At 41.8% G+C, this 137,546-nt stretch overlaps 19 protein-coding genes and 1 pseudogene across 47 annotated transcripts; 8 read left to right on the top strand and 12 right to left on the bottom strand.

Annotated features, from left to right (window-relative positions):
• Positions 1-21,687: 21,687 nt before the first annotated feature.
• On the top strand, positions 21,688-26,322 carry LOC105184820 (dipeptidyl peptidase 9). Its single transcript, XM_011143872.3, has 10 exons — positions 21,688-22,387; positions 22,488-22,622; positions 22,717-22,879; positions 22,952-23,193; positions 23,266-23,577; positions 23,647-23,933; positions 24,031-24,359; positions 24,437-24,688; positions 24,801-25,073; positions 25,149-26,322. The coding sequence occupies exons 1-10, from the start codon at positions 22,179-22,181 to the stop codon at positions 25,494-25,496; spliced, it is 2,550 nt and encodes an 849-aa protein (XP_011142174.1). The 5' UTR covers positions 21,688-22,178; the 3' UTR covers positions 25,497-26,322.
• mRpL51 (mitochondrial ribosomal protein L51) lies at positions 26,306-27,529 on the bottom strand. Its single transcript, XM_011143873.3, has 2 exons — positions 27,274-27,529; positions 26,306-27,082 (listed from the first exon to the last, which is right to left on the bottom strand). The coding sequence occupies exon 2, from the start codon at positions 27,079-27,081 to the stop codon at positions 26,602-26,604; it is 480 nt and encodes a 159-aa protein (XP_011142175.1). The 5' UTR covers position 27,082; positions 27,274-27,529; the 3' UTR covers positions 26,306-26,601.
• Positions 27,530-28,824: 1,295 nt separating this feature from the next.
• On the bottom strand, positions 28,825-32,700 carry Noc3 (Nucleolar complex protein 3). The gene is made up of 11 exons (XM_025305154.1): positions 32,669-32,700; positions 32,303-32,539; positions 31,838-32,106; positions 31,422-31,716; positions 31,060-31,348; positions 30,645-30,979; positions 30,169-30,539; positions 29,908-30,072; positions 29,385-29,739; positions 29,200-29,297; positions 28,825-29,053 (listed from the first exon to the last, which is right to left on the bottom strand). The coding sequence occupies exons 2-11, from the start codon at positions 32,306-32,308 to the stop codon at positions 28,846-28,848; spliced, it is 2,391 nt and encodes a 796-aa protein (XP_025160939.1). The 5' UTR covers positions 32,309-32,539; positions 32,669-32,700; the 3' UTR covers positions 28,825-28,845.
• Positions 32,701-34,251: 1,551 nt separating this feature from the next.
• Rlip (Ral interacting protein) lies at positions 34,252-38,218 on the bottom strand. The gene is made up of 9 exons (XM_025305155.1): positions 37,968-38,218; positions 37,635-37,773; positions 36,825-37,075; positions 36,259-36,520; positions 36,001-36,181; positions 35,432-35,746; positions 34,980-35,361; positions 34,615-34,856; positions 34,252-34,540 (listed from the first exon to the last, which is right to left on the bottom strand). The coding sequence occupies exons 1-9, from the start codon at positions 38,050-38,052 to the stop codon at positions 34,439-34,441; spliced, it is 1,959 nt and encodes a 652-aa protein (XP_025160940.1). The 5' UTR covers positions 38,053-38,218; the 3' UTR covers positions 34,252-34,438.
• A 1,272-nt stretch (positions 38,219-39,490) lies between these two features.
• LOC105184878 (nucleolar complex protein 3 homolog) lies at positions 39,491-42,524 on the top strand (annotated as a pseudogene).
• A 1,511-nt stretch (positions 42,525-44,035) lies between these two features.
• Ranbp16 (Ran-binding protein 16) lies at positions 44,036-52,872 on the bottom strand. 8 transcript variants are annotated; one of them, XM_011143874.3, is made up of 15 exons: positions 52,700-52,872; positions 50,361-50,674; positions 50,108-50,274; positions 49,724-49,948; positions 48,697-49,567; positions 48,270-48,555; positions 48,048-48,192; positions 47,819-47,966; positions 47,552-47,711; positions 47,058-47,460; positions 46,712-46,874; positions 45,271-45,348; positions 45,000-45,187; positions 44,718-44,845; positions 44,536-44,635 (listed from the first exon to the last, which is right to left on the bottom strand). In XM_011143874.3, exons 2-15 carry the CDS (start codon positions 50,614-50,616, stop codon positions 44,536-44,538), a joined length of 3,318 nt encoding a protein of 1,105 aa, XP_011142176.1. In that variant the 5' UTR covers positions 50,617-50,674; positions 52,700-52,872. The 8 variants fall into 8 exon arrangements, with proteins under 8 accessions (XP_025160933.1, XP_011142176.1, XP_025160934.1 ...); XM_025305149.1 differs by lacking the exon at positions 52,700-52,872 and adding an exon at positions 51,196-52,479 and having other exon boundaries at positions 50,361-50,850; XM_025305150.1 differs by lacking the exon at positions 52,700-52,872 and adding an exon at positions 51,860-52,479 and having other exon boundaries at positions 50,361-50,942.
• A 2,382-nt stretch (positions 52,873-55,254) lies between these two features.
• On the bottom strand, positions 55,255-73,653 carry slmb (beta-transducin repeat containing E3 ubiquitin protein ligase slmb). 2 transcript variants are annotated; one of them, XM_011143883.3, is made up of 9 exons: positions 72,939-73,653; positions 60,682-60,913; positions 60,367-60,553; positions 59,647-60,103; positions 59,169-59,542; positions 58,822-58,900; positions 58,522-58,705; positions 57,448-57,495; positions 55,255-57,368 (listed from the first exon to the last, which is right to left on the bottom strand). In XM_011143883.3, exons 1-8 carry the CDS (start codon positions 72,990-72,992, stop codon positions 57,485-57,487), a joined length of 1,578 nt encoding a protein of 525 aa, XP_011142185.1. In that variant the 5' UTR covers positions 72,993-73,653; the 3' UTR covers positions 55,255-57,368; positions 57,448-57,484. The 2 variants fall into 2 exon arrangements, with proteins under 2 accessions (XP_011142185.1, XP_025160958.1); XM_025305173.1 differs by having other exon boundaries at positions 58,522-58,702; positions 72,939-73,560.
• A 2,023-nt stretch (positions 73,654-75,676) lies between these two features.
• On the bottom strand, positions 75,677-77,564 carry LOC105184825 (phospholipid phosphatase 5). Its single transcript, XM_011143885.3, has 6 exons — positions 77,331-77,564; positions 76,920-77,025; positions 76,699-76,846; positions 76,482-76,610; positions 76,146-76,316; positions 75,677-76,071 (listed from the first exon to the last, which is right to left on the bottom strand). The coding sequence occupies exons 1-6, from the start codon at positions 77,411-77,413 to the stop codon at positions 75,905-75,907; spliced, it is 804 nt and encodes a 267-aa protein (XP_011142187.1). The 5' UTR covers positions 77,414-77,564; the 3' UTR covers positions 75,677-75,904.
• A 1,784-nt stretch (positions 77,565-79,348) lies between these two features.
• On the top strand, positions 79,349-86,451 carry Rcd1 (Reduction in Cnn dots 1). Of its 2 annotated transcripts, none has more exons than XM_011143891.3 (8): positions 79,349-79,558; positions 79,798-80,090; positions 80,193-80,778; positions 80,887-81,168; positions 81,372-82,049; positions 82,337-82,691; positions 82,817-82,990; positions 85,245-86,451. In XM_011143891.3, exons 2-8 carry the CDS (start codon positions 79,837-79,839, stop codon positions 86,414-86,416), a joined length of 3,501 nt encoding a protein of 1,166 aa, XP_011142193.1. In that variant the 5' UTR covers positions 79,349-79,558; positions 79,798-79,836; the 3' UTR covers positions 86,417-86,451. The 2 variants fall into 2 exon arrangements, with proteins under 2 accessions (XP_011142193.1, XP_011142192.1); XM_011143890.3 differs by having other exon boundaries at positions 79,739-80,090.
• On the bottom strand, positions 85,444-88,956 carry mms4 (Methyl methanesulfonate sensitivity 4). 3 transcript variants are annotated; one of them, XM_011143888.2, is made up of 4 exons: positions 87,566-88,956; positions 87,381-87,434; positions 86,974-87,125; positions 85,444-85,570 (listed from the first exon to the last, which is right to left on the bottom strand). In XM_011143888.2, exons 1-3 carry the CDS (start codon positions 88,763-88,765, stop codon positions 87,006-87,008), a joined length of 1,374 nt encoding a protein of 457 aa, XP_011142190.1. In that variant the 5' UTR covers positions 88,766-88,956; the 3' UTR covers positions 85,444-85,570; positions 86,974-87,005. The 3 variants fall into 3 exon arrangements, with proteins under 3 accessions (XP_011142190.1, XP_011142191.1, XP_011142189.1); XM_011143889.2 differs by lacking the exon at positions 85,444-85,570 and adding an exon at positions 86,265-86,436; XM_011143887.3 differs by lacking the exon at positions 85,444-85,570 and having other exon boundaries at positions 86,909-87,125.
• Positions 88,957-89,755: 799 nt separating this feature from the next.
• On the top strand, positions 89,756-91,217 carry Slbp (Stem-loop binding protein). The gene is made up of 2 exons (XM_011143892.3): positions 89,756-90,896; positions 90,993-91,217. Exons 1-2 carry the CDS (start codon positions 90,262-90,264, stop codon positions 91,132-91,134), a joined length of 777 nt encoding a protein of 258 aa, XP_011142194.1. The 5' UTR covers positions 89,756-90,261; the 3' UTR covers positions 91,135-91,217.
• A 752-nt stretch (positions 91,218-91,969) lies between these two features.
• LOC105184830 (uncharacterized) lies at positions 91,970-94,115 on the bottom strand. 3 transcript variants are annotated; one of them, XM_011143893.3, is made up of 4 exons: positions 93,951-94,115; positions 93,055-93,624; positions 92,687-92,966; positions 91,970-92,621 (listed from the first exon to the last, which is right to left on the bottom strand). In XM_011143893.3, exons 2-4 carry the CDS (start codon positions 93,207-93,209, stop codon positions 92,133-92,135), a joined length of 924 nt encoding a protein of 307 aa, XP_011142195.1. In that variant the 5' UTR covers positions 93,210-93,624; positions 93,951-94,115; the 3' UTR covers positions 91,970-92,132. The 3 variants fall into 3 exon arrangements, with proteins under 3 accessions (XP_011142195.1, XP_011142198.1, XP_011142196.1); XM_011143896.3 differs by having other exon boundaries at positions 93,055-93,617; positions 93,951-94,073; XM_011143894.3 differs by lacking the exon at positions 93,951-94,115 and adding an exon at positions 93,810-93,832.
• Positions 94,116-94,310: 195 nt separating this feature from the next.
• Pglym78 (phosphoglyceromutase 78) lies at positions 94,311-95,995 on the top strand. Its single transcript, XM_011143897.3, has 3 exons — positions 94,311-94,547; positions 94,818-95,315; positions 95,404-95,995. Exons 1-3 carry the CDS (start codon positions 94,448-94,450, stop codon positions 95,568-95,570), a joined length of 765 nt encoding a protein of 254 aa, XP_011142199.1. The 5' UTR covers positions 94,311-94,447; the 3' UTR covers positions 95,571-95,995.
• A 69-nt stretch (positions 95,996-96,064) lies between these two features.
• Positions 96,065-97,769, top strand: LOC105184832 (RAS oncogene family member Rab11). Its single transcript, XM_011143898.3, has 4 exons — positions 96,065-96,410; positions 97,044-97,135; positions 97,281-97,546; positions 97,620-97,769. Exons 1-4 carry the CDS (start codon positions 96,282-96,284, stop codon positions 97,748-97,750), a joined length of 618 nt encoding a protein of 205 aa, XP_011142200.1. The 5' UTR covers positions 96,065-96,281; the 3' UTR covers positions 97,751-97,769.
• Positions 97,770-97,799: 30 nt separating this feature from the next.
• LOC105184833 (S-adenosylmethionine mitochondrial carrier protein) lies at positions 97,800-100,654 on the bottom strand. Of its 3 annotated transcripts, none has more exons than XR_849911.3 (8): positions 100,576-100,654; positions 100,058-100,222; positions 99,571-99,727; positions 99,394-99,503; positions 98,979-99,219; positions 98,760-98,898; positions 98,343-98,608; positions 97,800-98,186 (listed from the first exon to the last, which is right to left on the bottom strand). XR_849911.3 is itself a non-coding variant. In XM_011143899.3 (7 exons), the coding sequence occupies exons 2-7, from the start codon at positions 100,121-100,123 to the stop codon at positions 98,497-98,499; spliced, it is 825 nt and encodes a 274-aa protein (XP_011142201.1). In that variant the 5' UTR covers positions 100,124-100,222; positions 100,328-100,566; the 3' UTR covers positions 97,800-98,496. The 3 variants fall into 3 exon arrangements, 1 of the variants encoding a protein (XP_011142201.1); XR_849910.3 differs by lacking the exon at positions 100,576-100,654 and adding an exon at positions 100,328-100,566; XM_011143899.3 differs by lacking the exon at positions 100,576-100,654 and adding an exon at positions 100,328-100,566 and having other exon boundaries at positions 97,800-98,608.
• A 146-nt stretch (positions 100,655-100,800) lies between these two features.
• On the top strand, positions 100,801-105,232 carry LOC105184835 (uncharacterized protein C3orf18 homolog). Of its 7 annotated transcripts, XM_011143911.3 has the most exons (4): positions 100,801-101,696; positions 101,803-102,092; positions 102,482-102,629; positions 105,108-105,232. In XM_011143911.3, exons 2-4 carry the CDS (start codon positions 101,814-101,816, stop codon positions 105,206-105,208), a joined length of 528 nt encoding a protein of 175 aa, XP_011142213.1. In that variant the 5' UTR covers positions 100,801-101,696; positions 101,803-101,813; the 3' UTR covers positions 105,209-105,232. The 7 variants fall into 7 exon arrangements, with proteins under 7 accessions (XP_011142213.1, XP_011142209.1, XP_011142208.1 ...); XM_011143907.3 differs by having other exon boundaries at positions 100,802-102,086; XM_011143906.3 differs by having other exon boundaries at positions 100,802-102,092.
• On the bottom strand, positions 103,469-107,914 carry D1 (D1 chromosomal protein). 6 transcript variants are annotated; one of them, XM_011143901.3, is made up of 3 exons: positions 107,535-107,914; positions 104,586-104,825; positions 103,469-104,393 (listed from the first exon to the last, which is right to left on the bottom strand). In XM_011143901.3, exons 2-3 carry the CDS (start codon positions 104,805-104,807, stop codon positions 104,262-104,264), a joined length of 354 nt encoding a protein of 117 aa, XP_011142203.1. In that variant the 5' UTR covers positions 104,808-104,825; positions 107,535-107,914; the 3' UTR covers positions 103,469-104,261. The 6 variants fall into 6 exon arrangements, with proteins under 6 accessions (XP_011142203.1, XP_011142207.1, XP_011142202.1 ...); XM_011143905.3 differs by lacking the exon at positions 107,535-107,914 and adding an exon at positions 107,239-107,370; XM_011143900.3 differs by lacking the exon at positions 107,535-107,914 and adding an exon at positions 106,659-107,106.
• A 1,571-nt stretch (positions 107,915-109,485) lies between these two features.
• On the top strand, positions 109,486-116,509 carry mor (SWI/SNF- related protein mor). 3 transcript variants are annotated; one of them, XR_003113901.1, is made up of 12 exons: positions 109,486-110,208; positions 110,884-111,003; positions 111,071-111,184; positions 111,316-111,680; positions 111,858-112,082; positions 112,178-112,470; positions 112,599-112,908; positions 113,105-113,862; positions 113,977-114,287; positions 114,438-114,909; positions 115,089-115,213; positions 116,349-116,509. XR_003113901.1 is itself a non-coding variant. In XM_011143918.3 (11 exons), exons 1-10 carry the CDS (start codon positions 110,092-110,094, stop codon positions 114,900-114,902), a joined length of 3,078 nt encoding a protein of 1,025 aa, XP_011142220.1. In that variant the 5' UTR covers positions 109,486-110,091; the 3' UTR covers positions 114,903-114,909; positions 116,349-116,509. The 3 variants fall into 3 exon arrangements, 1 of the variants encoding a protein (XP_011142220.1); XR_003113900.1 differs by having other exon boundaries at positions 114,994-115,213; XM_011143918.3 differs by lacking the exon at positions 115,089-115,213.
• Positions 115,507-119,249, bottom strand: LOC105184837 (uncharacterized). Its single transcript, XM_011143914.2, has 4 exons — positions 118,576-119,249; positions 117,932-118,262; positions 116,333-116,538; positions 115,507-115,773 (listed from the first exon to the last, which is right to left on the bottom strand). The coding sequence occupies exons 1-4, from the start codon at positions 119,103-119,105 to the stop codon at positions 115,548-115,550; spliced, it is 1,293 nt and encodes a 430-aa protein (XP_011142216.1). The 5' UTR covers positions 119,106-119,249; the 3' UTR covers positions 115,507-115,547.
• Positions 119,250-119,504: 255 nt separating this feature from the next.
• Positions 119,505-123,339, bottom strand: LOC105184836 (protein PTCD3 homolog, mitochondrial). Its single transcript, XM_011143912.2, has 10 exons — positions 123,178-123,339; positions 122,802-122,913; positions 122,457-122,654; positions 122,074-122,327; positions 121,873-121,981; positions 121,416-121,752; positions 121,109-121,314; positions 120,594-120,932; positions 119,970-120,188; positions 119,505-119,891 (listed from the first exon to the last, which is right to left on the bottom strand). The coding sequence occupies exons 1-10, from the start codon at positions 123,204-123,206 to the stop codon at positions 119,727-119,729; spliced, it is 1,968 nt and encodes a 655-aa protein (XP_011142214.1). The 5' UTR covers positions 123,207-123,339; the 3' UTR covers positions 119,505-119,726.
• Positions 123,340-137,546: the final 14,207 nt, after the last annotated feature.

The following is a 137,546-nucleotide window of genomic DNA, read 5'->3' as shown; positions in this document are numbered from 1 at the left end:
TCATTTTTCGTTTCCTTACTTTCGATATATTGTCCTCTCTCTCGTAGATTTCGATTAGACGTTTATACATATATATATACATCTACGTAGACGAGCTAGTGTTTTTCAATCAGGACGATCTTCCCGCGGTCTATCGAGAGCTAATACGTACGGTACGTGTACACGAGGAGAAGAGAAAGCCGCAGGGACCGACACGGTTTCGCGAGAGACTTTGTTTCCTCTTGTATTTTATCACACACACACACGTACAGTGTGTATATGCGTACGCGCCGATTAATAATGAATAATGAATAAAAATCCAGAGAGCTCTTGAGAATCGCGCGCGAGAAGCGGCAAAGTGAGTGACGCGCATTCGCGGTTTTTCCTCTCTCTTTTCTTTTCTTTTTTTTTTCTTCTTTTCTTTTTCCAAGTCCACACGCGTCGTTTACCCGAGATGCAAAGAGAAACGCGAGCGGCGCGTACCACAGCTCTGCTACCATTACTGTTGTTATCAGTATTACTACTACCGCTAATACTGCTACTATTATCGCTACTACTGTTACTACTGTTTACTACCATCTACCACTATCTACGGACTGTCTCTACCACGACGAAGGTCCCGAACGGGGGTAGTTTGAAAAACACTGTGTTCGGACGTCACACGGAGTGTGCTAATGTGTTTGGAGGTCTGAAAGCATCGCATCCGTCGGAACGTGGACACACACCACGCGGGCGCATTTTACCTTGGAAGTTTGGCGCGAGGACGAAACGCAGGCGTGTTAACGCTCTCCGATGTGATTCCCCGAACGACGTCGGGGAACGACGTAATTTTCCTGCAGCTGCACGAGAGAGAGAGAGAGAGAGAGAGAGAGAGAGAGAGAGAGAGAGAGAGAGAGAGAGAGAGAGAGAGACGCTGCTTTCCTCGAGAGTTCTTCGCGGATCCCGTTGGCTATCGCTAATCAGCGATCTTTCGACTTTCGCCGGAGGGCGGGGAGGGACGCGAAAGAGAGGGAGGACCGTTCTTCCTCTCGCGTCGCGAGGCGGACGCGATGCACGTAGACCTCCGTAGCGAAGCATTGGTGTTTATCAATAACAATATCGTTTGCAGTGTACCTTACTCCTCGCTGTTTAATAACGAAGAGAAGAGACGTATCATACACACGTATTGTATCATAGTAAATGTCGTTCGTAGTCATTAGCGATAGAGGAGTCGTCGATGGTGTAGGCGTAGTTATGTGCATAGCCGCGACTTTTGGAGTAATCTGGCAGAGTCGGACTCGAAGATCGTCGGACATGGTCGCGCAGATTCGCCCGGGAGGCGAGATATCTCTCTCTCTCTCTTTCTCTCTCTCTCTCTCTCTCTCTCTCTCTCTCTCTCTCAGCCTCGGAGACGAGGAGAAACGCTCGCCGCGAAGAATCTTCAAGCTCGCGATACAGGTACGGCGTAATGCAAATTATTAGGCGACTAGAGCTGAGTTCTTCCAGTCCGATTCTGGGCATTACATTATTGACTGATACTCAACGTGGAAGCGTTCGTTTCGATCGTGCAAGGTAGACTCTCTTCTCATTGGGATGTTTCGAAGCTACGAGCAGCAGCACCCACCCAGTGCGCGTGCACGCTTTTGAAATTATTGTATCTTATTTATGTGGATATTTCTTGGAAACGCGAATTTCAAAGAGAACCGGACCGGAAATATAGCGGTCTTTATTCGGCGATCGGCGGGACGGAATCGCGATGGAGACGCATCGCTCCCACGGCGATAGTCTAATATTATAAAATACCAGTATCGGAGCTATACTCGTTGACTCGGGAAAGCGCCTGTATCGAGGCTGCAACGAGGGTGCAACGAGGGTGCACCGTGCATGTGTAACGATTTGTACATACTAACGTATTTCTCAGCGGCTGCCTCGCGCTCGCGGTAGATTCTCAAGGAGCAATCAGTGCCATATCGCGTTCCCGTTGGCAACTTTCACGCACGTTGTGACTCAACTGCTAACTGTCGAACATGTGTTCATATCTGTCTGTGCGAAGAGGGAAAATTGTGATATAATATTCTCGGGGTTCTGTGTCTGTAGACGTGTGTACGTGTTCACTGAACGTAGATTTCGTCTCGCGAGTGCGCCCGCGCGTGTATGTACACTCGTTAATTTACATTCGGCTCCCCTCGCCTCGGTTGGATTTAACGACGGGTGGTCGTAGGATCTTATTATACGACCCCAGACATGTGTCCTCGAGGAGAGCTCGAGCACTCCACTCCCGAGCGCCGTGAATACTTTCGTTGGCTCTAAGACTGCGAGTGACGTCGTGCCATAAACGTCGGGGTGCATTCTACCGAAGTCGCGAGACAGCCGCGTCGTAAGAGGCAATGAGGCCTTACGTAATCGCATGTGTGATTTAAACAAGTATGTATCATTGAATATATCTGTAATGGTTCGTCGTTATTGCTGTCATCCAATATCGCTGTCACCACCACCACCAACCACCACCACCACCATCATCGTGACCGTCATGATCACCATCATCATCATCATCATCGTCATTACTATCACATCATCATGACTGTCACATATACCAGCGAGAAAAAAAAGAGAGTTAAAAAAAAGAGAGTTGTTAAAAAGAGGAAACAGTTCTTAGTCTCGCGTGAAAGACGTGGTGCACTCACATATCGATTTTTACGGACGGGTGATATCAGATGTAATTCGAGAAACTTTAACTTCGCTCGTGGGAAAATAATTTGACTCGCCGACCGGGTTAATTAACATATCGTATCGAGGAGATGTAACTCCGCTCGCGATTCGCGTACCGTTTCTGCGTTACTTTCCTTTCGACGCGCGATTAGAACGAAAAGAGGAGAAGGGAAACACGCAAAAGAAAAATGTTTGAGGTGCTCGCGGACACGCGTACATACATAGCGACGGGATTTCCTCCGTTGTTTGTCGTTTTGTTCGCGGCATCGCGCGAAAACGAGATCGCACATTCGCGGCGATCGGCGATTAATCGGTGATGGGATGCGAAAACGCAAATCGTCGTCGGCGAGTCGCCCGAGTAAAAATGATGCACGGATCGTGGCTATTCTTTTCTATTTCCTTTTTTCTCTTGCGTTTTGCTCCCACGATTACATTACACGAGAAACGTTTGCCGAGGTGGGCGCGAGACCGACGAAAAAGACGTATTGTCGCAACACGACAATAAAGAAAGGGAAAAGGATAAAAAGAATGAGAGAGAGAGAGAGAGAGAGAGAGAGGGAGAGAGCATCGAGACGATATCGTGCGTCGTATAATACGAGAGCGTGCACCATGACTGCTCTTTTACTTTTCGAGTGACTTTTTCGAGAAATGGGACCCACGCGTTTTTCATAGCGCTTTTTTAAGGCCGCCACGCGCGACGTGACGGCGTCTTGTTCTTCCAATACGTATATATATATATATATTATGATATATACACATACACATATACATACACATTGACATATATACATACATTACATACATGCAATTATATTTATAAAAAACCAAAAATATATATATATATATAAAGAGAAGTCGATCTATACGTATATATACTTTTATGCGTATACATATATATATATATATATAAAATATAGCGGATGTACAATTTAATAAAGGCGAGACAGCCTAGAGCGTGCGTTAGAACGTAGACATGTAGATTTCACAAACGTGCGTTTAGTCCTTCGATTTCTCATGTGCAAGGCAGAAGGTGTCGTAAAATCGTTCTGTCTTACGCGACGCTTCGCCAACGTGCCGACGTCACGCCGGTCTCTCTCCGTGTCTCTGTCCGGTTTGCAAAATTAATTCGTTAGTGCGACGGGTACATGTTCCGTACGTATAGTTCGTAAATGTATAAATATCTCGATATCTCGGAAGAGAATCTTCGACAAAGCTTTCCGCTGGACATTCCGTGGAACGAAGCTGTCATTTTTATGATTAACTTATCGCGATACTTACTCGGTCGGTGAGAAAATTTAAAAGATTTTCTCGGGATTAATTTACGATAATAGATCGAGATATATTCTCCGCTGCACGAAAAGGCCACGTGTCTTGATAACGCAGATTTTCAGATGATTTTTCGAAGAGTATCGCGGCGATTGATGAGCGAAGAAAACGATGTCATCGTTTAAACGATTTGATGATATCTGCAATATTTAACGCTTACAACTCTCAATATTTCAAACAACGGCAGATAGAGGTGTCGCGCGCAGCCGGAAGCGTCACTGAACTTCTGAGCAATGTAAATTTTAATGGACGAAATTAAAGCGGTCACGCGTGTCGTAACCTAATTGACGAAGCGTCGCGCACGATGGGAATTTTAATAATACTCGCAATATGATATTTTTCATTGCAATTACGATGTTTCCGGCTACTTATTACTCGCTCGACCGGATCGGGCGGCGGCAGACGCGTTTTCGTTGTACAAATATATTTATTTATATTCCTCGACACGATATACAATCACTCTAAGTCATAACTTTAATCGAGAGTCGGTACGAGAGTTCTCCTTTCCTTCGAGTATTATCTTCTCTATTATTTATTATTGCTTCATTGCTTCGCGAAGAATTTCATAAAGCCGTCTCAGAGACAAAATCAAAGTTTCTACTCGGTGCAACATTATATACGCGACGAATAACGTAATTTTTATATTATTAATTAAAGCGGGTCTTTTGAAATTAAATCCAAATAAAAAGAATGATGCGTCGATAATCGTTATAATATACACGACAACACATAAATGATCGCGAATTTGAATTTGCGCGATGTAATTTCGCAGTTTACAACCATTCAATTTAAATTAAATTAAAACTTGCTGCGATTAATTACGATTCACTTAACAATGAGCATTTGATCGTTGCAACGAAAATCTAATTTTAAAAACGCGAATAAGATCGCGTCTGTTGAGTTTTCTTTCTTTCTTTCTTTTTCTATCTTTTTCCACAGATTTTCTCTATTGTGATTTCGCGTACGGTTTTTCTCCGCATTGCGGGTCGTAAGTTACTCATGAGACACTTTGCCGCACGCTTTCGATGTTTATCGTATCGGCGGGTCGACATGATTCGTCGTGCGGCAATATTTGAAAATCAAAAGAAAAAGAACGCGGTCTTCCAAAATATTGTACTCGTGTATCACACTCGCATGACACAAGATCGACTTTACGTTGAGCGTCGCCTTAAATCCGTTGAATTTTTCGCACGAACGTGACGAGCATCTCGCGGAGAAGCATTATTCTTTTATATGAATACACTCTGTACATAATATACTTCTCTCCTCGAAAATGCACGTTTCTATATATATATATGCGAGACAATGTAAATATTTTTCTCTGAGATATATTAAACGGCATAGAGAGAAGCGCGCGAAAACGTGAGAAAAGCGAAAGAGTGAGAAAGTTGAGTGAGTGAGAGTGAGAGAGAGAGAGAGAGAGAGAGAGAGAGAGAGAGAGAGAGAGAGAGAGAGAGAGAGAGAGAGAGAGAACACTAGTGAGTTCATTAATTTGATAAGACATTATAACGGGTGTGACACACACAGACACACCACACACATACACACATATAGCCGACAACTATTATCGCGATCGGCTTTCGACCTCTGCTATTCGCTACGTCAATTTTCCTCGTGTACTCTCTTCCAGTTTAAGTCGGACGGGGACACGCGGAATCATCTTCACGGCACACTTTAGGAACAGCGTTCTTCAGAGAGAAAGAGAGAGAGAGAGAGAGAGAGAGAGAGAGAGAGAGAGAGAGAGATTCGATACGACAGCAACAATCGCAGTACGATGAAAAGGACGAAGGCTTTCTCTCGTGTGTGTGTGTGTGTGTGTGTGTGTGTGTGTGTGTGTGTGTGTGAGTGAGTGTGTGTGTGTGAGTGTGTGTGCCGTATATCTCGCGACAGCGTGGTGAAACAGGACAGGTGAGAAAAGCGAGGTGAAGTCCGGTTTCCGAGAACCTTCGTCGGGTCGCTGCGAACGTCGTCGCGGCCTCACGGGAGGGAGAGACAACGAATCCCCTCGTGGCTTTCCTTTCTCTTTCTTTCTCTCTTTCTCTCTCTCTCTCTCTCTCTCCTCTTTCTCTCCTCTTTCTCTCTCTCTCTCTCTCCCTCTCTCCCTCTGTGGAGGATCACGTTGACGACGTTTCGTCACGTCGCAGCTCGACGGAATATCTCTCAAACAGTCGATTCATCTCGATACTTAGTACGTAGCTTAGTAGCAATATATCTTACGTGATAATCGAACAAGAGATACTTCATCACTAATATCATTAGCTCTGTGCGAGACATGTACCGTTATCGATCAATCAAGCAGCCTTCAGCATACTCTCTCTCTTCCATCAGATATACACCATTTTTATTATTCCTATTATCATTATGATTATGATTATTATTAGATCGCTCGACGATCGTCGCGACGCGCGTTCTCTCGGCCGTCTCGTCGGCGATAAGAACGAAGGAGACACGCGAGCGACGGCGAAGGACGTCGAACGGTCGCGACGGTCGCGAGCGGCATATCACCGTAGTCTCTCACAACACCTGTTTAATTTAATTTACTCCGTGAGGAGATACGAGTCGTTATTCCGTAGTGGGTTAATTAGTTGTTCAGCAGAAGGAGAGTACTCTGATAACTTGGACATTTCTGTATTTCCCCGTATTCTTTCGGAACGAAGCTTCGATGTAGCGCATCTCTGATCGTCCGAACGTTCGCCCCGCTGACGATGATGCCGTTCAGTTGGAATTTCGCGTGGCGGCCGCACGCGAAAAGACGACGCGGGACGGGGTGACACGCGAGATATCCGCGCGGTGTGTGTATCGATCCACATGGTACTAACTATACTCGTCTTAGCCGCGCACGCCGCGCCGCTCCGCTAATCGTGTGTTCGCGAACGGACGTTCGTATCTCCGAAATATTCTATTCCGCACGGAGCTGGCACGGTGGAACCGATGGAACCGAAACTGTGGAACAATGACGAGGTCATCGCCAGCGGGGAGGAAAACCCGAATTCCGCAACACATGCACACAGAAGTACACGCACGCACGATACGCACACACGTACATTCACAGAGGACATGAAACACACACACACACACACAGAGTTAGAATAGTTAGCTAGCTAGACAGCCGACTAGTAAACGATATGTAGTACTCACGTAAATAATTTGGTTATTAGTACATATAGCTGGGTAAGAGCGCAAAAGACGGTAATAAGATATACGTAGAGTTTAAGCATACGTACATACGTAGGATTACGAATGCGAGGCAAAACACCGTGGCAAGAGAGAAAGAGAAAAGAGAAATTGCGAGAAAGAGAAAGATAATTTACCAACGTATTTGCTGCAGGTAAACACTGGTTACTGTACCTGTTGTTGTTGAAATCATTAAAAATACTCTTATTCCACGCTAATCGCTTACTAAAACCGTTTCTCTCCCTCACCACGTGATCCACAAGTGAGTGTCCTACGATTGAGATACCAAGCCGTAACACGCCAATCGGAACCGGAATCACGAGATAAACGTGAACGAGTCGATACCGCGGAATTTCTAACGCGGTAAGAATCCCCAACGCGCGTGATTTCATTTTTTAGTTCCCTCTTGCTGTGACGTTCATGTCGAACGCGAGAGAATCGTCATCAGTGAGTCATCGGTTCGGGGATGAATAATTCCAACTGGGAGCTTCCACGCGAATCGTCAAGAGGCCGAGTTTAACGGAAACCAGCTCCACTTTCTGCAAGTTTATCGGTGTTTAGCACAGCACAGCACACAATCGGTGCTTGACTTTTCGAAACTCAAGAATTTACTGATTACTCTGGACTCACACATGCACTTTCTGTCTGTTTTAGACTTTTTTCTAAATCATCCCCCTGAGAGACTCGTGCGAAAAAGAAACGTTCTCCTTGTTACTTGAAAACAAAAAAAAAGAAAAAGAAAAGACAAACATTTTCGGGAAAGTAAAAACGCCGCGAAAGTAAAAATGCGCTCTTCGAGCAGTCGGCGCGCGTTTATTTCGTGAGATCCGGGCGTAATGGTAGTATTCTCTTTGTAGATTAGTAGACATTGAGATTTACATTTTCGAATCCTACCTATAGATTTTGATATAACATATTTCACTACATAGCGCCTGGATAAGTATCTCTACAGTGTCCCAATCGTATCTTTGAGGTCGTGCCTATTGAACACTGTACATGTAGATATGTCAGCTTGTTTATATACTTATATATATATATATATTCTCATATATTACGTATAAGGACGTTCTATTCCCGGTATGTTCGCCAAATTCCCGCAAGGTCCTTTGAGACGGAAGAGGAGACTGTTCGAGAGAGACACACGAGCAGGCATTATCTCGGAGCCGAGAGCGGAGAGCGGTTTTTCCAGGAGAAGCACGTCGGAGTCTTAACACGCATGGAAATTCGCGTAAGGGACGCGCAACAGCCGATTGCGACCGATCCCGCGCCGCCACGTGATGTATGTGTGTGTGCGCGTATGTACATATATATATATACATATTTATAAATAGCAGTATCTCTCGCTGTGTGGTAGAGTTCATTTTCACCCCGTATAGATATCGATATATCGTGTACGTATATTACAATCGCCCTTCCTCCCGCACACACACACACACACACACACACGCACGCATATATATACACACACACACATCATGGAGCCGCCTCTGTTCCCTCATTCTAAACGGGGGGTCCGCTGAATAACCAGAGTGCAATGAACTGCTCTCGGAGAGGAGCCCATTACGGCAACGTAGGCAAGATCGCGATTTCGCCGACTACCGAATGGCAGCGTGTACGTTTTGCCCTGGGAATTATGCGTAGAATTACGAGTAGAAAATTATGCGTAGGTGTGACGACCACGAGAAAGTTACGATAGAGACCGCGTGCGATCTCGCGGATACGGAAGCGGAGGCGACCAGCGAGCTGGAGGAGCGTCACCGCGAGGAGGTGAGTGAGAAATCAAACGGCGGGGAAGGAATTATCCGGGCGGGACGATTTGTTGTTCCTCTTTCCTTCGTCGCGGCGTCGCGATCATTTCTCGTTGCGAACTTTCCGTACGGAAAGAGAGAGAGAGAGAGAGAGAGAGAGAGAGAGAGAGAGAGAGAGAGAGAGAGAGAGAGAGAGAGAGAGAGAGAGAGAGAGCGAGAGCGAGAGGCAGAAAGAGAACGAGAGAGCCTCCGTTAGGTTGGTTGTCGCTCTTTTTGAGAGGTCAAGAGCTCACGCGCAAACTCATTCGTCATGGTTCGCGGGCAGACGGTCGTTCGCGATGGCTTTGACGGCGCGTAATTTCCATTAACGGTATCCGAACGGATAACGTTCGCTGTTGCTCGCTGGAATGCGCACGCAGAACCGCATCCGAGAATTATATTCTCTCCCTCCGCCGGTAAGCGGCGATGAAGCAGCCGATGGATCGCGTCAGGGGTTGCGTACGGGAGGCTGGAAGGAACTTCGTTAATTAACGATACCGACCCGATCAGGAGGTTTTACAACGAATTATCGAAGTCGATGTCGCGATCGAGTACTGCATCGATACACCCGGTATCGACGCTGATGATGTGGCCTATGTGAAGCTGGGAGAGCCTCACGGCGCTGAGACGAGCGAACGTGAGAGCTTCCCCGTACGGAGCAAGAGTTCGATAAGACGTCTTATTAATGGACAATAAGTCCCTCTTTAAGGGGGACTGCAGGGTCAGATTACTGAAAAATCGTGCTTGTTTTTGATAATGATTTTGTGACGAACTGAATAAATGTGCAAGAATGAAAATTTTACATATATTTATATAACATATGAAGAGTAGAAAAATTTTGTTTCTAAACAAATACTCATATAAATATACGTCCATTTAAATTTTAAACGCGTTTTTCTCGAAATTTTATTGTTCAACCTTTTGCAGTGGTTTCTCCAAAACTGAGCTTCGTATCGATTTGAAATTTTAAAGCAATAACATTCGTGTTCCTCATGTGGCTCTCAGGTGAACCATGGACAACTCCGTCAAAATATTTCATTTCGAGATGTTAATTTTTTATTATAAAAAAACTGAAAAATTTGAATTTTTTCCTAATAATAGCCATTTGTTAATTGTTGCCAGTTTGTTAATTTTGTTCGATTTTTTTTCTAGTGGTTCACCGGATAATGATAAACCTCCTCAAGATTTCTAGCTAAAATTCGCTCTGATCGAATCACCGAGAGCCGAGATATTACTGCAAAAACGATAACTTAAAAAAAAAAAGGAGAGTATATTTCAGCTATATATATCGTATATTTATACGAGTATTTGTTAATGAACAAAATTTTTCTACTCTTCATATGTTATATAAATATACCTAAAATTTTCATTCTTGCACATTTATTCAGTTCGTCACAAAATATTATCAAAAACAAACACGATTTTTCAGCAATCTGACCCTCCAGTCCCCTTAAGCCACGGAAAGTAGCGCCGCCGCGTATTTTTTAGGAAATCTCACCGCGTAACGGGGAACCATGTGATATAGCAAATAAGAAGACGTAGCGAGTGGAGAGAAGGAAAGAAACATAAGAGGCGCTAAGCGTCCTCATCATTGGTTCGTTAAGTCGGCAGATATATCTCGTCTAACTATCGCCTGACATCCATTCCGAATTTGACAGACAGCCGCTCGCTTTCAATTGAACGGAATGACGACAGCTTGATCACAGTAATAATTTAATAATCACGAACTGTTGTGTTCTCCGACGAGTCACGACGACGACGACGACAACGTTCGATGTTCTCATCCGGCGCGTCCGCGCCTCGAGTTACCGATTAAAAGATGAAGGAAAAAGAGAAGAAGGGAGAGATAAAAGCAGATAGAGAGAGGACAGGCCATCGGTGTATCCATTTCTGTCTGTGATAGAACGCGACGATAATACTCGTAGACGGAGATTTTCGCCGTAGCGCGATCCTTTTCTGTTGCTAATCACGCGACCGCTCGACTTTGTCATTAAGATCGCGTGTCCCCGCGTCGCGGGAATTCTCTGTCTCTGCCTGTTTCTTCCTTATAGCTTATTGCATTTACGAATGCGCTCACGGAAGGGCCGAGAACGGCGCGAAAGGAGCGTAGGGAAGAAATCCCGTTGCGAATACGATTTAAATAAGAGAGGAAGGATATTATGACAGTCGGAACAACTCGAATCGAGTTAAACGAACTCAAGTTCAGGGTCGTATATACGGCGAACCAACTGTCTGAATTATTTCAGCAAAATTCTTTCGGAGCGTCTTTTGGATATCTCGTCTGCGCGAGACAAGCTCGAAATTCATCGTCATGAGAGGCGATCGTAAAGCTGACTCGACACATCGTTAATTGTATTCTGATTTATTCAATCTCCCTAACAGCGGTAGAATTAGTGCAGTTGCTGGAAAAACTTGTCGGTAGTTGAAAGAACGTTCGTATCATGCACACTACATTTCAGTTTCGTTGACCTTTTGACTTGAAATTTTTCCATAGTTCAAAGCCCTGCCAAGTCAGATGATCTCTCGCTCCGACTTGATTTCCCCTCACAGTTCGACTCGACCGCCGACTTCTCGAGCCTGCGACATGATTTGCGTTACCCTGAGACTTGGTTCTTTTTGCCCGATTTTTTTTTCTTTCCAACGTAGATATCACCTCGCGTGGTACATTCCGCGCGCGGTTACACTTACGTACCACGTATAAGCACTACTAGGGAGCAGCTAGTGTGATAGATGAATGCTTTTATACTCCGTACGTTTCACTCCAAGAGTACAAATTGTACATATAGCGTATAGCGTGTATTTGAATGACTCTCGTGAGCAATACTTTTAGATTAGACACGCAGCACGGCATCAACATTCGCGACACGTGATCGCGCGGTTGTGTAATGGCGGCTCTCCGCCAATGATATCCTGTGCGTTGCTAATTCCTGAGTCTCGAAATTTTGCTTCTGCTTTGACTCTACAAATTCCGTCGAACTTGAAGAACCAATGAAGAGAGAGAGAAAGAGAGAGAGAGAGAGAAAATCTTGAAATGTAACAATACAAGCGGCCGTCTTGATACGCGCAATGATAGATAAACGTGTTTATCTGTCTGTCTACTTCATGTCGCGATACGCGTGCATTTGTCACCGGCTCGAAACAGTCACAGAAAAATACGTGACGTGTTGAAACAGCAGGCAGAAAAGTTTATCCCTCGATCGCTCTATTCGCCGTCAATCGTCGTCGGTCGGGACGACGATCACGCAACAATCAACACATATTTCTTTCATAACATCCCGCAAAGCCAAGCCTGAATTTGCCGGAGTCTCTTCTCAACACTTCGTCTCGTCCACGCTTCTCTCGGATCTCCGCAAAAATCCCGTTTCTTACCACGATGAAAGCGATGAAAACGATGAAATCGATTTCTTACGATGGACGATAAGCAAATTGCGAGAGGAGATAGTTCGTTTACCCATCGAGCTCGTTTATTTGCCCGCGCTAATTAGTTAATATTTGCTCCTCGCTCATCATGTTCTATTTGCGGTTAAGTAAATTACGTTATTGTTTAACTCAATTAATTAACACACTGTGTTCACGCTGTAATTGGGAATAAGGATGAAATATAAAGAGGAAGGAGGGGGGTGCCGCGAGATAATCGAATATTAAATGATTCGGCGGTCTTTGTACACGTGTGTACGTGTACACACATACAACGTTGAGCGTTGTATATCTCGAGATTCTCAAGTTCGACGAGACTTGCGATGTTGACGTAGAAGAAAGATTTCGAGGCCGGGACAGCTCGAGGCCTCGTGGACGTCGTCAGGGTCGTCAGGGGAAGTGAAGAGTAATTGTAATGATAGAGTGTAACGTAGTAGTCTTTGCTTGTGCGCGTGGTTGTTGACGCTGGACACCTCGACTATCAGCCGACGAGCGATGCCGACGGAAAGCTGACGGGAAGGACGAGTGCGCGTGTGTGTAACGTCAACGACGAAGAGAACGAGACCGCGGAAGATCCTCGAGAGGGATTCTCCGCACATAAATTTGCCGTTCCGATAGTCGACGTGTCAAGCATAGATATATCTCACGATATATATATATATATATGTGTGTATATATATATATATATATATATATTCTATCGAACCCTGCGAGGTCCTTCGAACTCTAAGTGACACGTGCTTAACTTTCCCGAGTGATTCGCGCCGGCGATCGATAGTTTTGCAAGTAACTGGTGAAGTTTCAGTTTGACTGGATGATTTCAAGGGCTTCTTTCTCAAAATCATAACAGCGTATGCGTCGCGGCGATCGAAAATGACACCTATCTACCTCCACCCACCTACCACCTAGCATCCACCACCAACCCTTCTCCCAAGGAGGCAGCATGCTACGCGACGGAAGAGGAGAACAACGAAGAGCGATTCCTAAGCACGTCCTAAGGTATATCACGGTAATAGAACAACGAATCGTCGACTGTACGACTGACTTCGAAGGATCATCTCTCTCGATGCACCATTATACGGCGTATTGAACTTTACTATTTAACGAATTATTATTATTAACTGCTATTCTGTGTACATATATACATATACATATATTTTAATCAATATAATGCGTGAATGCCGTGCATGTATGTGTGTGCGCGCGCGCGCAACCCTTTATACCGTACTCCTGCGATCCCCTCTTGATGTTTAGACTAATGCCACGAAACGAGCAAAGGTTCGTCGGAAAGGGACGAATGAAAGCATTGGAGAGGCGAAAAACTAGAGAGTGCACGGCTCGGATATCCCGATGGTACAACGATGAGAGCGACTACTGACATTAAAATTCACGGCTGTGTTGGCTCCTCGTGCCTGCCTTAATTACTCTAACGATAGTGCGTCAGCGAGCCGTTTCAACCTCAAATCTCACCCTAATTCCCAAACGGTAATTTTCTCTCCTTCCATCATTCTCGGGCGTTTGGTTCGTCGCGAAGAAGAAGCCATGGAAGCGAACAGTGAGGTCCGCTCATCCGGAAACGTCCACGTTTGGACGACGACTCTTCGACGTCGTCGGACAAGAAGTGATTTTCAAGGCTCCAGCAAGGATACACGGGCAAATTCTCGTTGGAAGGACCGACAGGCTTCTCTCGCAAGGCATATTCCATTAGGTTTGTACAATTCGAGCTGTCCGCCGTTGATATGCTGCAGAACGAACAGACGCGGCAAGGGCAAGAGGGGAGATCGATATTGCGACCCCCCAGGGGCACACGTTACGTACGCCTGTGTCAACTAAAGTGCAAACCTCCCTCCCTATTCCGCCCTCCCTCCCTCCCCCCTCTCTCTCTCTCTCTGTCTCTCTCTCCCCCTCTCTCTCTCTCTCTCTCTCTCTCGCCATCCCATGTACAAAAAGTTGTCCCGGAAATTTCGTAACCTTTTCCGCCGCCGCTGAGTTTTCTCCTTTTTTTTCTCGAAACAGAGAAGGAGAGAAGGAGAGAGAGAGAGAGAGAGAGAGAGAGAGAGAGAGAGAGAGAGAGAGAGAGAGAGGGAGGGAGAGAGGGAGAGATCAAGAAAATCACAAATTCGATGATGATCGCATTGCATTTCTAATTTCGAGTATTATCATTTCTCGATATGCTCGTGCCAAGAGAGAAACACTTGCGCGAATATTTAATTTGCAAAGTATCAGCTCGCGCGAGAACAAAGAAGGCAGACACATTCGTGTGTTTTTATCCTCGCGACTTTCGTCACGGAGAGCGCCTTATATACATCTCCCTCTAAATGTTTATATTTTCAATTCCGAGATGACTGCGTACTTAGGTTGCGCACCATACTTGGACTATACGCCGTTGGGAGCGGAGATGCCTTAAATGTCTCGCTGTGCTGCGGAAAATGTCGTCTGCCCCTACAGGATCCTTCACAGGATCGTCCTTTCTCCGTCGACCGTACCACATCACTTCGAGCGGGCGGATACCGTTGCATTATTAGCCGTTTCGCGAAGCTTTTTAACGGACAATCTCGTGCAATTAGCAATTATCATTGATCGCGGTACTAATTAAGAAACAACGACTCCACATCGGGAAAGCTCATCACGGTTCCGAAAACTGTTCGGTTTGTTCTTCGCGCGATATGATTGTTACACGTTACGTCGAGTTTGCGAGAAAGAGAGAGAGAGGGGGGGAGAGAGAGAGAGAGAGAGAGAGAGAGAGAATCAAACCGCACAAACGATCAATTAACACGCGAGACTCGAAGCCACACGTTATCAGTCGGCAGGACGGTTTTCAGCGTCATCGTTGCCGGCGATTATGATATATAACGTCACGAGGAAAACTCGAGCGCCTGCGTCGCGTGAATGGCGGTGTAGGCGCGATCGTACAAGCTCCCAGAGGGAATTCCCTCCGCTATTATTCCACTCGCGTTAGGTCTTAGGTGATACGAGAGAGAAACATTACCTATGCGGGGAATATTATCTATACATTTATATGGATGAAATTTATCAACGCGCTCGCAGTCACCACGGGCAAATAATAACAACCGGACGAGCTTTGCGTAGAGAGCGAGAGGCAGAAGGCAGAAGAAGGGGTGGATGCTACCCATGTGGAAAAAAATCATCATCAAAGCGCTCATCACGACCACGCGAAAACGACGTCGAGAGAATAATTTTTGTATTTAATTGCTGAAATAATACCGGGCTGTGCGCGTGAAATTTTGCTCGCGAATCGTTCTCTCGCCGAAAACCAATTTTCCAATCGTGCCTCTTTTATTTTTTAATAGCCCTTCAAAGTGTCACGCACGATAAACAGCCGGGAAAAACACTCAGTGGAATAATTATTGTAAAAGTTTCTACTGTGGAATATTATCAAAATTCCTAATGGGACACTCGTTTTGAATTTGAGAGACTAATATACGAGATCCGATTTCGTCATCGCGAAATTCTCTTGCGATGACGCTCAAACAAAGCAACGAAAAAAAAGAAGATCGACCGCTCTCTCATGTTTCGTGGTAAAATTTTAACGGAGCAAAAGTGACAAGCGGAAAGAGGGAAAAGGACGATCGCGGTGTTCCTTCGCTTCTCGCGTTTCTTCGGAATTAATAGTTGACATCGCGACGTTTGTCGCTGCCAGTCGCTGTCATCGGGGACACGTTCTCCTTCGTTTCGGAGGACACCGGGGGACGAGCGCCGGCGGCGGCGACGGTTCTATATCCACATAAGTCCGAGAAGCTTGCCGAGGATTTCTTTATCATTTTACCGCGGCGAAATATTCAATATAGCCGGCTGCATTATGTAGCGGCTCGGACAGGGCGCTGGAGCCTGAGCAAGAGGATGAAAGAGAGAGGGTGGTGGCGCGGGCTGAGGGTGGGAAAAAGTTGAAGCGAGTAAAGTACGCCGCGGGCTGACTCTGCATGCCAACTACTAGCGCGAGAGAGAAATAGAGAGAGAAAGAGAGAGAGAGAGAGAGAGAGAGAGAGAGAGAGAGAGAGAGAGAGAGAGAGAGAGAGAGAGAGAGAGAGAGCTCAGTGCTACCCGACTGCGGAGTCTGACTACACTCTCCACCGAGTCACTGATTCCGCCGCTAAGAGCATCGACATTCCGCGATGTTATAAGAAAATAAACCACAAGTTGCGAATGCAAACAGAATCGGGAAGCAGTTCGGAGCAGCGGTTTCTTCTTTTCTTCTCCCTTTCTTCTTCCCTGTTCCTCGGCGCTGCATCGACGATAATTGCGTATTAATTATTCAAGCGCGTCACGTTCCCCCATTCTTCGAGGTCTGTTAGGTCCGTCAGTTTCGTCTCCCTCCCGTCCTGATCAGTGTTCCGTAAAAAGTATCATATTTTGGAGATGGATCAGGATTTAAGTCTGTGCCTCGGAATAAAAGGGACGCGGCGACGCTCCTCGATGTCGCAATTCGTACTTTCTAAGTTATTCAGAGCGAAGTTTTACTCAAAACGAGTGAAAATTCACACTCGAGGCCCACCATTGTGTAAACACCGTCGGGATTGTCGGAGAGATTGAGTATGTCACTCGACTTGAAGTGGATTCTCACTTCGTACGAATAAATTTGTCAATCAATTAATTTATATTTCTATCAGTTAAATTATATTTGTGAGATAACGGAGCCCATCATATTCACCCTTCGACTTTGAGCAAAGATACTTACTCGACGATTCAGAGTGTAAAATCTACCCTGTATGAACAAAATATCACTCGAACTTGAGCGTCTCATCTCTGTCACTCCGCTATTCTCGAGTGAAACTTCATGCTAAGAAATTTCGACGGTGTAATTCATCGCTCTCTTGTTGGTCATTTTATACTTATTAAACGTTAAACGAACAAACAATTAATTTCCGACGCGATGTCACGCGTGACAACGATCGAAGATTGTCATTATTGAAATATATTATTATGCTTCGGCGTCATAATTCACCCCTGACTCTTCCTCGCGGAAGAACGACGGTGCAAATAATACGCACTTTTCCGAATGCACGTTCGCTGCAATTTCGTCGATATTCTCGTGGAGCAGTTCACCCTGTCGTGAAGTTATCCAGCGGACGACCAAGTGGAACGAGAGTGATGCGGAAGCACGAGAGGGTTCCCGATGCGAGGTAAGTAAAGGACACTCGGTAAGGTAGCGGAATTGAGAACTAAATGTTTGATAGCTGCGAGAGTTTCGCCAGCGAGAGAGCAGCTGATACCGGTTCTCGATCCCGATGTCTTCTCATAACAAGTAGATTGAAACTCCTCAAAACGATTAATCAAATCGCGCACAAGGAATATAGGTGGAAATTTCTACCTCGACCGTATGATATATTCTATTTCGCATCGACAGAGAAAGATGAATAAATATATCAAAATAGACGCTTTTATCGTCCGTCGAAGGACGTCCCAAACGTTGAGGTCATGGCGCGTATGACGGGACGAAAACAGAACCGCGAAAAATCAGCAATAATAAAATTGAAAAAATAATAGGAAACGAGGGACGAAAGAAAAAAAAAGAAACCAACTAAAACACGCAGCGCACAGAAATCGATAAAGCGTCCGGTTCGGCGAGTTCGCGAAACATTTTATGCCACAATAATAACAGCGGAATAAAAAGGAAAGAGAGCATTTAGATTTCCCTGGACCGAAACGTGTTCGACGAGATCGGGTGAGGCAGGAAGGGACGGGGGGGGACGTTAAAAATATTCGGCCGTCTGTGCGGGAGGGAAAATCGAAAGCTGTAAATTACACGTATCGATTTAATTCGTGAAAATTTTACCGGGCCGCCCACGGAACTCGCCGGCGTTAATATTTAAAGGACGCACGGAGGGTACACGGGAGGGAAAAAGGGATTCGGCCGCTCCCGTGAGAGTTCCGGACGGCGCCAAGCGCGCCGCGGAGAACGTATCTCGGGAAATATACGGGTCTCGTCCGACGAGCGCTTCAAGCGGGGCGGCCCGTCGGAACAACCGACGACGGGGGTTGGAAGCGAGAGAGAGAGAGAGAGAGAGAGAGAGAGAGAGAGAGAGAGAGAGAGAGAGAGAGGTTGGCAGTGCACACAAGTCCGTCGGAAAATTGTGCCTACGTGCGAGAGTCGTCCGCGAGACATTCGATCCGGCCGGCGGCTACGTGCGTCGGCTCCTGGACGAAACTGCCCCGGAACGGAATAAAAATCCTCCGTCAAGAGGGCGAGAAAGGATGTCGCGAATTCTCTCGCGCGTTCCGTACTTGCGATTAAATTCCCGGCGGGTGTAAACTCCGATCGACGTGCGTGGCCACCTCTGCCCCTTCTCAGCGCACTGCCGCGCGAGACTTAAGATAAGCGATGACGAGCGCGCGCGCGCGCGCGATGGCGGCTCATTAATATTCATCGCTTAGGGACGTGTTCGAAAGTACAGAGGCGAATATCGTGCCACGGCGACGTTATGGAACTGATAACGCGCGCCGGGTTTCTTACTTACGCGCGGCGATTGAGTGTTGTAGATATCGCGAACGTGAATGAAAATGAGAAGTCGGCTGCCTTTGTCTCTCTCTCTCTTTCGCGCGCGCGCGCGTTGAAAGGGGCGCCGATAATTCTCCACGACGGCGAATTTTCTGAAAATCAAGGCGGAAAATCGGCAGCCCGCACGCTCAATGGTGCTCTACGAGCGAGACGTCGTTTTCCAGGTGGCCGTACGCCAACGATTAGCATTGCAAATTTGCCGTTTCAACGCGCGCTGATAGAGCTACCTTCTCACGACACGGAGAATCTCTCTCTCTCTCTCTCTCTCTCGCTCTCGCTCTGTCTTTCTCTCACCACGCGACGAGCGAAGTGACGGATTTCGCAAGTCACGTGCGTTCGCTTTTATCACTCGGTGATTCCTCGTTAGGAAGCTCTCGCATTTCTGCGCGAATTAACACCTATACTACGTTAACGCGGCTCACCTCCCAATTCCTCCGGAAAGTCTCGACTTTGAACAGCTTGGATCTAGCGACGAGCTCGCGAACGCACTTCCAAACTTCCGATCTGCGAAACATGTCGCTTGTCGTCGTTCTGCAAAGAGCACATAAATGAAAGGAATCGAAGGCGACGGAAACTTTGTCGAATTAAAGCAGAACATTCTCATACCGTGTCGATTGCACGTTGATTACACTCGCATGGGGGAATGAATTTCGAAAGATCGATAGACCGACATTTGCCGTGTTGAGCGTCGAGAGAAGATCACTTCCTCTTCGTCTAATGGCGTCTCTTCCGTTTGAGTCGGCCGTCGACTCACGCAGATCGCGACATCTATGTTGCGACGAACTTCACGGCTTATCCGATAACCAATGGGAAAGTTTATCTTCTGGATATTCCTAAGGAGAGCAATCCTCTCTCTCAATGGATACCGACCCATTGCGAGATTCATTAAGTTAAAAGCGCTCTCTCGCATTCGCTAATGACTTCTAATCGCTCGCGTATCTAGATATAACATGACTGCGGTTTATTGATGAAGTCGGTGCGTCGCGGCGCTCGATAATTCTTTTGCAATACCGTCTCTCTGAGATACGGTAAACATTGATCGTGAATGCTATTGATCGCGTACATTGCAACGTTATTTTTCAGCGAATAATGTTCACGATTTACCGTATCTGAAAGACGATATTGCAAAAACTCCCTATTATAACGCCCGATCTATCACGATATACCGCCTGATGAACAATCGGTCTTTTTCGAAGAACTTTTCAACTAGTGCACACTAGTGCAATAAGTCAGAATGAGAGAAAAAAAACATATCTGTTTCGCTCCAACTTATTGCATTAGTTCAGAAGTTGTTCGAAAAAGAACAGACCTAAAACATGATGTACGCTACGTCAAATTATCGCAGCGACAGATTAATCGAATAATCACAGGCGTGATAAAATATGCCCGCGCATACATTCGAACGATTGAAGAGCCCAACGACTGTTTCAACCTAACCTAATATTGAGTCCTTTCTTCCTCGAGGCTCTATCGAACTTCGTCAAAAACGCAACAGACCGTGTTTCTTCAAGGCTCGCTGGTAACATGAGCGACCTGTCGGTGTTTCACCCGTCTGGCTTTTTTTTATGTGACTGCGCGCAAGCAAGAGGGAGGATCTGCGAGGAAACTACGAGGAAAATTATTCAGGAACGCGCGCAGGGACGGAATGGCCGTCGCGACGTCGAGCAGCTATTTAAATATGTACCGGGAACGTGACCGCCGCGGGTTCATGTTCGTTCCTCGACCGAATTGTTTTCCCCCGGAGTGTCACGCGCTCGTGCCACGAACGCCGCCGTGTTGTATAAATCCGCGGAGGGAAACAACAGGTCCGCCGTTCTCGCGACGTATCGCGAAAAATCCAGACCCGCGACGATTCACCGCGCCGGCCATTTTCTTCCTCCATTTCTCTCCACTTCGCGCGAGTCACCAGACTTACGTTCGCCTCGTCCGTTTACGATCGCGAATCAACGCCAAGTCACAGATCGACGGATACGGATGATCAGTATAACTCAGACAACGCGGACTTCCAAAAGACGTACCGCTTCTTTCAGGGACGTCTTTTCGAGGTTAAGAACAACGGCCAAATTAACAAACTAACCCTGTCGAGCGGGACGTTTCTCCGGAGTTCCACGTGTCCACGACGGGCGACGGGGTTAACTCCTCATTAGATTCTCCTAGATTCCTCCGAGAGAAAGAGGAAAGAAACTGTGCTCGAGAAAGAGTCCAGCGATCAGGCCGGAGCGGACGATCTTTTTGAGGTTAAAAACAACGGCTAAATTAACAAACTGACCCTATTGAGCGGAACGTTTCTCCGGAGTTCCACATGTCCACGACGGGCGATGGGGTTAACTCCTCATTAGATTCTCCCAAAGATTCCTCCGAAAGAAAGAAGAGGGAAAAAAAGCCGTGCTCGGGAAAGAGCGATCCAGGCCAGCGCGGACGGTCGTTTCGAATTGAATTTCGGGCCGGCGCGGCGACGGGCAGGAAGCCATGCGAGGGTCACGGTCGTACGACAGATAGAGGGTCGCGCGCTCCGACTCGTCGTCGTGGCTCGGTGGCGCGGCGTGGCGCATCGATGCACCAGCTTCCTCGACTCCGCGCCCATAGGTGTCTCCCCCGCGCGCTGTTGCACCTCGCCTGTTCACGGACGCAGCAGGCTGCAGGAGGCGCAGCGACGGCGCTTACGTTGAATTCCTCGCGAGGTCGCGAGCCACTCGTCGCGGTATTGGCGGCAAGGAGCCAAACCGCGACGTACGAGATCACTCGTATGACGACGACGACGGTAGCAGCAGCAGCTTCTGCTATCGGTGCTGCGTGACGACGGTGGCGGTGGTAGTGGTGGTAGTAGTGGTGCGAATATACGCGATTTCGGAAAATTAATGCCGCGCGACGCCGGCTCCGGGAAGAGGGAGAGGTCGAGAGCAGCGAGGAGGACAGGGAGAAGGTGAAAGTGAGCTCCGACGGCGGCGGTGGTATAGTGGTGGTAGCGGCGACGGTAACGGTGTATAACCTAAAAATAAGTCCTCTCCCCGTCCGTTCGCCCGTGACTACGCGTGATCGTCGTTGTTATTGTCGTCGTCGTCGTCGTCATCGTTGTCGTCGTCGTCGTCGTCATCGTCGTCGTGGTTGTCGACACTGACCGCAGTGTACCGTAGCCGACGAGGATTCTCGTGCTCGCACGACACTCTGCGCTGTTTTCGTCCGCACGCACGTACGCACGCACGCGACGTACCCGCGCTCCGCTCCTCTCGAGGCATGTCCTCCGCGCCTGACATGACAGTGTCGACGTCGTCGACGTGCTCGCTGAACGAATGACTTCGCAAAACGACCGGCTGCAGCGGGAAGCGGACATGGAAACCTGCTATGAAGCGGGGGAACACACCGTTCCCGACAGCATAGTGCCGCGGAAATCTTGGTCCGAGCTCAGGGCCGTCGTCAGCGATCTCCGAAGGAAGTTGTCGGGAGTGTCTGCGGGCTCTGTGCCCGGATCCATAACCTTTCGATCTCTTCCGGACGGCCGGTGAGAACTCGCTTAACTCTTAAGAGAGAGACTCCTCTTCGTGATGCCGTTCCCTTCTTTTCGGAAGTTTTTCACCCAGTTTGTTTTCTCTTTCGCGCAGGACTAGAATCTATTTTCTTAGCACCCCCAGCAACGGCTGGGAGACGACTCTTCTATATGTAGACATCGCGCACGCCGATCACGCCAATGGTTATCGTCTGCATTGGCAGCCTGTCATAGAAGCGAATTTCCAGAGGTAAGACTGTCCTTAGAATTGTGGTACTCGGTGTGCTGGTATTATACAGTGGTTTGGAAGTGGTACAATGGGGCTTACTATACGATTATTTCAGCGTATCGAGCACAAACAGATTGTCGAGGGAAGAGCAGTTGTTGTGGGAAAGGAAAAGACTCGCTACCTGGGGTATAACCAGCTATGAGATGCATGCAGAGAGTGGAAAACTAGTCTTTCCGGCTGCCAGCAGTCTCTATCAGTGTGTGGATACTGGATTCATGGTAATGGCTGTCTATGTGTCACCACGATAGCGAAATGCAATGTGTCTATAGATGTACGCTTTCTTCGGACAGCCCGGACCTCTTTTCCCTTCTGAGATTAGAATGACAAACACCGGAGCGAAGCTGTGTCCCCAAATTTGTCCCTGGAACAACGATTTGGTCGCTCATACATGTTCCGGAGATTTGTACTTGTCGCACAGTATCACAGGCTCGTCGGTGCGGTTGACGCATGCTAGGAAAGGTGGCAGAGGTCTCATGGACGATCCGCTCACCGCCGGCACCCCGTCCTATGTGATGCAGGAAGAGTTTACAAGGTTGATCCTGTTATTGCTGAATACTCACATACTAGTAGAGTGAAAATCAGGATATCTGTTTCTGTCTTTCAGGTACATCGGGTATTGGTGGCAGCCAAAGTCCAACGATGGTATTTACCGAATTGTATATGAGGAAGTGGACGAGAGTGACGTAAAGATTTACTGCTTCCCATCTTCATCGAACACTGACGAAGTGGATGAGTTTAGGTTTCCCAGAGCTGGCATGCCAAACGCTAGAAGTAATTTGAAGATGGTTCAGTTCCGATTGACGGAGTTGCTGCAGATCGTCGATGTCGAGATATTGGAGCTGCAATATCCACTTCACATCATGTTCCCATGGATGGAATACATGGTGCGAGTTGGATGGACTCCTGACGCGCAATAGTAAGTTGACAAGAGGCTGCGGGTGGCATGTTGAGAAATGAGTCGATAAACGTCACTTTTCCAATGCAGCGTCTGGGTACAGCTGCTGGACAGGAAGCAGCAGAAACTCGAATTGGTGCTGCTGTCGATGGACAACTTTTGCGAGCCGCCGCCGAACATGTATAATTCCGAGAACCATTTCACGCCCACGTCGGCAAGTGTTCAAGTGATATATTCCGAACAAAGTTCCGTATGGATCAACGTCAATGATTTGTTGCACTTCCTCAAGTCCGACGACGCGAATGAGGTGAAATTCATATGGGGTAGCGAAGAATCCGAGTTTCGGCACTTGTATCTCATCACATCCAGCATAGCAGGTGACCGTCAAGACCATCTTACGGGTGCGCCTTCCGCGCCCACGCATCGTCCACGCACGATGGGAGATTCATCGTCGCAACATGTGTTCTGTTGCAGGCCTGAGTGTCGGGGTTGAAGATCCCCTGGACAGAATGGATAGTATATTCCTCCGACCGCGTATCACCTCCAAAGTGGCATTGACCAAGGGCGACTGGGAAGTCCTGGGTAAGAAGATATGGGTCGACGAGGTGAATTCTATCGTGTACTTTTGTGGCTTACGCGAGGGACCGTTGGAGCAACACGTGTACGCGGTTTCTCTGCGACGGCCGTTGGAGATACGGCTGTTGACGCGACCTGGTTACAGTTACAACAGTATATATTTTAATAAGGAATGCACCATGCTGGTCACTGTTTATAGTTCCATTAAAACGCTGCCTACTTGTCAAGTATGTTTCACCGGAAATCATATCTGACTGCGTGAGTCGTTGCGCGCAATTGACGATCGCTTTCATTCGTTTCGTAGGTATTCAAGATCTCGCAATCTGATTGGACGGTAGAGAGTATATCGCTCACACCTGTAGGCTACCTCTTAGAACCATCCGCGCCCGAGTCCGAGCTATTCGCGCCGGAGATCTTCACGCATAAGATCAAGTCAGGCGACACCATTTACTCTATGATATTCAAGCCTCATAATTTCCAACCTGGCGTCAAGTATCCCACGATACTGAACGTTTACGGAGGACCCGAAGTACAACTTGTATCAAATACCTTTAAGGTGAGAGAGAGAGAGAGAGAGGAGAGAGAGAGAGAGTGCATTTGAAACGCGAATGAAATGTGCATACATGATGAAGTAAATTTTACGACGCACTTTAATCTCTTTTCCGCAGGGTTTAAGACACTTACGCATGCACATGCTAGCTGCTCAAGGTTACTGTGTAATTCTCATCGACTCCCGTGGATCCCAACACAGAGGTCTGATATTCGAGAGCCATTTGCGACGTAGAATGGGAACGGTCGAATTGAACGATCAGGTTGAGGTGTTGAGGTGGCTGGCAGAAACTACTGGCTACATAGACTTAAATCGCGTAGCTCTGCATGGCTGGTCTTACGGAGGATACCTCAGTCTCATGGGTTTGATACAGTATCCCGATGTATTCAAGGTACGAGCGACACCAAACGGTCGAAATCGCCGTCGATTCGTCACGTCTCGTTCAAACAAACGTTTCATTTCGCAGTTGGCCATCGCCGGCGCCCCGGTCACTTCGTGGAACTTCTACGACACTGGATATACCGAGCGTTACATGGACCTGCCGCAAAACAATCCCCACGGCTACATGTCCGGCTCGATTCTCACGTACGTGAGCAAATTCCCCGACGAGGAGAATCGATTGCTGATCATTCATGGACTCATAGATGAGAATGTCCATTTTTATCACACTAGCCAACTGATTAACGCCCTCGTGAAGATCGGCAAGCCTTATCAGCTGCAGGTCTATCCTAATGAGAGGCACAGTCTGAGGAGTCTAGATGCCAGTAAACATTACGAAACTACCCTGCTGTCCTTCTTACAGAATCATTTATAAACAGATGTTATTTTTCTCTTGTTTCTACTTTTTTTCTTTTTAATACTCTTAGATCAATGGTGGGAGAAACATTTGTTGAGATATGGTTTTAGAAATTTAAATGACTGCCATTTATTCTCAAATGTGAGAGACTTAAGGAAAGGAACTAAATCTGATATGTCCTTTATGTGCAACTGTCAACAATTGATGCTGTTAATTTCGCAAAAAGATATATTTCGATCGAAACTTTTCGGATACCATTACTTTTTTAAAACATTGCAACCGCGATAGAACGTACTGATTTTGAACGTGCATCACGATATTAATGCGAACTCGTCGGGATCCCATGCCTATGGGAACTTGATTTGCCTTTTTAATAAGGGATTTACATAAATTATACATAGAAACGCTAAATATAGATACCTATATGGACTAATCTTCAACGGCATTACAGAAGGTGTCACGGAACGTGTAATAAGTACATTTGAAACAGCCTTTTTAATCAGCTATTGTTGAAGTGCTCACGAGTGTAATAAATATTCGTTATACGTGACTATTTTTTAAGAGAACAGACAATATACTCAATTTATTGACAATAGTTAATCAGAAAGACTACTTCAGATGCGTTTTTGTTCCGCGATCGTTTCGCAATATGTGTTGAACCGTTGAACATCCCGACTGTGACCGTGTATATATATATATGACTACACGTGGTTGTACATTCATCTTTCTACGATGAGTGAGGATCTACGTTTCAGCGAGAAAAGTATTTGCGTTCTTCAATGTTATGAAACAATCGTATATCCGATGGATAATTATTTCTCAATAAAACAAATTTATTATTTTATATTTCAGTTATATGTTGGCTTTTATACATCCTATCAGGTCAATCGCTGTCATCACACTCTATCGATCTACATCATATTGCAATTTGTCAAAAACTGCATGTTCAAAGAAATCATATAACAGAAAATTCTCTACCCAAATCAGTAATGAAAAGGAGAGAATCATTCAGCTCTCAGTACAAAAGACAGTAAAGTATTTGAAAACTATTGAAAAACACCGCAATAGAATTTAGACTTGAATATAATCAAACACTAATGACATATGAGTGACAGCTAAGTTATTAGTTAGTAGTTTTAGTTTTACGGTTTAAATATTTATACAAAAAAGATATCCTCTTAGACAACTCCTTCCATTTTGTAGGCCTTGCAATGGGATATACACCATGTTGTAACATTTTTCTTTTTCTGAGTAACACTTGATACTCATTGCCCTTGACTCCCCTCAACCACGCAGGTACGTTATAAAGAATTTTCGTCGGGTGGAGATTGTCATTGCCTAATATATCGATATAATCATTTTGACCGAAAAGTGCTCGTTTTGTGGACCAGATGTCTTTTGGGCGATACAGTGGCATCTGAAGTATTCGCTTATCGCTTTCGCGTGCCAGAGTACCCGTCATATCTATATGTTCCTCGTATCCATATCGTCGTATCAATGGTCCTTTCTTAATTTTGTCCGCATGATAGCGAAATCTTACTGACATTACTTGCGGAGTCCATGTGTTTATAGCGGCACGTACGGAATTCACGATCGAAGACATACTGAAAAGAAGAGGAGCCATGTTAAAAATAATGTATAATAAATAAGTAATATAAAAATATATAATTATAGCTATTCAACACGTAGCGATAACATCATCATTACAAATCGTTGGAGAATAGGTATACAAGGGTTATATTGTTTTTACCGAACTACATTAATTGCTAAGTTGCCAATTAAATCTGATACTTACCTCTCTGTACAATGATAAAGTTAAAATATGTTATTTAAATGGTACATTCGGTTATAAATGTTTACAAACGCGATAGATGTTTAATTCTACATGTAACACTTTAATATAACCGAAAGATAACAGTAGTAGTATATTGGCTACGTTCAGAAAACACAACGGTTGTGCAACTGTTGGTAAAATGTTCGCTGAACGCACTTGATCAGTGAGCGCATTCTCAACATGTTCAGTGAGCGGACGCCATTTTTCTGAGTGGTTTCCAAATACGCTCAGTGAGCATAACGTATTGATATATGCACTTGATTTTTTCTTTTTAGCTGCACTTCTGCACTGGTACAATAAGTTAAAATATAATCAAGTTTCAAAAATAAAAAATATAGTCAAGTTTCGTAGTATCGCCATTCAAGTATCGCTTAACCTTAACCTTAACTTTGTGATATTAAAATGTACGAAACAGAATATGAATATCATAACATAAATTATTATATTATGGATATACCCGAAGTTCATACAAGATTGATTCAATTCAATTCAATTCAATAGATGGCTCTGGGCAAGTTGGGTACTGCTCCGATGCCACTCTCCATACCTCATACAAGATTGAGAAATGGTAAATTATTCATTCGCAATAAAAGTATAATTCGTCAACGTTATTGGTCTGAATGTAAGGATCTAACAGTAAGGACCAATAGTTACTAAGCGCTCAGTGAGCGCTTTGTTTTCCGAACGCAACCAATGAAAGAGGAATATTTCAATTTATTGTCTCTAAAAGGCTGGTTGCAGTTGGGTTCTTTGGATTTTCGTTATTAATATATATGTAGGTAGATGAATTGTCCTTACTTTCAGAGATATATATATATATATATTATGAATTCTTCGTATTATCTCTACAATGGCTGATTTTTTCTTTCGGTTAAAACGTGGTTAACAAAGATAGAATATTTGAAAAGAGGCTCACTTGAACTTGCTCGCAGCTTAGAAACAGAGAAATTCAATAAAATGTGTAATCGATACCGGAAAACCCGAGAATAATTATTTTCTTACCTCCCTTTTCTGGTTTTGCCCTGTTGGTGAGGATTTCCGATTGAAATTTTCTAGGTTGAACTGTGAAATACGACCGTTTTAAGAATGGACTTTTCGGCTCTTCGACGCGGCTCTTTCTGACGACTTGACTTTCCTTTCCGAATTATATATGAGAAGTAAATTTCGAATGATTGTTTAAAAGAACATTGTCTCAACGATATCTATATTATCGGTAGAACTTCTACAATTGATTGGTTAACATTGAATAACAATTATCGAAGGTTCGTTTCCTCCTCGATAAATATAGATATCAAATAATTGACTTTATAACAAAATAGATGATTCTCTGAGATAGTGATGAGAAAAATCAAACGGAGTGCGTGTTGCAAGAAATATATAAAATATAAAATACCGATTCTCTGTATTAAAAGATATTTAATCATCCTCTTTTGTTGTAAATATCGTTACAGAATCTATTGGCTATATAAAAGAAATGAAACATTCCTTTATTTTTATATATACATATATATATATTCCATTTTTTATAACATTTTACGAATTACTTTTAAAAGCTTCGTAAAAGTCTACATGTTCGCCTGCAAACAAGTCGTTAATATCAACAGCATTGAGATATTGTTCTAAGTTATTGCTAACATAATTATTATTTATCGATGTTTTTTTAATATTCCTGGGAATAGGTACACTAGGTTTAAACGCTACACCCGCAGGGTCGTATTCCGTGTAAAGTTCGTCCGGTGTCCTAAAATTGATAAAACAAACAATATAGAATGCAAAAAAAAAGGAGGGAAAACAGATCCAGCTGTTTGTTCGTAATAATTGGAATAAAGTGATACGAGATAATATTTTCTATAATCGTGCGAATTATTAGGCAAAATTGGTACTTACAGTTTCGCAATTTCGGTAGACATACTACCCTCACCACTCGTAGGTACCGCGTATGCTATATTCTTTGCGAGTTGTTGTACCACACTGTGATAGTGACGCTGTAAGAATATGTGTAATTATATTATCTATCGCTCTCGACTATTCGGCAAACGAGACAAGAGGTATCGCATTGGATTAAGGTGTACCTGTAACGCAACAATTTCCCACAGTGCGGTGCAATACGCATTACAATAGTCAGGTTCTAAGATTTCGGACTGATAATGACCGTTTCCGGTGCAATCGGTATCCAGTAGACCGTGAGCCGCTTTCCCAAGCTGCATAACTTGTTTCACGATGCCGAGTATTCCCAGCGTAACGTTGTGTTGCGACTGCAGAGCCCACGTGCTTATTCTCTTCACAAAGGCTACCGCACGAGCCTGCGTTATCTTTTTTCTCTGATGAATGAGAACTTGTATCAATGTCTTCTGTATAATTTCACTTTCCGCATGCGTTTTCCCGCAGTGGACGTTCAATAAATTTTTATACAGATGCGCGTAAAATCTACAGCAGAGAATATAAATTGGAAGCGTATAATTTTGCTTATATATAAATATATGTATATACATATAAATATATATATATATATACACAAATATACATATTTGCATATGAAATATATACACATATTTGCATATGAAACAGCAGCATCGCCGGTTGTTATATACAAACCTATACGGGTCGATGTTCAGAGCTGTACCTTGACCAGATAAGATTGTAAATATACATTGAACACAATGTAGTTGTTCCCTCAATCCCAGGTTACCTTCTTCTATTAATCTATCTATAGCACCCACTAAATCCTGATAGAAATCTATATTGATGCAGTGCGCGAATCTGAAGTTTATGAAGATGCAAAGCGATATATAATTTAACGAAGTTTCGACACGTGGAAAAGGGTGTGTATGTTTGTGTATGTGTGAGCGATCTTACTTGGCTAATCCTTCTAAACATGCGGACAATACTTTGCTATTGGGAACTTGTTTTAAAATCCTGAAATATATAGTGAATATTATGCTCGTTATTTCTGTCAGCATCTTCTGTTTCGCTTGCTTATTCTCTTCGGCTTTCGTTTCGAGTAACTCTTTCTCCACTTGCTCCAGTTTCTTGTTTTTCTTCCTTTCTCGCCTGCTTAATGCGAGGATCCTCTGTTTGTGAGACATGAGCTTCTTTTGCTTCGTTTCCTCTTCCTTTTCCTTGTCTAGATTCACGTCTTTTATGCGAAGAGATAATAACACCGTTATAACTTCGGGATAGACCGAGTGTTTCTTCGCCTTGATATATTGATTTAATTTTCGGACTATCTGCAATTTTTTTAAGGCATTTTTTTTTTACGACGATTATATGTTAATATACATATTATACAATGTGTCAGTTAAATTATTTTTATTATCATGATATAATCTTACTGTGAGAGACAGTTCGCCTCGTTTATCCTCTTTGAATATTTGTGAGATGCACTGCATTATTCTCCCCCTCACACTGCTACGTTTGTTATCCAGAAAAGGCAGGATGTAATTCGCTATATTGACAGAGAAATTAAAATACGGATGAACAATCAGAAGCTCGCACATGCAGGATACAGCTGTTTCTCCCAGTTTTGCTTCTCGTTCGTTCACTGGTCGCGCGTCGCCTCTCTTTCTTCTCAAAATCTTCGACATCTTTTCGAGTCTCTGCAGATAGCTCTTGTAACTTCTTAACAATATTGTCTCATAATTCTGTAGAGCCAGAGTCTCCTTTTTTACTAGAATCATTATTGATTGAAAAAATTAATAAACACATGTCATATAGTTTTGTCCTTTGTCCATAAATTTATGTACATACATTTTACTCCTTCTTGAGAAATTTGTAGAATATTATATGATGGCAGCAGATCCTTAAATATTTCCAAAAGAGATACCATCGCCAGTTTTCTCACAGTGATATAAATTTCTGGATTTCTCTCATCCATAAAATCCAGCAGCATCTTAAAATTGCTGATATTAAGTTCTGGATTTTCCAAAATGCCACTTGAGAGTATACCTATCTTGAAACGTTTAGATTTCAAAACCTCCTCACGACATGCCAAGAGCTCAATAGTGGATACTGGTTTATCAGCTTTTTCTAGAGTATTCTGAAATTTGCTAATAGATGATAAAGCATTCTTCACAGAAATTAAATATCTCAAATATTGATTTTAATCTTACATGTGCATTTATTTCCATTTCCATGTCACTATTATTTTCTTTATCAGTCTTCTTGCTTTCTTCCTCCTCATTATTATTATTCACAATCTCATTATCTTTATTCGAAATATCATTTACTTCCTCAATAATATGTTTCTGTATAAGGCCATTCTTTGTTTTTATAGGAAGTAACATGCGAATTGACTTCCCAGCATTGTCTTTCATGATTTTAGAAAAGTTGTTCTCAAATAATTCCTCTATTGGTCGGCTATTTTCTATTTTTTTCCTTTTTCTACCATTTTGTTCCTTATCAGGTCTACAATAACAAATATTAAATAACATTATAAGAAGTCAAATATCAGCCTATTTTTCCAAGAGGAAAAGCAGTAATATAACACATAAAGGAAATTTTTACTAAAGATCATATGCAATCTTACTCATTTAAATGAATTTGTTTTAGTAGATTATAAGATTTGTTTGATATTGCTTCTTGCAAAAAAATTAGATCATCTTTTTCAACCATATCCATTAAGTCCTCTCCATGATCGCTCTCTTCTTCCTCGACTGTTTCCTGACGTGGTGGTGGTGGTTTCTGAGATTGTTTCTTTGATGTGTGACGTTTACTTTTTAGTTTTCCTTGTTTTGATAGCTTGGTCTTTACATGATTATTCCTTTTAACTTTGCTGACTTTCAGTTTCCTTAATTTCTATAAAATAAACAGTTACATAGAAAATTTTTTTACGAAGCGTATAAGAATAACAAAATTATTTTTAGTCGCCGTATGATTTTTTTATGTATAAAATGTGCAGATTAAATTGAGCATTTAAGAGGTTAAAAATTTCATCGGGTAATGTAATAACGATTTTTATATGTTAAATTTATATCTATAAGTTAATACTTACCCCCATATTTACAACGTGCAGAGAATTGAATTATTCCTTCTCTCTACTTCAATCTAGTTTTACAGATTATAATATATTATTATAATATAAAACCACTCGTTATCGTTATGTTGTCATTCAAAGTATGTATTGCGCACGTGTATAGTTCAGTCCAGTTCATTCGTTTGGTTGAATGGCGCTCGGGTCGACCGACTTCCGTTATGGCCAGAATAACCGAAAGGGCCAAAGCATAGACTTCTGCATAATGCATAATACACAACGCATAAGAGAATCAACCAATCAGAGTTCTAGGGGACATATTTTTCGACACGCTCCCTGAGAAAGTATACATAAACTATATCTATTCCGATGGTAAAGTATACATACACAGTTCTCGTTCGCTCTATCAGAGCAAACCTGAAAGCGGCCAGAGAGGAAGCTGAGAGCGGCCAACACCTTTTTTGTTTTCGGTCAGCGCTTCTTTCAAGTCTGTTTACTCTCGTTACGGGATCTAAATTTAAATGTCCACTCGTAAAAGAATATTTTCGAGAGCACACAACTGTTGTTTCCGCTTCTTGTTGTCATTTTTTTTCGTCGGCTCTTTCAAGATCTAGACTTTCAATGTCAATGAAGAAAAAAAATCGTAGCAAATATTCTCCACTCATCCCGACCAAACATTCTTTCTCTACCGCAGCTTACCAACCAGGAACTCTTAGATTATATTTCTCGTCAGCCGTCGTTTTGTCTAGTTCTGTCTCTTTCGCTCGGGTGCTTTACCGTTAAGCCAGCGGCACACAGTGCTTGTTTTCGTGCTGGATTGCTTGCTGGATGAAAATACTGCGTTCTGATTGGTGAATTTTCATCCATCTTCGAAAATATACCAATCACAACACAGTATTTTCATCCAGCAAGCAATCCAGCACGAAAACAAGCACCGTGTGCCGCTAGCTTTACTCGTGTTTAATTAATATTTAATTAATATTTAATTTATTTAATTAATATATTTTACATATATGTAAAAATATTTTTGATAAAGTCGGGTGCTAACTTCACATAGCTATACGTTCTACGTCATAATTACGCGCTACCAACGCCATTCTTTCCGAGTGTGAAGATAGAGTTAGTGTTGTGTTTGCTTCCCGAACATTTTTAGATATTAATGGTGGTCTTTCTGTAACTTTCGACGCGACATTTACAAATTAAATTTACGCTTGAATTTATTTTTCTTGAGTGCTACAGTTATGAATTGTATAGAGATCAGCCTTTACGATGTAGAGACAAAAGAGAATTTCCAAATTAAATTATCAAAAAGTGGTGCCTTACGAGCACAGAACGGTGTTATGCGGTTTTTATATGCGGTGTTTATATGCGGAGGCGAACAAAAGACTCTTATAATTTTTATTTGATCACAATAATTTTTAAATAAGTATATGATATCTCTCTCTCTCTCTCTCTCTCTGTGGCGCTGCACTACTGCTGTTTATGAAACTCACTATCACTATCGCGCTATTGGCTCCATGAAGACTTGGTAGCATTTGCATTGGTAGCGTGATAGCGAGCTTCCTGAACGCACCCATTATGATTGTAATACGGACATAAACCGCCTGAAAGTGGATGTAGCACGGACTGCCACCACATGCAGGTTTTACCGCCGAAACCTGAAAATGGATGTAGTATCGTAGTTCCCCTCTCAAAATGGATGCAGATGGCGCGCACTTTCCCAATGCGGAAAGTTGGTGTCGCCGAAAACGCTGTGTTCACCGCTTTCATGTTCCTCTCTGGCTACTTTCCTACAAAAATAGCAAGAAATTAGAAAAAGACAAACGACTGCTTATATTAAAATTATTGAGAACATGTAAATTAAAGAAAAGGATAATTATATCAGTTGTATATATCTATAATTCGTACTTTGGGATATTAAGCTAAAAAGCTTAACCATGTAAAAGGTGATAAAAATGTTTAGCTACACATCTCTCACGCATGTATAGCTTTATTACTTCACAGAATAGAACGATTTTTAATCATGCATGGTACATGCGGTAGTTGTAACATGTTATAAACTATACGGTCATTATGTGCAAAAACGTAATGTCAGATCGTATCTTCGTAATGTATACAGATTAATTCTGATCTGATGAGTCACTAGCAAGTTTGTGATCAAGTCTTAGCCATCAACTGATGTACCGCCAATTGAACACGCAGTTCCACACAAGCGTCTTTCTCCTCGATAATACTGCGTATCAGTGTCGTCATCTTCTTCTGCAACGGAAGAAATAGCGCGTAAATACGTAGGTGCAACAGGAAAATATAATGTAGAAGGAGAAAGCACATACTTCGAGCAACTGATTCTCTTTGACTAGCTGAATCATTGCCGTCATTTCAGCCTCGTTAGGAGAATGTATCCTTTCCCTGGGCTTCTTCTTTTCCGAGCCACGCTCTGTGAGCATTTCCATCAGTCGTTTGATCTCGTTCCTCTCCTGACTGATTCGAGACTTCAGTAACGCCTGCATATTCAACAGCTCCTCATGGATCAAGCTTTCTCTCAACTTATCGATAACATCTTCCTCTTCGGGTTCTGCGCATCAAATTACAGATGTACTTTGTTTTTTAATTTAATTAAAGATGTATGTTCTTAAATATACTTAAGATTTTTTACTTAAATCGTTGGAAACTAAACATACTGTGAATCGTCACGTACCATTCGCCTTATCGTTAGATGTCACATCCTCAGGTTCTCTCGACTGCGGAGTAACTACTGCCGTTTCCACAGAATCAACTGTGTCTTTTTCCTGCACGTTCATGCCCTGTTCATTCTGCGTCGTGCTTGTCGTACTCGTTCCTGTCGCGTAGGTTGACTTCTCCTTCGCCTCTTCTACAGCATGCTGTTTACTATCTTTCTTCAACAATGTCAAGTTGGACGATATTTGAGCATCGTGTTTCGTCTGTGCGGAATCCTCATCCGCATTCTTTGGCTTTTGCAAGATAGACTCGAGAGGAATATTCTCGGTCGACTTCACCTCCTCGTCCAAGCTCTTTTGCATTGTAGCACCTTCCAATTTTTGAACCGTTTTGTATTTTCTCTGCGAAGAAAAGCAAGATATGTCGCATGTGTATATATAAGATTTTCCAAGAGCTTTCTCGCAGTTTTACCTTCAACTGCGTTATCATCCGTTGAACCTCCCACAATTGCTCTTCACGCGACTTCGTTACAAAGCCAGCATTCATTTGCATGTGAATCTGGGAAAGTAAAGATTCTTGCTTGGACAACTCCGCGGTTATACCCTCCACGGTGTCTGGCAGATTGGTGCTACCGGACGACAGCGGCGGGACGTATTTTGTTAATTGCACATTCGGAAACAGAGCTTTGCAATGGAATAAGAAAGCCAACAGCAACCTATGACTCATTTGCAGCACTGGACTTAGTGTCATCGAGATTGTCTGCGCGTTCATCTTTGTCGTCTTCTCCTACAATCATGAAAGATATCGTCAAAAATTCAACGATAAAGGCGTTGAGATATCGCACACAGATCAATGAAACGGGTTTATATCATTTCCCTTTTCAATTCCATTTCAAGTACAGTGAATTTTGAACATTCTTAAAGAGATGATTCTCCTAAATGAGAAAAAAAGATGCCAACGACGAGTCTACCTTGAGTAATAGAAATTGACTGAAAAGATACCATGTGAGAAAATCGTATCTGATAGTTTTCGAAACGTACTCGCGCTGTGACATGATCCAAATGCAACGTGACCCACGCCAGAAGGACCCTGTTGCATTCCGGTAGCTGCTGCGTGAGCTGCGCCAATTGCGACTCTCGTTGCGCGACGTCCTTGGTCGATGCGGCCTGTTCGAAGCGCGATATCGTTTCGCTATTCTCCAGCACAGGCTCTGGCAGCTCTCTACATCACCACAATGCCACTTTTTCGTTTGATCTTAAAACACATGGTGACGAGATAGAACCTTTCAAGATACAAACCTAAGAAAGAGTATCAATAAGCTCGTAGCTACCGTGGGTTCGAATTCAGATATGTTCACTGTCTCCCGGTAGTTATATAGCTTCTTCAGATGCTGGACCTTCGACTTCACGCCGGGAACTTTATACAGGCCCTCCACATTCATCCCGTGCTCTTCCACGTAGTCGATACAATCCCGCACCACCAAAGGTAGCTCTATTCCATCGTGACAACAACTTCTCTCGACCGCTAAATGAAGACTAACGCCGAAAACTGGTTGCTCTTCTGAGAAAATATAACACATATGTCAAATAAGCACCAGTATGATTAACGAGATCAAATCTATTTTAACACTGTCACATGCACATAAATTTACTTCGCTAACACAAGTAACATTTTATAAAGAAATGTTTATAATAATAATAGCTTATAATTATAACATTATAGCTATATAAAACTCAAAGGAAATGGATGTTTATTTCTTTAGGTACTGTCTACACAACCTCTCGAAATCTACTGACAATCGGAATTATTTCTGAAATAAGAATGGCCATCAAAATGTTACTGTGTAAATTTCTCTGAATCTTACCACCAATATCCAAACCCTCACTACTAGCATGTTTCCCTTTCTTACGATCTTTCAACTTCTGCTTGGACTTTTCTTTATCCTTATCTTTCCGCTTTTCCTTATCCATATCTTTTTCATCTTTGTCCTTTTTCTTTTTATCTTTATCTTTCTCAGTATCTTTATCTTTGGCTTCCTTTTCTCGTGATTTTTCCCGTTTTTCTTTCTTAGAAGGAAACTTGAAAGCTTTGGTTTTCTTTGACTTTGAAGGACTTCTGTAATAAAAATGACCAGTTATATATAAATCAAATTAGATTACTGAGAAATTACAAATACTTTAGAAGTGAATCTTAATACATCAATTGTTATTCTGTATATATATTATAAAGGTTCTGATGATAAAATAAATGTTCACTGAACAAATTAAAGTTAAAACAAGCAGTAGTATTAAATCGTAAACATTTGTGATCAGCCTATTTTCCATTTTAAACTCAGAAATCTAGCTTGGTTGTGCAAGTATAAAGAAGACAGTGCAGTATGAACAAGGAATATGAAACAGCATAATAATGACGAACGATTCTAATTATCAAATATGTGTTAACTGTACAAAAATTAATATAGCCTTGCATAACATAACCTCATATACACATACACATATATACATATATATATTTAACAGATATATATATATATACATATGTATATATTTAACAGATACATGTAACAAATATTAAAATAATAAGACATATTAATTATATATTAACATTGTGTATAATTTGAGGTAAGAAATAATAATTTGGAATAAATATGCTATAATGCTTCATGCAAATTTACTTGGTTTCTTGATCTTCATCCGGTGAACTTTCACCCTCTAAGGTCGCATAGCCTCTGTCCTTTCTATCCTTCTTGTCCTTACGTTTGCCTCCCAAAAGTTCTTTCTTGGAATGCTTATCATGTCCACCTTCATCACTGACTAAAGCACGAAAAACATTAACGACAATATTATTTAGTGGAAGTTTCTAACACTGCAATAACTGCAATAACGAAAGATGAATTTTTTTCGAGTTTGACATAACCTCCTTGATGCATAACCTCTTTGTGTTTCATATTATGTTACATATCCATCATTGAGAATAAAAATATAATATAATAATAATGATTACGTACAATCACTCTCATTGCTTTTCTTCGCCGATTCGGACGCGTACAATCCAGGAAATTCCTTCTCGACATCAGGACTTTCGAAGTCCATCCTGTCAGGACGTACCAGACGTGCTTTGACGTTAATCAGATTCTTGTTTGGTATAGGAGTGATATCACCTCAATTATTCTGACATCGATTATTTTTATCTTACAAAACCAATTATCGAATGATATTACGTAATTCAACGAGTGCTGTCAAATACAACATTAAAAGTTCACAAAAAACGCCTCGTCTTTTAGATATCGCTGAAAACTTGAAAAATAATAATTTTCAGTTACTTCTAATAGAGGAAAAATTCGAGGATGGCGCCATCTTACTTAATTTGACAAATACTACTGAATGCAATTCTAAAAATTGTCAGTAAACGTCTGATTTTAATCGCGACTAAATTTTATGGAGGTCGGTAAAATCTGGTTCGAGTCTCAACTAAAATTTTAATTTTTTTTAGCTGAGACTCAAACCATAATAAGGGGTCTAGCTTTTTCTAGACCCCCTATTATAATCGAAAAATAATGGGTCTAATAAACCCTAAACCCCTTATATCTTATAAAAAAATAACAAGTCTAACAATATAACAATATAAAAATAACAGGACACGTATTGTAGGCCAGGCCTTAGGAATAAGTAGTTTTATTTAAAAATGAAATAGAAATTCAGTTGTCCTCGAGATTGAAACAAATTCTATTCGACAAGCGATCGAGTCGCTTGTCAAATCGCCAAGATCCTTGACGGATACTTGGAAAGAGAGAGTTCGCAAACTCCAAAGGAAACGGTCACGTTTCCTGATATCCAAGGTCCTCGATGGACGCTTGGAAAGAGAGAGTTCACCTGTTCCACATGGAGGCGACCAAGGGCCGCTCCTGTACCGCGATTCTGTAACTCGTTATTGGAGTTAAGGACACTTTCGTTATCGTTGCGCAGCTTTTGTATACCGTAGAAAAGCTGCGCAACAATAACGAAACTGTCGTTAACTCCAATAACGAGTTACAGAATCGCACCACTGAAGTGTGGCAACCCAGAGAACTCAAATCTGAATAGTCCGATTCTAACCGTAAAGCCCTCAACCCAATAGGATATAGCGGCACCGCTTTCAACTCAGCAGAGTATACTCTGCTATTGCTATTATATATTGCGGTTCGAATCTATACTACACGCCAATACTTCACTAGAAAAGCCTAGAGAACAGGTCGGTAAAAATGAGCGCTACAAGTCGCACAAAATCAAACCCCAGAGATTAAAACCACAATCGGCGTTGGGCCATGCGACGGCGCGCGGCTCGCTATCGCGCTCGGTTATATCGCCCGGGCGGCCGAATCTTAACTGCGAGCAGAAATAACGGTGAGGGTGTTGCCGGTCGCATAGCGACCGCGAACGGCATTAGTGGATACGCGCGGGGCGTCGGCTGGAGTACCGCGTACTCGCCTGCGAGAAATCAACGGGAGTCAGGTCGTCCGCCACGCAGCACCGGATCAACAACCCTAATAGCATGCAGGCCGCGGCAACGCGACTGAACGTCGCTACCCACACATTTCTGAACAATGAGTAAGATTGCATATGATCTTTAGTAAAAATTTCCTTTATGTGTTATATTACTGCTTTTCCTTTTGGAAAAATAGGCTGATATTTGACTTTTTATAATGTTATTTGGTATTTGTTATTGTAGACCTGATAAGGAATAAAATGGTAGAAAAAGGAAAAAAATTGAAAATAGCCGATCAATAGAGGAATTATTTGAGAACAACTTTTCTAAAATCATGAAAGACAATGCTGGGAAGTCAATTCGCATGTTACTTCCTATAAAAACAAAGAATGGCCTTATACAAAAACATATTATTGAGGAAGAAAATGATATTTCGAATAAAGATAATGAGATTGTGAATAATAATAATGAGGAGGAAGAAAGCAAGAAGACTGATAAAGAAAATAATAGTGACATGGAAATGGAAATAGATGCACATGTAAGATTAAAATCAATATTTGAGACATTTAATTTCTGTGAAGAATGATTTATCATCTATTAGCAAATTTCAGAATACTCTAGAAAAAGCTGATAAACCAGTATCCACTATTGAGCTCTTGGCATGTCGTGAGGAGGTTTTGAAATCTAAACGTTTCAAGATAGGTATACTCTCAAGTGGCATTTTGGAAAATCCAGAACTTAATATCAGCAATTTTAAGATGCTGCTAGATTTTATGGATGAGAGAAATCCAGAAATTTATATCACTGTGAGAAAACTGACGATGGTATCTCTTTTGGAAATATTTAAGGATCTGCTGCCATCATATAATATTTTACAAATTTCTCAAGGAGTAAAATGTATGTACATAAATTTATGGACAAAGGACAAAACTATATGACATGTGTTTATTAATTTTTTCAATCAATAATAATGATTCTAGTAAAAAACGAGACTTTGGCTCTACAGAATTATGAGACAATATTGTTAAGAAGTTACAACAGCTATCTGCAGAGACTCGAAAAGATGTTGAAGATTTTGAGAAGAAAGAGAGGCGACGCGCGACCAGTGAACGAATGAGAAGCACAACTGGGAGAAACAGCTGTGTCCTGCATGTGCGAGCTTCTGATTGTTCATCTGTATTTTAATTTCTCTGTCATATAGCGAATTACATCCTGCCTTTTCTGGATAACAAACGTAGCAGTGTGAGAAGAAGAATAATGCAGTGCATCTCACAAATATTCAAAGAGGATAAACGAGGCGAACTGTCTCTCACAGTAAGATTATATCATGATAATAAAAATAATTTAACTGACACATTGTATAATATGTATATTAACATATAATCGTCGTAAAAAAAAAAAATGTCTTAAAAAAATTGCAGATAGTCCGAAAATTAAATCAATATATCAAGGCGAAGAAACATTCGGTCTATCCCGAAGTTATAACGGTGTTATTATCTCTTCGCATAAAAGACGTGAATCTAGACAAGGAAAAGGAAGAGGAAACGAAGCAAAAGAAGCTCATGTCTCGCAAACAGAGGATCCTCGCATTAAGCAGGCGAGAAAGGAAGAAAAACAAGAAACTGGAGCAAGTGGAGAAAGAGTTACTCGAAACGAAAGCCGAAGAGGATAAGCAAGCGAAACAGAAGATGCTGACAGAAATAACGAGCATAATATTCACTATATATTTCAGGATTTTAAAACAAGCTCCCAATAGCAAAGTATTGTCCGCATGTTTAGAAGGATTAGCCAAGTAAGATCGCTCATACATACACAAACATACACACCCTTTTCCACGTGTCGAAACTTCGTTAAATTATATATCGCTTTGCATCTTCATAAACTTCAGATTCGCGCACTGCATCAATATTTCTATCAGGATTTAATGGGCGCTATAGATAGATTAATAGAAGAAGGTAACCTGGGATTGAGGGAACAACTACATTGTGTTCAATGTATATTTACAATCTTATCTGGTCAAGGTACAGCTCTGAACATCGACCCGTATAGGTTTGTATATAACAACCGGCGATGCTACTCTTTCATATGCAAATATGTGTATACATATTTGTGTATATATATATATATGTGTGTGTATACATATATTTATATATAAGAAAAATTATACGCTTCCGATTTATATTCTCTGCTGTAGATTTTACGCGCATCTGTATAAAAATTTATTGAACGTCCACTGCGGGAAAACGCACGCGGAAAATGAAATTATACAAAAGACGTTGATACAAGTTCTCATTCATCAGAGAAAAGAGATCACGCAGGCTCGTGCGGTAGCCTTTGTGAAGAGAATAAGCACGTAGGCTCTGCAGTCGCAACACAACGTTACGCTGGGAATACTCGGTATCGTGAAACAAGTTATGCAGCTTGGGAAAGCGGCTCATGCTCTACTGGATACCGATTGTACCGGAAACGGTCATTATCAATCCGAAATCTTAGAACCTGACTATTGTAATGCGTTTTGCACCGCGCTGTGGGAAATTGTTGCGTTACAGGTACACCTTAATCCAATGCGATACCTCTTGTCTCGTTTGCCGAACAGTCGAGAGCGATAGATAATATAATTACATATTCTTACAGCGTCACTATCACAGTGTGGTACAACACTCGCAAAGAATATAGCATACGCGGTACCTACGAGTGGTGAGGGTAGTATGTCTACCGAAATTGCGCGTGAACTGTAAGTACCAATTTTGCCTAATAATTCGCACGATTATAGAAAATATTATTTCGTATCACTTTATTCCAATTATTACGAGCAATCAGCTGGATCTGTTTTCCTTCCTTTTTTTTGCATTCTATATCGTTTGTTTTATCAATTTTAGAACACCGGACGAACTTTACACGGAATACGACCCTGCGGGTGTAGCGTTTAAACCTAGTGTACCTATTCCCAGGAATATTAAAAAAACATCGATAAATAATAATTATATCAGAAGTAACTTAGAACAATATCTCAGTGCTGTTGATATTAACGACTTGTTTGCAGGCGAACATGTAGACTTTTACGAAACTTTTAAAAGTAATTCGTAAAATGTTATAAAAAATGGAATATATATATATATGTATATATAAAAATAAAGGAATGTTTCATTTCTTTTATATAGCCAATAGATTCTGTAACGGTATTTATAACAAAAGAGGATGATTAAATATCTTTTAATACAGAGAATCGGTATTTTATATTTTGTATATTTCTTGCAACACGCACTCTGTTTGATTTTTCTCATCACCATCCCAGAGAATCACCTATTTTGTTATAAAATCAACTATTTGATATCTTTATTTATCGAGGAGGAAACTTGAACCTTCGATAATTGTTACTCAATGTTAACCAATCAATTGTAGAAGTTCGACCGATAATATAGATACCGTTGAGACAATGTTCTTTTAAACAATCATTCGAAATTTACTTCTCATATATAATTGATTTAAAAATTACTGCATTCGAAAATTAGAGCAACGTCATTTAATTAACGTCTCATATCTTCTTATATTTCGTTCATCTGTCTAACTTTTATGAAGCATGATGTCAATGATAACATAATAATACAATAATAACTATATATTCTTAAATGAGTCTTTCGCATGATAAATTTAATGATATCCTCATGTACATCATTCACATTATTCGTAACTCACTTGAATAGTATAGTTCATAATAGATCTTTACTTGAATAAATTTTAAGTCATGTGTATATATCGTGATTTTTGTTTCTGCTCTCGCACGATTTTCTCTCTCTCTCTCTCTCTCTCTCTCTCTCTCTCTCTCTCTCACACACTTTTTTACTCCCTCTCTCGCTCTTCTGTAATGGTATATCAATACAAGAATCTGTAATGTTATAAATCACTGCTTTCAGGCTGTGCACTTGTGTGTACAGCATTCTTACTCAACTAATGTCTTTAAACAAATGTGGATATTTGCTATGCATGAGAATAAAATGGAACGGTACATGTCGTTGTAAATAAAAACATTATTGGCTTCCTATTCTAAGAAACGCATATATATCTAAAAACTTGCTGACAAAATGATATGTACGTAGAGAAATGTTTCTCTATCTACCTAAATTATAATAGAAATTGCGTACGAAGAATTTCTAGTTAAAATTATATACCACATGTATGCTTGGCATACATATATACGAAAAATATATAATATACAAAAAGTTTTATAATGTTGAATTCTGCTTGGTTATTCAACTTTTGTTAACAGTGTTTAGCACAAAATTATATTAAAAGCTACTCGTACTTGCATATGTTCATAGTAGTTCTTTGTGTACTTGTACACATTATTTTAAACACATAAAGCATAAAATAATTTTATATAAAAAATTATCGATTTCTACAATTTTCCTATAAATTAGGAATTGACAAATAAATATGCAGTTAAAATTATATACATTAATATAAATCTAAGACGAAAATCATACACTCTCTTTAATGTTTCACAATCACTATATTTCCATGTGTCAATTATAAAAAAAAAAAATAGAAAGAAATAAAATATATTACGAGTGAAGAAGATGTAGAGGGTATTTCGAAACCAAACAATACATATTTGTTTTATAATTATATGAAGGATCGTATATTATTGTCTTTGTACTTAACATGTATGTTACATACTAAGTACAAAGTACATATATTCAATTCTGATCTTTTTAATCCAGGAAAAAAGTTCGAGTATAAAGGTAATAATAAAAGAAAAAAAGTCATTAATTCTATTCCAATTATAGGTAGAATATACATATATTAAAGACACTAATGCGTATAAAATCATAAGTGCGTCATGAAAATAAATGAACCATATTTCATTTCGCGACTATTACAAGTATACAAACCAATATGCGATATGTATTTAAGCGGTTAAAAAAACAATTGCGAAGAATAGGAAGCCAAGCGGTAATGCTTATGTAAAACGGTAGTATTTATTTTATTATCTTTATACTCATCTAAAGCCATAAACTTAATTTCACCATAATTTAGTTTCACTCGCACACACATTCAAGCATTTGGCAGGCAAGAGCCTAGAAGAATCTAATTCAGAGAGAGCAGTATCACTACGAAGTCATCATGTCACTGACAGAATTTGCAGATACATTAGGTCCTTTTAGGGCATCATTTATGTCTCTTCTAAACATTGATAAATTTTGTGTAAACCTGCAAGAAAAAAGGCGATCAGGTCAGATAAGGATGTGTTTAAACATGTGCTTTGTTAACACAATCGTCTCCATCCCCTTACCTATCTCTATTTTTTGTGAGTAGATTCCTTTCAATCCCATTCATTAAATTTTCGAACCATTGTGCCATTGCTGCCTGCTTGTCAACTGGCTGACTTCTAATAATACTTTCCCTTAATTGATTAAAATACTACAAATAAACAAAGGGAACTATTAATATTAATACAATCGCAGAGATATATCATTAAAAGCTGATATTACTTATTTTACTTGCTATGTTATGATAAACATAATATTATTGTAATAAAATATGCCGCATACATACAATGTAATGGCAAACTTACTTCTTCGTTCAACAATATGAGACCTAACAGAGGACGAGACATGCTCCATTGACTTCTACAATCCTCAAACATTATCACATTTAAAACAGTACTTAAGATTTGCTGCAATATTTCAGGATGTTGCTTCAAAACTTCCAGAAATAAATCTCCTCCTCCAGGAACAACGGCGTTTTTCCTTCCTGGATAACCTGTATTAACACAGCATATAATGTTGATATAATGTATTTGATACAATATTTGTACACTGATGCGCTTGCGATTGCGACTTTACCTTTTTGATAAAGTTGTTTAAATAAATACGTCACAATGTGATCGAGCGTTGCACAACAACCTGTACAGACCATAGTATCTGAAATCAGAAGATATTGTTTATATATCTATCGCATAAGATGCTACGAATGTATACATACAATATCACAACGCAATCAAAAATACACGTAACCAAAGTGGCAGCATTTCTTTCGCAAGCTTACTAAAATCTACCTACCTTTTTTCATGTATCACTAAGATTTCTCTAAATTAACGTATGATCGCGTAATTACAAATAACAAAAGACTTTTACAAAAGTACACATTAAGAATGCAAAATCTTTTTATGACGATTATTAATGATAATTCCATATTGTATAGTCATTACTAAACAATACAGAATTTTACATTTTACTATCGAAGGCTACATTGCGGCATTATTGTCCAAACTAATACTGTAATAAAACATGCAACTTTTGATTAGTAAAATTAGTATAATCACAAAATATGATCTAATAAAATAGTATTAAAATATTTAGTAGTATGCCAGCTGTGCGGCTGATTATCTGTGTGCTAGACCCATTATTCGATTTCTAATAGAAATATAAAATCACGCAACACTCATGGTGCATGTCGTAGAAAAGTATAAGCTATGCGATTGTCGTTTGTCGAAATTTATCATACTTAGGGTCCAGACTCCACGCACTCCAATCCTCTTATAGCCAATGTTATTAATATAAGGTGTTCTCAGTGGTTTTCTTTATTGTGCTTAATAAAATACTTAATATATGCATCTGTTCTTTGTAATTTGAACTGTTGCAACTGTGGCTAATATCTATAGGCAGATTTACATTCCAAGCGATAATGCAAAAAGCAAGAAATATTAAAACATGTAGTTTCAAAAGGTGGTATCATGTAAAAAATATCATTAAAATCTTAAATAATTGTGTTCACAATAGTGAACGATCGACACACGTCAAAAAATATTTCTATGTGATATATAGGCAATATGACCAAACCATAATTCTGAATGTAAAATGCTACTGCAAAAATGTGTAGCGAACCTTTCGATTTCCTGTAACATCTAATGTAACGTGAATTTACATCGAATTTACATGTTTCATCGAGTCAATGACCTCGATATGATTTCAAGAATAAATGATCAACATGCAAAACTCTGTTTGAAGATCACGATCAAGGTTAAACACTCATTGCTATAATCTCTTTTTTTCTCCTTTGTATATTGTACGTGTAACGATTATACAATCTACATAATCTATACAAGAGAATCGAAGTCTCTCAAAGGTATCAATGAACTGAGAAGAACGGAAAAGGGAACTTCCATTACGAAGTGTCTCAACTTCACAGAAATTCGCCTGGGTGGCTTAAAATGATTTCAGCCTCGTGGTGATATGGCGTCGAGGATATAGAGAGTAGTAATAGAATAGAATCAGCCGCACAGACCTGTGTAGGAGTCTTTTTGCGCACCTAGAGCTGTAAGGCCTTCGCTGATGCTGGAGAGGATGTACAAAAAAACTCTAGGTTCGAGAGTGGATAAAAAGACCATGTGATCTTGCGCCAGACATTCGAGTAACATATAATACGTTGCCGACAGCTTCGGGTAATCCTATTAAAAGTAATATGCAAATGTAACATATGGACACGAGATGGATAATTGCAAAACTTATCACGATACATTAACCCACATCGACACTCCGTTCCCGCTTCGTGTAACTTATATCCCACGTATAATCTCGATAATATTTAGAAGCTTCTGTATTTTCGTTATGTTACTACAATCGACACTTACCAAAAGATCACTCTGTGGAATACTAAGAAGCAACTTGACAAAGGTGTTAAGAGCATTGTCCAACGCCTCGTCGCCATATAGCCTAAATACTCCGAAGTTGACGTAAGATCCACACAAGGCTGCCTTCAACATGCTGAAGCATATACTTATCCCTTTGAGTTTCAAGGGATAAATCTGATCCTTGGGTACTTCGACATTCAATATATGATTGCCGTAGCTACATATTACTTTACTGGCTTCGCGGAACAACAGGATTCCATTCGGAGAGGATGCGTCGAACTGCAATCGTTGACTTCTATTTTGTACTAACTCAGCGAATAATTTTAGGACGGGCGTTGTCACCTGCGGTTCGTGATGCCACAGCTCCACAGCGTGTAATAAAATCGGCGTATAATTTGGGTATCTAGTCAGAGTTCACACAGAGAATATATGATGTATGGGATGTCCGGTATACATAATGTAGAAAAATAAAAATAGATACGCATTAGACGTACATCCAATCAAAAAGCATCATGTAGGATATCTTGGTGTTGAACGCATAAGCTAAGCCTCGTAGATCTCTTGCTAGACCGATTAGCGCCTTCTTCGCTTCTTCCGCTGCAAAAAGAGGTGTGTCCGCAGCACCCATTAATTGACCGAGACTTTCCAGCGCACCTGCAATCAAACCGGAAGAAATTGTGCATGCCTCCTTGCATGAGATCGTGTTTTCAGCGAGAGAAACTGGTTACACGGGCGCGTTCGGGGCACGTCGACTTTTATACCTGTTAGAGGTAACATAAAGGTATGGAATCTCTCTTCGTCTTCGCCTAAATCTACCATCAGTAGTCTACCGAGGGACGTGTAGAACATTGATCTACAGCGCATTTCTGTCACAGCAACGTTGTTCCCCAAAAATGGGAAGTGTTCTCTCTGGATAATAAGATTTGATACGTTATTCGCGCTATTCATCATTAATTGTTATCTCGTAGCATAGTAGACTTCTACATGTACCGTATGACTGTTGAGCATAAATTGTACTTCTTCTAATTTGACGAGCTTACGAACACAGCTATAACCCACAGATAAGTCGTTTAGAAGCTGTAACGTTTTCGAGATAATTTGTTCGCTCCTACCCCAATATTTCAGGTTTGTTATTCTGTAAATTGCAATGCATTCACATTATTCCGTATCCAATATCCAATACGAGAAACATGTTCTTTCTTCGTTACTTACATTTTTCGGATAAAAATGCTCAGTACCATAGCCTCGTCATTAAGACCTAATACGTCCGATAATCTTCTGTACACTTTAGAGTTCTTTTGAACTTGATCGCCTACATAAATCTTCCGGAATTGTTCGAAAAAACTCAACATCGCTAATTCCAATTTTTCACAGCCACCTTGCGCGAGCCTGGAGTCTGTTAAATTCATCAATTGCAGAACTCGGCAAACCAACTCGCCGTCCATAGCGTCGAACTCTTCGTTGCTATTAAATGCGACTCTGCCGCCAATCACACCGCCTACGAGAGAAAGATTCAAAAGAGATCAGAAAAGATTAGAAAAGAGAGAAGATGTTTACATGTTTGTACTAATATTACTGATTTAATACTATTGATTAGTCGATCGACCGATATTACACATGCAGCGGATGATCTCTTTACCTATAATATACACAAGCCACGTGAGTTGTCCTTCCTGTATTGCAATATCAATTTGTTGAGTGGGAGTTGCTGTTTGCGTCAATAACTCTTGATACGTTGTTGCCGCTTGATCGAACAGTTGAACTAATAAAGTACACGTTTTTTGATACTCGCATCTGCCGATGACCGATATCTGTTCCAGCTGATGATGAACTACCCCAAGATCGTCCAGTGGATCCTCTAAATGCTCCCTCACTACCACCGCAACTGACTCGAGTCTCGATGTGATATACGCATTGGCTACTTCGGGAGTGTACGTGTTCAACAGATGCGGATCGTTGGCCTTCACGTACGGCATCGAAGACACCATTCTCTGCCAGAGAGTCAACAGGTAGTGTAGGCTGTTGGGAGCAAATTGCCACATTTGCAAGCTCTGCACCGTGAACTTAGCGATAAGTTGTATTGCTTCGGGATAATCCTCCACTATGACCAGTTCACCAAGTTGGAAGTTGCTTTTTAGTCGAGACAATAATCTACAAAACTCATGATAATTTCCCGGATCACTGAGACCCTGAGGATTTTGTAATATGTGTTTCACACCATTGACCAAGTGTGTCAGGAATTTCGCTCTTTCGGTATTGGAGAATAGACTTCGTCTGACGGAAGCTATTTGCACCAAGCACGAGAGCGCTAAACATGACAATGTATTAGGTAGACTGTGATACAGATCAAAAAATAATTTCAACGAAGTGAATTCCAAAAATGCGGGTCTCCAGCTTGTCGGGATTTGTACTGTATTAAGATCGTCCGAACTCTCGTCGGTGGATGTACCAATGAAGTCGAAGGTCAAACAATTTTGTGCAAGCTTCAACAGTTGCCTTATCAAACCATGCTGAGGAGCAAAAACGTATATAAGTATTAAATATTATTAAATATTATTATAGTATATATATAGTATTAAATATTATTAAATTTACACAAGACACCTTGTGCAATTAATTATTTATCTTATGCCAATAGTAATATCATATAATCTTAATCACCATACCTGTGCTTCGTCATTGAAATTCAAACTTTTGCAATTTTCACGAGCTGTACTCAACAAAGTACACGATAACCTAAATATTTCAAACAGTTGCGTGTCTCTAAAACTACTTGCTATTTTTCTATGTTTTGTCAGAGATCTGTTTGCATCTGCTTCTGATATTTGATTCATTTCACATGTCAATTGGGAAAGCAACTGTACTCCTATCATACAATGCTCCACCGACCCCTGATTGTTACAACAAAGTATTATTTGTGAGACAATGTTTACATGTAAGTTTGCGCCACACACATCGACATAAATATTTATGAAACATTGATAAAAGGTATGCGATAAATATATGTGTAAATATTAATCAACATTAAGTGAAGTATGTGCGTGTCGAACCTGAAGAAATTTGGTTACATCAGTGACTACATTCCTGAAGACAAACTCATCTTTATCAGAATCAAACCACCCAAGCTTTGATATCCTAGCAAAAAGTGTAACCAAAGCCTGTATCACAAAATTCGGTAACTTTGGTTGTGTTGCTAAGTAGTTGAGTACATAATTTCCTGCAAATATACATAAATTTAATCAATAGTGCATATAATATTGCATATATGATAAGTACAACCGAGCAAAATAAAAATTCACTCACGTATATCCAGCCTCTGTTGCATACTAAGTCCCTGTGCCGAACGTGATATCAATTTTGTCAGAGTCGTGGCAGCTAATAATTGAGCATAAGCCGAGTCCCCACGGTCCAAGAGTAGCTGGCACTTTGTAAGCGTATCTGGTGCATTTTGAAATGCGACAAGGGCCTTCTCCGCTTCAGCTCGATGCGCCGAATCTTGTGACTCATACAACTGTTTGCATAGCAACTCCAGCTGCCGTACTTCCTGTATGTGATCCATTCTTAATGGCACTGTTTAAAGTTGTTTCTTAATACTTCCATTTAGGAGCGAGACAAGTCTAAAAGTTCCATCATTATATTTCGTTTTTTCACTTCTTCAGAAATCTTTATTAATGACTTGCTATGTTAATGTCCAACGGATTTACAATTTTACAATATAGTAACATAACGCCTGCGGCATATAGCACGATTTCAAAGTTACGAGCGCATTCAGTTGGTGTTAAGGGAGAGAAACCTGAAGAAACAGCACGCACGCACACGCACACACGGTTGCACTTTGTATCTTACAAGTAACAATTTTCGTTCGAATTTCGAAACGTCCGATTACTATACAAAGTAATACCTTATTAACACAATTTACAAATATTATGTGTAGAAGACGAGTAATTGTGTGAGTGTGATGTAGAGAAATACACAGGCAGGTATCTCGCTCGCGACAGGCAGTACGCAACGAGAATTTCGAGGAGATACGAGAGATGTGTAGTTAAATTACTACGATAATATCTCTCGATGGGCCTACGTATAAATATCGTGAATCGTTGTTCCCTGTTTTCCTTGTCGTCTAAATGATAACTCTTACATCCGTGAGCTCTCTGCATACATCACACAGCAGCCACTACGGTGAAATCGCGAGAGACATCATCGGGATCTCTCACGGAGACGTCTTACAGCGGATGCTCGTCGTGTATCCGACACACACGTGCACGGTTAGACTTAAAAAGAAGCGGAATACCGTTGACATGAGTCGCACTAGGTGCTCTCGTCGAGCGAGGACCCCAAGAAGACACGTGCCACTTGACACGTAGGAATTTCGCAAAGCGCGTCTACGAAAGTTTAGGTTATGCGCGACCGACAGCTTGTAAATAACGGTGCGTAGTCGCATGAATGGCGATCCCGTCGCAAACAATGAGGATTGCGCGCGACGAGTGGGGGGTTCTTTTCGGCCGAACGCTTCTCCACGCACGTTTCGTCTCTTCTCGTCGACACGATGACGGGCACAGTAAACCGAACCTGAGTAGAGGACTCGAATGCAAAACGCGGCACGCGGCACGAAATTTGTCAAGATAAACAACGAGTGGAGTGACGTGCTCTCCCTGTCGTGAGAAACAGATAGATAGATAGATAGATAAGAAGAAAGGGGAAGAGAGAAAGAGAAAAAAGAGAGAAAGAGAGAGAGGAGAGAAAAATGTATACGTGTGTATGTGGAGTTCACGACGCAACCGTGCACCGCGAGTCGTACTTACGAGTTCGCACGGCGTAGTTATCGCGCGCCGGGCTGATTGAACGCGCGGCGCTTATCACATAAAAATCGTCCAAAACGTGCTATCTCGAAGTACCACGACCGTTAGCGGGACTCACGTCTACGCGCGAACTGCCGCCCCGTAGATCAGATGATTCCGGCCACCGCGAACTGTCCCGCAAAATCCAGCCAGTGTCCGAACCACACGGGGGACCACCGTTTCTCGACGTGAAACGAACGTGGGTGCGAGTGCGTAACACGGCGTCTGAAAATTTTCACAGTTCGACCGACGCGACGCGATCGCACGGCTGCGATATCTCGACGGACCGTCGCGAGATGTGAACTCGCGAGCGAGCGAGCGAGCGAACGAGAGAAAGAGAAAGAGAACAGAGTTTCTCCCTTAAGGCCGCGACTTCTCTCCCTCTCGAAGCCGTCCGTTGTTTCGCGGGAGCACGCGCGCGCGCGCGCGCGCACGCTTGACGATTTTACGGGTACGCACTGCTAACTGTCCCAGATCCGTCGCGACAACAGTCCGGATCCCCGAGTCTCGCTAACTCGCCCTAAATGTCACGGTAAAACACCACCACCAACCATTATCATCAACATTTCATCATCACCACCATCACCGCCACCACCACCACCACCACCACCATCGCCACCAGCCGCACACACACACACGCACACACACGTGGCGCGGTTCGACGCGACTCGCAGTTTCGCGCGATTTCGCCGCGCGTATCTCTCGCCGGCGGATTTTCCGTCGCGGCTCACCCGCTCCGTCGCGCCAATGACCCGCGTGGCGCCGATTCGCGAAGTACGCACGTTATTTTGATCGCCGACTCACCTGTTCCTCCGCCATTTTCGCTAGTTCGTATTATCTACAATGAAGCCAGGATCACACGCCAATCTCGTCTGCCGCCGGCGCATGTTTATCCCAATGCGACGATCCACGGGCCCCCACAGGGGGAGTGGCGTTTCGCTCACCGCTCTTGGCGCCATCTCCTCTTTGCTGAGCGAAACACTCGCATGGAAACGCACCCTACACCCGATGAGACGGTCTGTCATTTTCCTCCCTATAAAATCTTTTGTTCGCTTCCGCGGGGGAGTTGGATGTGGTTCCTGTAACTACGCATATTTTTTTACTTGGGGACTGTATACGCGTTGTCCCTGTTTCTTTTTTTAATTTCCAAAATCGTTGTGATTGGCGTAAGAGAAGGAGTGTAATAACTCTGCTCAGAGCCATATATTGAATGAATGAATGAATTTTCCTTCCTATTGAGTCTGGTCTTTATAGCTGCACTGCTGAACTAGTGCAATAAGTTAGAGTGAGTAAAAACTAGTTGGCTCATTTTAACTTATTAGTTAAAGTTTAGTAAAATATTAAGTTAAAGTGAGACAAACGTAGGTTTTCTCATGTGCCGGGGGGTTGGGGAGGGAATACGGGAGTAGTTCCCCCGACTCCCCTCCTCACGGTCCGACAGGTAGACATCCCGCAGGGATTTTAGTCGGTAAGAATCCGACATAACCCCCCCCAAGGGGAGGGGGTATCCATGATGGATTTCCCCTACGTGACCAAAAAAAAAAAGGTTTTCTTATGTCAACTTGTTGCACCAGTTCAGCAGTGCAGACAAAACGAACAGTCCTAATGACTGGCGTTAGAGCGTTCGGAGCCTATTGAACTATAAACTATTTTCCTTCCTTGTTTACATTACGCATGCAAGATGCGCGCGCGCGGGGAAGAAATTTTATATCTGGCCAATTTATATGCATATGTATACATGTGAAGAGATCAGCATAGATGAACTTTCGTCTGATAAAATTTGCATACATATATGCCGATGTTTACTGCGATATAATTGATCCAAATGTATCGTAATATTTAGTTGCGAGGGGGAGAGAATTAGTAAAATTAGGGAAATTATTTTACATTTTTTTTTTTAACTAAATTCGTTAGGAAGTTACGTAGAATTTTATCGCATCGATTCATCTGTTAGATATTTGTACAATATGACAAAGCTCGTTTGGTATATAAAAATATTGCGATATTAAAAGTAGAGAAATATATTTTTAAAACTAATAAATATGAGAAATCAACTTTTATTGCGTAATAACACAAAGTTCGCTCAAAAGAATCTAGCAATTTTAATATTTTCTCAATGCGATCAATACTTTTCTCTGATTAAATTGGAGTACTATCTTGATTTTATAACATAATTATGGATGCAGTCACATGCTTGTGTGTACATCATATACAGAAGGATAACAATAATGTGGATTTTATCCATGAAATATCCTTTGTCTTCTTATGTAGGTATTATATTTCGAATATAGCTTTTGCACAGCCTTTGTGTATCCTCTCTATTCAGTTAGTCCCATACACGGAGATTCATGCCGTTATTAACAATAAAGCATCACAATATCTTCTTACTAGTATCTCAGCAATACTCTCGACAATTGCAAATGTCCAAATCGCACATCTTGTGATACGAAGACTCCTTAAAGGTATAAGTTTCCACATTACTTCCTTTACTATTTTACACTTTGTACCAAGTGTGTGTGTGTGTGTATGATGTGTGTGTGTGTGTGTACACACATATATATATATATATATATCTACACACATGGTTCCAAGTTTTATAATATTCATGATTTCTATGTATATATGTCTAATCTCTCGTTCGTATCGTTCAGAAATGAATAATTTTTGCATGGATTTTCTTACAAGATCTGAGACGGAGAGAAGACCTAAAAGAAATCTTTCCATTATCGATGCCTCGAACAAAAAGATGTTTCCATATCCCAATGAAGAATATAGGAAGATGCAATAAACACGATTGCATTATATATAATATTTCTTTCTCTTTCTCTCTCGATAATACCTACATACGCATATTCATAGATAGTGGAAGGGCGATGGAGAATATTAATGCTCATAAAGAGTATGTTAATGCTTGACTACGCTCACTGTTATGCGCTATTATATTCCGTCTACTCACTTTGAAATAAGTCACAAACTCAAAAACTACTACGTATACTATAAAAGTATGCTGCTTCGCACACTCTATGATATCTCGTGTAGTGTGTGTGTGTGTGTGTGTGTATACATATACGTACCTTAAAATTATACAAAATTCCCATTCAATCGTATTAATTTCTCGAAATCACAATGTTTGTACCAGTTTGCGTGCGACTCGCAATTTCCAGCCTTTTTTACCCCTTGCATTTTCCAATATCTCGTTCAATGCCGAAACGCATTTGCAACGCAAACAAATTACGCACCAATATTCGTCGCAATTATTATTATTTCTTTCTCTTAAATGTGTATTATATAAGAGAGTAAACAAATTTTGCGTATTCTAAATGTTATTTTAGAATACAGCCTTACTGTTTCAATGTGTATTAATGTGTAAATCGTATTCTCTGTATATTTGTTCGTACAAAACTCGGAAATTAATCGTTTCACATACACATACACATGTACTGAAATCAACATGGAAAATCACATATATGCATGAACTCCTCTCATACCGAATATCTTATTGTAGTAGTTGTTGAAACGCTCGAATCGTCGTAACATCTTGAAACGTGTATTATTCATCATGTGACAATTCGTTCTGCATGATTCATTATATCTATTGACAGATGTTTATAAGCGATTATAATAGATCGTACCTGTACTAACCGTCATTACCTTGGCAAAAATAAGAAGCTTTATAAAGCGTTGACAATCGTTCGATGAGGATTTTCTGAGAGTTTATAAGTTTTCAAACTTCGTAAGAACGCTTGTACAACGTCTTTGGATTTTGAATGCTTTCGAATCGCTTATCAAACGCTTTATATAACGTTTCATGAAAGTTTTGCAATGTTGAAAAAAACGCCTTTCAAACGCTGCAACGTTGCTATTTCCGCTCTATAAACTCTCCACGACATCCGCAAACGCTAAACAAACGCTCGTGAAATTTCTTATTTTCGTCAGGGCAACGAAACGCATATTCGGAATATAATTCGGTATTTCACTCCTTTCATAGTTGCGAAGATGTTTGCTGACAGAGTTCTTTCGTCGTTTCTTTTACGTAGCTGAATTCGTTATCAAATAACCAATAAGTATCTTTAAATGTTATGATGTGACCAAAAATTTCGACCGCGCACTACTTTGTAGTTTAGCGGTAAGATTTAGGAATAACGACGTCCGTGAAACACAAACTACTTTGTAATGTCACAACCACACTTTGGACGCATCATACCAATGCCGCTCTATTTTACATAATTGAACTTTGTTCTTAAATATTCGATTATGTACACAAGTATAGATCGGGATAAAGATACATCTTTCGTTTACTCGTGTCCAAGTTATTTGGTTACGCTTAAGTTGCTTTTCGTAGCGAATTTCATAGTGAAATACCAAATTGCGGAGAAATTTTTTGTTTCTCTTACACAAAAGAGAAAAACAGTATCGATGTATATCCGAATAAGTGGCAATTTAGGCGAATATAAAAATGAGAAACTTGTATTTGTACAAAAACGAATAAAACATTTCAAACGAGATCAAATAGTCAAGATAAAAAATTGTGTTTTTCCCCTTTTTACAATATCTAAGATCATTTTAGAAGCACTACCACGTCTCCCTCTCTATTTGAATAATATATATATATAATAATAATAATATTAATAATAATAATAGTAAAATATTTACATTTCAATATATGTTTTAATTATATCTTAAATGCAAATAGCGTTGTATCAAACTGTGCAGAGTTTGTTGGCTCTTCACTTGCTTTTTTTAAATAATATCAATTTCACAAAGTTAACATCTATCGCGAAAGTTATTGTACACTCAAACAATGATTCCTATGATTCTGGACACGGATATATTAGCTTTTCTTCGAAAGACAGAGCAACACGTCAATCTTCGCGTGTCAATTTCCTCTTGCACATTCACGTAAGATAAGTACTCCAATCAAACCAACAATTTATAATTCCTCCTTATCATAAATTAATTATATAAAAAAAAATCATTAATTTACTATAATACATCTAACGTCTTATTAAGTGTGTAAGCCTCCCTAAAAACGTTTCGCTTTATTACGTATTGTAAGTCTTTTTCCTTTTCATTCCGTTTCTTTTATTTCACCATAGGAAAATGGTCGCCTTCTATCATGTCATAGAGCGTAGAAGAATTCCAGATATGGCCAAAGCAGACGATTGTTTACATCCATGGGATGTATTTTACATGGTTTTAATAACATACTGTTCGTACCTAAACGCAGTGCGTCAAGCGCAATATAAATTATAATTTATAGTTTCACACAGATCAGTCCGTATTTCCCTACATCCGAAAATTTCTTTTGCTCTCACAGCAAACAATAAATCAAATTCATTGACCAAGTTTCTTCTTATGTATCTGAATCTATTTAGTTGCCATTCACACTGGACACTGATTCTTTCGTTCTTTGCGCACACTATCGTGAACACATTGGATTCACTCACTAACCACTTGAGAAATAAGACCACCGCTGAAATAAAAACACGATGCGCAATTAAGTTTTTGCATTTACATTAGTCTGTTTATATGGTCTATCGAATTATACTTACAACTGTATCACAATAAAGGAATCTGTGTGCTGATGCGTCACTCGAATGCTGCAAGCAAGAGAATATTTTAGATAATTTCTTTCCATTTATCACTTAATATATACTAAAGATTTACAATTATACATACAAGGCGCGTTCGGGAAATAAGGACCAGTCGGCCACTAAAAGAAATGTAAATAAATATAAAAAACACTTTTATTTCCATCAAAAATATTTCTATAAATGTTTTATTTTTCCTTCTCTTAAACAAAAGACATTTTTCGTATCTTAACATTCGTTTTTTGATCTCACAGAATTTTGCCATTGGTAATCTGGACCACTTTGTGACAGTGTTTTTCAAGTCTCCTGCACTTAGAAAAAAGAAAAAAAGAGATAATACGGCGATTCTCACGAATTTTCAAGTTGACAGATTCAAGAAGTTCTATAATACTATTGAGCATGCCACTCCTTCCCTCATCGGTACTGTTTGTCCTTTTCTTAAAATCGGTATCACTGTCTGACTTTGCCTTTATTAATTGCCATTAGATCACACATCTCACGGTCAAATGACGGTGAATTTTAGTATTGTAAATTTAGAAAACTTGGAAAAACGAGAATTATCGCACAAATTTTACAGCTGGCGAGATTGTCGGATTCCCCATAAGTCACTCGCATGTGATATAAAACAGCAAAACAATGGTGATGACGTCGGTCAGAGCTTCTCGGTGAATTACTTGACGTTGGTGCATATATGCACCTCTCCCCACCTATGCCTCAATCATCGACTACTAACGGCCGAATTTTACCATCCGAATGCGCCTTGTATGTATATAAAAGCATGTGTACATAAAATTATGATATTAATACAATATAAAAAATAATATAACAATAATATAAGCACAATATAATATTAATATAACAGTAATAATATAGCTTTAACATCTAATGCAATTATTAAGATTCTATTATTATTTTGTATAAATTATATATAAAACAGTATAACTTCTCAATTATAACTGCTTTTTAACTTATAATTTATAATTATAATTTCTAGTATGAACTATAAAGAGAGATAAAAAATAAGATAATACTAACGAGATGGAGATCTAGTATCGGATTGATTTGACGTCCCGTCCATTGGTAATCGTCCGCTACATACATTTCCGGTTGATGGATTGAAATTAAGGAAGTCCCAAATGAGTATTGTATCATCATGAGATGATGAGACAATTTGGAACTCGTCAAATTGAAGGCGAAACACGCGTCCAGTATGCTCCTCCAATGAGAAAAATATAAGTGAGATTAAGTGAAAGATAGAATATATCTAACTCTGTACGTCAGATGCAACATTGATAACATGTAGCGATGTGACAGAAGAAAATACAGATATCTTACCACTAATGTACGTAAACATAATGTGTTGGCAAGTGCACGTGGGTCCAAAGCAGCAACCAAGTCCCAAACTTTAATTTTACTACAGCAACAGAAAATAAATGCCGATTAATATCTCTCGTCGTAATTCGTAATATAGAGTTATAAGAGTATTCTCAAGAAATTTGTCTTTTTTCTTCTTATTTAACGTTGAGATTTACCAATGTTGAACAAGAATTACAACGTAAGGCTATTGCATAAAGAATTATATAAAGAAGATGAATTTTCAAGTGAAATATAAAATACAACGTAAATACATATAGAAAGAATCACGTTGGGGAATCGAGACATCCGTCTCCATATATACTTACCCATCGTAAGCACCACTGACGATGTGCTTGCTGTCAAACCGAATGCACCTTACCAACTCCTCATGTCCCTCAAGAACACGCAGGCATGCGCCACATTCGATGTCCCACAGTCTAATAGTATTATCACTACTACCACTAACTACTAAACGATCCCTATATTGCAAACACGCTATACCGCGTTTGTGTCCATTTAATGTTCGCACAAACTCGCAACTGTACGTGTTCCATACTTTGATAGTCCTATCACCACTGGCGGAAACGATATATTTTTCGTCGAAGTCAACGACATTCACCGCTGCTCTGTGCCCGACTAGTACTCTTCTCAGCGCGATCTCCGTTTGCGACACCATATCCCAAACCGCGATCGAACGATCCTGAAAGCAAGAGAAGACAAGCCGCGCAGAGTCAGTAAACGAGAAAGCCCAATCGGACGGCGAGATTAAGAACACGCGAAAATTTATTCGTTCTCTCGACTAACCTTCGAACAAGTAACCATCATGCCGTTGTTAAATCGGAGATGCAATACCGCCTCGCAATGATGAATCAGCGTATTGACCATCTCTCCCGTGTTAGCGTCCCAAACTCTTACGGTACTATCGGAGGAGCCGGATATTATAGCTTTATCGTCGTACTGCAAACACAAGACGGAACCCGTGTGTCCCGTTAACACCTTGATACATTGCAGAGTGTTCCTGTCCCAAATTTTTATCGTGTTGTCTCTGAGCCCAGACACTATCTTCTGATCATCGTATTGCAAACAGTAGACGCCTTTCGAGTTCTCGCTACGGCAATTGATTCGCTGAAGATTGAAACGACCCATTCTCCAGTTGTTGTCTATACTGTCGATATCCTTGACGATCTTCGGGTAAAGGGATCTGTAGAAATTATGATTGGGATGACTCTCGCCTGGTCTCGGCTTGAAGAGATACTGTATCCTGAAAGCGAAACGCAGAGGAAAGAAACGATTATTTCGGCAAAACGTGTATGTATGTATCAAGTTATCCGAAAGACTTGTTAGTCTTCCATTAAATCTTGATATTAAACGAGAAGACTTACGTGTTGAGTACTAATTAAGAGGAAATTTCGGTATTAAAATAGGAAGTCCTCTCGTTAGACAAACACAATAAATCTTTTGCACCAACTTAATATGAGTGACTTCGAGATGAATTTTACCGATTTCCCCGGTAAAATCGCTCACCATCCTCTCCTCTCGGCGAGTCCTCTCCATACAGAATCCGTCCGAACCTTACGCTCGATCAGCTTCTTCCAAAGCATACCTTCGCTGATCACTCTGTGCCATTCTTTGCAGACCAGCTCGGCGGCGATCAGCGAGTCCGCGTCCAAGTACGAAAGGATACTCTCCGCCACATGGTCCAATCCTTTTTCTGCGAAAGCAAATTCGTTCGACGTCGTCGTTAGAGATACGTTTGAAGACATGTGACAGCTACAGATATGTAGGATGAACACGACAGACGTGACAGTGAGTCGCGTGCAATCGCGACGCTTTACTCACTTGGCAGAAGCGAGATGAAGTCTCGCTGCAACATCGGCTTGAGGTACGCATTGATGTGTCCGTGCTGATAGTGACACATCCGCGCCAACAGTTGCTCGACGAAGTGCACCTGCTCCGGTTCGCTCCATCTCTCGAAGAGCTTCATACAGATTTCTCTTTCCTGGCCGTAATGCGCTGATATCCCCATAGGTTCTTTCTTGCGGGCGGGATCATAGAGTATCGTTACTGGATACTGCAACAGAAGGACCAAGGGAACGAATTACATTTTTATCGCGCTCAAGTGTCAATTTCTCACTTCACGAGGCTCTTCCGCGACAGGATCGGCGTCAAGGTAATACACGCTTTTCGTCGAGGATAAATAAACCGGAATAAACCTCGTCAGATTTAGGGCCAGTTATTCCAACTTCTCGGTAAATCAACTGATTGTTTTTTCTTCAGTTTAGACGAAGACAGACAAATGATTTGACTATCAGTTAACTTACCGAGGAGTTGGAACAACCTGTCCTTAGCGCGATCCAACGGAATAATAATCTCTTTTTTTCTCCAACTGAATTCAGGGATTCTCCTCACGCTCTTGTTCCTCAAGCGCAACCTCAAGCTGATCAATCTCAAGCAAGAGATCAGTCTTGTCGACGTTGCGTTATTGCCGACGAAATCGACACATACGACGTTAAGGAACGGTATCCTCGAAAGGAAAAGGACAAAAAAGGCCATCGCGCGTCTATATTCCAAAGATGCTCGAAAATGCGCGACAGTCGGACTCGACTCACCAAGTGACCCGATAAATAGTTGCGTACAAGTTGCGGTGCAACACTCGCGAAGCTAGAGTCGCGGATGCATCTTGAGGTAGCGCGAAGTACCGGGTTCTTGACCCTTCCCTCTCATTCTCGCTCCATTCCCCTCGCTCGTCGTGTTCCGTCGCGCGCGCATGAGAGCTTTTACAAATTAATTCGTTTATATCGTGCGTGCCGGCTTAAACGCGCGAACGTCTCTCGCTCGTTTTCCTCATTAACGTAGAAATCGTCGCTAATCGCGTCTGTCGGACGACACGTGAACGAATATTCCCACCACTTTATCCGGCCAATTATCCTAACGAAGACGCGCCTCGAGCTCTCGATGCAAATGTTAATTGTGGCATGGATAAGGACAATTCGCGTGGTGCGTCGATAATTTGTAATTATTAGTTGGCGAAGAAAATGGCGCTTTTAATGGTATTTAACTGCGGCATCGAGATCTGCTGCTGCTGCTGTTCGATCGACAAGTGAGCGACGGTAATTCAAACGTGACGATAAAATGTGCTTTTAACGAAAGAAAGTGGCCGTTGTCGTCGTCGCACATGCCTCTCCTGCGCTTTCACCGTTTACGTCGTTTTCTTATCGTCGATATCTGTCATCGTCGCCGATACGGCCGACCGTTCAATCACGTGTCAATTGCGATGCAGATACGAGGGACACCGCATCGTCAAGGATATCCTTTGACGCCGCGGTAGAAGAGAGAGAAAGAGAGACAAAAATAGCACGTAAGAATGTCTATATTGATCACACCTGATCCTCGCGCGTCGTATCCTTTGACCGAGATGTGTTTTCCCCGCATTATGTCTCCGAGTGTATCGATTAAGTGTTGCTTCCGCTTAAAAGGTGACGCGCGAACCGCCGAAAGAAACATTCCGCATACAAACGAATCAAGGACGTTGCTATAATTACCAACGATTAAGTTGTGCTCGACTGCATTAACGTTGACGGGGCGAACTTTCAGTTCAGAGGAGCGCTCGGCATCTCGGTAAAGGCTCAGTAAAGGAAAAGCTCGTGAGCAATCCAGGAGGATCTCTTATCGACATGAGAGAAGAGATCGCTCCTTTATTGCTCGCGCGAGGCGATTTTCAGATTCCCGGGCGCGCATCTCGCATCTATCGGAAATCGTTCGTCATCCGAGTCTCCAGCCCGGCTCCGCTCCAAGTGTTTCGGGAAATTCAGAGACGTATGCGCGCGAGAGACTCACACGCTCGCATTATCACGTTAATCTAATTTTAACGATAGCGCGCGTATCTAGCGCGCGGAATCTCGCGCGCCGCGCCGACGACACGCAGAAAGAATGCATCGCACGGGCGTAACGCGACCCGCCCGAAAATTAGCAAATAATCGCGAAAGGCAACGAGAATTACGATATAATCGTGAGCGTCCTCTTGACAGCCAGAAGTTTCGACCGGCAATTCGTCGCTCTTCCTCGGTCGCTTGTGAATTATCACGACGAGCCGGTTATCAGCGCTTATCAGCGCGCACGTGTGCATTCGTTACTCTTCTCGACGAATCACAAAAAGAACGGACGTGACGATGACTCTATTTCTCTCTCTCTCCTCTCTCTCTCTCTCTTCCCCCTCTCCCCCCCTCTCTCTCTCTCTCTCTCTCTCCCCCTATCTCTATGTACATATCGTAGAATTTGAAAGGTTTACCCACGCGCGAGCATGTATACATACACATATACACGACGCGAAACACGGTCGACGATATTTTTATAATCAGAGGGTTACGTTTGCGCGGAGAAAGTGCATCCACGAGCGATGTCGCAACGCACCGCGAGAGAGGATTCTCTCCCAGCGATTGTCGACTGCGAGATATTGTCAAAAAGGATGTCCCGCCGGTCGCTCGCTCGCTCGCCGAAGAGAATTTTCACATGTCACTGTCGTCGCCACGTCGTTTCCACCTTGTGTCTCTTGCTTACCCTCCCCAATGAGCAAGCGCATCGTCCGTCCGATACACAGGGTGTCGCAGTTCGTGAATAAATAACGGAACGTTTCTCTTTTTTAATTTTCAGGCGCCGCTTCGACGGCGTCGCAGAGGCGGCACGTGAAAACGACACGGTGCCTCTGACGAGACTGACTTCAACTCTTTGAGTCCCAAAGTGTCTCCGAAGATATACGACGCGTAATGCCTCTAAAAATGGAAACATTCTCATCGAGACTGAATAAAGTGCCTTTGGAGCTCTTCTCACTGACACAGTCTGCCTATTTTGAAGCGAAACCGCTTCCATCTTTAAATTTCCTAATTCTTCGCGACAAAACGTTGTAATTTGTGCCGCTGAAATCGCTTTCCCAATCCAAGTTTTCAAACAAGATTCTCATCTATCGTGTATGCCGCTCTGTTAAAACGACGCAAAAGGGGAACGCGAAGGATTACTTTCCGGGTTTACGAGAGGAAGCTCCCCGGCGCGTATTCGATTCTGAGACACCCCGTGGACAAACCCGGTCGTTTCCTTTACGTACCGCGTGACGTGATCGTCGCGCGCGCGCGCCGCAAGTTTTCATTCGAGCCGTTATTCGTGCGCGCTCGCGAGACACGCGAAAATCCATTTACGCTCTTCAGACGAACGATCGCAGTTCGCGTAGTGCGCTAATCGCATATACTTCGCGTCTGACCTACTTTTGCTGCATGCCCCCTACCTCAAGAAGTGAAAACCGTCATAAAAGACCCATATTGCGTTAATGAAGGCTAAGCTCTCTTGCGCGCCGCGGAGAGAAAAAACGACGCAAGATAAGGAGAACAATGCGATCGAGCGGCGATCAATTTTCTTGACGGTGTTACGTTCCTAAGAAGTTCGCGACGTCAATCGTTTCTCCGAAAATCCGCGTCCACGAAGTTCGAAATCACACCCTGGCGGTGACGATTTTGTCGTTAATTTTGGGCCGAGGACAGCGCGGTCAGTTTTTGTGCACGCGCGTTCTCCTCACGAGAAATCCGCGTTATCTGTACTTTTTTTTTTGTCAATTCAAAGTAACGCACCACGGCAATGACTCTTTTCCGTCCTTATTATTTTGTACCCAAAAAAAAGTATTCTATCTGTAAAATGATTTTTCTCATAGTCTTATATTTTAAGTGAAGCCTTTTATACAAAAAGGATTCCTCTTTCGATAAAGCGATTAAAGTGAATCATTCATCTAAAATTTATTAGATATTATTCTGTTTTCCTCTTATTTCAAGAGGATTTCCTCTTATATCAATTAATTTTCCTCTTATATGAAGAGGAATATGTTGATTTGAAGGTCAACTTCTTTTGTTCAGTCTCTCTCATGCTCTATCTCCAGACATGAAAAAATAACCATATGCTCATAGGTCAGAATATTTGGAACATTTTTAAAAAAAGTATGTGTTACTGCAACATACAACGAAGATAATTTATCCATATTTGATCAATACAATTTATAATATACAATATACAATTTATAATCTATTGCAAAAAGTTGAATAATATATTCTTTCTTTTAACTATATTTCATACAATTAGTTATGATGCTCTTTATTTCATTCGTGCCTATTTATTGTAAAACTGGAGCCAGAAGTACATTTATATTACTTTTCGTTGTACATCATAATTTTTTTCAAATTAACCAGTAAGAATAAAGTGCAGTAGGAATAAATAACAATCCTCTTAAAAAAAGATTAAATAATCTGTATATAAGAGATTTATATTAAAATCAATAAGATTTGTATTACACATATAACATATAATCCCTCTAACTTTAAGAATAATGTATTTATAATATTTTTCTCTTAATCTTAGAGAAATCCTCTTGAAGCCATATATAAGAGTAAAATCCTCTAAAATTTAGATCCATTTGTTCTGAAACTACTTTTTTTTAGTGCTTATTTTATTTCCTGCTAAAAAAACGCGCAATCTATTCTGCTCTCTACCATTTCCTGATGTAAATACGACCGTCATTATATTCACCTCACTTCTCTTGCATTCAGAAGTCGAGCTACGCTCCAACGAATGAATATTCATTAAATTATAAGATGTAAAACGTCATTATAAATCCGACATACTGACATACACGCGCCAGCCAAGACAGAGTCTCCAACGAGTCTCCTTCTCGGAATCCCAATTTCTCTCGTTCGATTATCGAGCTGTTAGAACGAAATATCGAATTTCTCGCCAGGAGCCAAAAGAGGAAGCTCCGAGCAAGAGCGAGCTACCGCCGAGAAATATTTCTCGCGCGCGAGCCACAAGTCGCGCTAAAATTCGGACCCAAGATACGTGCTTTATCGTGCCACGAAGCGAACACCGTTACCAGCCTGGTCTATTGTGGTGACCTACCCTACCCTCCACGTCCGCGTGTCGTATCGCCGGACCGTGGACAGCCGGTCCTTGTTACGTCACTGTAACAGAATACAGAAGAACGAGTCTAGCGACTGATGCGCGCGGCGCGATCACCTGAAAACGCTTCAAGTGCTCCCCGACGTAACGGTATCGCGAGCTCGTGTCGAATCTACTCTCTCCCGCTCTCCCGATTCTTTTGTCTTCCTGGATGTCGTCCCTGCCTGTTGCCATGGGCAGAAACGCGAGTATATACAGGGTGTCCGAGAGACGATGGACGAGATAAGCGAGCCCAGCGTGACGTTGCGCGTTCCAGAAGGCGGTAGTCGTACGTCCCCTTCGAATATTCCCCTCCAGATATGCCAAAGAATCTAGGATTTCCCAAGAAAATCCCAGAGGAACCCTCCATCTTACGTCGCGACAACCTGAGACTCACAGAAGAATCCATCAAAGTCTCATTAAGCCAAGAACCCGTTAAAGACGATCGGGAGATTAGTCGAAGCGAAAGTTCCGACCGTTTCGCAAACTTGCTGGCCTAAACAGCTCGTGAATCATTCAAAAATCATTCCGCGAACATTTTCGTTCGGAGGAAACGCCGCCGCTCGGACGATTCTCTGCGAGGAATACACCGTCGCGACGGATCACTCGGCCCAGTTATCGAATATCGATGGGGCACGAGACGTCGGAAGTTAGAAACTGCATTTCGGGAAAATTTCAAAGAGTCGGAATTAGAGGGACCCAGTCCGCCAATTTCGGATCTGCCAAACGGGAGCTTCGTTCGCGCGCGCGCGCGCTTTCAAAGGACGCATTTAGCTGTTTATGCCTGTGCGCGGTGCAATTGAAATAGACCTTCCTCTCGCGCACGGTCACGGGGATGAGGATGAGTCTCAAACGAAACTTGATCGGCATCGCCACGCGCTCTTAATGCGCGCCACGGGAATGCACTCGCGGCGCGGGGGCAGCGCGGAGTGGCGCAACCGAAAATGTACGATTTCGCAGAATGGGTCGAAACAGGTTTTTGCCCCGAGAATTCGCACGTCTATTCTGACGCAAAGAGGTCGACAACTTCTGAAGGTCTAAGAGGAGACGGCGGCGGCGGCGGCGGCGGCGGTCACGGCGGATCACAGCGTTAGAAAGCGTAAAGGGAACCTCGAAATTAACAAACGCGGCCCCGGATGTGCGCGAAGAAGCGAACTTCGGTAAACAACGCCGCCTTCAGAGGCGGCAATCGTCCCACCCGTCTTCTCCGTCGTCGTAGAAAACACTTCGTCGGACGCATTTACTTCGAGAGACTCGCGTTCTCATGGCGCGTATCTCAATTGCGTTCGTGTCTATTAATCACGCCGGCCAGGACAAGATCGATCGAGACAAGTCGAATCGAACGAGCTCGCTGATACATAACAATCGAGACTAAAAATAACGTAAGAGCCCACGAGAAGCGCGAGCGCGGCAGATAAAAGAAAAGCCACCGCGCACACTGTTGTATCTCTCCCCGTTGCTTTCATTCATCTCGCGCGCACTTTGAGCCAGCGCTTGGCCCTTACATTATTTCCGGACTAATTGAATTTCAGCATTGTCTAACCGGCTGTCCTACTTCCCTCGCAGCAAAATTCGCGTGCTCGTTTGATCACTTGTGGACGCTGTGTGGACGGGGACCGATCGTCGAGTTGACCCGACGCATTATCGGTTGCGCTTATCGCCTGACTTATTTGATCTCCCAAGCGGAGGTAGAATTAATCGATATTATGCAGTTGAGTCAACCATCTGCCGACTGAAAGAAAGACGTGTGTCTGTGTCATGCAAACGTCTACGTGTAAGATTGGCACGCAGACGTGTCAGGTCGACACGTTGACCTCCATTGATTGTACCGAAAAGCTTGAGATGACGACTGAATTATCAAAGATACGGCGAAGTGCGAGTGGATAATTACGAAAGACTCGCGTCTCTCATCTCGTCTCACATCGCTTCTCTTTTTCAAACGCAATCAATGACACCTCATCCGTAACTCGATGAGACGCGAATGGCGATGCACCATCGACGGTGCCTTCGTCGCGACCTACTCGACGAGCTTAACCTTTCGCCGCCGAGTGAATCGCGCAATTCAGAATTCTCGCGATAGATCGACAGATTCGACTCGATCTTCGCGCAATCTCGACCACGGTTTGCACAACGGCGGACAATTTTGCGCGCGACCCTGAGGAGCAGCTTCTCCCGCCCGGTCTCTCTCGTCGCGCTCAACTTCCGCGAGTACCTTACGACGATGTGAAAAAACGACACGGACGCGCGAACACAATCCCCCCAAAAAAACCGATCACTCTGCCCCCCCTTCCTCCTCCACCCCTCAGCTCCCTGAATGGTCACGAACATGCAGGGTCAAATGTGACGATGCACAATGTCTTTTTCTTGTTTCTTGCGAGTCGGCCGAAACGCGAAACCCCGGCTAAAAAGAGGAAGGCACGACGCGAGGGGCTGCCTACCACCGCGTGACGCCGTTCGGCCGCGCGTGTGCACGCGGGGATTTACACGTGTACATGTGCGCTTATGTACCGCGTCATTACGCAAAAGTCTCGGCCACGGAGCGCGCGAATTTATACCCGGCGCGCACGTGACTCCCTGGTTATTTATTATAGCCGCTCTCTCTCTCTCTCTCTCTCTCTCTCTCTCTCTCTCTCTCTCTCTCTCTCTCTCTCTCTCTCTCTCTCTCTCTCTCTCTCTCTCTCTTACATTCTCTCTCTCTCTCTCTCTCTCTCACATTCTCTCTCTTTCTCTCTCTCTCTCCTTCTCTCTCTGTCTATCTGTCTCTCTCCTCTCCTCTCGTCTCTTTTTCTCGGACGACTCGACATCACAGATTTACGTCTTGCAACATGGAGCGAAAAGGACAGGGAGGAAGCTGTCGGCGCTTCGCTCGCGATTGACAGATTCGCGAGAAACGGTGATTCGCCTCCATTATCGCCTTTTTTTTCGACAGTTTCCAAGTCCCGTCCGGACGTTTGCGAAGTTCATTAACATCGTCGCGCGGGCATGCTTCGATCCCGCGTGATAAATCGTCCTGCGAGGGCCCCGTCTGCGTGTTGCTTCCGCGTTGCTCTTTTTCTGTGCCTCGCGATTAATCCCGACGAGCACTGTAATATTTTAATTGGTAAGATTTAAGTAGAAATGAAAACGATCGTAACATCACAGGGAGACACAAGACTCCGTTCGCTGACCGCTTCTCTCTGTGACTCGACAGAGATAAGATTACGGAAGTATTCGATTTTGTGCTATTGGCTTGTCATATTGCTCGTTTGTTAGCAGTCGAGGGTTCGAGGTAACAATGCCCAAACTACGTGAATGCCATGCAGGTAAATCTGCGCGACCTTCTCGCTCAAGGCTCGCGATCTGTTCCTCTCTCTTTCTCTTTCTTTATCATCGGCAGACACTTGAGAACGTCCGGTTTGTGCTCCTCCCGCCTCCATTCTCTTTGTCTACATCAACATTGTATCGTTATTTATTATCGCGAACTGTGTAAGGGGAGTTACAATGCTGACTCGAGTCGAAAATATGTGTGCGTATATATATGTGTTAACTAAATATATATATATATATTGCAAAACTATATACAGGGTGTATAAAAAGTACCGGGACGACGAAATATCTCGAAAACCAAGTATTTTAGAAAAAAATAAATGTTCAAACAAAAGTTGTATGGTTTCAAGTGGGACACAAAACAAAACTATATCATTTTGTTTGATGGTGGCACTTTCGAGATATTCACTGATCATGTTTTTCCTAGATGGAAAACCCAATTTTTTATTATATCGACCTTAATTTTAAAGTCATTAAATGAACAAAAGTCAGAGCGCTATTGTAACAATATATTCTTCAGACCAAATAGAGTAGAAAAGTTTAGTACCACTTTTTCTTCTGATAAATAGATAGCGATATCATAAGTTAAATATTGAAAAAGTTATTAAGTTTCCCTTAAATATTTCAAAATAAAGGGAAAATAGGCAAATAAAAAAATATTTCAGATAAAAATTGTTAAAATTAATTGATAGAAAAAGATATAGAATATGATATACTGTGTATATGCTAACTAAAAATAAAATTGACCTTTTCCGAAATCTAAAAATTATTTTTCTCTTTTTCTAAATAGTTTACATATAACTATTAAGAATATATAAAATACAATTTGTTAGTTTCTAAGGATTTAATTTCAGAAAATATATGTAATATAAAGAGCAAGTTGTGTATGACTCAATCGGGAAAGTCTCGTAGAAAGTATCCGTGGACATTTTTCCACGATCACCTCTCTCGATTCGACGCAGTCGTTCGCTAGAAATTTCCCTCGCTCTTCCACGGCAAACGAAAACGCGCGGACATGTATGGGGGGGGCAGCAGTTCGTCGTCGCTCGTAGCGATACATGATTTATGAGCGCAATGAGTGTAGGCGGGACTACCCGACTACATCCCGAGCGCAGGACGATAAGTCGTAGGTGCGCTTCCGGTGCGCCGCGTTGTAACTGCGCTAATTACACGACGTAACGACTGTTATCGCGCACAATAGCTATATATATATATACACGCGAGAACGCACGACGTAAAACGCATTGTGCGCGCGTGTGTGCGCGTGAATTAATTGCGAGAGACTGAATCGCCGAGCAATCTGTCGTGACGCTCGTTGCGCGAGATTAAAATACGCGAGACGAGCGCGAATCGAAACGAGAACTCGCGGCGGCATCGACGTCAAACGATCATTCCACGTGTTTGATAACGCCGTGTACGGCGCCGTACGTGCGCGTGCCTTTTTCCTCGTAATTCGTCTGATATCGAGAAGTCTCTCGCAACAAAGCACACGTCTCATTTATCGGCGTACCCTTAAGCGAAAACTGCTCGGCTCATGCGACACTCGTTCGCTCTACGGACGAGAAAGCGCTCTCGAGTTTGGCGAGCTGGAAGATTTACGGGAGAATAGAATAATTCGCGACAGCGAACGCGCCAAACAATGTATGGCGTACGCAATACACGTAAATGCCGTCTTTGTGCATTGAGAGAAAGAGAGAGAGAGAGAGAGAGAGAGAGAGAGAGAGAGAGAGAGAGAGAGAGAGAGAGAGAGAGAGAGAGAGAGAGAGAGAGAGAGAAAGAGTAAGCAATGGCGGTTGCTTATTTAGCGCGAGCGAGTAGTCGAGTCAATGACATAAATACGCCCGACGAGAACCCGGGACTGTCCTCGACTTCCCTCTGGGAAAGAGAAAAACACAGATAAGAGCGATACGAGGGATCAAAAGGCGCATGACGCACCGAATCGAAGATAGGGGTTGTCGGTTAAAAGCGAAAGAAAAAGAGAGAAAGAGAGATACGAGGGAGTTGAAACATTGATTGCGGAGCAAGCCGATTCGCGAGATTGGGCGGTTGCTTCGACGATAAAAAATAACGAAATAAAAAAAACGAACCGATAAATAACGATATGCAAACAAACGAACACGCCAAGGAGATAAATTCGTAACGCGCGTAACAAGTCCGCCTTCTGCATTTCGTGCATTTAATTTCAGAGCGAGTGAGCGTGTTTCTCGGAATGATGTTGGCGGTAATAACTGATATAATAAATAATAATAAATAATAATAATAAATAATAATAAATAAATCGATTTCCCAGCATCGCTTCGGACGACATGTCATTTTTGGAGGAGGAACACGCTTCGGGTCAAAACAACCATGTCGTTTATCATCTTGCAGCTATTAACTACTGATCGTTGTGGTTTCCTGTTATTTCTTTCTTTCTCTTTTTTTCTTTTACGAACGATTAGTCACGATGATACGACATTTAGATCGGACAAAGTGATATGAAAAACTCCGTCTATTCAGCGTGCATGCCGACTGCACTTACGACTTACATACATACGTCATCCGCGCGCAAGGAGAGAGTACCGCACGATCGTGACGATCTATAAAAGGCGGCGCGCCAAGGATCTGCGATTTAAATGAAAATCGCGAGTAAAGGGCGGACCGGCCAGTTCTTCCTCGCGCTCGACATTTCGCGCTCACGGACACCCGTTGTACATTACGAGATGACATTTAGCCCGCGTCGCAGATTATCGATGATGCGATATTATTTTGCGAAACCTGGGCACAGAATCGCCGGAGAAGCCAGCGAGGAGGGAGAGTATGATAACGTGTCCCACAAGGGAACACAACTGTGAGAAAAATCCAAGAGAGAAAGAATAGTGATCGCAAAACCTCGACGTACTCTTTGTCGAATGATGCACAAGCGCGCAGTATTACGTCCATTTTTTTCACGTGCCTGCGCTATCACACTTCCCGCACTTGCTGCTAAACGGGCATTGACACGTTTGCGAAGGAGAGGAGGGAGAGAGGGAGGGAGAGAGGGAGGGAGGGAGAGAGGAAGGGAGGGAAGAAAGAAACGTATTGTTGGAGCGAAATGCGCCGCGATGCGCCTACAAGTGCATCTTCAAAATTGCATTTCGTTATTCGCGAATGTATTTCACCCTCTATCTGTCTTTCCACCTTTGGTGGAAAAAGAAGTAGGAAACGGGGAGGGGGGAAGGGATAGAGCTGCGACTGAAAAAAACCAGCGGATGTCTCAGCGCGCGTGTCGCGAATTCGGAAGCGACTTCGAAACTCGCGCGGTAGTTAGCCGCGAAACTGTAAAATTGCACAATCTCGACAGATCCGCGGAATGGAACCGACAGGTCCGGCGGATGAAGAAATTCGCCCCGCCAATCGGAGTGAATCGTGAGACGTGAGACGAGCGTGTGTGTATTCCGTTAGCGAGAACTGTCACCCGCGCGTACAATGACAAGCGTAAACACTCTCGATTCGAGTGTTCAAGTGCAGCACGTCATCCGATTCTCCCCCCGCCCGGCTTCCCGCTCCCACGTCCCTCCGCGCTGCCTCTCCTCTCTCTCTCTCTCTCTCTTTCTCTCTCTCTCTCTCTCTCTTTCGCTCTCGCTCTCGCTCATTCTCTCGGTCGTTATTTCGGGAACGAAGAAATTCTCGCGATTCCGCGCCTCCAACGAATAATCGCTCGACGCAGCGTCGAGCGAGACACGTGCGACGAACGCGGCCATTCGGTCGTGAGCGGGCACAACATGGCGGTGGGTTTTCGCGGCGAAAAGACGTCGCCGCGGCCGGACGGGCTCGGCGGCGAGATACATGTCCTACGGGCTCACCTGCATATTCGTGTTCGTGTCGTCGATAATCTTGTCCGTTTCCATGTTGATCATCCTTTGGCCACAGAGCGGCGTGTCCTGCGAGTCCGGCGTGCTATGTTAGGCGCGACTTAGGGCGAGAGCCTGCGGTGATGCGCTTTTCACGCTCGAGTGTGACGTGAAGATCGTCACTGAGGCACCCGCGGAATGTACGCGCTGCTAATACGACGACACCGACGGTACAGACGGAGGAAAGCGCGACGGGACGAACGATCGCGGCGGCGACGGCGACCACCGTTCAATACGGACGACGGCACAGCTCCGCGGACGACGACACAAGACGACGAGGACGAGGACGCTCACGAGCCCTCGCCATGCACAGGAAGTCGGAACCACATTTCAACACCAACTACAGCCCGTAGCGGTAGCCGTGTCACTCGTGGTAGCGTCTGAGCGAGGAACCCGTGCTGGAAGACGCCCGCCTGGCCTGTTCTCACTCCACCTCCTCCTCGTCGCGATGGATATCGGAGTCTACTGCGGATTGCACAATATTCGCGTCGATCGTAACTCAGTCTTCCTCGTTGCGCAGACTGAACCAAACTGACCAGACGGAGGGAACGGAACGAAAGAACGGACGGACGAATGAACGAACGGACCGACTGATGCGACTGCAGCGCTCGCGAGATGCATTTTGAAGGGCCGTTTCGATTCCTCGAGATATCGCAAACGACAACGCCCGATTGGTTGATTGGCGTCTAGGCCGAACATGGATTGGCTGGTCGCATGCAATCGTAGATGGGCGCGATACTACAAAGTGCCGTCGCGTAACTTGAATCTTAATACATTTCGCGCAACTAGGACAAAGATAAAAGGAAGCTACCAATGTAGAAAATACAGTTAAAGTCTTCTACGAGGGTGGATCAATAAGTACCCGTGTTTGAAGACAGGTGGCATTGCTGAGGAAAATTGGCATTACTATCGTATACTACCATCCTTCAAACGCGCCATACAAAATTTCAAACTGATTCATAGGTTAGTTTTGATTTGACAGCCACTTATATTAAACGTGTTTGGTGTTTTTCGATACAATGGAAAAAGAGCAATATCGATCCGTAATTCACTTTTTATTTGTGGATGGAAAAACCTGCGGAGAAATCAAAGCGAAGTTAGATGCTGTCTATTGGGGAGGGATTCTTCACTATCTATGACAACCGTGAGATATTGGTTCAACGAATTCAAACGTGGCCGTACATCTGTTTTTGATGAGGAGCGCCCAGGCCGCCCGGCAGACGTGATTACTGAGGAAATCGTTGAAAAGATCCATGACATGATTCTCGCTAATCGCCGAATGAAAGTACGCGAAGTAGCAGAGGCCGTAGGCGTGTCGTACGGAACGGCAATCAATATTTTACATGATAAGTTAAGAATGAGGAAGCTGTCGGCCCGATGGATGCCGAGATGCTTTGTCGTTGTCAGCGTTGGCAACTGTTTACTTCTACATGCTTAAACATGCTACTTCTGTAATTTTGTGGTTAAATTATTTTTTTATTGTTTTTTATGGTTTTTTTATGGTATTTTTTTTTATGGTTGGAAACATGAAGAAAGAAGAAGGTTATGATGAGAATTTAGAACTGAGTGAAGACGTATTTGCTTTTGCAATATTAAAAATTGATTTAAATATTTTAACATCTAAAGACAATGTTGATTATGATTCTGATATTTCTAGTAGTGGTAGCGAAATTATATAGCACGAAAGAGACAAAGAGTGAGAGTTATTAAAAATGAAAGCAAAGAAGACTTAGATGAATGCACATTGAGACTATTTTCAAAAATATCATACTATGGTGAATTACAAAATTAAAAATTTATGTTTTATTTATAAGAGGAAAAGCATATTTATAAGATAAATAAAAACAAATACATTCACTAGCACTTGTAATTTTTCCCGTTCAAAATAAAACTTCTTTCTCCTAGACGCTCCGCTACAAAAATATGCTGGAGTTGTTAGTAGACAGTGACAAAGAAACGCGCGGAGTGCAAAGGGTTAATTTTGAAGCAATGTTTGAAGCTCTTTAAGCGAAATCCGCTGCAATTTTTGCGTCGAGTCGTCGCCATTGGTGAAATCTGGATCCACCACTATACGCCAGAGACCAAGCAACAGTCAAAACAATGGACTTTTCCGGGCGAATCTACTTCGAAAAAGCCAAAGACAATCCCATCGGCCGGAAAGGTTATGGCTACAATTTTTTGGAATTCGAAGGGAATAATCCTCATGGACTTTTTGAAGAAAGGAAGCACGATCACGGAGCAGTACTACAGTGAATTATTGGACCGATTCGACGAGAAATCGAAGGAGACACGGCCCCATTTGGCAAAGAAAAAGTGCTGTTCCACCACGACAACGCACCAGCTCACTCATTCGGAATCGTCGCGGCTAAATTGCATTACGAATTGCTGCCGCACCCACTCGCCCGACCTGGCTCCCTGCGACTTCTTTCTGTTCCCTAACATGAAAACGTGGCTCGCGAGAAAACAATTCAGCTCAAACGAGGTCATCGTTAAGACAGAAGCCTATTTTGAATAGTTTGACAAATCATATTTTTTGGAGGGATTAAAGAAATGGCAGGGATATTGGGAAAAGTGTATCATCCTAAAAGGAGATTACGTTGAAAAATAAAAAAAATTTTTTTATAAAAAACTTGCGTCTTCATTCCTGACACCGGTACTTATTGATCCACCCTCGTAATTCATTTGAAAACTCCGTTCTCTGATCGTACACGGAGATATATACGGGATTTATTCGCTTATACATAGAGGTGTATACAGATTTATTTGGATATCTGTATACAAAATACAGATCTGTATCATGGATTAAGAAAATAAAAAATAAATAAACATCAAACTGTAACATTATCTAATATCTCGACACGCTGACGAAATATTAAATACTGCTTGTAGAACACTGCATATGGCGTGTGTGGCCTCCATTAGATCCATTTAATCTGCTCGCTCTTAGATTTGATGTTAGCTGATTGAATTTGTGAAGCTAGTGCGACGTATGGCCTGTCGCAGTACGACGAGTCCAATGAAGGATAATAATGTCTGTAGCAGATGTACGTTAAACAATAGCCTATTACTGACCCTGCCACCACATCTGAAATGGACCGTGTATAAATAAGATGTTAATACGATCGGATTGTGATTAGCTTAATGTTATAAGATGCTTACCTTGCCAATGATGATGATAATCGCACGTTCTGCTTAATGCAATAGTGAGGGCGACGCAGATTGGTAAAAAGAACATACACAATCTCCATGATTGTCCTTTTCCAGCCAGACTGAATGTATGTAGCTTCCCGGCTAAGTACAGGGCAATGAATCCGAAACTCGCGAACGCAACTAAAAAGAATGTTTCTTTTATGAGAACAATCATCGAGACATATGTATAATCCTGTTTGCTTTCTTTCATGTGAAGCATGTGATATGTAAGCGAGATGAATATGCAAATGTATTGTGCACACATTTGTGATCACAGATGTTCACACTCATGTGAAAGCAACATACACGAGGAATGTCCGCTTGGAAATGACTTCTTGCCATCTCTTATGGTAATTGGATCACCAGTACACTTAAAATCTGCATTCATTTGACCATCTGGGAAACATCGCCAGAAGAAGTCTGGCCTTGGGCGACCTGGAAAATAACATATACACAAATAATGTTACATATTGTATCAATATAAGTTATATATTTAGTTTCAACATTTTAATTCGTAACATACCCACTATAAGTTTCAAAATATCTGTAATCAGACCGTTAAAACCTAAAGCTAAGGTTATAGATAATATTGCCTGTTGCAGATCAACTTTGTCTTTGTGCCATATAAAAAAGAAACAAATCACAGCAAATGGCATCATAAATACAAGAGGCTGAAAAAACAAATATTATTCAATATAATTTATATGGTACTCAATTAGTTGAAATTTCTCTAAATATATGCACCCATAATACTGTAGTTGGAACAAATGATTCCGTCTTTGGATTCCTATATAACCATAACTCATCTTGATGGATTTTTCTTGTAAATGGTTCTGCTTTTTCTAGTTCTCTAAATCATAAAATTCAAAATTTTATTTAATCATAAAAATATTAAGTTACTATAGATAATGAAAGACAATATTCACTAGAGCTTAGTCTTGCAAAACAAGTGCTATGTAAGTGGAATATCATGCCTGACATTAGTATATTACTAAATTTTAAAACATTTTCCTTAAGTTATAACATCCATAAAATGAACGACACTGTTGCAAATTAATACTAGTTAACATATTAATAAGATAAACATTATAATCTATATGAGCTCATGATAAGGTATTGATTGTTCAATTGCACGTCCATTAAACATTAACTTACACAAATAGTACAGCCAGAAAAATGCGTAGTAAAACGTCGAACAGAAAGCCCACTGAAAGCTGGAGTCCGCTTATGTTAGTCATCTCAATATATTACGCATTTAAACTATAAACAAGCCGCTTCGTCTATATAATGAAAGTATATAAATTGTAATACTAAATGCTTCATCGTGTAACTTCACGGCTGTGTCGACACCGATCGACAGGAAAGTGCGGTTAAGTTTAATGTGATATATCAGATAAGGATAAAACATCGATAGTAAGTCGGACACTATCGATAATATTCTCGATTGCAATTCTGTTTATAATCGTACTCTAGCAATTAATGGGTCTCTCTCGGTTATTCTCCAAATATTTTTATATGAAATTAATTAATTTCACATTGATAGTTGTTTTAATCTGATACTAAATTGAATTTCATTCTATAGTGAGGAGGAATTTTAGCATATGGAGACAAGAGTTATATAAACATAAGAGTTATCTTCAACCTGTTATATCTTTGTGAAAAATGATAGCGACATTATAATTTTAATATGGTTGTAAAGACTTTAAGCTTTATAATAATTTACGAGCCATCTTATCTCATTAATTTTACTGAAGCTACAGCCTATCGAAATTTGAATTATAACGAGATGTGTGATTCAATGCAATTCAGTTGATTCATCACTGAATCAACTGAATTGCATTGAATTGCATTACGATCTCAGATCCTGGATAGGGAAAGTAGCGGGAACTTTGGAACTAATATGAATCGAAATAACGGATCTAATAATGGGAAGTTTTTGCAATACCGTCTCTCAGATACGGTAAACGTAAATCGTAAATGCTATTGGTTGCATACATTATTGCGACGTTATTTCTGAGCAAATAACGTTCACAATTTACGTTTGGCATATCTGAGAGACGGTATTGCAAAAACTTTCTAATTTCTTTCTATAAAGCTAAGACGCCATGCATGCGGTGAGCTCCGGCAAACGGCTGCGGTGACCAATCAGGAGACAGACGCATGCCGGAGCTTGCCGCAACCGGACTTGCGCCTCTCTCCTGATTGGTCATCGCAGCATTTGCCGCAGCACACCGCATGCATGGAGTCTTAGCTTAACTTCTTATTTGTCATCAAAATAACGGGTTAATAATAACTACAGTTTGGTTACTATTAGACGCATTATCTATTTATATATTATATTATTGAATTATTGTATATTAGACTATTGAATACAATTCTAAAAGTTCACAAAAAACGTCTGGTTTAGTTTTGGCTAAATTTTATAGAGGCCAATAAATTATGGTTCGAATCTCGGTTAAAAATTTTTTATTTTTAGTCGAGACTCAAACCATAATAAGAGGTCTAGATTTTAGACTCTCTAAAGCCAGCGGCACACGGTGCTTGTTTTTGTGCTGGATTGCTTGCTGGATGAAAATACTGCGTTCTGATTGGTATATTTCCAACCATCTTCGGAAATGTACCAATCAGAACGCAGTATTTTCATCCAGCAAGCAATCCAGCACGAAAACAAGCACCGTGTGCCGCTGGCTTTATAGTTTATTAGACCCGTTATTTTTATTACAAATAGGGAATCTAAAAATCTAGACCCCTTATTATGGTTCGAGTCTTAGCTAAAAATCTACTTTTTAGCCGAGACTCGATTCATAATAATTTACCAGTCTGTATAAAATTTAATCAAAACTAAACCAAACATTTTTTATGAACTTTTAATATTGCATTTGTTAGTATTCATTGAATTATGGAAGATAATGCCAGTTTTGAATTTTTTCTCTACTAGAAATGCTCCAAAATAATTTAAATTAACCACAATTGATAGAAACGGACATTAGTGTGGCTTCGTTTCGATACTCAATGCCAGCACTAGAAAATCTATAGTACATGTGACACAAACTATATATTTTCTGTACTGACAGTGAATATCGGAACGTAGCTGAAATTGTCGATGCGACTTTACTTATGTTCTCAAAGTACATTTGGAATATTAGATTTTCAAAATTGTCGCTTCCAAGATCTGGCAACCCTGGCTATGAATGATGATTTTTTCTTTTGAGGTTATTCGTGACGAATGCGTTAAGCATTTGTAATATCTTACATTTAAGCCACGAGGAAGCGACAGAGTCGTTCACAGTATTATTCGTAAAACACTGATGTTTCACATATGTTTGTAACTTGATGAATAAAGAAACCTTCGTTGTCGATGTGATAGCGTGAAGCAAATCTAGGTTAGTTTTCATGTTCCTTACTGATTTAACTATAAAATACGGTAGAAGAATACATGTCGTGATGTACCATACGTGAATTAACTTAATAATTCATCTTACATAGTGCTAGAGTGTAAGGTTATATATTATTTATTTTAACTGTAATTACACAATATGTAATTGTGCAGTGTATCCTTTTAGGATAGCTTATATTACCATTACAAGTTAGAGTATCTGTGTGATATTTGGAACAAACACAGGTACTCAAGTTATATTGGTGCTGAAGTTGGGACAACATAATGCTAACATCTGTATCTGCAGCACCTTCTACTTCCATGAGTAGTTCTGGATTACCAAGTCCGACCACTGACTCATTTGATGATACTTTCAACAAATTAACAGAATATCTGCAGCAATTAGCTGGAAACTATGAGATGGAAGTTGATTTAATACTCAAAGACCATTGTTATGCGCGACCCTGGAATTGGAGGCCAGAAAATATTTATGTAAAGCCTGTAAAAAGACTGTTCTTTTCAAAAAATATTGTGACAAGGTATATTTAGCAATAATGCATAATTTAACACAATTTCCTTATGTAAAAAGTATTATATGATAAGAAATCTGTATTCATGGCTTTATTATATTGATATTTTAGTGATAAACATAAGAAAAATGAAGAGATTGTTGTGGAAGACATTGCAAATGACTCATCAATACCGCCGTTGGATCTAACAAAAGCTCGACAACAAATGGATGAATTTCAGCATATAACAAATATCGCGCGACCAGAAGAAGATGAGGATTGGGAGGACAAGATAGACAAAACATTATGGTCTTCGACACAGAATAGGATTTTCACCAAAGTTACACGTATACTAAACTCGGAAAGGCTTGCCAGATTAGCGAAAGCTAAGAGTAGAACGGAGCCGATCTTTCGACGAACGTCCGTGGATATCGCAGCAAGAAGATTTCGAGAGACGTTAGCGTCAACTGGATGGGACTGGAGATTAGTGCAATGGCTGCATCATTTACTGTTCGAATATCTTTCCCAGGAATATCTGGTTATTTATTTGGACATCTTACAGACTCTAAGACCAAAGATTACGCAGTTGATCGACAAGATGATCGCGGTACAACCGAATATTAATTCTAGAACAGGTCCTGTAACATGGGAAACACTGGGATCACTTTTAAAACGATCATGGGACCCAGTTTCACAGAGTCTGAGCGGAAGTAGACTTGTAAATATAATTTGATCATTAATGCGTTACGTAGAGTTACGTAGAGAATAATGTGTAAATTGCATTGCTGTAATGTGTGAGACCTGTATGTAATGTAATCGCTTGCAGAAGAAATTGCCTGGAAATCCGATTTTAATAATAGTACCCTCCGGCGTTACGTCGACCGTTTCTTCGCGTCAGACCAAATGGATCGCGCAACTGGGCTCGTTAGGTATGGTTATTACTGTTCATAGCCACCTGGGATTGGCGGCGAACAGAATGACTATGTTGGTGGTTATGGATCAGTTGGTTCAAGCTACAAGAGCGAAGATACAGGATGTCAGAAGCGACTATCCTGGTAGACCGATAATATTGGTTGGTTTCAATACTGGTTCGGCGCTTGCGTGTCAGGTAATTTTTCACAAATCTTACGTAATTAGAAACAATATCTCACAGAAGAGAAGAGTTTCGCTTCAAATAAAGAAGAAGCTTCACTCTTTTACATGTGGGTGTGTCGAGACTGTCTTTACATCTCTCTTGTGTCTTAATAATTTTCCTACTTGTTATCGTCATCATATACACACATGTTGAATCTCACGTGCCTTGCGACATAGGTGGCACAGATGGAACACGTAACCGCTGTCATCTGCATCGGATTTCCTTTCGCGACAGTCGAAGGAAAACGAGGTACTCCCGACGATACTTTGATGGATATTCGTTGTCCCGTAATGTTCATTATTGGACAAAACGCTACTCTCGCGACAACCGACGATCTGGAAGAGGTGCGAGAAAAGATGTTGGTCGAGACAAGTCTGGTAGTCGTGGGAACGGCGGACGACCACCTGAGGATATCCACGTCCAAGAAAGTGCTCGAGGGCATCACGCAGAGCATGGTGGACAGGTGCATATTGGATGAGATCGGCGACTTCATCGGCGGTATCCTGCTGCAACCGCATCCGTTACCGTTAAGATCATCGTTGGCGACCAACTGCGACAACAAGAGCAAGAAGGAATCTCATAAGCGACGAAATTCTACCAGCAGTTCCGTGGAGAGCGAACCCAACTCGCCGATCACGAAGAAGTCGCAGTCGAACACGCCAGTGTCGTCGGTCGGGACGAACGCGACGACAGGCGTAGTTTCCAAAGTAGGCACATTCAACACCCAAACCAATCTCATGCAAGTGAGCGGACAGCACAGCAACCATACCCCCAACCCGAAACGAAAGCGAACCGCCGGCAGTCAGAAGAACCAATTTGGCGAGCACATGAAAGCTACCAGACTACCAGGACAGGCAATTATTTGTTTCAACAATGTTATAATAAGTAATATTTATAAGATAAATATTCCGATATTGTCAAATTTCTTTCATGCGGACACATATCAGGATTTATCATTATTCAACTCAAATCTTTCTCAAAAATTAGAGAACACTTATTTTGTGAGTGTATAGACACATATAAATATATATATATATATATATATATAGAGATATATATTCTTTAAAATGTTAGAGAGATATGCATTTCTGAAAAATTCTAAATTAGCAGAAGCTCAGTAAAATGTATCGATCGTCTGCAGACAAGCATCAACGCAGAAAATGGCATAACACTCAATATCGGCACGCTGGCGAGCCTGGCACCCATAGGACCGATACGTTTAGCACCTACCACCGTTGGCCAAGGTGTGAGCACGTCCCCGAAGACATCCGGCGCGACGAAATCTGCGACCGCGTCCGTCAAGATACCGAAAATCGTTTCGAACATGCAAGGTGTCTCGAAGATAAAAACACTCGTACCTACCTACACGCCCATCACGAATGTGATCTCACACAATTACAGACAAGCAAACGTACCTGACAAGAGCGGGGACACGAAGCTGATGAGTGTCTTTACCGCGAGCGGAAATCAAATTAGAGTTAATACAAACGCCGGAGGTGAGTCGGGTCAGTTGACCTTGAGTTTAAAGGTCAGCTCCCTCCCTAGTTTCAGTTGCAAGAACACAAAATGCAGAATGTCTGTTATTCACGATGCTTCTTTCTGTTCTCATTGCAAACAACAGGAACTCTCAAGCCAGTCACGTCGGGCGGCGCGTTGTCGAATCTTCTGCAAGCCGGAAAGGGCTCCACCACAAACGCCGCATCCTCTGTCCGCGTGTCGTCGGCTTCCAGCATACTGTTGACTACCAGCAATCCGGCAAATAGTATAGCGCCGTCCACATCGTCCAATTCAAAAGGTAGATTACTATTATCTAATCAAATATTAAACAATTTGCCCGAAACATAGTCCGATCAGCCGGATGAATCGAGCGAATTGGTGCTGCAGTTTCCGTCTCGCGAGTGTACTTAGGACGATTCGTATTTAGCTAATCGAACGGCTAGGTCAATCAAGTACGAGGGTAATCGTCGTGTACGTCCGGTATGTCACCAGTCGTAACGTTAACTTCGACGTGTCTGAAGTGCTCATGCCCCGAAGCATGATTTAGTTCAATTGTTGACTTTAGCGTAGACGAGTAGACGTACCTTTTTTTATAGTACTTATTATTTAATAGCTAATATACATTCAAACATTTGCGTGAGTGAACACTTGATGGATACGTGTAAGGTAGCGGACTCTTATTTTCTTTTTTCTTCTCCTTTCTTTCGTATACTGATACATACGTCAAGGAGCTACACGATTTGTACATACATTGCATATACATTTTTATACTGAACTTTTACACTCGTACTCGTAAAGTAGCATTGTATAATAGCTTTCGGAATCGCACGACGGTGCATGATCTTGGTACACGGTAGAGACCACATGGAAGGGAACAGACTGAAAATTTAGTTTCTCATTATATAATTTTACCTCTGCGACTATCTCGATATTCTAGTACGCTAAGATATAAAAATTAGAGCAAAGCACACTAATGCTGACATATTAGCAGCTGACATTTTTTTACGCTGAAATGCTGCTATGTACTTTGCAACTTATAGATTGTATTCCAGCACTATGGACAATATTTGTACAATGTACAGGTCTCGTTGCGAAAATGTCCTTCAGTGTAGATAAAAATTTATACATACATATATATAGACTCGAAAAAAAAATTGACCGCACAGATCATATAGACGGTGATGTATATTATATGCTAGACCTTTATGAATAATATAATTATACGTACGTGATGTGTTCTGTGCAGTTGAAGGATTGTATTGCATAACTGTATAGTGCACATAATTTAGAAAAGAAACGAAAATAAATTCTTGCGTGTGTTAACGAGGAAGATAATACGTCGCGTGACATAGCACAGTTTCAAATTGTAGGACGAATGATTAATTTATATATAAAAAGCGTCTGCTCGACTCGTATTTATTGTTAAAACTTTTCCTATGTGAAGCCAAAAACATCCTCCTCCCAAGGTCGCTTAGTTGATTAATTTCACGCTCAACTTATTTCGCTTCGCAAGCTTCCTCTCGTTGAACGTATATTTCCTTCAATTTTTGCAGACAAGGCTAAAAGCGATTGATGAAACGTGTCCTTTTATCATTTTCAATTATTCGGTCTCGCATAATGTATAATTGTTTCGATGCGATCAAATCAAAATTTAACTGATTTCTTTCCTCCGACAAAATATTTCGAACATGTACGGAAACAAGGGAGAGGGAGAGAGAGAGAGAGAGAGAGGGGGGGGATAGAGAGAGGGTGAGGGAGGGGGGGGAGAGAGAGAGAGAGAGAGAGAGAGAGAGAGAGAGAGAGAGAGAGAGAGAGAGAGAGAGAGAGAGAGAGAGAGAGAGCTCAGCCTGCCTTTTCATCAGTCACGCGAATTTGCACGGTGGATCGATCGGTCACATATAAGCATAAATGTTATGCATATTATATTATGTATGCTATTAACATTCGCGCATGAGTGATGGATACTTGCATCGTGCATTCTGACGTATGCATCAAAGAGGAATATATTGTAAACATCAATGCCAGGTTGCCTTTTATTTTGTATTTCAATAAACATTTTGTTGACGTAATACACATGAATTTGTTTGATTTTCAATCCCTGATCCTATCCATTCACGGCCATTCGAACAATTGCGCACAATGGCGTGAGCTATAACTGACTGGCCTTTAAGACGTTAAATTACGGTCAATCGTGTCAGGTATTGCCGGTAATGTTCGCCCAGTAAGAGCCTTCTATTCAGCATGCCAAGTCTTTTGGGAAACGGCATAAGTGCTTACTGCTGTAGTAGTAGATCTCTTGTGAATGTAGCGAGATGAGAAAACAGGAATCCATTTGACACAGATCGAGAATGTGGCCTGTGTCGTCTCATTAGTTAAAGTAACTCGCTCGCATTTCAGGGTGTAGGTCATCCTAAGATTTTTACAGTAAGATAGATCTCCTCTCAGTCTAAATTTCTATACAGTTTACACATATCTTTTGTTGATATACACATTAGTTAGATTAGCGAAACGATGCCACGCAAATGAGACAAATGTACGTGTGTATTTTGTAGCGATGGAGGAGATGGAAGTAAGCAGTGACGCTCACCAAGCGATGCTCGGTTCGACTCACTCGCTGGACGTGTCCAGGTCAGCGCACTTGCCACGACAAGGAACCACATCGACTAATAGCGATAGCACGCACAGTACGTCGTGCGGTAACATAGTCATTATCGAGAATTCCCTTCACAACCGAGGCGCGCCTTCGTCGGTGATCGTACCGTTTAACAGCCAAGGTTGTTCGAGCGCCGTCTTGCCCTTGTCCAACAAACTGAAGATTTCCCACAAGTCCGTGAAAACGATGCCGAAGATCACTGTCAATGCGAACAACCTGCAGCGACTGCAACAGAAAGCCAAGTCCCAGTCGAGTGTGCCGAGGAAGAATCTCGTGAACGACATAGACGACGATCTGGGAAACATACTAGACATACCGATAATCTTCGCCAAAGACGACGACAGCTTGAGCAACATCGACAAGATGCCGGTTGTTGCTCAGACAACGATGGTGAAGGAACCTCAGGAGAAGCCGAAGTTGAACAGTACCACTAAGGTGGTTCTCATAAGCAACAAACAGGACAAACTGCAACAGCCACAGCAGAACAAACTCGTAGCAAGTTCCACGCAGGCTGTCATATGTCCGACGAATACGTCCATGCAGAACTTGAATCACCTGATACTGCAGGCGCGGTCGCAAAATAGCAACAACACTAGCAGCAACAACAGTGGTAACATCCTGCCGGCGAAGAACAGAGTCGGGGTGTCGATGGAAAGTCGACTGGTGCAGCCGACCGTCAAGTACACAAAGATCATCTTGGCGAAGAGGAACACGCTGCTGCCGCAGCAGAGCAAAAGAGCCGAGCAGGTAGTCACGGCGAAGACCTCGGACGATACGAGTGCACCCAAGATCTTGACCTTCGAGAAGGACGACAATAGATACGTGCAGGCGACCCCCATCGTGTCGGCCAACTACGAGGATCCCTTCGTGGACAATATGCTGGAGATCGAGGATGTCATCAAAACAAACATTATAGAGCGCAAGTACGTGTCCACGTCTGCGATAGATCCAACGTCACCCATGACCCTCGCCGACGACGATTGTCTGGCGGATATTTTAGACGAGACGAAGTTGGACGAGACGCAGCCAGAGCAGTCCGTCTTCAACGACGTAGGTGAAATGCGATCGTAGAGTTCATACTCGACTGCTTCCTGAGATTTCAGAGAAATTAGGGATTTAGGATTTTTCCGAGAATTAGGAATTTCTTTTTCTTTTTCTGAGGATTAACGACGCGTTAATTGCACGAAAAGCGACGCCTGTTAAGGATGCATTTTCACATGATATATCGATATTATCTCGATAGAGGTCTAACAGTATAATACGACTATAACGCTGTACTGATCTCCGAGCTTTAATTAATATATATTTTATTATTCTACTGTGACGCGACCTATTCTTAAGTTCCACCTGTCACATGTACGTGACGCACCAAGACAGAGTGAAAGAAGGAAAAATATTTATTGTTTGATTATTTAAACGTTTAATAATATTATATATTCTTCCATATATACACGATGGCCGCTGCTAACCCCGAATTGGCCAAAGAATTCGACAGACAAGAGTTGTATACGTGGTGTTAGCAGTAGCAGGAGTACCATTTCCATAAATTATATACTATACAATTGTTTCACGATACATTCGTACACCATGACTTTGACGTGCGTAAAGCATGTTACAAATAGACTTACATATAGATAGAATTGTTATACGAGCTCGCGGCTTAATCCTCTGTTCCCAGTAGAGCGTCTCCGTCTTGCGACGTGAACATCACATACATCTTTTTGCTTAACTCCGGACCAACTTTACGTACAGCCGTGAGGGGTCCCGCTGCTCTTCTGATCTGTTTAATATTAATAACTCGCATATTTATTACATCGTCGGATCAAGCCATAGTGAAATATACCATGGCATATGTAGAAACATATCTCATGAACACATAAACCGCGACCGCGAGTGGTTTACATTTATATGAAATAAGTTTAAAAAAATAAGCAGCAACACTTGTTAGAAGCAACTTAAATACATCCCTGATAATTTTATTATTTTATATAGCAATTTGCTAAGCTCTGATGGAATAAAACTGAAAATTACTCACTGGTATATCTTTCAACAAATTCATACCCTCTTCAGGTGTGCAGTTCCTGTAAGCCTAGAAAGATAAAATAAAAATATATTTAACATGTAATCATACCCATACGCATCAAACGGATGTTAATTTTCCAATAAGTATTTCCAGCAGAATAATATACACATATTGTTGTTACAATGTTATAACAATACCTTGATAAGTTTTGCTGGGCTTGAATAAACAGTGCATATTGCCTCTGCTATTTCCAAGCTGCTCAAATTGAATTGACTTAGCTGCTGCTGCCACAATCTCTTCAATCCATTTCCATTTTTATTTACACGTACAGTATTCCTGTTGTCTCCCATAACATACCAGTCAAACTTATTTTCCAGATTTTCCTTCTTCTGTAATTTATATGGCACCTCCGAAATAGATTTTGTATACTGATAGATCATTAATGCTAAATCCTGTACATTCTCGATTAATCTGCTGCTACATTTCATTACTATTTGTGCTTCAGTCAGACACATTTCAAGTTGTTGCCTGGATATAATGGGGAAAGTTTCAAATCGCTGATTACCTTTGCTCTTACATCTTGATTCTTTACTTCCAGAATGCTGGCCTGACTTCCCTTTGGCCTTCTTATGATATGTGAAATATTCTTCCATACCAAAAATAACTAGAGTCATATTGTAATTTGATTTCAAGGCCTTGCAGCTTGAAATGGATGCACAGAGAGTACCGTTTGTTACATGTTTCACAGCTTCATAGTTGCTCCAAATAACCACAGTATACTTTTCCGTCTGTACACTTTTCCTCACGCGCACTTCGTTATTCTCATCGATATAGCTCTCCTCGACATTTCGTCGCCAGGTGATACTGTTCGGGATTAATTCGCTGGTTACATTAAAATGAATGTTAGCATTTCGCAATACATTTTGAATTTCCGTACAAGAGATCGCGTCGATACCTTGATCGAGATTAACTTCCATGAATTTCATGCATTCCCCAGGCTTCATGTCGCGCGATTTCTTCGAGGCGATCGTCCGTAACGCTTTCTGCCTCGCCAGAGCTTGCTGTCGTTTCAGTCGTTCTTCTTTCAACGCGATCTTGTCCTTCTTGGACGCGGTTATTTTTTGCGATGCCTTCCTGACTTGATCTTCCTCGGAATCGTAAGAATCGGACATGGCATTCGACGATTTGTGATACGCGCGCTTGGGATCACCGTTGACTTCCAAATCGGAAAGATTTTCATCGTTTCTGAGACAGAACGGTACCTCCGGGAGATCAATATCGCTCGTAACGTCGGAATCACATTTCTCGTTAATTTCATTGATACATCCATTCGCCTTGTGTTTGTCGATAGGTGACGCAGGATCATCTGAATCGCTCAACAGGATCACGGTCGACATTCGTTTTCGCTCGTGGAAATTTCGATTATCTATTCCTTCCCAATCAGTTTAACTTGGACGGAAGCACACTATTAACTTCTTTGTGATTATCGAACACCACCAATTTATTTTACACAAATCCTTTAACACGATACAATATTAATCGTTAAATTTAGGTTATCTGTGTACATATTCAAAAGTGACAGCCAGCGTCAGAGGGCGACACATGCGAAGCATGTGTCGGTAATTCAACCAATATTGACCAATTTAATATGAAAGAGAAAATTCATATGTCCCTAAAATTATTCATACAAACTTATACAAGCAAATCGCATGATGATGTTCAAAAAAGGAAATCAACTAGTCATAATTCGATAAAGGGTTGCTCTTCGTATTGGAGCAAGTTCTGCTCGATACAATGCAAGGTCTGTTCTTTCTTGAAGGACTGAACTAGTGCAATAAGTTGGAGTGAAACAGACATATTTCCTTTCGCTCCAACTTATTAAACTAGTATGCACTAGTTTAAAAGTTCTTCCAAAAAAGAAAAAAACCAATGTTTCAAAGTGTCGCGTAAATCAAACTGATCGGTCTATTCATCGTTTCGAAGCATTCTAGCTTAAACAAATCCTACCTTTAAATATACAATTGATCGATATTTTGCGCATGTGTATTCTCCTATTGGATAACGAAACTAGTTAAGCTGCGTCGGAAACGTTACGGCCCGTTTACATAAGTCGCATACGCAAACACAGATCGCAGAACGCAGAAATTGACCAATTATAATCGAATGTGAGGAAAATGATCGACTATGATTGGACAACCATTACCCGAGTATTCTCCTTCTTTTTTTATCTCATTTTTATGTCTCTCACACCAACACAGCGGATGCATCGAGTGACGTTTTCGAACGCAGCTTTAGTAGCAGAAATGATTATAAATTTCTTTTCTTCATTGAATTTCGCAACGTATCTATATGCAACAGGAGAATTTATTTTTTATAATTTTCTATATACATAAATGTTTCTTTTGACTATCAGTCTTTTGAATCATCTATCTAGAAATGAAAGTGTTGCTATTTTTCTGCCACTAGCTCTATATCAAACGTCGGAAGCAGTGACCTTCTACAAAAAAAGAGCGGGCCGGATGTTCGCGATTTCATGAAAAAGGCGCGCACGGCGAACAGGGAGGCGCGTATAATAATTGGGAATACTCGACAAATTATATCGAGCGAAATTTCGTTCTGCTGAACAAAAAGAGAGTCTCTTTTCTTTTGATTGTATTCATGTATAACTAATTGAATCGCAAAAGTAATTAAGGACTGTGTATATATTTCGGGAAAAGCGTCAATAAACCATTTTCACCCCACCAAAGTGATTGCAATTGTAATAGGTTATACTCTGCAAAAATTGCGTGAGTACGTTGATCGTACTTAAATTGACAAAATTCACGTGTGATATTAAGTGCAAAATCAGCTTTGAGAATAATATATTTGAAGTAAAGTCGATTATTTTACGAAAATGGATCCACTGTCGAGCAATCCGATACTTCACATCGAAATTGAGGATGATGAACTCTTGGATGAAATTTTATGTATGAAAAATAGTAAACCTATTGCATCTGAACAAATTGATAAGGAAAAAGAAGATATTGATGAAAAAAAAGAAGATAATTGTCAGACAAAGGAAGATAATCAAGAAAAGGAAAATGGTGATAAGAAAAAGGAAGATATTAATGAGGAAAAAGAAGATTATTTAGAATGTGAGACCTATTACTGTGAGATAGAAGCTGAAAGTGTTGCCAAGACAGTACAGGAAAATAAAATTTTAAGTGTGCAAAATGACAATGATTATACAAAATATTTAAAGAGTACAAGTGATGTATATGTAGAGTTTAAAGACAATATACAGAATAGTCTGAAGGAGTCAAATATCAGTAATAAAAGAACAAGAGAAGATAATATAGATGATATAAATATTAAAGTTTCCCGCAGTAGATGTTACAGTGACTCTAGCTCAACCACTAATTCATCAGATAGTGATAGGAAACATGTAGAGTATGAAATAGATCCAATTGTTCTGGCACGCAGACAAAAGGAGATAGATTATGGAAAAAACACTATCGGATATGATAGATATATCCAGGCGGTTCCTAAGTAAGTGTTAATAGTAATGACAAAAAGGTTTTAATTTTATCATTTATTGTGCATTGGATATACAATTTTATTATCGTCCATTTATATTTGTTCCAGAGATAAACGTACACGAGAACATCCAAGGACACCACCAAAATATATAAAGTATAGCAGAAGAGGCTGGGATGGTATGGTCAGATTATGGCGGAAACAACTACATTCTTGGGATCCTCCTCAAGAAGACAACAAAACCAATTGAATTGGATAATCTATTAAAAAACTAATTAAATCATTCTTTTTATTTATATTATCATATTTCTTAATATACTTTTAGTTTCTTAATGCTCATTTGTTGCTTATTATTTCCAATACTTGTTATAATTTTTAATATAATTGTCAACAATCATACATAAAATATAAGAATACAAGTTTCGTTTTTATGTATGCAACTAGTACTTCATATTATGGAAAATTAATTATATATAAGTGATCAACTGTATAAATACCATTAATGTACATAGCTGTGTTTAAACAGCAATCTAAAATTTATTCAATAATATCCCTGTAGATAGCATAGTCTATATTTACACAAATTAAAATGGATTTTACAATATCTAATGACCTACTGATATGTTACATAAAAGATTGTAACAAACATATCAATATGAATATCCTTAATGTGATGCATTAGTAAATTGCGATTTGCTAAAAGTTCTGCACTTATTCCTAGCTTTTTGGTGTAAAAAATAGATTGTGAAATATGATCACAGCTTTTTGTCAGATAATAATTGTAGCAGGATTGATGGTAGTGATGAAGAATTGATGGGAATGATAGAAAAATCTATAATATATGTAACATATAGATTTTCAGTACTGGCAGCAAATTTTGGAACATAGCCTATATAAATTAAGACAAATAAGAAATAATCCACACGAGTCAGAAATATTAGCATAAATTTGAAATTTTGCAACATTTTATATTTTTTATACAGAATATTTATCTACAGAATCTATATCTAAAAGTACATGTGTAAATAAAACATTCTAATGAATATAAATTGCAATTTACACTTGGTTAAAAAAAACTTTATATTCAATTAAGAGACAGGATAAAACAGATCATTTTATTTTGCTTGTGTTTCAAATTTCTAAACCTTATTGGATTATTATTAGATACATTATTTTTATATGATTCTATTTGCATTATATAAATATGTTTTATTATAAGTATTAAAATTCAAAAGTGTAACATGTATTTTAAATATGTAATTGTGTTTCAAGCTTTTGCAAAATGGCATTCAGTTTCTGATTGGTATTAGCTTCCATGTCATCTATTCTTTTCATCAATCTCCTTTCCATATCATGAAATTTGTTATCGATATATGTTCTAACATTTATATCTAAATTTCTGGGATCATCTTCACTAGTTGTACTTTCTTTTTCATCATTTCTCCTTAAAATTCCATTTTTACATTCAAGAGAATTTGCTAGTGAGTCTAAAGTGAGAGTTTCCAGATTTTTCTGACAGAATTGTTCGTTGCTTGTTATTTCTTGTACACTGAAACATTCGAGTACTTTCTTTGCTATGTCAGCTCCTTTGTGTGCCTTTCCATTCACATTACTAAGAAAAGTCTGAATGACATCATAATTGAAAGCATCAGTTTTTCTTTCTTTCGCTGGATCTGTCAAAATAAGTTTTATACCGTATATCCACATCCTCATGCCTTTAGTTTTTATCCTAGTAAACTAATATAAAAACAATTATTATTAAACACAAAAACATACTTATATGAAGATAATAATTATTTTACCTTAATGCTGGCTTCAGTAGTAGGAGGTTGTATAGCTGTTTCTGCCAAATATACAGAATTATCTTCAAATTCATCTATAAAATCTGCAAATACTGTTGTTTCATATTCTCCTGATTGTTTGAAGAACTCCAGGACATTGGATTCAGAAACAACAGCAATACGTGCTATTTTCTGACAATTGGTCACTTTAATGTCTAGCATGCAAGGTTCTGTTGATTCAGAATCCATCGATTGTAGTGAAATACAGGTATCCAAGGAAACTATGTCTTCGCAGTTTATTCTACACAGAAGTTATCAACATAGTATTATTTTTTAAATTACCACTTGTATCTCAGAAAATACACATAAACTTTGTTTTGCTGGTTCACCTTTTAGATGAATGCGGCAAAGGCGCAGTGGTGATGGCATGGTAAAATTCTTTGTTATTAGTAATCCGCCAGTTGCACGAGATTTGTAGGAACTCGCAGTTCGCAGAAAATGGTACGCGCGACTCATGAACATCGTTGGCGCTTATTATATCCATAATTCTCGGTCGAATGGATATGTGTGATCAATGGTCACCTTTTCGTATAAGAGAAATATATTGCGGTTGCAGCTAACTTTGCAAATTCATCTACGATCATCCGCATTCTACTTCACTTCTCGTTAATTGATTCAGCGAGTGTTCTTTGGTTGTTCACATTTGTACTCATGTTTATTAATAAAAATCATAAGATATCCTAATTCCTAGATTTTTGTCAGCATATTCGATGAAGTAGAGGGATGGGCAATATCACCTCGATTATTTTGACATCGATTATCTTTATCTTGCAAAAATGATCATCATATGATGTTTTTCACCTTATTATTTCCTAGACGATAATTTTTTGTTCGATGTTACTCATTTTTTCTTGTCTTGAGTTCGTATAGCTCCGAGAATGCTTAATGACACCTAAAATCTTATAGGTTATGAAGGTTAGAATTGAAATCACATTCAATTTATACGCTTTGCTTAATATCCATAGCTATAATATATAAAGGAGGAAATATAAAGGAGTATTCTGTCGCATTAAGAAAACACATCATGTGCTCATTCTTTTTTTGAATGCGTATAAATTCATATTAGTGATCAAACGTTACTTACAAAAATATTAAGTAATATTAATCAGAAAGAGGATAATTATACATGAGAATATAGATATGATACTTATAGCAGTAGCTATGTCTCGTGTTAATAAATGATATAGATTAGAATAACAGCTATTATATATATAAAAGAACATACGGCAATAATTCCAAGGACTAAACAGAGATTTTGTATTATAAAAATACTTTTTTTCTTCAAGTGGTTTGAATCTTAGCTAGAGTATAAAAGTAGATTTTTCTCTGGCAGATGGTATAGGCTGCGTTCCGATATCCACTGCCAGTACTGAAAATACATAGTTTGTGTCACGTATACTATAGATTTTCAGTGCTGACAGTGAATATCGGAACGCAGCCATAATTTGACTGCTGTCACTCCACAGTTTCCTCCTACACTTTCTGCATCCGAAACAAAATGCGAATTGTAGGAAAGTGTAGCTAAAGTGAGCAGACTAATCTCTTTCTCTCTTTCTTTCCTTTTGCTCAAATTGCATGATACGTTTATCTAATGGTGGGGGTTCGTCTCGAAGTCTCGAGTCTCGAATCGAGTGGTTGAGCAAAGATATCGAACAGTATCAAACTGTTCTCACTGTGAGTTTCGTTCATCTTTCTGTCAACAGTTCTTGCGATCTAAAAGATATGTCCAAGTATAAGATTGTCATGGTTCGCCATGGCGAAAGCGAATGGAATAAATTGAACCTTTTCTGCGGATGGTATGATGCTAATCTGTCAGATAAAGGTGAGTATCAGCCGAGTGTCATCGGTCGCTTCTATTGCATTTGTTGCTCAAGGGCAAAAGGTCGTGTCATCTAGATCCATGGGATTTTTTAAAATTTGAATGACGCTATTGATATAATGTGATTGTACGTTTGCAAGTAGGTTTTCAGATCATATATAATCGAAAACTTCGTGGGATTTGTATCTGCTGGATATAAAAAAAATATAAGTTGAAACTGGTTAGCTCATGTTAATACGAATTATGTGTCTTCATATTCGGAATCTCTCGCAGGCAAAACCGAAGCTGTGTCCGCGGGAAAAGCCCTGAAGGATGCCGGGTATACCTTTGATGTGGCTCACACATCAGTGCTCACCAGAGCACAGGAGACACTCAAGTCAATATTGAAGGAGATCGGCCAAGAGAATCTACCTGTTCAAAAAACATGGCGCTTAAATGAGCGACATTATGGTGGTCTCACTGGCATGAACAAAGCAGAAACAGCTGCTAAATATGGTGAGGAACAAGTGCAGATCTGGAGAAGGTCATTTGATGTGCCACCACCACCAATGGAAGCAGACCATAAATATTATGAGACAATAGTAAAAGATCCACGTTATGCTGATGGACCTAAACTTGAAGAGTTTCCAAAGTTTGAATCTCTCAAGTTAACTATTGAGAGAACGTTACCCTATTGGAATGAGACAATTATCCCACAATTGAAAGAGGGCAAGAAGATCATCATAGCAGCCCATGGAAATAGCTTACGTGGCATAGTGAAGCACTTGGATCGTAAGGAATTATTGATTCATAATTTTCATTCATTGTAATTGATATAAATATTGTTACATTTGATTAATGTATAATTTATCATTTGTAGAAATGTCCAACGACCAAATCATGGGGCTAAATTTGCCGACTGGTATTCCGTTTGTGTATGAGTTAGATGAAAATTTCAAACCTGTTGTCTCTATGAAGTTCCTGGGTGATGAGGAAACTGTGAAGGCAGCAATGGCTGCAGTTGCCGCACAAGGAAAAGCTAAATAAACGTTATTAATGTGAAATATGTATCAATCTGCAAAGGACATATATGTTACATAAAGTATCGTTATAAGTATTTATTTTAAGTTAATTACAAAACTGAGTGAGTCATTACAAATGTAATTCAAGAGAGTGACAATAACGACAAGTGCGTTCTTTCTTGAAGAATGCTTACAAAAATTACAAATATATATATATATATGTATATAAAAATAGCGTTAATTATATATACAGGCTGTAGTCTGTAAACATCCCACATTTCCGAAAATGAAGTGTGTGTCTAAGAATATTTCTTAAACTAGATTTAATTTCACATCAGAATAGTGGTCCCATCTTCACGAAATACTTGGTAATCCTCGACTGTAATTGCTTCTGCTGTTTAAGATTACTGTAAAATTTCTTTATGTACTTAGTAAATAATTTATGGGTGATATTTATAATCTCATTTTACATGTAAGATCATCAAGTTTATCTTAATATAACGCAATTAATAAAACAGTCTTCATAGCATCTAAGAATGAATTTACGACGATCTTAAATTCAAAGTACAGAAAAAATGACTTCTTTGACTTTGTTGGTTCTTGTGCTTAGTCAGTAGATAGGACGCACCAAGTTGAAGTACAATCTTTCGATAGATCTTTATTCGAACGTCGACTCGCGTGCTGTAAATTCCTTTCGCGATATACAGTGAGGTAAACAACGATAATAAATAATAAGATGTCGAATTCGGACGTGCTTGAAAAGAAGTTAAAAATTGTTTTGCTGGGTAAATCGGGGGTGGGAAAAACTCAACTCGTGGCTCGATTCTTCACTGACGTATTAAATGAGTACGAAATCTCGGTGGATGTAAGTATTTTTATTCTGAAAGCATGTTTACCAGCGAAAAACCGTATGAAAAGTTTATAATTATTGACGTTTCTACACAAAGAAAAAAGAAAACATTGTTCCCCCTTACGGAAAAAACTCGAATATTGAGTATCTACATTCGATTATTCGAATTCCATCCATCTTCGGAAATACTACAATCAGAACGCAGTATTTTCATCCAGCAAGCAATCTAGCACGAAAACAAGCACCGTGTGCCGCCGGCTTTACTCTCAAATGTCGATATATATATTAAAATTTAAGTGTATATACACACATTTGAGAGTAAATTCGAACAATGGAGTGTTTTTTCATAAGGGCCTTTTAGTCGCAATTTGTTATATTTAACGCGCTTCGGGAAGGACAAAGCGTCGACGAGTTCAAAATTCTCGAATCGAAACTGTGACGAATCGTATCGCATTTTGCGATCACATGTGTTGATGCGTAAGCGATTAACTTCTGATTATTTTTTTACTCCTGTCCATTTAGCGCAAGCGCGTCATGTATATCTGCAATTTCAAACAAAAAACCTATTCGATATTCGAAAAACATTGATTGCCGTTTCTCTTAATAATAATATACGATATAAATTAATATTTTGTATGATGTTTATAGTCGGAAGTAGGTGCTATACATATGAAGAGAAGAATGAAAGTTGACGGAGTGTCGTTTGACATAGAAATATGGGATACAGCGGGCAATGAAAAGTAATGACAAGTTTATTATATATCGTATTTTTATTTGCAGCCTTTGCATTGGTCTTTGGTATATAAACGCAAGACACACACGTGTTGCTTCGGATATGATATTAATATTTTTTTATTCTTATCATTTATTCTTATCATTTACTAGGTACGACTCAATGGCTTTAATGTATTTAGATCAAGCAGTAGTCATAATTTGTTACGACATCACAGATTCACTCTCTTTCATGAAGGCAAAAGATTGGATGTTGCAACTCACAATCTATTCCTGTAAAATCTACCTATGCGCTACTAAAAACGATTTATGTAACAAGAATGAAGCACCAAATCCGCCTTTAAATAGTGTACAAGAATATGCAAAGAGTATAAAGAAAAAATTTTTTGTAACATCTAGTCGCACAGGAGAGAACGTTTGTAAGAATGAATACTTAAAAATTTATTAATTTTAAAATGTACAAATGTATATATTCATTCGTGTTTTTTACAGCCGAGTTATTTTATACAATTATAAAAGATTTCATATCATCATCATTGACTAAGAAAGAGTTAAAGAAGCATAAACGTACAAAGAAAACAAGTAGCTGGAAATGTTGTTGGAAGTCAAAAGCCTCAAGTTGAAAATTCAGATTAATTTCTACAACACATATAGGCTTAATAGAAACAAAAATGATATTTATCCTCATCGTTTATTCTCCTTCAGATTTTTGCTGTGATAATTATGACAACCAGAATACGTTCTTATGTATTGTCAAGGACTAGGGTATTTTTTTCAGTACCTTTTATAGTTATTTTGATAGTTACAAACTTTAGTATCCATAATCTTATTAAAACTGCATAACATGTATGAATACGTAAAATTGTAAATAGTGTTAATAACAATTAGTACCTCCAAAAAGATGTATTAAGATTTTGTATAATTAAAGTAGACTGAGTATGCAATTGAGAAATGCGCGTGTGCATGCGTATCGTGCTTTTATTTAACTGTAATATCTTTAAATAGCAAAAACGTGTGACGTCTTTTTCTTTTCAAACTTTCCTTGAAATTTTCTTGTACCTTAAAGCAGATGTTTGTACTTATTATCATTAAATAGGAACATAAATAGAAACCTGTTCTATAATACTGTGTGTATAATACTTTTATAATTTCTGAAGAAACTGAAAATTAATAGACAGAAATATTTAGTAAAGTTTCGACTTTACATTAAATTACCTTTTGATTCAAATCCCAGCAGAACATATTTTTGCGCGATATGGCAATTATAAGAATGCGCCTGTGTATTCTCACGTGTACACATTCATAAAATTTGGTAATTTAATAAAATTTAATTTTGTTCTAATTCAGTTATTTATCAGAGCGTCATGAGCTATCGAGTAAAGTGGGATATACAAAATTCCCTGGCTTTCTCATAAATACCAAAGAATATAAATCCACCAATAGTAAAGCCGGTTACCCTTGGGGTAAAGCCAGCAAATAGCCTGAAAGATTGCTCAGTTAAAAGAACATTATTTGTTTAAGATAATATTAGTCAAGAGAATAATAAGAGAGTATAGAAAAGAATTAAAAGAACATCGTGTCTCATCATGAATAAATTTCGATTGAGGAATAGGAACTTTTTTTAACTTTTACCCTTTAACGCCATGGTCTTTGTAAACCTCTTTTAACATCGTTGATATTTTAACTTCTTCTTTCTCCGCCGACGTGCTCGATAGCATAATTCTAGTTTTTGCGACATCCAACGGTGTTGTTATGGCAGCCGATATGGCAACTAGAAGCAAGCAATTAACATAGTACTATTCAAACTATGACTGCACAACCAAGTAGTTGTTCCAGCTCTGGAGTCATTACCTGACGCGGCGCCGCAAGTAGCGCCTTCCAAAGGTGTGCATTCCCGGTGCATCTGTCGGGTCCAACAAAGCTTGAAGTATTCCCACAGTGGCATTTGAATCAAGCCGAATGGCATATCACGAAGAACAGTGCTCCCGTAACCACGATATAATGTTCTTAATGCTAGTCGATGTGTGTCTAACAACAGTGCTTGTTTTCTCTGTTTAACTACTTCCACTGGCACTCGTACCAAACAGGCTGTCTGTATATGAAGTAATACAATTAGCCCATTAGCATCAAATATATACTTTCAGTTTGCAAATCATGATTTGTGATACATTTCCTTTTTTTTTCTATATGCATGATAATATAGAAAACGTGTCATGTATCAGAATAATTTACTACAACTATATACAATGCTATAATTGTTACTTACAACTTCAGAAGATGATGCTGCAATCATGTGTATAATGGAATGATATTGATTTGGTATATATGGTTGTGAGTGCTGCTTTATTCCTTCATAAGTAATAAAAAATATAGCAGCTGTAAAAAACAATAATAATTCATTAATAAGAACGAATATTATATATATTGATAATAATAATAATACCTGATGGTGCAGAACCTAGGACTACAGGTCCAATCCCTTTGTATAACTGCTTAAAGCCTCCAGATTGGAAAAATCCATGTTGGCTTTGTAATCGTGTCTTGAGGGTGTCCAGTGGAAAAAGTGTCACGTCACAAACAATTCCTGCAAGAGCACCTGACTAACATTAAATATTGATTATTTCCCAATTTTTATGTCAAGTTCTCGATTTCATGTCACATATGTTTTAAGGATGTCTTGAAAATGAACAACATTAAAACAAAAAATCATTTTGTAATAATAGCTCGCTAAATTCATAAAAATCAACTCACAATACATGTACAAGGAATAAATTTATTGTTTTTATTTACTCAGTAACTTATGTCTTATGATAAGTAATCAAGATCTATAAACATCTATAATCATCAAAATACTAACATAAACAGAGTATCAGATTAAAATTAAACAGCCAATGAATATTAATGAGGACAATAAGTAACACGATACTTACAATAAACGAAGTAAGTAAGATATCACTCTTTGAGAGGATCGCTGATTCCTCCGATTCGTGTAACATCTTTGCACGATGAAACACTCTGTCTTGGATTTATCTAGCGATTCTACTGAAGACGTGAAGATTTGAAGAACTATGAGGTAACTTGGTAACGTCATCGAGCTGATAAAAAGAAAAAGGCTTCTAATTAGAAGACTATCTTGAGTCAGTTACCAGAATCATCGAGACCACTTTCGGCATCGAGAATTTCTTGCGAGCATGACACACCTGATGTCAACGGAGATATAAAGCGCTTTGAGCGTCTCACGGTCTTGTGAAATGTTAAAATCATTATTATTGTTAAATGTTATAAATCATAATTATTAAGGAAAAGATACGAAAGTGAAACCGGCGCTAACCGGTAAAAACACGTGTAGTACACACAAGTGTACATTATATAAACGCGTGAATCATCATGTAACGTCGTCTGCTTCACGGTACCACTTAACCTCCAAACCGACTCATCAAAACCGTACCTTAAAACACGTGTTTCCAAGATGATTCCGCGATCGACTTTTCTGCCGCTTTTTGCACTTGAATGCTCTCTCTTATTGGATAGTGGAAAAGTGTTTGGTTCGAAGTTGTTTCCAGGTTATGTGTCATGCGCATTGAGCGGCAGACCGTTTGAATCAGCCTTTAAATCCGACTCGAAGGCGCTTGCGTCGCGTCCGTTCGCTCCCTGTTCTGTTTTCGCAACATGCGCAGCGACCGAGGACACGAAGAGCGCGGACACCCTAAGGAGTGCACGGCAATCGAGATGTCGAGTGGGAAGGCGCGACGCTAAGAGACGAGGTGCACGACGTCGAGACGGTGAGAGTGTCAGTGATGCTACAACGACGAGCAACGCGATAGTAAAGCAATTCGCGGGGATTCTCTGCGTCAAGTATCAGGATACAATGCGTTGCGATGTAGCTGGTCGATTCCTCTGACATTTCGCGGGAATGCTGCGGTGAGACACGACGACGTGAACTCGTCCTCGCCTAAGGATACAGTGATACCTGGAATAATTGTCTGCTCTTCGTCACTGTTTTCGAGATCGATAGATCCTACAGGCAGGTATAACCGACATACCCGAAGGGAAAAGAGGCGACGCGCGAATCGGTAAACTGATGCGTCGAGGAGTGACAGGATCGCGATCGACGACGACGACGACGATGACGACGTCGATGACGAGAACGAGGATGAGTACATGATACGCGTAATCGTCACAGGTGTGCATGTGGTGAGGAATACGCCGAGCACACCCACGCACGCATGCACGTTTGTTGACGGAACGCAGCAAAAATCAGTCCGAGATATCCGCACAAAAACACAGATTACGGGTGTATCTCTATTACGATCCTGCTCCAAGATAAAACACCAGAATATTGTCGCAGCGAGAGCGAAACGAAGTTTTGCTCTCTTGACGTTCTCGCGACTGAAAGAGGCCGAAAAACGAGCGAATTCTAATCGGCATTCATTCCCCGCCCCGACGTCGACTCGACCAGGATCAAGTATTATAAGTTGCAAATATGTATTGTGATTCCCAGAGCTTACCGAGGTCATTCGACGTTGGCGTGACTGATCAAATAACCGCTTGTGACTAACACTTTATAAAGTAAGAATGCATGAAACTAATGGTACAAATAACATGAGAGAGCCGAATGCGACCGATGTTACCGATTCTACTTTGTACACCATATCGTCGGGCGATCCCGACACAGTCTCCTCAGGCATGGCAAGTATTTACAACGAGACGTCCACGATGTACGTTGAACTAGCGCAGGAAAGCGAGAACAATCAACGCATATGGAATTTGTCTAAGACCGCCGTAACGTCGTTACTCGAGCCTACGTCGATGACGTTCGATACGTCAGGAGGTACCACCACGATGTATACACCGACTACCACCTCCGATTCCTTCGATGAATTCGGTCCACCCGAAGGAGTGGAGTATATTTTCGTGCCACTCGGTGTGGTGGTGTCTGTTATTATATTATCAGCAGTGGTATGGGTAGCGATATCACTTTTGTCATTACCTTGTGACGTTTTTCCCCCTTCCTTGTTTTTTTATATATATTTTCAGATGCAAGTGCTGTACAAATATTGCAGAGAGAAAGAGAGAATATGTATGTGTGTGTATGTGTGTGTGTGTGTGTGTGTGTGTGTGGTGTGGTGTGGTGTGTGTGTGTACACATATACATATTTTTCTGAGTAAATATATGTATCCGCTTCTCAATGTCAGAGACTACAGTCTTATTCTGCATAAAGCTTGTGTGCAAAGCTGATACAATGATGGCTATATAAGGGCAAACTTTTTTGTTTAACAATACTTTGAATCCTATTTTTGTTAGGTACGACTGCGATTTTCGGGGCTTTGATACACAATTCTCTCTTCTGAAGGTACTAATTATATCGAGGAAGCGGAAGTTGGAACGTTTGAGACATAGGCTTATGCCAATGTATAACTTTGATCCTGGAGAGGAAGAAGAGGACGACTGGGAAACTGAGCTACTGGACGAGTGTTATAACACACATCAGAAACGAGTGTGTAAGATTGTTTTCACTTGTAACCCGTGCGCTTGTCTCGAAAATAAGTAACAATTGATTTTACAGCAAGGATACCAATCCATGGATACTGAAGAAAATGCTGAACTGTTCAGTGGTCACTAATAACACACTTTTGAATATAATGTTTGAATCCACCTTTTCATTATATTTTACATGCCTTAAACTATAAATATCATTATTTATTGTAATTTTTATACTTGAACTCTCAATTCTAATGGAATTTACGATTTTAACCGTCACATAAAAACTATATTTTTACTTACATAAACTCTTGAAAATTAAAATTTCGGATAAAAAGAAGCGATATTTATATCAGACATGTATATATCGTGCATATTCGACATATTCCGATTTTTCAACTACTCCATAGTTGTATAATTTAGTTAATTAAATATCATGTTTTAAGTTTCGAGAATTGCTTTCTAAAAGAATTGGATTATTCTTTATAAATGTTCGCAATTTTCACACAAATTATGTGTTTAAGTAATATTACGTATATATTATCAAATTGATACTTATTCTACACATATCTTAACACATATTCATTTCTACGAAAATTTCCTAGCAGAGGATATAAAGAATATGACATTTTTCATTTTATTTATAGGTAGGTATAATAACCTACCTACCTATATTTGTATACCTACTTTATCTATATTCGTTTGCATTATTTTCTTTTTTTGGTTGTTTCTTCATTCAAACTTTTTTTAAAATGTTAATATTTCTATGAAATGCTATCATATACAGAGCTTTGTGACAACATATATCTATAAACATATCTCACCGAGTGTTAAAAATTTTGGGAAAATGCGAACGCAATTTTAATAAGAGTACTTCGAGTTTATTTACTTTAATACAAATTTGACATTCACACATATGCTTGCCTCAAAAATGACACTAATATAGACATATTCATGTTTAATTAGAAAAGAATAGTCCCTGCATATGTTACATACAGTAGTGTTTTTAACATTTTTTCTGTGTTTACCTTTTTCTATCTCTTACAATATTAGATCAGTATGAAGTTTTTGGCTTCACGAATTGTAATACACATATGTAGGAGAAAAGGAGGTAGCAAATATGTGACACAATACTATACCATGTGTGATATTAGACTATTCCTTTTAAAAAAAGTTTATCAAATCTTTCGTGTAGACAAACAGAAGAAAAGAAAAGTTTTGAGATCTGCATCTTACAATCCAGTCTTTTACTGTCAAAGATAGTTACACATGTAGTCTTACCACTTAAAAGTATGGATCATTATGAATATTAGTAATGTGAAAGAAATACAAAAGAACTTAATAAATTTGTAACACAACTTTCGTATCCAACGTTCTTCCTCAAATTTGCCGTGTGTGGCGATGTACACCGCGATAACTAGAATTTCTAGGGCGGCACCGGTAACCGGTGAGAGAACAGTGTCCACCACCATCACCACTTTTACCGCGTTTTGAAATTTCCCTCGGAAATTTCCAAATTACAGTAGGAAATGTAAATTTGGATAAAACCGAACTTTGATCAACTGGCTTAGTTTTTTTTCTCTTAAAAAGGACCTTCGAAGGATAAGTCAGATGTGTTAGTTTCATCCACCCCTATTGCATTCTTGAACGCTTCAGTTTTCCTCTTCTTCCTCTTCCTCTTCCTGTTCATCTTCATCTTCACCAGTGATCTCGGGTTTCTCTTCTGTTTTTTTTGGTCGCCCGCGACCACGTGGCGCGGTAGTCGTGCCTTTTGGTGGTCCTTGCTGTAAATTTAAGAATATCGTGTTTTGATCAATATAGCACAAGTCGGGATTACATGCAGAGGCATAAATGTTACAGATTTGTTGTAGGATTCAATCAAATTTTTTTGCTAATATCCAAATTTCTAATATCAATATGCCATCACATGTATGTATATTTGTTAATTTTGGTACACAATCACAAGTGTCATGTACCTTCTTCTTGTGCGAACCCTTAGGTCGACCTCTTCCCTTTTTAACAGGTCCTGGTGGCGCATCATCCTCGTTGTCAGACTTTGCTGGGCGTACCGCGTTGTTTTTTTCCACAGCAGACCTTCCCCTCTTTTTGGGCTCTTTAACTGCATTCTTCTCTGCTTTAGAGGGCCTACCCCTCTTCTTCTTTTGTTCCTCCATAACGGGTGAATTATCGTCTGACATATTTATTGTCTTGTTTTACTGTGAAATTAAGAATAACGATATAGATGACCAATTAGAAGAGAATCAATCGTTTCAACTGCTCGGCAACAATTTGTATTTTGAATTTTAAATATCCTTTGTTTTATCCAATGTTAATGTTCCTGCTTATCATTGTCTTCCTTCCTTAAACTGAACTTAAAAAGCTAAAACATCAGTTTCTTATTATTGGGTACATAAAACTTCTACGTCATTTGATATTATTTCTCTTGATATCTGCAATACTACAGGACAAACTCTAAGCGATTGCCTGTCTCTTTTCAGATTGTGTCATCTCCAATAAGGTGAACTGCCGGGCAAAGTGGCTATGCAGACAACTACTGTGTATTTATCCATGCATAAGTGTGTATATGGTATGCAGTTAACACGAGAATAGAGCCTACTCTTAATATTTATCAACAAGATATAGAGTAATAACTCCCTATACTCGCGACTAATCTGTCGAATTTCCAAATTAGTGCCACACATATACATACATATATCGATAAAAAAAAACAAATATAAAAAATGTATATTATACAACTATAAATACACATATATATAATACAAAATACACATGTAAAATACGTGTCTCTAAGGTGCGTGAGTCGCATACGAGTGTGAAATACTGAGATCAAGCTCGTATGTCTGTTTATTATTATTGTTGTTATTATTAGTATTGTTGAAACGTAATAAGAATCTAATGTGCTGACGAGAAAAACAGAGAGGGTAAAAGGATAATCGGAGCGGGAAGCGAACGTGGCTATCGATCTTTCGATATTTTCCTCTCGCTCGGCCGTTGTCTCGTGCTGTTTCAAATTATCGGGGATCGCGCTCGCCAGAGCGAGAGGAGGAGGGAGGTCGAGAGAGGCAAGGAGACGAGAGGAGCCCGATCGAAACGCGCAAACGCGCCGCGAAAATCAGTACTGTCAATTATGCGTCTCAAGTTTACAACGAGATACGTGCGTACACGTATAATTTGCGTCCGTAAATTGGCAATTCACTGCCATGTCGCAGCGGCGGTCGCGTCGTGCCACGCGATATGGCGTTATCGCGATGCGTCGCTTCAAAGAGATAATTTATTCATCGCCGGTTAATTTATTCGTCGCGTCGACATCGCGAGGTGGCCAGGTCGCAACGGGATCAATCCGTGCGCGCGATCGGTAAACGAGACGTAGAAGAGGAATACGCACGCACGCACGCACGCACGTACCGCTGCGCCTCCGAACGAAAGTTCCGCGCCCGCCATTTTCAAAATTCGCGAACGGCCGTATCCGTCTATCGTAGATAACAAGTACGTCGACGGGCCTCGGGCGGCGACGGCGGTTGCGTGGTCGTTCGTCGCAACAAAAAGCCGCTGTTCGTGATTTTTCACGCGAATTTTCCGCGCTCACGAGGAAAAAGGCAGGACATGCGCGCGTCGCCGGACTCGCGATCGAACGCGGCAGAGAAAACCGATCGGGAGAGCTCGCATCGTCGGGGGACGCCATGAGAGAGAGAGGAGGCGCGAATCATGGCGTCGCGCGAGACGTGCCTTCGCGGCGTCGTTTACCGTGCCGTCGGTGCTGCGCGTCGCGGAGCCATCAACGGCTGATATCTCTGCAAGTAACGACGGGACGGCGTCGCGGTTCGTGCGGAAAAATCCGCCGCGGAACGGCCGTGCGACCGGCGGTTGTTCTGCGTGTCGATCGCGCGCGTTTACCGTCTAAATAAATATTCCTCGGCGGCTCGTAACGACGTAATCGAGCGGCCGACCGAGGCTGCTGCAGCACACGCGTATTCGCGCTATTCTCACGCACCACTCTCACTCACTCGGACCGCGCTCACTCCACTCACCTCGATTGACTCGCGCAATCGGCGCGGCTCCGTTCCCGTCGGCAGTGAGACAAAGGGTGATGATATCGCGCTCCTTAACGTCGCCGGTTGCGCGCGTCGTGGCGTGGCGGCGGCGGTGCCGTGTCGCGTCGCGTCGCGTCGCGTCACGTCGCGTCGCGTCGCGTCTCGCGGGTAACGGTCGCGTCTTATCGGGATGCTGCGAGAGCTTAACTCGCTCTACCGTTGGCGTGCCGCTCGCGTTCGTTTGCTCACTCACTCGCTCGCTCGTACGTTCGTTCGTTCGTTGGCGCGCACGCTCACTCGCTCGCTCGTCGTATGTGCACTCGGCACGCTTCTACCACTCTCGTTCGCTTCGCCGCCGTATCCGCGTATATATTATAGTAGGCGCCGCTGTGCGCCCCGCGCTTCACATAGTATCTACACTTGCATATGCACATATACGTATGCACGATATGCGCGCGCGCGCGCACACTCGTATGTAACTCGCGCCCCGCCGCCGAACCCACGCAGCGCAGCCTCCTCACTCTTTCTTTCTCTCTCTCCCTCTCTCTCTCTCTCTTTCTCTCACGTCGCACGTTACCGTCGTATCGTCGCTTCGGCTGATCTACCGGCCGGCGAACGTTTGCTCCACTCGTGATAACCGCAGTCGCGAGGTCCGCGCTGTTTTCTCATCGAGTGTGCGAAGGACGACTCTCGTCGAAATAGCTGGTCGTTAAGTCGAATCGTTTGTACGCCTATGACTTACCAACGCGCGCGCGCACGCGCGCACACACACACACACACACACACACACGTGTACAAGGCCATACATGCATACACGACGCATACACACACATATGCACACACGACACCCATACATGCACACGACCGACTTACCGAGGAATAGCGTGCCGCGACTGACCGACGACGATGCACTCACTGCGTCGCGATTCGTCGAACCGCGGCCGCCTGCCTTAAGGACCTCTTCCTCCACCACCGACCTACCGGCCTGAGCGCGCCACTGAGAGTTCCCGCCAAAAGATCCGTGGCGTATCGAAATATTGTTGTTTTGGTTGCCTGCGACGCCGCCTGGCAGCAATCGTGTCGGCTATTCGGCGAGAGACGACACCGGCGACTCGTAAATCGCTCTCCGATGAGATCTTTCTCTTTTTCTCTCTCTCTGCCTTTCCTTCTCTTTTCTCGCCCACCGGCTACGAACCTCGGGCGAGAAGCAAGAAGGACCGATCGTCTGTTGCGAGAGCGGGAATTCCGCGCGCGATCGGCGCAATTTGGCGCGGCGCGCGCGCGCGCGGCTGCACAATGGCGGCATGCTGCGCCCGCCGGTGGCGATGGGCGAGGAGCGGCGGCAAGGGGAGATAGAGGAGAAGGAGGTGTGCAAGAGTGATCGGCGGGCGGGAGGTAGGAAGGAAGGAAGGTACATACACCGCGACGCGGTTCGATACCGCCGATACGCATCCGCGTGAAGATTTCGTTTGGTAATATCGATAAATATCGAGGGAGCAGTCAGAGGGAGGCAGGCGCGTCACGTCGATATTATTGATGATGAGCCATATCGTCGTGTGTGACGCGCATGTGTGTGCCGGATTATGCAAAGGGAAAAAAATCGCCGTACATGCGAGGGACGAGCGTGGAATAGTCGCGAGTCGGTTGTAAGCGCGGTGGCAAGGTCGTTGACCTCCTCCTCGATCCCCGAATATTGGGTGTACTTTCGACGGGACCGACTGGGACATTGTCGATGTAATGAAAATTGTTTTGCGTTCGTCACGCGACGATACACGCCGCTTCGGACTCAATAACACGATTGCGAGTCCTTCGTATCGAACCAACTTCACGATGGTACGGAGAGAGAAGTACTGCCTTGTGTTGAAAAATTAACGTTCTACTGTGTACTCTGCTCCGCGCGGACTCTTGTATTCTTCGATATATTATTTCCTGTGTTCCTTTCAGCTGCTTGCCTGCGTTACGGTCGCTACAATGAAACGCGGGTATATGGCTCCTTACGTTTTGGAGAGAGAAAGCTGGAGGATATAACAGGTGTAGAGGTATATATATATATATATGTATATATATACATACATATATATATATGTGTATATATATACATACATATATATATATATGTATATATATATATATATATATATATAGAGAGAGAGAGAGAGAGAGAGAGAGAGAGAGAGAGAGAGAGAGAGAGAGAGAGAGAGAGAGAGAGAGAGAGAGAGAGCGCGCTAAAAAATACACAGAATCTGCGAAAAATCGAACAGAATGTGACGCGAACAGCGCGTCCTGATAAACCGATAACGATCGTAATTGGAAGATAAACATCGGACATTATGGCGTCTAATTAACGATAGACCGTCTAACCGTCGTAACGTACTCGGGAGAGAGGGACAGAGAGGGAGGAGAATGGCATGTCGTCGGCAGGAAACCCTGCCATTTGTCCAGGGCCAGCGTTAACGCGGGAAAAGATCGATCTCGAGTGAGAGAGCGAAGGATTATCGCGTCAGTATCAATTAACCTCCCACCGTGAGAAACGTCGCAGATTCCGCCGAGCGCGTTATAAATACCGAGGTGCCGAAGGCGTTTTTTTTTATTTCCTCTCGTTCGTTATTTACGTAGTTTAGTACCTGCACTTTCTGCACCCGCTTGCGCACGCTTCCGTCGTGTTTCGTTCTCGCGCCGAAAGGAGCCACGCGAGACGCGAGCGCGTTTCTCCCCTCCGAGTGCAAAAAGTGCAGCGACTCGACAGACTCGTTGCGTTATCGATCCGGCGTGTTTATCCGTCAACGTGACCTGAAAAAGCGAGCGAACGAGCCGGTAATTAAAAATAGACTTTACTCTCGCCAAGGTTGCACTCTCTTCGCTTTTCTCTCCGTTCGTGCGTACATCGGCCGTTTGCTCCGAGCGAGCGAGCGAAATCAGTCCCAGCTCGAATCAATTGGCCTCCCGCGGATTATCGCGTTGTTCAGACGGCGACCTATCATGAGAGCACGCGGACGCGCGAGAAATATTCCTAGGGAGAGCGAGAGCGACAGAGAGGGCATGAGAACGGAAGAGCATAGCGTGGACCCTAGGCGCACGGCGGCGGCCATGTTTCCAGAGCACATTTACCGATCGTCGCTTCGTTGAAACAGTGATCCTTTATATTCGTTTGTAATTACCGCCCACGGCAGATAAGCGCCCGGTAATAATAAGCGGAGGCGTGAGCCAAGTCGAAAAATTCACGTGCGTACTATCACATCCGGTTGCCGCTGGCGATAGCAACGTTACGGCGATCGGAAGCGGCATTGTATTTGCAATACGTCGCGCCGTGATGCGCTCGTCGTAGTCACAGCCAACTTCAGAGGCGTGTCATGGTTGCGATCAGCAGCGCGGCGTTGTTCCTGCTAGCGTTCCCCTATAGCCGCTATTCGTCATCGAATTTCTATGAAAGATGCTCTCATTAGGCCCGAAAAAGGACGGCGGTCCTAACGCGAAATTCTTCGAGTCGCCGGATATCCTCGCCCAGCTCGACAGCGTGAAACAGTGGCTGCTGAAGAACTGCAAGAAGGTACGTGTTTCGCTGCTGTGTAGAAATATGGACCCGGCGTCGTCCGTTCGCGACGTTCATCCACTGCTTCGTTCTTTGTGCTGGCGCGCGTGTGATTTTTCGTCGCGACGAATATCGCGACGAAGTCGCTCAGTGAGTGGGGAAAGATTGAGCCATCATACGTAATAGTGATGATTTTCACGATGTGCGGGTATGCGTTGATGCGTGTGATACGTTCAACGATGCTGATGCGGAAATCACCTCGATGACCCTTTCATGATTACACGTACGCGAAATTAATTGGATATTTGTTTATCGCCGTTTTTATTTCTCTTTCTTTTTCCTCTCCCACCCTTCCTCTCTCTCTCTCTCTCTCTCTCTCTCTCTCTCTCTCTCTCTCTCTCCCCCCCTCTCTCTCTATCTATCTATCAATCTATCTTCTCTGTCTGTCTATCTCCTGTATTTAATAAGATATGTGAACATGTGGAGAGAGGTGACTGATGGAAAATTAGCGGAATACACGTAGAAAGATACAATCATGACTTTGTGAGAACGAAACAAGCAATAGGCAGCGACATTTTAACTTTATATAGTTACATACACACACACACACACACACATAATGTTGTTGAATGTGTAAGCAGAATTGGGAAAAATTAAATGACATGTTCATAACTTTTGATGGTTTTTTTACAGTATGTGCAAACAGATCCACCCAATAACAAGAGCTTAGCCACATTATTGGTGCAACTGCTTCAGTTCCAGGAGGATAATTTAGGAAAAAATGTGTCAAAACCACCTATGACCAGACTTCCTGTATGTAATATTGTCAGATTATTATAGTTGTGTTCATGGTTCAATTATTAATGAATTTTATTTCTAGATGAAATGTTTCTTGGATTTTAAGCCTGGTGGAGGATTGTGTCACATATTAGCAACTGCATATCGTTTTAAACATGAACAAGGATGGCGACGATTCGATTTTCCTGGTGGAAAAGTAATTATTTTCTTTTTTTTTCTGGAAGATATATATCCTTAAAAGATATTTCTTTTTAATATTCTTATTTCTATGTAAATGTTGTACAAATGTTGCAAATTTGTCTATAAATTAAGTAATTGCCATTGCAGTCTGGTTCACGTACAGATCGCACAGTGGATATGTTGATGGCAGCAGAACGTGCTTTAATACAGAATAGATGTATGAACATACCATCTATTTATGTCAGACTAGAAGTCGACAAAAATACAGCTATAAAAGTAAAAGAGGTAGTTAGAAGACATCAGGGAACCGTTGTGGAAAATGAAGCTGATGCTACGCACATTATCTATCCTCCGGTGGATCCGATGGAAGAAGAATATGCACGACCCTATATGAAACGTGAACGATCGATTTTACTTCATTGGTACTATTTTCCGGACAGTTACGATTCGTGGACGACGCTAGATTTACCTTGGGATTATCCTGAAGGAACTCTTATGAATACAAATTCAAGGTACTATATCTCTTTTGTAGTTTCATAATAATTTAATTAATCAGTCAATTAAAATTGTTGCCCAATTATTAATAAGATATACACCTTTATTTAAAAGCATATTTAATACTATATAAATGTGTTAACAGGTCTATCGATATATGTCATGTTCACCATAGATTTTGCAAATCATTTCAGATCCGTGTACAAAGTATCAGCTACGTGGGCATTAGATCTGGATCAATATAACGAGTGGATGAACGAGGAAGATTACGAGGTGGACGACAGTGGTCAAAAGAGAGTGCATAAATACAGGCTTTCCGTGGAAGATTTGATGGCGCAACCGTCCCATCCACCCCCCGCGAAGAAGCCCAAGAGGAAACGATCACCTAGTCCACCTCCAAAGCTCGGAAAGCGCAAAAGGTACAAGGACTTCGAATATTTCTGCTTTCGCTGATCCCGACTTAAATTTCTCGAATACGTCCACCTCACATCTAATTTTTTATGTCACCATTTAGTAGCAGAGCACCGTCAGGTATTCAAAGCGCTTCGTCTGCCTCCTCGGCAGCGGCTCCCAAGAAATCGCGTGGGGGCGAGGAAGAAGAAGATCTGACTCAGGGAATGGAGGATCCACCTGCTGAACCTCGTATCGTAGAGGTTGTCGCTACTCCAACGAATCCGCCAATTACAGGTCAAAGCAACGCGACGACAGGCAATTCTACTTTGGCGTCTGCGGGTAGTAAAAAGCAAGACAGTGAACTCCAGCCACTCAAATCGGGAAATATGGCTGATCTCGACGAGCCGATAGAAGGTAAGTTCGATATGTATGTTTTTATAGCGTTCAGATACAATATAATGAAATTAAAAAGCACCTGGCATCCAAATTAAATTTTCAATTTAATCTCAATATGATATACTCAATGGCAGTCGATTTTTCAGGTGATAAAGGGAACTCTCAAAGCGGCCAGGACAGGGAAGAAAGAGACACCAGTAAAGAAAGAGGCGAAGGTGGCAAGAGCGACGAACCTGAAGACAATGTGACGGAACAGACGCATCACATTGTCGTTCCCAGTTATTCCGCCTGGTTTGACTATAACTCGATTCACACCATCGAGAAGAGAGCTCTGTCGGAATTCTTCAACGGCAAAAATAAATCTAAAACTCCGGAGATTTACCTAGCATATAGGAATTTCATGATCGACACTTACCGGCTAAATCCAACAGAATACATCACGTCGACCGCTTGCAGGTAACATACATATCACCTTATTTATTATTAATTTATCGGCATATAGTTACGTGCATATAATTTTATTGTAGTTCGACGTTAAGCAGCTATACGTGTAACGGTCAAGGCTCAAAACCGGCTATTTGCGACTTGGCTGCACTTTGGGCTTTGGCTGTAATATGCAAAGAAAGAGAAAGATAACAGTTCTATTTTCTAGGCGGAATTTAGCCGGGGATGTATGTGCGATCATGCGCGTACATGCGTTCTTGGAGCAATGGGGTCTAATCAATTATCAAGTAGATGCAGAGTCCAGACCGACACCTATGGGGCCTCCTCCAACGTCGCATTTCCATGTTTTATCAGACACACCGTCCGGTTTGGCACCGGTGAATCCGAATCCTCCGAAAACGCCACAACCGTCCGCCGCGAAAACGTTGCTCGATTTGGAGAAGAAGCCAACCGGAGTAACTGCTGTTGGCACCGAGGAGAAGGTCTCGGCAGGCGCGATGGCGAACTTCGGTCTGAAGATCGACCAGTATTCGAGAAAACCGGCGGTGTTGAAGAACAAACAAGCGGCTGGCGCTACTCGCGACTGGACGGAGCAGGAAACGCTCTTGTTGTTAGAAGGATTGGAATTACATAAGGATGATTGGAACAAAGTATGCGAGCACGTTGGCTCAAGAACTCAGGACGAATGTATCTTGCACTTCTTACGTCTACCCATAGAGGATCCATATTTGGAGGAAGGCGGTCCCGAAGGATTAGGACCGTTGGCTTATCAGCCAGTACCATTTTCTAAAGCTGGAAATCCTGTTATGAGTACAGTTGCTTTTCTAGCATCGGTCGTAGATCCTAGAGTAGCTGCGAGCGCTGCGAAAGCTGCCATGGAAGAGTTTGCAGCGATAAAGGATCAAGTGCCAGCTGCGTTATTGGATCAACACTTGAGAAACGTTCAAGCGAGCGCGAATTCGGACGGTAATGGTCTCTTCCACTCGTCTATTCGTCTTTATCAAGATATTTCTTTAAAAAGATACACATTGTTGTTAATCAATATATTGATATTAATTATTTATGTTCATGCATTATTAGGTAAATTTGATCCAGCGGCGGGCTTAGCACAGTCAGGTATCGCTGGTACGGGACCACCCGAGCTACCAGACGATACGACGGCGTCTTCCACGACATCCTCTGTACCGGCGGGCGCGGTTAATTCACCGCATTCGACGGGGCCTCCTCCCGAAGTGAAGAAAGATGATCAAGACAAGTCGAAAGAAACATCGGACGTCGAACAGTCTCAAATGGATGTCTCGAAGAAGGAGGATGAGTCGAAGGAGAGTGAAGAAGACGCCAAATCCGTTACTGATCCCGAAGCTGCAGAAGCGAAGGAGAAGAAAGACAAGGTAAGAGCTGCAGCGCTGCAAATTGATTCGTACATCTTGGAGAAAACATCGAGATTTCCGAATAGAATCGGTACACGTCTTTGATTCTAATATTTGCGCTATTTGTAATTTTAATGTTAAACTTGATCTTCGACACACACACACACACAGGTTGTGAGGGACGCTCAGTTGCAATCCGCAGCAGCAGCTGCCTTAGCCGCTGCAGCCGTAAAGGCTAAGCATTTGGCAGCCGTGGAGGAGAGGAAAATCAAGTCGTTGGTCGCGTTGCTGGTCGAGACGCAGATGAAGAAGCTCGAGATCAAGTTACGCCACTTCGAAGAACTGGAGACGACGATGGAACGGGAGCGCGAAGGTTTGGAGTATCAACGGCAGCAGCTCATAACTGAAAGGCAACAATTTCATCTGGAACAACTGAAAGCGGCAGAGTTCAGGGCGCGCCAGCAGGCACATCAGCGGCTGGCTCAGGAGCAGCAGCAGCAACAACAGCAACAGCAACAACAGCAGAATCAACATCCTCCCTGGCAGCCGGCTGCGCAACAGCAGCAGCAGCAGCCGCCGAGTCCGCAGGCGCAGGCGCAACAACCACCGCCGCACACGCCGCCGCAGCAGACATAACTCTCTTGTGAGTTTTCTTTGAGTAATAAAAAAAAAAACAATTAGTCGATTGTGATAGTGCGTATGTATTTTTGCGTCACTGTGATTACAGAGAACGCGCACGAATCGCGTACGGCGTGCCTGCCGTGTACAAGTTTCTTCACTGCATTACTTACCGACCCTTTTTTATTTCTCTGTGGCTCTTAGATCGCAGTTACTCGAAGCTTAAGCCTCGGGACGTTTCCAATTGTATTTTGTATCGTACGTATGGAACATTCGGATAAGTCAAACGGGACTTTGTGTCTCGTTGCGAGCAGTCTCGGTATCTCGAGGTAGGAATAAATGTAATTCGCAAAGAAGAAGAAAGATAAAAAAGGAAAAAGATGACGTACAATTGATTTTTCTATTATACAAATATATATGAATTATATATGTGGGAGAGTAATTATTTTTCTTCATACTCGCATATACACGATGCGTATGTAATGCGGGAGAATTTGTGGATCAAATTTTGTATGCTGTACCATTGCTCTCGTCTCTCGCGCGATGATATGTATTATAAGAGTTATAAAAATAGCATATAAGAATATGCATACATGTATAATATATATACGTCATATACATGTATATATATTATTACTGAATAATGCGACATTTCTCTCTGATCTACAAAGCCTTGTTGTGTATCAATTCCAACACTAAGTCAGTCATGAGCCGAGCACACTCGGCGCCGGCCGGTGGCGGTGCTCCCGCGCTATGCTTCTCCTCGCTAGTCTCCGCACTCCCCTCGTACAAGTCCGGCGCTTCGTGGCTGGCGCATGTGCTGATCGGTAGTATGTCCAACGCCAATCCCACCCCGAATCGTCCGCATCTTCGCATTTCTTCGTTCAATCTACAAATCGGGTAGTTCATTCATCAGACCGCATCTCAGGGGTCTGTGTATTCGAAAGATTGGGAATTTTAGTCCTTTTTAAGTTCTCCGCAGTAATAATTCCCACCGACAAAGATATATCCTTGTGTTAAATAGTGCATCAATGTTTGCTCGACTTTCACATTGATTCCGTTGGAGAGGATAACAGAATTACTCTCATGTGATGATATATTATTACTACTTATCAATTACTAACCAAGATATCAATATTTATTAATTATTGCTATTGTGAATTATAAAATAAAATTAAAATGATGTCGCACACGTCTCTTGGTGGTGACGTACAATTACTAGTAATGAGAGTAATGGATTTATTCTCATCAACATTTCCGTCCTTCGAGTACAAGTTTGAAACGCGACGATTTGGGAGCTACAGTGTTGGACTCTCAACGTTGAAAAATTACTCGAGAGTAATTTCTCGATACATTGCTCACAAAAAAGTATAGGCAGCGTGAATCGACATGATCGATTATAACGATATTGTTACACGTAGACGACTGTATCTCGGTGTTTCACTTACAATTCCCACATGACAGATGGATCTTTCGGTGGCCGCTCCGGATTGAGGACGCGTAAGGAGGACATCAGATGGAAGTGATAATGCTGGAGAAGCTGTGTCATGTAAGCCCGCCTAACCACGCCACTCGTGCAGCAGTATAGCAAGTTCGCAAGATCAAGAGCGAGGGAACCAACCCGCGTCAGTTGAAAGTCGACTAAATAAACGGCCTGCAGAAACACAGTATTAAAGTCAAGTCGCGGGGTCTCTGTAGTAAGGTCGCAGCGGCGCACCTCGGATCCGTGTTAGCCGATATTACGAAGGTTTCTGCCGGAGGCATCGTTTTACGAATCATATCGTGTTCATGGAGGGAGAGAAACACGTCGGGTGTTGGTTGTTGCTATGTGCAACAAAAGTATCTTCTACCTATTTGCTTCCCTGCAATATACACGATTGTCTCGCGATATTACGTGTTACTGAATTTCAGAACGTTTTTACTGACAAATTGCATAGTATGAACAAAAGATTCCATTTGATCGAGACGTTAAATAGTGAGATACAGTTCTTTCAAACATGATTTCAAACATAGAAAAGGAATAGCAAATAGAGGCAGCTCGTGGTACAGATAAGCGACTGCTGTTTATTGTAACAATCAGCTCACAAGGACTCATAACGTGGCTCAACTCAAACATTAATCCAGACAATTCGTTAACGAGACTACATTGATTAGATACGCTGGACGATACTATGCAAATCAGTTTTTATTTTGTATGCTCATTATTTTTACAATTGACTCTCATTGGCTGTATTCAGTAAAAAAGAACTGCTTTGTAAGTGTTGCAAAATTCGAGAATCTGATTGGTGCGTACTCTTAGACGTAGTCAAATTGAAGAACGCCAATTGGATTCATGAATTTTACCACAGTTGTAAAGCAGCTTTTTCTGCTAAATGCAACCATTGAGAGCTAATTTGACAAGCGATCATTTGTCATTCCTAGCTACGTTTGGATTCGATTAAACAGTACTTATGCACAACTATGTACTGTACTTTGCATATATGTGCGTCAAAAGTTTCTTTTCTCTTTGATTCGCGCGCATCATCACTCTTGAATATTTATATTATTGGGCAAAAGCAGTTAAATGCCTAAGAGCTATCGGGCGGTATTTATTTTAGATGACCATAATTTGATGTGTATATATACATATATATATATGTATATATACATATACATATATATAATGTGTGTATGTGTGTATGTATATATATATATATATATATATATAGAAAAAGGAATTTCTTCACATCCGACTACACACGGACCCAGGGGGCAACTTCGACGAACTAAAAACCTTTCCAATGAGATCGCGGATGGAGAAACAACCTTTGAGAAAATCATAATATAAGAATCTTATAAATTTATATAATAAAAGTATATGGAGCAAATGTGAGGTATTTCGTCCTAATCGTTCCACAGTCGAAACAGTGAGGAAGATCGTGAAAATGCGAGATGTTTCATCGAGATGTACAAGCTACAAGCATGCGAGCCTTGACCGTGAATCATACATCGCGTCGAGCATGCAACTACTTGGGGCGGCTTCCCTTAGAAGATGAAAGCGCTCACACCTCTGTGTCCGAGTCCGGCTCATCCCGGAACAGAATATTATTGGTCCAACAGTCGCCGTGGCAGAACACAGAGAGAGGTCCCTGCGTGGAGACAAGCTCGCTCATTGTGCGGAAGAATACGTCCTCGTTCAGGAAGGCCTGCAACTTGGTCATTATCTCCTCTCTTTGGGAGTCCATGTGCGAGGGTAACGCATCGGATACCATTCGGATAGCGTTATTCGCGGCCACGCGATAATACTGTCGATACCAATCCTCGTTATCTCGTCGAAACAACACTTCTTGTATACCTTGATCATGTTCCGGATTCATTAATTTCGCGAACTCCTCCGGCCTTCAAAGAGTAATATCCTTTTGCATTAAAGGATCCGGAGACGAGGACGCGTAACGTGCGAAGTATGTTCGTTTTTTCGAAAGTGTACGACTTATAATTGTAAGATAATGAAAGAGAAAAAGAGAGGGAGAGAGAAAGAGTTATTTTTGTTGTATCATTACAATACTATCGATATTGCGACCAACATGTATTCGAGGCACCTGCTTCACCTTTCGAAGCGCCTGGATTACCGTCTCGCATTAACAATCCTGATCCTTCGAACCTTACAGTACAGTACTCTCTCAGCGGCTTCAACAGTCAGGCACACATTTACCTGGATTCTCTCAGCGTCAGGCTGAGCGCGTGAAAGCCCGCCAAAGCCTTCAGCACGAGCTTCAGGTTCTCCACCTCCAGTCCTTTCCGTCTGTCTGCCATCTTGAAGCCTCTCTGTCTCAGATCCTCCATGGCGATGAGGTCCGCTCTGGCGGCGTAGATCTTGGGCACACCGCCGAACACCCTCTCGCCACTTGATTGCAGCCTGTTAAGCGCGGGCCATACGTGCTTATAAAACGCGACCTCGTTCCGAAACAGCAACTCGCTCTTGAATGCCTCGCGACGCTTCTTCGACTCCGGCAGGATCTTGTAGATGATCGCACACTCGTACTTTATCCACCCTTCATCTGCCGTCGACCGTTTGCGCCCTTTCGTTCGTACCCGGTACAACATGGATGTGTAATTATCTCCTCTACCTGAACCCGGCTCCTCGTCCAAGCTGCTAATCTCCACATCGGGCTCGTCCTTGGTGATCAATTCACGCACGTCTTCGAGCGTCAGTCTGACCTTACCGTCGCCACCAACGTCCATCGTGCCGGACGACTGAACGGGTACCTGATATCTATATTACGAAGACTATGCTGACGCGCGAATGTCTTCTCGATTTTGCCAGCAAGGGCCGGCCGACATTCTATACTTTACGGTGGACCGGAGTGTTATGACGCAGGAAATGGGTATTTGAGCGGTACATAGGGCTGCTGCTGCTGCCGCCGCCGCCGCCGCCGCCACCACCGCCTCCCACCGCACGACTTAATTCATTAATGATTTGCGCCCCAACTCAAGAGACAAGGACATTGATGCGTGTCAATCATATGAGTCGTTTTAGATTCCCTCGCTCGATGAGAGCGAGCGTTTCTTCGAAGCGCGATGCGTTTCGCGACGCGATCTCGCTGCGTCGACGACGGAATAATCGCATGCTAAGAAGGCTTATTCTCTCGATCGATCGATGGAACTTCATTTTCCAGCATGTTACAGTCTCGCATGTACAATAAAATATACTAATGGTACACCTATGATATTATACGTACAAAAGTCCTGTCGTGTCGATTATAAACTTTCGAAGCGATGCTAATTACACGAACAAATAATACCGCTTCACATCTCAACAATTGCTGCGCTATTGCGATCGCTAGGAAATATTTGTAGTTCGCTCTACTTGGAGGGCTGCTCGTCGGAGAGCGGCAAGTTGATGATATCACCCACCAAGTTGACTAATATGTCCTCCTGCGTGGAGGTAAGAGCTACGTTTTGGTGGAACTTCTTGGCCATATCCCCGACTCCTTCCAGACCGGAGGACACCATGTACTTGATGATGACCTGGAAGTAAGGCACAATGTGATGTTATCGTCAATCAGTTGGATCGACCGGCAGCCGATGCGACGAATGTTTACTCACAAAGACCGCCGGTGTATGTGCTTGAGCTAAGCACAGCTCGAATATTTCATTTATACGCTCCATTTCGATGACGCCTTTCATCAGATGCGGTAATTTGGTCAGCGACAAGATAACGTCTATCATTTTGTCCATGTTGTCACCGCGTGCAAGCAGCACCGCGATATCGCCCATCACCGTGCTGGGCATCATGAGGTGTTGCATCCTCTTGGCATTTTGAGACTGCGTCACAAATCATTATTTCAGCAATGTGATAACATTGATATTAGATGACAGTGACACTATGAAAAAAAAACATTAGAGTCAAATTGACGATATACGATCGGTCGGAAAATTCTGTTCGATTTTCTATCTTCTTCAACCGGTCATCTTCTATGATAGGAACATACGAATATTGGCGAAGGAACTTGAACAATGTCGACTATTTTGTTAACGAATGTTCTGTTGCCATCAAATGCAATAGAGCCAAGTCTTGCCCCAAAATCGAATCGAATTTTCTGATTGACCCAATACATTGATACAGAAAATGCAAGGTGTCTGGATATGTATCGTTTGGAAAACTCATACGGATAAAAGATGTGCCTGTGGGACATCCTGTAGAGCGAAATGAAATGACAACTTAATTACTTGTATGTGATCCCAGATGGTGAGCGCGACCTCCGCGAACTGCGTGTTCAATGGCGAATCGGGCGTGGGTTTGCAATGTACGCTGATCAAGTGCAATATACGCTCTAATAAGCCTTCCCTATCCAGATAACCGAACATGATCATGTGGGACCAGATTTTCGGTATATATTGTGTGACGGTCTCCGCAGGAAGCAGCTGCAGAGTTTCCAATATAGCTTGCATCACGGACGGTTCCGCTATGGCTACATGCGGAACGAACTTGTTGTAGATCTTAAAGAACACCTCGAAATCCTCCGTTGCTAAGATCAGCTCCAAGTACGCGCGGTAATAGCTGTTTTCCTGAAGCGAGAGAAAGGGACTGAATAATGATACAGTTGTATATGCTCATAAAATATCTGACATAACGCGTACAATTAAGTAATTAAACAGAGATCTATAAGATAAGACAAATGCGGAATCCAAAAAACATCAGTCAGTGTCTGTTGACAGATGTAGGTCTCATAGTACACACTCACCTTGTAATTGTCACCGATAAATTTATAATTGTCCCCGGTGAGTAGCAGCTCGTTCACCGCTTCACCTGCCTCACGACTGCAAAATTGCTGGAATGCCATTTCCATCGCAGTCACGAAGAAAAACATGTCCTTTGCATCTTGGATAGTGAGAGTCTCCCTCTTCAAGGATTTCAAGATCTCCATGAAGCTGCTGTACGCCGAGTCGTCTGTGTTAACGGAGAAATCCGTAAGCGCACAATCGCGATAATATGCGAAATGTCGTCATCGCGAGATAATAAAAAATAAAATATGTATGATGTGCAATTACCGAATTTATATAAAATACATAATACATAAAAATACGTGGTCAACGACGGTTTTAGATGGCATTGTTTGATATCGGCGAGTATGGTGCGTGCAAATTCAATGGCTGCTTTTTTGGATTGCAAATTGACCGCTGTGTTGAGAGCAGCGTTGAACGTGTGAATATTCGGAGCGACTCCGTTCGCGGCCATCGTTCGGAATATATCCATAGTCAACGTTTTCGGCTTCTCGTTTCCTTCGCTCATCAACGGCACTATCGATATCATAGAGTTATATCCTCTGACAGATAATGGTATTTTCTTTTGTTGACATTCATTGTACAAGTGCCAAGACTTATCCACCTAGAAAGATAAAGTTATACATTAGATTAAAATTAGATCTTCCTTAGTGATATATTGTACATGTACAATCTAGTTCAATGTAACTGCTCTTGTCATTATTTAGGATGTAAGATATCTTACACTGTGGCATTTCGCTAACCCGCATAACAACGCATCGTACGCGGCAGCGGCTACCACTGGTTCTTCCTGTATGAGAGAGTTAAACAATATGTCGATCTGTGGTCGATTTCTGCAAAAATAGAATTAAATTGCAAATTTATATTAAAGACATATAATGTTTATTAGAAATATAGCAGATAGAACTGATCTCTCAGTACTTACATCCAAATATTCTTTTTATGATTTCTTGTGAGCTGAAACCAGCGAGTCTCAAGAAAATCAGAATTAATGGGCTCGCTGTTATTGTAAAAGCACAACAACTCCAAAAGGGCTTGCTTTGTAGGCACAGTTATGTTACCTTTTAGCAAATCGTATATTGTGATAGAATCGGGAACATTGCCATTTGATATTTCGTATAATAACGTTTCTTCTGTAACTGTACTATTTTCTGTATAAATTGGAGATGGCACAAATGGCTGTATATGAATATAAAATACTTCAATATAAAAACCTAACAATTTAATAACGTAAGTAAAAGTGGATTATCAATTCCAACTGATTAACAAATGTAAATATATCAATGGAAAAAATTCTACATATATCACCTTGATTTCAGGCTCCGCCACCTTGTGTTGGAACAAATCGGAATGTTCTTGTCGAATCCATATCGCAGCTTTTCTTCCAGATTCACGTGCTAATGCATAAGAGCGATTCTGAACTTTTGATAATGGTGTAAGAAATGGGTCATCATGATACTTGTAATGTGGTGCCGTATAATCCCTAGATATTGTGCTTTCAAGAGCCTATAAGGCAGCATCAAATGAATATTGTCATAGAAATAAAAAATTTATATTTCTGCACATTTCACTACTTACTATTATTTTACTATTATTATACTTACTATTATTATATACAACAATAAATAAAATATATTATCATTCTATTTTTACCTTTAAGATATCTGTTGGCCCACGTTCTATCCTGTTTGGAATATGAATTTCTGAAGATGAGGACGTTGTGGCCGCTGTCGATTGTAATCGTATCAATTCTTGACATAGTCTTCTGCAAATAGTACAATGCTGTGTTTAAGAAAAACTTAAACAGGTAAATGAAAATGAAATCAATTGCATCTTGGATATGTAATTAAAATCACTGTTTTCAACTCTGAAATAGTTTCATGTTTGATAAATCAAGTATCAAGTTATCGATATGAGCATAATAGTTATACACAAAAGTCATAATAGTTATACACAAAAGTCAATTAATTTATTTATAAAGTAATTGATTTATGTATATAAGCTGAATAAATTAAAATTCACTACATACCTACGCGAAATTCTAGTTAAAGAATACATCGTATAAATTTTGGAAGTAAAGTGAATCTATTTTTTTTAATTTATTCCCTTCGGTTAACCTCAAAGTAACGCATTTTAAAGTTAGAACAAGGTTTACTTAGGTTTGGCTAGTGTCGAACCATAGACATAGGAATATAGAGACAGAGCATAAGCCCGTAAGATAGGCGAGGGGAGTTGTGCTGAAATGCGGGGGGCGACTGTGCCTAAGTTTCATTGGCTACAATAGTGCACATATTCAGAGCGTGTGATGCAACGACTTGACTGTCACTGCCAAATAGTAAATGTAACAAAATGATAAGAACTATTTACACTGACAGTATTTTGCAGAGATTATGCATGTCTTTTTTTTCATAATTTCACTCACACACAACTTCATACACATTTATGTATATATCAAATACTTACACACGGCACAACCACCAATTAGATTTAGGCATAGTTTACCTCGTCGCATCGTCCCGCAATGGTTATCCCCCTCGCAACTCTATGCTCTGTCCCTATATTCCTGATTATCAGATAGCACATTTTAGGCCTATTCCGAAATTGACAGACCGAAACTTTAGTTTTAGTTATAAAGTTGGTAGGTCTTAAACTAACTTAGATACGAACTATAGATAATTTAATCAGTTGATCAATTATCAAGATAATAATCATCTGTGATTCCACCTATCTATTATTACAAAATTAAAGCTAAAACTAAGTTTATAAACAGAAATAGTACATGACTGTGAACGTCCAAGCTGCTGTGATCTGCTGCTTAAGTACGAAATATTTAATATTTGATTTTACCAACTGTGACTAATTTAACCTACTGGTTATTCCATATCCAGAAATTGATCAATCGCATTTGTCAATACTGATTAACGACAGATACAATTGGCCAATTCCGTTGAAATAAACAGTTTAAGTTAACCAAAGGTTAAAAAGAGCACAAGTTAGTTTAAAGCCTACCAACCTTATAACTGAAACTAAAATTTCCGAAACCGACTTTTCGAACAGACTCTAGTCAAGCTGTTCGTTGTTAGATGGCGCCAGATGGACTGTTTCAATTGCAATTATACAAATCCTTTCGAAGCAATGGCGACCTGAGACAATGCATGGGATATTTTTGCTTCGAAACTTAAACCGTATACGAGATATGGAAGGGAAGTAATGAGATTTAAAATCGTTCATTTTAATTATGTGTTTAATTCACAGTTCGAAACAAATAACTATACAATAGTTCTTACAGAAGTATTGCATTTGTACCGAGTTGCTCATTCTTCCATATGTACTCTTTATACTGTTTATCACAATTGTTACATAATTATCAGTTTCCATACAATTGTTCTTGATCTGATATTTCAGCTTCGAGAGTAACAAGAAGAAAATCACTCAAAACAATGCAACGAACTTTTCGGAGAGAGAAATTCATGATCTGCGGAACGTCTGCCGAGCACGCAGGCGCATTGTCGCGAAGCAGGATCCGTTTTTTGATTCAACATGAAACCCTTTCAAACGTTCTGGAATGAATGAGGTAGTTTCTTCTTTCAAGATATAGCTTCTTCTTCGCTATATTCTACTATAGTCCATTCTTTATTATATATATATATATATATATATATATATATATATGTCACTGTTGCATCTAAATTATAAACAACTAAGAATTCTTTGTATACACGCGATACACACACACATATTTTATCTTAATTCTTCTCCTCTACGAGCATCTTCTTCCGTGGTGGCTCCTTAGATCGGGTTTGCTCGGGTGGGGTGGCTTCTTTATTAAATATATAAACCATACGTTCTTTAGGTTGCAGAATGTGACTGACAAAATTTGAATCATGACAATTCTGCATGATGTTTTGTCTATGTAATTTTTGATCATCCATCAGGTTATACATGCTAATAATAGTCGCATAATCTAATATCCTAGTAAGATCATTTGCAACGAAATGGTCCACATTTTTACGATGAATTTGGAATAGATAATTTTCCATTTTCACTGTTAGATATCACCGTAGACAGATGTGCCTTCGGACGATGATTGATCTCCTCACCGATGATCGATGAGCGCTGGCCGAGCTTGTTCAGCACATTTATTGGATCTTGAGGAAGCATCGTATAAAAGACGAAAAATCTGGGTACGAGATAAAAAACAATTAATACTGAATATTTTGAATCTCTTCTTTTGTAGGTTTCGGTGAAATTCTTCTGAATATTACATCAGACTTAATAGATATCTCTCTTCTGTGCGTAGTGCATCATGCCTTGCTTCTAAATGGTTGTCTAAGCACATTTGTCAAATTCACTACTGTTCGTTGTATAGTTCGTTGTATAGTTTCCGGAATGAGCGAAACTCCGTATTTCGCAAAGACATCTGAAATGTTCTTTCCGGGAATTCTTCCAAACTAACATATTTGAAAATCTGTAGACACGTGTCAGAATATAACATATATATTATTAAGCCTCTTTTGAATAATCAATACTAAATAGCTTATGCACGCTATTATTATAAACTCCTTATATATGAAGTCTTTATATAATAAATCCTTCATATAATAAGATTTCTCTCTTATTATAAACTCACAGATCAGTTGTTGAATATAGTTTAAACATTGTTTTAAATATATTTTATATATATATATATTAAATATATTTTAAGATGCATCAAATGTTCATTAAGCAAATCTACGATTTTCAAGCACAAATTTCTTTTAACGTTTTCGTCGATATTTCACGTGGATATGAGTGGGTGACCAGGACGAGGCAAGTCTTCGACGGCTGTACGACTCTCTTGGAACAATTTATACCACTCATACAATTTTTCGGGTCTGCCCGGAAATTGAGTTCGTGATCTTCGGCTTTGTAGGCTAAGTGCGTTGTCTCTTATGCTCGCTCTCCTTTGGCACAGGAAATTTCGTTGGAAATATAGAATTTAAGGCAAATTTACTATTTGCTCCACAATATTCGACATCGTAAAAATCGTAAATGGTACCTGAAGTACTCAACTGACATAAATCGCTTCCACGAACAAATTAATCGATTCTAGATCGATTAATAGATCGCATTCTGATTCTGTATGGAAGTTAAATACAACTTAAGCAGAAAAGGATTTTGAAATATCATAAACGCGCGTCATTTAAATGAATAATTCCGGGTACTTTTTGAGCAGAAGATAATATTTATTACGCTCGCTCTCGAAATACAATAATACGGTAATTCGGTTCTACTCTTAAACGAAACGCTCGATTTAACAACTTCTACAATACACTCAGCTATCGGCCTCAAGTCTCTCTCTCTCTCTCTCTCTCTCTCTCTCTTTCTTTCTCAACGTAGAGGTAGTCTCTCTCTCAACCCTCTCTCTCCCCTGAGAGCTCTTTATATCTCTCCTTCCCTGGCGCTTATGCTTGTGTCGATCCCTATCCTTCTAGAGTGGCTCAAGAGGTGAAGTCACCTGCCGTTCGATTCTTACATTACTATTATTATTATTAATTATCAAAAGACAAATTCCCCCATTAGATGTCAAGCGCATTGTTCCAAAGTACGTTGAAGGGAACGCGTATCTACATACATTTACAACCAAGACGCTACCTATTACACTATATACACTATCGGCCTTTTTTTTTAGTTGAATTGGCGGACACGCTGGGACTTTGTTCTTTTTTTAATGCTAGATTATATACTTGTCTCATTTGCCAAACGCAAAAAGTGCAATCCACTTCAGCCTAAAACAAACAGATCCATTGCTGACACTGCTGACGAATTCTACGTTGACTCTTATTGAACCACCTATATTGGCTACTATTCAATTCATCTTTTACTTTAATGTTGTAGAATTTCCTATGACCCACATACTGGAACACACTTCGGAACCAGCGAATGTGCGTCATTGCCAAGCGCATTGTTCCTTCCGGCGGCAGCTGGCACCACCACCACCATCACCACCACCACCACCACCACCACCACCAGCACCACCACCATCACCATTACCACCATCACCATCACCGCCATCGCCATCGCCACCAGGCGCAGAGAGTACATCTTGCACCCTTCTTCATTAAATAGCTCAAGGTATCATCCTCTCCTTGGTCTTTAACCGGACGACGTCTCGACCAGCTGCTCTGCTTTCTCGCGAGAGGAAGAGAAAGAGAGAGACAGAGAGAGAAGAGAGCGCCAGATAGAGATTCGTTTCTTTCAACGATTTTATTGTTTAGCATATGAATGGCGCGCGCGAACGCGTTCACGATTGCACGGTGAACCCTTTGGCGCGCGCGCGCGCGCATACATCATACACACACACATATACGCTCATATATATATATATATATATATATATATATTACAAAGAATTCAATAAAGTTTATAAGGAAGCCCGGAGGGAACCAGTCTCCGCCAGGTCAGACGAGAGCACGAGGGAAGAAGAGAAGAAGAGAAAGAGAAAGAGAGAACCCCGGGTTTTCTTCTCTTCTGTGCTCTCGCAATTCTCGCCGTGAGAACGCATATGCCATGTGTATGTGTGCGTGTACCTCACGCTGGACGTACATCGATTCGTGGCAAAAGTATCAACGAGAGAAGTTAGTACTTTTCATAGAAAAAGGAGAAAAGTTCAATATACTATTGATAAACTTAATTTCCGCGCCGCTCACGATAGATGATTTAAGCTGCAAAAGCCTTGGCAGCTGAAGTTGATTATTTTAAACGTCTATCAATAAAATTCAATGCGCAAAGGTTAATCTTTCTGAAGGAAGAAATATTTTTAATTGATTTAAAATGAATCGTGATAAGTTTTTTCGACATGAACTTCTTCACTATTTTGACCTGAAGAAAGCCGCAGCTCAAGCGCATTGATTTCTGAAACCTACGATGAACAAGCTCCATCAGAAAGAACATATAGAGAGTGATTTAAACGATTCGGACATGGTGATTTCAATACGGAAGGCAAAGAACGTTCCGGACAGCCGAAAAAGTTTGAAAACGCCGAACTGCAAGCATCATTGGGCGAAAATCCAACTCAAACACTTGAAGAATTGTCAAAAGCGTTAAATATTATTCCAATGGCTATTTTTAAGCGTTCACGCGCCGTGAGAAAAATCCAAAAGGAAGGAAAATGGCTGCGACGTGAGTTATCCGGAAATGCCATCTTAAATCATTTGTCCATCGTGACTTCCTTGCTTGCCAAGCTGGCAAGAAAGAGTTTTTGTGGCGCATTTTCATTGGTGATGAAGAATGGATTAATTTCAATAGTCTCAAGAGAAGAAAATCATGGGTGGACCCCGGCCAACCGTCCACATCAACGCCAAAACGGAATATTCATAAGGCATTACTCTGTATTTGGTGGGACCAGAAAGGTGTGCTTTATATTATGACCCACTGCATGTACCCATTGAATGAATTAAACGAATGAAACAGTCACGACTGGCCGCTACCGACGACAATTATACCGATTGAACGATATATTGATGCGAGAAAGGCCATCAGTGGCCAGTAATCGACGCAAAGTGATTCTTTTGCATGACAACACGCAATCATATGTTGCATAAACCATAAAAGAAACACTGTTGGAGCTCGAATGGGAAGTCCTTCCCCCCTCCCTCCCTCCCGCACACCCTATTCTCCAGAGTTGACCCCATCGGATTACCACCTTTTCCGAACGATGCAACACGCGCTCGCCGGTACGCACATCTCCAATTACGAAGAAGTCCAAGGTAGATAAATGGCTTGCTTCTATCGCCACGGAATCCAGCTTTTGCCAAAAACATGGGAAAGTTTAATAGTTCATCTACCTAATAATCTATCTTACCTGATATTTTATCTTTCCAGGACATTTCAGAATAATGATCAGACAGCTCCGTGCGTCTCAGCTATCAACTTTATGTTTCTCACCATCTGACGCTTTATCACTCTCGTCGCGTGTCCCTGTTTTCGTCTCTCAATGAAATGCGGAATGCGTCCGAAGAATTTTTCGGGGCCGAAGCCGCTTTTCTCAGGACCCAGCGGAGCCGGTCGAGATGGCGCTTTACCTCAATTTTGGAAGTAATCGTCACGATTCTTTGCAATCGGTGTTACACTGAAACGCGGGGGGGAACGGATATTTTTCTTCTCTCTCTCTCTCTCTCTCTCTCTCTCTCTCTCTCCCTCTCCCTCTCCCTCTCTCCACTCTCGAACGGTTCCTTTCGAATAGCTCGCTCCTACGTGGATACGCGCGCGTACTACGCACGGCCAACCGCGCGTGCAGGCCGTACGTCGCACGTGCGTGTACGTGCGCGCCGCGTGTGCACGAGTGCGCGTACGCGCGCATACGCGGGCGAGAAGCCAGGTGTTTTATTTCAAACCGTGGGACTCTCTCTCCTTAAGAGAGGGATGCTTTTGCGCGTCGCGCAGCGCGGCGCGGCGCGGAGCGCACGTCTCTCCGCGCGCCGAGCGAGAAGCAAGGAGAGGGACACGAGAATGAAAAACAGGATTCGCGTCCCTCTACGGGGCCCTCACTACTTTTATTGTGTTTCCTTGTTCGATCGAACGTAACGTAACCCCCTGCCCCTCCCCCTCCCCTCCGCCCCTCTTTTGCCCTCCGGCTGCCTTCGTCCTTTGATATCGGGTTTTTCCTCTTCCTTTTTCTCTCTCCTCGCTCTCTCGCTCTTTCTCTCGCTCACCCTTCTCTCTCTCTCTCTCTCTCTCTCTCAAGTTTTTTCTTTGTGCTCCTCTCCGCGGCACCGAGAGAGCGGAGTCGAATTATAAAATGCTCGTTGCGGCGTAGCGAACGCACGTTTAGGGGGTACGTTCTACACGTGACACGCTCTCGGTGGCAGCACCCTTTTGTCGGGTGCAACAAGCCGGAGAAGGCGAAGAGAGAAACAGAGAGGAAGAATGGGGGCCAGAGAGAGAGAGAGAGAGAGAGAGAGAGAGAGAAAGAGAGAGAGAGATGAAACATAGGATGTCCACGGAGCTTATCTCGCGAGAGACACGAGAGTGCTCAATAAGAGTACGCGGACGCGATCTCGCGAAATTCGGGCCTCGCGATGAAGGGCGACCTATGGGGCGACTGTTTCCCCCATGTCCTTTCTCTTTCCTCTCCCTTCTTGTTCTTTCCTTTCTTCCTTCCTTCCTCTCGGCTGGTGCGAACCGTTTCGCGGAACGGTTACGCGCGCGCGTAACACAAAGGGATGCGCGGCTTCCTTTTTCGTTTCTTCTCTCTCTCTCTCTCTCTCTCTCTCTCTTCCTCCCTCCCTCCCTCTTCCTTCCTCCTTTTTTACCGTCCTTCCTCCTTTACCGTTCTACCTTCTGAATTCGTGCGCGATCGTTAATATTCGCACTCGCGGAAGGTGGCCGATGTCGTCATTTTTCTCATTCGAATCGACCGGAAACGCGCGGACCGAGTGACATCCTGGAGAAGAAATGTTCTCGTGAGGCAGCCGCATGCAATATGCGTGTGCGTACCTGCGTTCCTTTGTGTGTACGCGAGCGAACATGTGTGCGTGTGTGTGTGTGTGTGTGCACGCATGTGTGCACACGACATTATTGACGAATCACTAAATTCGAGTTGCACATCTGTTATGGATAGCAGCGGCCCTGCGGGGATTTAAAAAGAGCTTTAAATATGTCCGCTCGCATTAAAGATCGCTCTTTATTTAGTTTCTTTCTTACATGACGTGACAAGTCTGCTCTGATCTATCCGAACTTGTTTATCCCGTCACGAGATCGCATCGAGGGCGGTGGAGGAAATCCTATGAAGATCTTTGCCAGAATCGCGTGGACGTCGTCGTTACTAGGGAGTTGTTACGATATCGTCTCTCAGATACGGTAAATGTAAATCGTGAACGTTATTCGCTTAGAAATAACGTCGCAATGTACGCGACCAATAGCATTCACGATCAACGTTTACCGTATCTGACAGACAGTATTGCAAAAATTCCCCAGTATCGTCTCTCGGATACGGTAAACGTAAATTGTGAACGTTATTTGTTCAGAAATAACGTCGCAATGTACGCGACCAATAGCATTCACGATCAACGTTTACCGTATTTGAGAGGCGGTATTGCAAAAACTCCCCAGTACCGTCTCTCGGATACGGTAAACGTAAATCGCGGACGTTATTCGTTCAGAAATAACGTCGCAATGTACGCGACCAATAGCATTCACGATCAACGTTTACCGTATCTGACAAACAGTATTGCAAAAACTCCCCAGTATCGTCTTTCGGATACAGTAAACGTAAATTGTGAACGTTATTTGTTCAGAAATAACGTCGCAATTTACGCGACCAATAGCATTCACGATCAATGCTTACTGTATTCGAGAGCCGGTATTGCAAAATCTCCCCATTGTCTGTCATTGTTACGCAATCGTATTTCTGCAGGGGAGAGCTTCCCCTGCGCGATACGACCGACTGTGAAATGTAACAGTTTTCATCTTTACGTGTATCGACGCGTGCGAAGATCCTCGTACTTATTTAAGGCGAAAGATCGCAAGTAAAAGGATACAAAAACGGATCGCGTCACGCACTGTATACTCGCACGCGAATCACACATTGCTACGCTGCAGCATATTTAGCTTTCACCGGCATACACGGAGTGTACATTGTTAAGCGGGCAAAATGCTTTCGATTTGCAGTCCTGCGAGCGATAGGACTTCGGCGAAGGATTTCAGATTTCCCGGTGCGATCCGGACGGATCGATAGGAAAGGATTTTGGATGAAGCAGGCGTGTGTGTTACAAAAGATTCGTCAGATTTAATAAACTTGTCGTTTCGAAGGTAGATCGAGAGAGAGAGAGAGAGAGAAAGAGCGAGCGCTTTCATTATAACAATATTACAAAATACGTAACATTTCATAAGGCTTTATTTTTCTGTTTTAGCGAAAAGAAACATGCGACAATCCTTGAAAGTAATGACAACAGACAGACATCGTAACAACAGAAGGTCACAAGTGAAACTGCATCTAATTTATACAAACTTCGCTTGAGAATTCTATGACTCAGTCGAGGACATCGTTTTCTTCGCGTATCCCTGCCGCCGCAGCATCGAGTCCTCGAACTTCACCATTCGCGATCCTTACCGAGATCGCGTGACCGGGATTATATCAGGTACCGATAGATCCAGATCCAGCTCTGCGGACATGCGTCGACATTCGAGCAGATCCAGCAGGCCGGGACGAGTGCAATTTGAATGTTACTACCACAAATAGTGCTCTCATCCTGACCTGCCCGATCCTCGAAGACGTCCGCTTGAAAAAGCCAAACTCCTTCGGATGGTGTATATTCTCCCTCCTCTTTCTCTCTCTCTCTTTCTCTCTCTCTCTCTCTCTCTTTTCTTTCTTATCCGCGGCGGCCGATCCCTTTGTTTCACGCTTCTCGACGAGAAACAATGCACTTCGATAGGCCGGGACAAGTGCAATATTGAAACATGGAAGTCATTACTGAATATTGTCACCAATCTCGACCTATCTCTCGTGCAGTGTTCGCCTACGGCTTTTCCGGGGCGCCATCGTCCGGTCCGATCCGTTCCGTTGCGTCGCGTCGCGTCGTCCGAACGACGACGATGTTGTATACTTTTCGACTCGACGGTAGTCATTCCGCTCCAATTTGCGATCCAGGGTCGTGCGAGCCGAGCCAGGGCCGAACCGCCGAAGGGCCCCGCGCGCACGCGCGAGTCCGACCGCTGCGATTCACCGCCACCGCCACCGCCGCCGCCGCCGCCGCCGACCACGTGGTGTCTCCTCGTTACGCTAGAAGCTGCAAAAGAAAACAAGCTGAATTCTGAGACGCCTGCGATGTTCGCGAGCGTGACAACTGCGATTAACGATCGTGGATGCTTATACGTTACGAGGGAAATGGACCCGAGAATTTGCGAGGGCACTCGGCACTTCTGAAAAAAGCGACTTCCTGAAAGCAAAACAAAGTGACTTGAGTGCGGCAAAAATAGCAGATAATCGCACGCAGCGCATAGAGAAAACTAAATTACATTATCAGTAATGAATTAATAGACTTCGCGCGCGTGTGTATGTGTGTGTGTGTCTCACACACATGCATGCACACGAACTCGCGAATTAAATGCTCAGCAATCCAACGAAGATCGCGCTACTTTGCACTTTGAGTCGAAGAATCTCGCGACACGCTCTCGTAAGAATCCCACACGCAGGCGGGTGCAAAATTTGAAAATCGTCCGGGGAGAAGCGCGAGTGAAATTTCTACTTGCCGGACGATAGCGCACGGAAGACTGGAGGCTAACCGGAAACCGAAACGCGCGGAGTCTGCACTTCGCGATTCGTTACCGTGCGATTACGCACGGCGTAATCGCGCTCTCTCGTCCATTGACGAGGGCGAGAAATGCGTGCGCGCTGCGTGCGTGTGATCTTTCTTTTTCCTTCGTCCTCTATCGCTCTCTTCTCTCTCTCTCTCTCTCTCTCTCTCTCGCATGCATGCACAGGGCTCTCTGACGTGGCCTTGGCGGTCAGTCTCCAAATCGGAGAGCCTACATCCTCTACTTCGAATCACAAATCATAGCCCGAGGTCGTCGTGGACGATAGCGTCTTCTAATGCTGCGCGCCGGTCCCCGAAATAGGGCCCACGGAGAAATAGGGAGCCGATGGAATTTCTGTGAAACGAGGAACCGAGGGTTCGGCGCGCTAATTTGTGTGTACGTACGTACACAAACACACACGTGCGAAGTCGCACACGTGTATAAATATATAGACACAAATAGATACAAATTTATAACAAATGTAAACTTTCACATAAATATCCACGTAATACATCTCTATTGTTTATAAATAAATAAATTTATTTATTTATATTTATATTCGCATGCGTATACACCGTACACGGACCGTTAACTTCAAAAGCAGCACTACTTTGGGAAATAAAGAAGCGAAGCGACCGCAGCGGGGCGGCGACGGAACTGAGGCGGGGGAGGGGGGTCTTCATCCGCGGCCGAATATTCGCGTTTCTTTGTGAGTGAAAATCTTCGAAATTCAAACGTCGACTGTGACCTGCGAGAGAGAGAGAAAGAGAGAGGGAGACGGTCGAATCGCGCGAACGCACGTTACTTCTCCGTTCCGCAGAATAATACGTTATTTATCGCCGACGATGACTCGTTTCCTCGTAATGTAACTCGACCTCTATTGCGGCGCTTGGTGCGTGTAACGCAAACAATGTCTCGCACCTCGCGCGCTACCTCGAGCAGTGTTGCGAACGATGGTCTCTCTCGCTGCGGTGCGATCGAAGCTTCCTACAAAAACACTCCGTAGGTAGGTCACCCGCGGATCCCCACTAAATTATCTTTGTGGATCCTCTCTACAAATCCTTAGCGGCACGAAACGAAGCGATCGCTTCGCAAACAGAGAGAGACACACACCGAGAGAACTTGAAGTAAAAACAGAGCCGACCTTGCCGGCGACAACGACTGCCAGATAAATAATACTTCTTGCATAACTTGGCACAACGGCTCTATCTTTTGAACGTTATTTACAATATCGATCGTTCCTCGCCGCTTAGCCTGACTCCGCGTCTCGCGTCTCGAGATCCTTCGAGATCGATCGTTTGAAAATTCGCTCGGCGATATCTCGATGTCTCAAGCACTCTAGATTTTTACGCGCTTTCATGCTCGGCAATTATTGTACCATCACTTACCTATATCTTACCCAACTCGGGATCTTCTCACATCTCCGTGCAATCCTCCTCTCTCTCTCTCTCTCTCTCTCTCTCTCTCTCTCTCACCTTCCTCTCGTTTCCTTCATCGCCTCGAATAACTCTCGCTTCTCGTCACTTGCGCGCCACTCGTCGATGTAATTTACAGATCGGAAATGCGAACCGGCGCCGTTGCCGCCGTCGACGACGATCGTCGGCGTGTCAATCGCGCCGTGACGCGTCTCGATCCTCACAATGCCGCCTCCTCCTGCTTCTCCACCTTCTCCTCCTCCTCTTCTTTCTTCGTATCCTCCTCTTCTTCTTCGTCTTCTTCCTCGATCCGCGTATTCTTCGGGCACGTGACGCGGCCGCGTCGTCGTACCGGCGGCGCGCTTGAGATCGAAGGTGCGTCATACACGCAGGTAACAAATCGGAGACGCGACATTGTAAAACGAAGAGAGCGGCCGCCGCTGCTGTCGATCACTCGCGATAGATCACTCTCTTCCGCTTCCTCTTCTTTGCTTTCTTCACACGGTCCATCTTTTTTTCCTTAGCTAGCGCCGATGCCCTCTCTTTCTCTCTCGACGATGATTCGCTCATCCACTGCACAACACTGTACCGAGTGCGTCCCCGTTGATTGTCCTTTGAGAGACGAGAAGACCGAACTGTACACGAGGAAGACGACGACGAAGAAAGAAGAAGAAGAAGAAGACGGTGACGATGGACCCATCTCGTGAGATCGGAGAACGGGGCTTCGGTCGAGGAAGCCGGTTGCGCATAGGACGAGGTTTTCGAGCAAACTGCCGGTCGTAGCCAGGTGTCTCGCCTCTTTATTCGTTTTGGGCCCCAAGTACATGAAAGCCCCTGACTGTATAGGTGCCCCGTGGCCCCGTACGGCCATTGGTGGGGACGTATTCTTATTTAACAGCACGCAGCAGTGGCGGCGGCGGCAGCGGCACAACACACAACGGCGAGGCCCGAACACCGCAGAGCCTCCCTCTTTCTTCCTTTTCGTTTCTTTTCTTAGAGCCCTTTCTCTCTCTCTCTCTCTCTCTCTCTCTCTCTCTCTCTCTCTCTCTCTCTCTCTCGCCTTCCCCTGCTCCCTCTTGTGTTCTCTCCTTCTCTCTCCTCTCTTCCCTCCCTTCTCTTGCTCACTCTTTCTCTTCTTGCGCTTCGCTCCTCCTTTCCTCTCACTCCTATCCTCGCCGTCCCTTGTGCGTCCTCCTTTCTTCTCTCTCTCTCTTTCTCTCTCTCTCTCTCTCTCTCTCCCCCCCTCCCTCCCCCTCTCTCCTGTTCCATCCGTCCCTCCCGCATTATCCCGATCCCAGCGTAAGAGCCCGCCAAAATTGTATCAGCTGTCCTCTGCAGTTCGCCTTGCTTCTTTCAGCAGCGTGACATACGCGTCCGTCCCTTGTTCTTCCTTGTCTGGATCCGCGCGTCCAGGTTCCGTCCAAGTTGCTTTCGTGCTCTCCAGGTAGACCAGGGGCGACCAATGGGAGACGGAAGGCCGGCGAAGACGAGGACGGGGGGTAGCCCCGCAAGGGGAGAGATCTCTGGCCCATTGGCATCGCGACGCTATTATAATTAACGCTTGACGATATGATGTATACGTCGCACGGGGGCAACGCGGCGATGACAACACACAACGGTTCGCGCTCCGCATGATTTACGAATGACAAATATCCGTTTGGCGGTCCGCAGCACGTTGCGTCCCTTCCTCCTTCCTTCCTTCGGCGCAGCACACGAGGTCGACGGAATCCACAGAAAAGATGGTCGGATTTTAAGACGTGCCATGTCAGATTGTGATTTACAAGCTGAATAAGGAGTTTCGGCCTGAGAGTGATTTATGAGAACGGGAAAATTGATTCTGGTTAAAAGTTCCTATTCTTTCTCTCTGTGTTTCTTTCTCTCTCTCTCTCTCTCTCTCTTTGTCTCATATCCTCGGCAAAAGGTTGGAAGGAAAAGTTCTACAGGTAATTCAGAACTGGATACAGGATTCCCGCGACTACAATGGCCAGTTCATCTTCTGCAAAATCTTTTTTCATTCATAGTCGTGAAAATCTTCCCTGGGATTCTTCCATCCTGTGTAGTTCCCTTTTTTCGTCGCCTTCTAGATCTTTTCTAATAACTTGGATTTCACAGGTAAGACGAAGATTTCGTTCGTGCATACGATGATAATACGTGAGACCTTGTTTTTCGCAAGAAGGATTGTGCATCTTTTTTTTATTATTGTTAGAACATATACACGTGACAGACGCGTTTCTCCAATACAAATTCGCACAAAGCGATATCGTCGCGTGCACGTGTTGTGAAGGAGAAAAAGAGCGAGAGAGAAGTATAAATTTTTCGGTAAATCTTATCGCATATTAACGGTAACGATAAAATGGTTGACACTTTGTGACACCGCGCATGTAACGAAACGCCTTTTCCGTTAGTATTGTAAATAACACGCCGTAATATATGTACGTGGCACACGAGTGCCTCGTCATCTCTAAGGCGTTTGGTCTCGTTTATACTCGGTGTTGGTATAATTTTATACATCGCAGGGTGTGCAATACCCGTCGAGTTCGTCATGCCGAGATTCGATCGCACGTTTGATAGTACACCACCTGCATAACGGCCTCAACATGTCACGCAACCAGCTTTCCATAGGATTCTCTAATCATACACATTATTGATTCATTCTTCACGAGTTGTTCCAAGAAGAGCGGAAACAAGATATGCAGAGAGCAGCAAG

Source organism: Harpegnathos saltator, unplaced genomic scaffold (genome assembly GCF_003227715.2).
Source record: "Harpegnathos saltator strain DR-91 unplaced genomic scaffold, Hsal_v8.6 scaffold676, whole genome shotgun sequence".
Classification (NCBI taxonomy): Eukaryota; Metazoa; Arthropoda; class Insecta; order Hymenoptera; family Formicidae; genus Harpegnathos; species Harpegnathos saltator.
Note: the sequence above shows the minus strand (reverse complement) of the source record. Positions and strands in the feature narration are given on the sequence as shown.

Bases quoted from the DNA above. Each gene is read 5' to 3' on its own strand.
- LOC105184836 (XM_011143912.2), bottom strand. From the start codon at position 123,206: ATGTATTCTTTAACTAGAATTTCGCGTAG. The intron at 122,914-123,177 runs GTATGTAGTGAA...TACTATTTGCAG, and splicing joins TTAACTAGAATTTCGCGTAG to AAGACTATGTCAAGAATTGA. The intron at 121,753-121,872 runs GTAAGATATCTT...TTATCTTTCTAG, and splicing joins GGTTAGCGAAATGCCACAGT to GTGGATAAGTCTTGGCACTT.
- LOC105184835 (XM_011143906.3), top strand. From the start codon at position 101,703: ATGCATGAAACTAATGGTACAAATAACATGAGAGAGCCGAATGCGACC. The intron at 102,093-102,481 runs GTAGCGATATCA...TCTCTTCTGAAG, and splicing joins TATTATCAGCAGTGGTATGG to GTACTAATTATATCGAGGAA. The intron at 102,630-105,107 runs GTAAGATTGTTT...GTCTCTTTTCAG, and splicing joins CACACATCAGAAACGAGTGT to ATTGTGTCATCTCCAATAAG.
- Slbp (XM_011143892.3), top strand. From the start codon at position 90,262: ATGGATCCACTGTCGAGCAATCCGATACTTCACATCGAAATTGAGGAT. The intron at 90,897-90,992 runs GTAAGTGTTAAT...TATTTGTTCCAG, and splicing joins TATATCCAGGCGGTTCCTAA to AGATAAACGTACACGAGAAC.
- mor (XM_011143918.3), top strand. From the start codon at position 110,092: ATGCTCTCATTAGGCCCGAAAAAGGACGGCGGTCCTAACGCGAAATTC. The intron at 112,083-112,177 runs GTACAAGGACTT...GTCACCATTTAG, and splicing joins AAGCTCGGAAAGCGCAAAAG to TAGCAGAGCACCGTCAGGTA. The intron at 114,288-114,437 runs GTAAGAGCTGCA...ACACACACACAG, and splicing joins CGAAGGAGAAGAAAGACAAG to GTTGTGAGGGACGCTCAGTT.
- Noc3 (XM_025305154.1), bottom strand. The intron at 29,740-29,907 runs GTTTGTATATAA...TCTCTGCTGTAG, and splicing joins CTGAACATCGACCCGTATAG to ATTTTACGCGCATCTGTATA. The intron at 29,054-29,199 runs GTAAGTACCAAT...TATCAATTTTAG, and splicing joins TCTACCGAAATTGCGAAACT to GACACCGGACGAACTTTACA.
- Rcd1 (XM_011143891.3), top strand. From the start codon at position 79,837: ATGCTAACATCTGTATCTGCAGCACCTTCTACTTCCATGAGTAGTTCT. The intron at 81,169-81,371 runs GTAATTTTTCAC...CTTGCGACATAG, and splicing joins GTTCGGCGCTTGCGTGTCAG to GTGGCACAGATGGAACACGT. The intron at 82,050-82,336 runs GCAATTATTTGT...GATCGTCTGCAG, and splicing joins CTACCAGACTACCAGGACAG to ACAAGCATCAACGCAGAAAA.
- LOC105184830 (XM_011143893.3), bottom strand. From the start codon at position 93,209: ATGGATATAATAAGCGCCAACGATGTTCATGAGTCGCGCGTACCATTT. The intron at 92,967-93,054 runs GTGAACCAGCAA...ACTTCTGTGTAG, and splicing joins TTGCCGCATTCATCTAAAAG to AATAAACTGCGAAGACATAG. The intron at 92,622-92,686 runs GTAAAATAATTA...TTTTTATATTAG, and splicing joins CTACTGAAGCCAGCATTAAG to TTTACTAGGATAAAAACTAA.
- D1 (XM_011143901.3), bottom strand. From the start codon at position 104,807: ATGTCAGACGATAATTCACCCGTTATGGAGGAACAAAAGAAGAAGAGG. The intron at 104,394-104,585 runs GTACATGACACT...TTAAATTTACAG, and splicing joins AGGGTTCGCACAAGAAGAAG to CAAGGACCACCAAAAGGCAC.
- Ranbp16 (XM_011143874.3), bottom strand. From the start codon at position 50,616: ATGGATCACATACAGGAAGTACGGCAGCTGGAGTTGCTATGCAAACAG. The intron at 47,967-48,047 runs GTACATGTAGAA...CTTATTATCCAG, and splicing joins TTATGCTCAACAGTCATACG to AGAGAACACTTCCCATTTTT. The intron at 44,636-44,717 runs GTAAGGGGATGG...TTTTTCTTGCAG, and splicing joins CTCACAAAAAATAGAGATAG to GTTTACACAAAATTTATCAA.
- mRpL51 (XM_011143873.3), bottom strand. From the start codon at position 27,081: ATGTCTTCGATCGTGAATTCCGTACGTGCCGCTATAAACACATGGACT.
- slmb (XM_011143883.3), bottom strand. From the start codon at position 72,992: ATGATCAACATGGAAACGGACAAGATTATCGACGACACGAACACGAAT. The intron at 59,543-59,646 runs GTTAGTCGAGAG...TCTTGCTTTCAG, and splicing joins TGATGGTTACTTGTTCGAAG to GATCGTTCGATCGCGGTTTG. The intron at 58,706-58,821 runs GTAAGATATCTG...TTTTTCTCATTG, and splicing joins TATGTTTACGTACATTAGTG to GAGGAGCATACTGGACGCGT.
- LOC105184820 (XM_011143872.3), top strand. From the start codon at position 22,179: ATGACTTCGCAAAACGACCGGCTGCAGCGGGAAGCGGACATGGAAACC. The intron at 23,578-23,646 runs GTAAGTTGACAA...TTTCCAATGCAG, and splicing joins TGGACTCCTGACGCGCAATA to CGTCTGGGTACAGCTGCTGG. The intron at 23,934-24,030 runs GTGACCGTCAAG...GTTCTGTTGCAG, and splicing joins CATCACATCCAGCATAGCAG to GCCTGAGTGTCGGGGTTGAA.
- LOC105184837 (XM_011143914.2), bottom strand. From the start codon at position 119,105: ATGGACGTTGGTGGCGACGGTAAGGTCAGACTGACGCTCGAAGACGTG. The intron at 118,263-118,575 runs GTAAATGTGTGC...TACTCTTTGAAG, and splicing joins CTGACGCTGAGAGAATCCAG to GCCGGAGGAGTTCGCGAAAT. The intron at 115,774-116,332 runs GTAAGTGAAACA...CCCGATTTGTAG, and splicing joins CCATCTGTCATGTGGGAATT to ATTGAACGAAGAAATGCGAA.
- LOC105184833 (XM_011143899.3), bottom strand. From the start codon at position 100,123: ATGTTACACGAATCGGAGGAATCAGCGATCCTCTCAAAGAGTGATATC. The intron at 99,728-100,057 runs GTAAGTATCGTG...ATTTAATGTTAG, and splicing joins TCTTACTTACTTCGTTTATT to TCAGGTGCTCTTGCAGGAAT. The intron at 98,609-98,759 runs GTAAAAGTTAAA...GCAATCTTTCAG, and splicing joins AAAGACCATGGCGTTAAAGG to GCTATTTGCTGGCTTTACCC.
- LOC105184825 (XM_011143885.3), bottom strand. From the start codon at position 77,413: ATGACTAACATAAGCGGACTCCAGCTTTCAGTGGGCTTTCTGTTCGAC. The intron at 76,611-76,698 runs GTATGTTACGAA...GTTATTTTCCAG, and splicing joins TATTTTGAAACTTATAGTGG to GTCGCCCAAGGCCAGACTTC. The intron at 76,317-76,481 runs GTATGTTGCTTT...CATTCTTTTTAG, and splicing joins TCCAAGCGGACATTCCTCGT to TTGCGTTCGCGAGTTTCGGA.
- mms4 (XM_011143888.2), bottom strand. From the start codon at position 88,765: ATGTCGACCGTGATCCTGTTGAGCGATTCAGATGATCCTGCGTCACCT. The intron at 87,435-87,565 runs GTATTGTTATAA...TTATCTTTCTAG, and splicing joins GCCCAGCAAAACTTATCAAG to GCTTACAGGAACTGCACACC. The intron at 87,126-87,380 runs GTGAGTAATTTT...AATATTAAACAG, and splicing joins ATTTGTTGAAAGATATACCA to ATCAGAAGAGCAGCGGGACC.
- Pglym78 (XM_011143897.3), top strand. From the start codon at position 94,448: ATGTCCAAGTATAAGATTGTCATGGTTCGCCATGGCGAAAGCGAATGG. The intron at 94,548-94,817 runs GTGAGTATCAGC...AATCTCTCGCAG, and splicing joins TGCTAATCTGTCAGATAAAG to GCAAAACCGAAGCTGTGTCC. The intron at 95,316-95,403 runs GTAAGGAATTAT...TATCATTTGTAG, and splicing joins CATAGTGAAGCACTTGGATC to AAATGTCCAACGACCAAATC.
- LOC105184832 (XM_011143898.3), top strand. From the start codon at position 96,282: ATGTCGAATTCGGACGTGCTTGAAAAGAAGTTAAAAATTGTTTTGCTG. The intron at 96,411-97,043 runs GTAAGTATTTTT...TGATGTTTATAG, and splicing joins AGTACGAAATCTCGGTGGAT to TCGGAAGTAGGTGCTATACA. The intron at 97,136-97,280 runs GTAATGACAAGT...ATCATTTACTAG, and splicing joins GATACAGCGGGCAATGAAAA to GTACGACTCAATGGCTTTAA.
- Rlip (XM_025305155.1), bottom strand. From the start codon at position 38,052: ATGGACTTCGAAAGTCCTGATGTCGAGAAGGAATTTCCTGGATTGTAC. The intron at 37,076-37,634 runs GTAAATTTGCAT...TTTTTATTACAG, and splicing joins GATGAAGATCAAGAAACCAA to AAGTCCTTCAAAGTCAAAGA. The intron at 36,521-36,824 runs GTAAGATTCAGA...ATATTTTCTCAG, and splicing joins TGAGGGTTTGGATATTGGTG to AAGAGCAACCAGTTTTCGGC.